The 144,179-nt window shown below is 39.9% G+C and overlaps 1 protein-coding gene and 1 long non-coding RNA gene across 3 annotated transcripts; one reads left to right on the forward strand and one right to left on the reverse strand.

Annotated features, from left to right (window-relative positions):
- Positions 1 to 7,323: 7,323 nt before the first annotated feature.
- Positions 7,324 to 75,872, reverse strand: meis1b (Meis homeobox 1 b). Of its 2 annotated transcripts, XM_039690365.2 has the most exons (13): positions 75,195 to 75,871; positions 73,717 to 73,937; positions 72,337 to 72,478; positions 72,103 to 72,153; positions 71,660 to 71,710; positions 70,634 to 70,780; positions 60,676 to 60,787; positions 43,237 to 43,382; positions 24,808 to 24,884; positions 13,013 to 13,071; positions 12,024 to 12,113; positions 11,434 to 11,527; positions 7,324 to 8,147 (listed from the first exon to the last, which is right to left on the reverse strand). In XM_039690365.2, the coding sequence occupies exons 1-12, from the start codon at positions 75,204 to 75,206 to the stop codon at positions 11,469 to 11,471; spliced, it is 1,167 nt and encodes a 388-aa protein (XP_039546299.1). In that variant the 5' UTR covers positions 75,207 to 75,871; the 3' UTR covers positions 7,324 to 8,147; positions 11,434 to 11,468. The 2 variants fall into 2 exon arrangements, with proteins under 2 accessions (XP_039546299.1, XP_039546298.1); XM_039690364.2 differs by lacking the exon at positions 11,434 to 11,527 and having other exon boundaries at positions 75,195 to 75,872.
- Positions 75,873 to 76,473: 601 nt separating this feature from the next.
- Positions 76,474 to 79,828, forward strand: LOC120492183 (uncharacterized). Its single transcript, XR_005625408.2, has 2 exons — positions 76,474 to 77,299; positions 78,460 to 79,828. It is a non-coding gene; the product is annotated as an uncharacterized LOC120492183 (long non-coding RNA).
- Positions 79,829 to 144,179: the final 64,351 nt, after the last annotated feature.

Below are 144,179 nucleotides of genomic sequence, written 5' to 3' on the forward strand. Positions count from 1 at the left end.
TGATTTATCTTTGCATAGCAATTGCATATCATGACACTCTAAATAATTATTTCCAATGGAATATTGTGATTAAATGCTTCAAGAGTATGTATTTAGGTATAGTAATATACGTATATGTATATATGTAAATGTATATGCATATGTGTGTGTGTGTGTGTGTGTGTGTATATTCTTATGTTTCACTGCTTGATTAATATATATATATATAATATATAATATTATAATATATATAATATTATGCTTCACTGCTTGATTGTTATTATTATTATTTCTTGACCAACATGCAAGAAGTCATCGTATTTTCGTATTTTTAAGGAAATTATAAAACAGGAAAATGATATCTGCAAGGACAGACACTCATAACTGTGTATAGCCTAATCAGCATTTTTATTTTATGTAAAAAAAAATATTATTATTTTTTTGAGTTTTGAATAAAAAAGTCGAAATATAAAGATCAATGAGATTAATCCCATGCGAGTGTAAATACATTTCTCCAAAATCACTGCATTCATTAGTTTTTTCCTTGAACATTTTTAAAGTGTTTGATGAAAACGAAGTCTTCAATAGGCTATTTTGTTTTAGTTATAATTAATGAAAGCGTAGCAATGTAAAATTGTTATTATTAATATTAAATTCACCGATATGTCAATCCACTGATTAATTATCGAGTATTGATGTACAGTGTAGCCTATTCGAACTGAAAAGAAGGCTATTAGCCTATAATAGACTACTGTAATATTGAATGGTTCTTTTTGATGCATCGGGTTTGGTCAATCTTGGTTCGTTGTCCATCAGATTCTTGCAGCAAAACTGGCACATCAAAAAGACACGTTCCCATAGACCGAATTACAGCCTCCGAAAATAAATAAATGAGGAGGCCACTGGCCTCGGGTCAGAGGTTTATCACTCTTCTGCTATGCGAGTGGAATTTGTGACTCTCTGCCTTGTCTCAACTTGCAGCTCACATATTTACCTAAAGTAGTCGTGACCTTTTCACCTTCGGTTTCAGTCATGTGACACACAGGGATTTAATACTGTATCAAAGTTTCTCTCTCTGCATTCATACCGACTTAGAATGAAATTAATAATATGAATTTTGTCTTCATTACATGATTTATCTTTGCATATTGCATATTAAGACACTCTAAATAATTATTTCCAATGGAATATTGTGATTACCTAATTGCTTCAAGGGTAGGCAATTGCGACAAACACAACCTTGTATACTGACAAAGCGGTGTAAGAGATAAAATAACATTATAACAATTTATTATTACAAAGAGTTATTTTCCGTTAGTGCTACTTTCAACTCAATGAGAGTTTCTGTATTTGCTTGCTGAATCAGTGGTAGCCTTTAATTATACATTTTGTTGAAATGTTATAGACACATGTTTTTCTATTTATTACTTACAAAAGTTCTCATAACTTGATAGGCTCTTTTAGTTTGCTCATTGAATGTGTGTTGTGTTTCTTTCGCCCCTAACAGCAGATGCATATACTTCACTGTCTCACCGGGATCAAAGCGAAGAGAGAACATAAGTGGTTATTGTAAGCGAAACATAATACCTCATAACATAAAAGAGAGCGGAGAGATGATGCTGCTGAGTGCGTTTTGGCATTCATCGAGACTTTTGGGCAGGTGGGGGTCGGGGAGCTCTCATTAAAGCCTAACACACACAACGGCTATTATTGGATCGGATCTCAGCAGGTGAAGATGGGAGCCGGGCTGGCGCACCTTTCCCTGACATCCGAGGCTGCTTTGCCGGCTCTTGTCCTTCGTAAGCTGCAGCCGTGGTGACCTTGATAGTGATCGAGAGAGAAAGTGAGAGAGCGCTTCAGAGATACTACGCGGTTCTGTTGCACGATGCCCCGATTGTAACATAGCAGCGCTCCTTAGCCTACTTTTGCCATTTAAACAGACAAATAAGTAGCCTACCATATTTTCCATCAATTTGTAATAATAATAATACACTGTAAAAAAAAAGATTGTTGGTTTAACTTAAAATGTTGTGTTCTATGAAATTAAAAAATGTGAGTTAACACAATAGATATTGGTTTAAAGCTCTAAATATTATGTTATCTGAACTATATTAATTATGATTAATTATGAATGTTGATTTGACAAAAGAAAAAAAAGTTGTGATAAATAATGAACATATGTTTTACGGCGTACTATGTAACAAAACTTTCACGTTTATAGACACGTTTCCAACGTGTGCGTCATTGTATTTGCAGGAACCTACAAGCCGTCTCATTAATATCTATTGTTATCCGATGTCAGCAGCTCTTCTGTGCCATACCTAAGAGCTTAAGTTATACATCAGTAAATACATAAATATATGGCTATTTTTCTGTGGTGTTGTCGCCATTCTAAACGCTTAAAATAAAATAATTTAAGATTAAAATAAAATAATTACACATTAAAATAATTAGCTATGTTTTTATTATCATTATTATTATTTCTGGTACATGGGAGCTTATTGATAAATCATTCTCATGTCTCTTCATGTGTTGCTATCAGTGGGAGAGCTACTATTGTTCGTTATGCATGGCAAAGGACGCATTTGTTTGCGTCGTGGCTCTCCACCCTGCTTCATTTGCGTGCTTTATTTTGGACTCAATTTCTTTAAACCATCAAGTGCACTTAAGGGGGAAGTCACTTGGTGATTTGAAATATATTCTTCAAGTCCGTTCAGGCACATACAATAAATAGGCTGTTCAGTCCTCAAACAGTCTAAACCTTATTTAAAATTTTAATTTTTATTGCATTCAAAATGTCTCTTTACGCACGTAAAAGAAATTTAGTAATTGTGTCGAAATGTTGTTCATCATTTTTATACCGTTGTTTTTACGAGGTTACACAAAACAGCTATTCCCTATTCTGTGTGTCAAATATTTTTTTTCTCTTTAATTGTGGAGTACGAAGCTGTATAATAAGCGCTTATTGAATTGAACGGACAAGAAAGCAATCCTGCATCCTCTGACCCCCGAAAGCAGCCCGCTTTCATTGATCACCCCCTTATGAGATAATGCAATTACAAACATCAATAAGGAGCTGCGAGGGGAATCATTACGTGCTGACAGTGATAGATGATAGTGCAGAAAATAGCGCGTTTCTCTCCAACAATCCTGGAGCCCAGGGGCTTTCAGGGGTGGGCGAAGTCACCAAGGAAACAGATGACATCCAAAATGGCCCTGCAGTTTTGGACAGTCCATCTCTTTTCTCCAGACTTCTCTGTGTTATAGTCCACCAGCTGCCACACAACATTATTCTATGTGGTAACACGCTCGAGACGTTATAGTGAAACAAAGTTGCAATTGCACACAGACACATCAGGCATCGCTTTCTCACAATTCTGTCTATTTATTGCTCTTGCAATTTTATATAAATCGACCTGACTGGCGATTGTTTATTTGTTTTGGGCTTTATTGTGTGATTGCCGAAATGTATATTTTAAATCTGGTCGTCTGTGAGACCTTTGTTTCAGTGAGTTAAAAAGAAAGTGACAGACTATTTACTACATCGTAAAAAAATAATGTTAATTTGCTACTTCACTTGAACAACGTAAAATGTTGCTTGGTCTTTACAACTCTTTCATTCTTGCATTGTATTGATTACAAATTGCATTGCAATACTGTAAAATGATGATTTGTTTTAGGCTATAACCTCGGTGGTTTAAATAAATATATATTTATAAGTAGGCTACATCGACTTTTATTATAGTTATTATTTAAGCCTTCTTTTATGTTGCATTTGCAAGTAAAATAATCAATACAGTGTGGGACAATGTTATTGTGCTTATGTTTTGTTTCTGCGGTATTTCTCACTAACATACAAAAAAGTCTCTCTCTCTCTCTCTCTTTCTCTCTCTCTCCTCTCTCTCTCTCTCTCTCTCTCTCTCACACACACACACACACACACACACACTCACGTCGTGTTTTCATGGGGACTTTAAATAGACATAGGCCTAACGATTTTTGTACTGTACAAACTGTATATTCTATCCCCTTACACTAACCCTACCCCTCAACCAACCCATTTTAGCTCTCTGCATTATTACATTTTCAAAAAAAATATTACTTAGTAGGCTATGATTTACAAGCTGTTTTCCTCAAGTGGACCTAAAAAATTCCCCACAAGGACAAGGATTTCGTGGGGACAATTTGACCCCATAATGCAGGGTTTACCAGTCCACCCCTACCACACACACACACACACACACTTCATGGAGCAGTGGACAAACACGACCAATGAATCGAGAGTGGACCACATTTGCATCTGCCATTGCCACTGCCTGCGTGCTGCGAAGACACATGACCCTTTGTGAAAGTTTTCAAACTGAAGCAAAACTACTTGAGTACAGAGTACAGATGACAGAAACATGCAACAGCCCAGCCCATGCTGCTCTTTATGGGAGGCAGAAAGTCCTGTTTGGGCACCTCTGTGCTTATGGAACAAATTTCTTTCAGTCATTACTCACAGAGTTCAGTATGTGGTCAAAGCCAGATAAAAGCTTTCTTCTTTCTTCTTAAACAACAGATGGAAAAGGCGTCGTCTTTAAATGTCTTTGACTGCGGGTAAATGAAGAAAATCAATAATCATGTTCATTTGCAAAGGTCACGAAACGCTCATTAGGAAACTTGTTTATAACAGAATTAACAGCAAACTGATCTTTATGTATACTGTTCTGTAGCTTTTGTTGGCCATTATATCTGATAGGTCTACTAAAATTCATATATTGGATATAGCTACGGTTTAGCCTAGCTGTGCGTTGGCAGTAGGCTATGCTATTTTAAGTCAGCCTATCTATAGGCCTACAATAGCCTTCATATTTTAGCTAACAATTTAAAATAATTAATTACAACAACAGTAGGTGCTCCAAAAAAAGATTAAATGTGACATAGGCTAAATAATGCTTATTAATATTAATGTTACATGATGTTGTAGGCTACATTAATATTACTGTTGTATAGTAGCATAAACATGACTAGTGTGACGCACTAAAATACTAAAAGTTAGCTCCTTTTTTTATGTAAGATTATCAAAAATGTTTTTATTATTATTATAACTATTTAGTAGTTTAGTATTTCAGTCCATAATGAAATTCCTGGATACATTTCAAGACATTAAATCTGCCCCTGAAGGACAGTTTTCCAGATCCCCTAAAGATGGCAGTCAAACATGGGATTTATCTCCGCCCGCGTCTCCAGAGCACTGAATGGCGAATGGTTGAGGAATTCAAATCTGAGGAGCTGAAACGGTGTCATTAAACCGTCGCCTGTGTTCCGCGTTGCTTGAGAGCAAAACATTCGGCAAAGAGAAGGTAATAAAAATACAATGGCGATAGAAAACTGAAAGACGGGTTTGAGAAAGGGATCTTATTGATTTATTATGGGAGTGTAGTTTAACCTGGCACCACCCGTACAAGGGTAAGTTTTTCAGAATTCCCACAAGGAAATAGCACTGACGTAGTCTTGTCGAATCCATCGTAAACATACACTTCGATTAGTTGTGTCTGATTTAGAATTATTTTAAGTGCTCGGTTTTAGCGGGTAGCTTGGAAACAGCCATGCCTGGATAATGCCGTTTCAAGCGCTCTTGACGGAGCCATTGAGTGAGTGAAATAAGGCGTGAGGGGGAACTAATCTTTCCATTTAAGTGTTTGTGGCAATTTTATCTAAATGAATTTTAATGCTAAACGGGGGATAATTCTTCCTTTATCCGTCCCTCCACCTCATCTAGCCCCCCGTTTGAGCCTCGGTTCTTCGAACAGGCCGCACATTTGTTGCACATTAGCAAACGTGGCTACTAATGTTGATTATGCAGTATTTAAACAAACGTCGTCAATTTCATTCTGCTTGACGACGTGTGATATATGTTGCCCTTTCTTTAAAAAGTTGGACTCACCTTGTGCATTAACGCCTCGGACCATGTTCACACTTTAGCCTACATTAAAGTGTTCTTGTAACTTGTGTTATTATAATTAATTACAACAAAATGTGTAATTGCATGCAACTCTTAAATAATAACTTACTATTAATTTGGGTTACTCAATTAGTCTGTGCACACTGCAATGAAAGGTGTGACCCAAAGATTTTAGATGGGTTAAACCTGTAGCCTAGGCCGCACCTCATGTTCAGACCATTTTCAACGTTTACATTACAGCGTTCTTGTAACTCATGTGATATTATAATTAATTGCAACATAATTTAAAATGACATGAAATGCTTAAAACAATAACTTGTAGTTCATTTGTGTTACTCAGAAATTAATTACTCTGAAAAGTGTGACCCAAAGATTTTACATGGGTTAAGTCTTTAGGCCTAGCCTATAAAAGTCTCAAATTATGATTCCTGGATGAAAATATAGGTGGCTTATATAGACACATAAAGTTTGATTCAAGCATTAACATAAGCTCTGGGTCTGTGTCTCACTCATATCACAAATGTGAACACCTCAGTGTAATAGTTTGGGGAATTAGATCAAGAAGTTTAATTTTGGATTCATTACTAAGGGTGGGAAAAGCATGTAATGTGGTTATCAAAATTAACAAGGAAAAAAAACTGCCAATCAAATTAAAATGAACATTGGCTAATGAATAATAGAACCATTTTGGTTATCTAATGTTGAGGGAAACTATACTCTTATTTTGTAGCTAAAAAAAAAAAAAAAAAAAAAGAAATTAAATTGCCCAATATTTTAAAAGGATTTGTAGTATTTGTGACAGCCAGACAAAACCTAAAACGTCAAAAAAAAAAAAAAAATAATAATTTAAAAAATTAAACACTATTTGAGGAATCCTCAAATATATGAAAATAGCTCGTTTCCCCTCTTTTTACACAAAATTTATTCATTTACAATGTATACATAAACTCTTCAAAATTCAAACAAGTGATAGCAACAAGTTAAACCAATATCCCAAAAAAAGAGGTTTGCTTAATCAAAAGCATGAATCCCAAATCCCATTTATAACTTAAACTCTGAAAGTGTGATGGGTTGGCTTTACACACACACACACACACACACACACACGCACACGCACGCACACACAGTCATTCACACATGCTTGTTCTTCACATTCAGCTTCTCACATCCAGTAAAAGTAAGTGAAATAATTTTCATTGGTTCCAATGGTGATTGGGGCCAGTTCCATTATGATGTATAAATTGGGAATGCAAATTGGAGACCTCCTGAAAGGCAGGAGAATGTGGCTCAGACAGGTGGATTTCACTCAGTTGCTTCCTAAGGCCATGATGAGTCTTGGAAAATCCGCCCTCCCACAGGACAAAAAAAAAAAAAAAAATTGGCCTGGCAAATACGTATTCAATGAATTATTGATTTATTCACATATATATTTTTTTCTCGTTTAAACGCAAAGTGATTTATGGAGGAGGCCAAAAGTCTATGAAGATGGCACACACATAGTGTGGAAAGAAAAAAAGTTCACATCCTTTTTAAAAAAAAAATTCTATTAGAAACAGCATAATATGCAGAACAATACAATAGCATTTACAATACTTTTTTCCCAGTTCTTATGAAAGTCCAATGCAATTTTACAACAGTATACAGTATGTCCTCATCCCTCCCCTTTAGAGGCTGATATAGTAATAAATTCAATCTTTCTCTCTTGCCCTCTCTCTCTCTCTTTCTTTTTTGTGTCTAAGCAAAGGGCACCTCCTTTTAAAGTGTCCCATAGTATACAGAAATCTGCTTCTTTCTTGGTCCGAATCTAAAGCCAAGATGCAAGCTCCTCAGTCTCTGTAGCAAGTCAGTATGTAATCGGTGCTTCACAAGCCCCAGAAAAACCAATCGCAGCTCATCATCTGTCCATCACAGTCATTTAAAGAATCCGTTTTAGTAGATTACTGGGCATGGATGTCCATGAATTGTCCTCCCATGTTAGGGTCTCCTGGATTGAACATAGGGGGGCTAGAGGCTGACATGGGCATGGCAGGGTGTGGCGGTCCTCCGTGCATTAACATCGCTGGGTGGTGAGGGTGTCCAGGGATGTAGGAACGCATGGGAGGGCCGTGCCGCAACTGAGCAGGGTGGTGGGGCATCTGGGAGGCGCTGTAGCCTGGTTGCCCCATAGCCATACCCACTGGGCCACTGTGTGACAGGTAATCCCCTGGCATGCCTTGTAGTCCTAGGTGGGGGGGGGGGGGAAGCAGAAGATCACAGTGATTACTGATGACGCATTTGTGATAGTCAGACATAACGTAATCTATATGTTTGGGAGGTCATCAAGCCGACAGTTTTCTTTCACAAGAAAGATCTGACTCTACAATCACAGCACCAGAAAACATACATGTGGTTGTAAGAGAAGCCTCCGAGGGAGGACTGTCCTCTGTAATGAATGGGGAGAGACTAGAAGAGGAATCTGTGTATTGGAAGAGGGTGGCTCTCTAGGGACTAACTCACTGGCCTGAACACAGCACTTTTCTGCCGCATGCACCAGGGATGTGTACTAGTCCCTGCTTTATCCATCAGGTCTGGAATCTGCCACGGTTATGCCCGACTAGTCAACTGGAAGGTTGTCCTTCACTAAGGTCAAGCTGATATGTAGCTGTTGTTTGCTAATTTTATATTCATCTCAGAGAACAACGCTATGGTGAGAGTGGCTCCCCACTGGATAAAAGTGACTATGATGTGCCTATATTTTTTTTTATTAGAGGTCTATCACCAATAATTTTACTGTCTCTTAAAATGTTCATTACATGTTGGTTGTGTTATTTAAAAAGTCTAACACTAAATGGCACATAGGTGGAAATGAACTGCCGTTTATCCTAAGCACGGGCCAAGTCTGTATGCCAGAGGAAGCCACAACAATGACAAATGAGGTAAAATAAGCCATGCCTTTATTCTACGTTCTCCCCTCACTTATCTCACTTTAAACACAATGAGCAAAGGTCTATGGCTCGCTCTGAGAGCCCCTCAGAGAAACGGCACCATTGTGCTTAAATTAGAGACGAAAGGTGAAAATTTACAAAGGCCGTCACTTGAGAGGCCTCACCTGGGTGCGTGCACGTGCCACGAGCAGAAAGGCCACTAACCCTGTGACGGCGGCAATACAAAGCAACAAATCAACCTCAAGTTGAAACAGCCCTTTTGTTATTATTCTGATTGTAGGTCTTTAGGTTTCAGCTTCAGAATGACATATATAATGGTTGGTGTTTTGCACTCGCACGTGGAGTGGTAATCTGTATGCCCCTGCAGTTATTAACTACTAAAGGCCTGACCCAAGCTTTTGAGGGGTCATCAGCTGATCTGATTTCAATCCTTGTACGCGTTGTTTAGTCAGGAAGGAAAACATCCACTCTATCAGAAAAGCAATACTCGGACGTGGAAAGGGCACACGTTGCAAATGTGTTTTTTCACTTAATAAGTCAATCAATACATTGAGTTCCTTGCCTGTCTATTTTCAGGGGTGCCATGAGACCAAATCAACAGGGGATGTTTGACATAGACAATACAGGAGCCAAATCCCCGAAGACCCTTTAGCCCGTAAAACTAAAAGTTCAGAGCAGAAAAATGGGTACCTTGACCCTGCAAAAGGTTAACAAACTTCTGCTTAATGAATGGGAGGAATGGAAATTTCAGACAAAGGAGTCTCCAGCCGAGCTTCCAGCTCACCAAAGCATACCAGCTTTGGACGGGGAGGGCAACATTTTTGTCCATATGCCCATAATTAATGCTCTCTGCGTTGACTATTGTCTTGAAATTAAAATGAAATTTTTTTTTGGCCACCCTTGGCTAATTTTGTTGAAGAAACACAAAGAATGGTACAGGGGGAAAATGGTCATAAAACAGTCGTTCCCTCATTTATCAAAGGCTCGCCCTCTTCTGCTTGAGTAGCCAGGCTTTATCCACGCTGACAGGTGTATTGTTTCGGAGAGCTATAAGCTCTATAATCGTCATGGGCAGAAAGCATAACGCTTTGCTAAGTAGGTTTAATTGGCTTTGGTTTTAAGTAATGTTGCAGTGTGACTGCTTGGAACACCTTAATTTCAGGTCTTTGGACTTCCCAGCAAATAACTGCTTAATCTCGCCTTGAGGAGAATTCCTCAACTAATGAAAATTGCTTATGAAATATAATGAAGCCTTGGTCTCTTAATCAAATAAGATAACGTTTTTTTTTTTGTAATAACCTATTAATTTAATTGGTCGCGAAGTATAAAACACATCACTTACATTTAATTGACCTAGAAACTATAGAAACAATATTTAAATTGGACAAGCTAGGAATTTTCAGTGATGAAGCAATAAAGACCAGGCATTCTTCACCATGGCGACATATTTCTGTCACACTCTCTTTCCTCATTTCCCCTCATCTCGCTCGCTCTCGTTTCCCCCTCAACCCATCTCATCTAAGATTCCATACGCGGCCCAATTACAGAATTCGGCAAGCAAATTGAGGCTGTTTAAAGCAGGTTTCTCACATGTCTTCTGGGAACTACGGCAGCTGCTGTAAGCAGCCATTTGGACACCGGGAAACACTCTCAGTGTTTAGATATGCACACACAGCGTGGACGTGACGTTTCAAGCACAGAGCTCGTGTTATCAGCCCGTGTCCCTCGGTTAAAGACAGTCAAGTAGAGAGTATCTTTGACAACAGAGGCATTCTGTGCTTGGCTGCATTAATGATCGCTATTTTTGTATACTGAATAAGTCAAATCCATTTGTCACACCGCTTGTGATGGCATATTTAATTTGGATATAGTCAATTAGGCTGGACTAAGCTGTGTACCCTGCTGTGCACACCTCCATTTTGCACTCCTTCATCTCCCCTGCCTTTGCCATTAGTAATCCTATTAGGAAAGACAGACAAGAAAATAGTGGACCAAGTCAGGGTCGATAGAAGCAGCTCCACCTAAAACATTCCAGGCAAGACTGACATAATTTCCAAATGTGTGGCTATGGATTTGTCTGTGGGGTGAGAGAGCGATTCTTTGTGCGTTGCCTCGCAGGTTGGTGTATAAATGTAACTCATGCATCAACTGTAGGGAGACAGATTTATGACACTTTGGGGACATGCACTTTTCTCTCCTTGCACTGCTGCAGACTGCTTACATTTTGCCAATCAGTCTGTTGCTATGGTAACACACCCCTCCCTTTCTCCGACCAAAACCCCAATCTCAATCCCCCACCCTCCTCTTTCCCCACACAGCTATTCCTCCTCTCTCCCTCGCCCACACTCATTTCCCCTTTCTATATGACTCTATGCACAGTTTAGTAACATGGCCCAAAAATTTCACAAGTATGACAAAGATCACACACACAAGCACACAAACTCCTGATTGAAGCTAGTCACCCACAAGAACAAGAAATATTAGTATCGGTAAGCAGGAAAAAGCAGCGTGTTGTCATTTCTCTCCCATGTATGAATTGCTGAAAACATTGTGGATGCTTGGTGACCCTGCTTTTGTACTTACTTCCCCCATTGCTTTGCGATTGGTTAACTAGAAGGTTACATGTAGTGCCACTGTCCCTCCATGCCCATATTCATGCCCATCCCACTCATAGGCCCTAGAAGGAGAGAAAACAATCGAAGAAGAAGATGCCGAAAGATGAGAAAATAAACGGACAACAGCTCAGAGACAGGAGGTCAAGAAACAAAAGCACAATCCCCGTTTATTAAAAGAAAAGAGAAGAACACCATATAGTACAAATAAGACAAAATATACAAGTAAATAATGCATTCAAAGGTTGTAAGGAAGCCTGGCTTTGGACAAATCCAGCCGTTTAACTGGTGAGGTGGGAGGGAATGAGTGGTTAGCAACAGTGACCAGTTGCACAGGGTGGAACAGAATTAGATACAGAGAGGAGAGCGAATTCCGCGAAGATGTTTATGAGAAAGCAAAAGTCTAAGAAAGGAAACATGAAGGGGCAAAGGGGTATAATGCATTGGACCACACCTGTGCTAGCCAAGGCTCTCAGAGTCAGTCTGAGAAGGAGGTAGTGATGGGGGGCTTGTGGGAAGGTGGGAGATGTCAGAGGAGAAGACGACACGCCAAGGTCTTACCAGGTGGTCTGATTCCCATGTGCTGCTGGCCGTCCATCACGAAGCCTCCCATGGGTTGACCATCTGGGTTGTAGGGAGCTCCTTGACTTACTGCAGGAGGGTATGGTGAGGGAATGTGGGGGAAATGAACAGTGGTCAATTAGTGCTTTTAATTAAGTTTCAGTCAGTCACAGGAGAAACATCATCTGTTAGCCCACATGCAGACTGGGGCATTTCTTTGGGTTTTGTGAGAGATAAAACACTTGACGGAACATGCTCAATGAAGCTTAAGGACTAGGATCAAAGCACTGAGCATATATTCTATAGATGCAGAAAACATTTTTAGACAGCACTCTAGTGAAACTGTTCAATAATACATTTAAGGAAAAGCAAAGTGATATATGTTTCCGCACGCAACCTAATTGAGATGTACTTACCATGAGTTCACGCTATTGAAAGTGTGTGTGCTGGGGGATTATTTGGTCAAAAACAACAGCTCAACCCCAATGAATGCCTTTGAACTTTACTGAGTCCCTAATGCTACCCTGCCCCCTGAACCCCATTACAGGTAATAAACTTTACAGCAGTCCACAACAAGCCATGCACCAGGGGCACTGTTCACTAACAGGAAGAACTGAACCAGAAGGCAAACACAGCCAATTCAGAATTTAAAAAAAAATACTTCAATATCCTCTTTGCTTGGCCGAACTGCTCTCCACTTAACTTTTGGAGGATAATGAGTTGGATGAGGAGGAAACAGTTGTAGTTACTGTCTCAACGCTTTAATCCATCGTATGCGTTTGCTCGCTTCTCTTTGTCACTGGGTTATATACTGTAGCGCCCAAGTCAGCATGATTAGTGCTTTGGGTTAATTGGATGGATTTTAGTGGTCAATCATTGTTGACATCCAGGCTGGGCTAAGTATTTACCGGCAGGTGGGCCTCCGGGTGCATGGCTTGCAGGGGGCTTTCGCCTGCGGGACTTGAATACAGAAACTATGGGGGACTTGCCTGCTCGGTTGGACTGGTCGATCATGGGCTGCACTATTCTTCTTCTTGCGTTAATGAACCTGTAAAAAAACAAGATAATGCAACATATGATGGAAGGGTTTTTGCTGTCTTTTTCTGTAAACACAGTCATGTCCATGCCTGCTGCTGTCCAGATCAGCCCAGATAACTAATCAGAGGGGGTAATTGGGGGATTTTTCTCTCTCTCTAATCCTCTAGTACTCCCCTGGGAGTGTCAGAGAGTTGTTCCATAACACAGAAATGTTCACAAAGCTTATGACTTGTACAAACGTGCGCTGGCTTAATACAGTATACATCGCCTACTAAGCGAAGTGCACAAAAGCAGTTTGAAGACAGCGATGTTTTTGTCCATCCATGCAGTTCAAGAGACTCCTTTTCTTTTTTTCGATGAACTTTATTTTAAACCACTGAGCAATTCAAACCCGGATGCCAGATGTAGCGCAGCTGATATGCAGCAGGAATTAATGTGTTTAGGAAATGTTTACTAACAGAAAAGTGTTGCTTGTCAAAGAACACTAGTACAAGCCATGTTTTCTTTTTTCCTTGCGTCTCCCTAGAGGCAGAATAATGAAACTGTGGATTCAGTTGTTGCTTTTTACCTCGCTGAAAAAAAGCAGGCCGCATTTCTGCATATTGTGCATAACATTTGGGACAAAAACATATCTAGCCCCTGTAGCTTCTGACCCACAACCTCCTTGCACCATACATCAGAGTGCTCTGGTCTTGTTGTGCCTAAATCCCCTCTAGTGACCCCGTGACCCTGGTCACCTCCAGGAGACTAAGCTCAGGGGTTCCAACTTGATTTATGTCCTCCTGCTGTTACCACAGTTGGACACTTCCATTTCATCCTTTGAGGGGGGAATTAGTAGACTTTTAAGGAAACAATAGCTCCACTCCTCTTTTCAGGCTGAGAGAAGCAAGGGAGGAGAGATTGGGGTGGAGGGAGAGAGCGAGATAGAGAAATAAAGAGACAGAGCAGAACTAACGGACAAAGAAATTTTCACATAGGCATCTGCTAAGCTTCTTGCTTCTTAATTATAAAACGGATCGTTCCAACTTATTTTAACCGAGAAATCACCCACAGTTTGAATAAAAAAAAAGTTGTATTCAATTTTAATTTCGGTTGAGGCGACTTTTAGGTGCTCTTCGTCCTTACCCATGGTAATATTACTGTATGTAGGGAATGGCCTCTTGTGCTGTAAAGCTTGTTTTTTTATTCCTTAAAATGTATTTCTCCAGAGAACTTTCTGATATATTTATCACCAATATCACTTTAGAGCATCACCTTAAAGGCTGAAAAAAAACAAAGATTGGGGAGGAATGTACTGACATGGCAGTGCACCATCAAATGAGAGAATGTCTGGAGTTTTATCACCAGCAGTGGGCTGGAGAGCAGGGGGAGTCTCAGACTAGGCATTCCTTTTACTGCCTTCATCTCAGGCTGGGGTCAGGGTGGGGTGGGGGGTGGGGGGTACTGTTGTCTATCTGCTGACCTCTGCCGTTTGGATTTTCCTCCCTCGCTCACTCGCTGTCCCTCTGCCTTTTTTTTCCACTCGCTTTCTTTCAAATTGTGGAAATGGCTGTTCTTTCTTTCTTTTTCTTTTTTTTAAAGGTATCTTAAGCTTCCTTTCTCGTTCCTCCTTATATCTAAGGCCAGATGCGCCAAAATCTGGAACAAAGGACAAGTGCTACACAATACCAGGCAGGGGGATGGAGAGGTGGTGGGGGTGAGGGTGGGGGTGTATGAGTGTGAGGAAAAAGAGAAAGAATGGTCATGCTCTGTTCTGTGAGCCAGGCGGACGCCCTGGCGCTGACGGTTAAGAAGGCAATCAAAAGGAGCAGAGAGCCATACGGGCCAGGCTAAAGCTGGAGCCTCCATTAGGAGTAAAAGTTCACCTTTGCGCGACCTCTCCGCGCTATAGGACTGCGTTTATGGCCTGTTCAGTTTCTACTTCCCATAGGCACACAATGAAGCCAACTATTCAGTCTAGCTCGGGACAATGGGGGGCTATTTTAAAGCAAAACGCCACTAGTGGCACCTCCAAAGACGGATAAAAAGAGGAGGGTTAAAAATACAGAGCTTCACTAAAAGGACAAGAAAAAAAGATTGAAATGAGAGTGTTTATAAGCCAAATGAACCTTGATAGAGGGCAGTTTGGTCCTTCTCATTCTGCTAGTGTGTGTGCGCGTGTGTGTTTCGTAATGTGTTGGAGCACTATTGCTCATTCCAGACTTCACTGACAGTCGATGTGATCTCTGTCGGGTCTGCCAGGGCCTACGCTAATATCCCACTCTCATTACAAACGCACAGGTGTAGCACGAACGGCACGTGAAATGGCCAATTAAAAGCAAGAAATTGTCTTTTTCATCAGCTGCCTTTGTTGCGTGACCAATTAGGGAATAATTTAATAAGTGTTGCTGGAAAGATCCGGATTGAAGATACAAAAGGTTATATTTCAGTGTGTCTATCTAAATGCATATGAAGTGTGTCGTTTTTCTCAGAAATGCCCCCTTCGTCTGCTCGTTCCTTTTCTCTCAGATGTAAACTGTTTGAGGGGGCGCATGCATGACTACGGAGGACCGAATTCACTCATGAAATCACATTTCAACACACTCAGCTACATTTACATGTATATTAAAAACCCACAAACAGGCATATCAGTAATACCGATGGAATAGAATGATCTGATGATTCGGATCTGCATCTGTGGCTCTCTCCAGGAAAAAAATATGCATTAAAAGAAAATACATCAAATATGGTTTTAGGATAATTAAGTTAAAATTAAGTAAGAGTATCAATTTAGCTATTGTGCTAACTCTGATTTTGGGAGTAACGAGCTATAAATATAGCTACAAACTACATTTTCAGTAGTGTGACAGAAGCTCAGCTGTTCTTAAAACATTGTAGCTTTTCCAGTTACTTTGTGACACAACACTACATTGCTTTTTTTCATATTGTAAGTAATATACATAATGTTACATTCATTGCCCCCCCCCCCCCCAAAAAAAAAAAAAAAAGATCTGAGACCCTGTCTTCTTTTTTTTAAGTATTTAAACACAAATTAATGTGCTTTTCTAGCTTTGTAGCTATACATTTATCTGTGCTGTCACCCTAATTGGGGAATTATACTACTTAAATTTTAATTACAAATTAAATAATCAAATAGCATAAATTATATTTCTCCTTTAACAATGTATTTATAGTTGTTAGCTTCTAATATGAGCTACTTTTTTTTTCAAAATGACAGCTCAACTGCGTAACGATTTCAAATAATGTGTAACTTGTACATTGACAAACTACATTCTTGAAGACGCTGCTTTAATTCAACCAGCTAATCAAGCAATGAGACCCCTCTGGTGAAACCAACTTTATTATAAGTGTCTGCTCCAGAGATCCATTTACTTAAGTAATTAGTAATTCACATGTTGGCATGCCTCATGTCGCAATTTTTATAAATACGAGCATCTCATCTCGACCTAAAAGTCATAAAAGTCCACCTCGGCTCCTCCTCTCTCCGAGTCAATCTGGGGTCAGTCGCTATGGCCTGCCAGTGTTTAAATAAACTAGTCCAGCTGTTTGCTGCACAAATTCCATTTACACTCTTCCTCCCCCCCTCCCCAATCCACCCGCTCTCGCTCACACACACACAAATGCATACATTTACACACTCCTTTTAATCAGTGCACTGCAAGCCAGGCCTGGAGGAGTGGTGTTAACCTGTTCCATTGCTGGAGACAGGCTAGAGGCAATGGGGCATACATAAAGGACCAACTTCCAACACCCGTTCAATTCAGCATCTCTCACCTCAGACAATTCCATTCAGCCACATCACACCCCTCTTCCTCCCCTCGCACTGCATGTTTCTGCCTTTCTCACTTCTCTTCATGTTCTTAATAACACAGGTCTCCCCCGCGACCCCTCCGCTGCTTCTTGGTGGAATCCCATAAGAAGAACCCACTCTGCTGGGTCCTGAGAAAAAGATGGATGCCAACTCTTTCTTCAGACTGCTTATGCAAACAACTTGCCATTCTCTTTTAGACACCGACACCTCATTTGAGGTGTGGAAACATAGGCATGTGTCTGGACTTATTTGCAAATTTTGCTTTAGCTGCTTCCATCAGCTAATACCAAACCTGTTGGCTTCCAGGTTTCTTGCATACAACTGTGAGGTTTGCCATAGTTATCATCAAGTCAACCACTGGAATTTCTAGAGTGACTCCAGTATTCACAATATTTTGGAGGCATTCACTCTCACAAACTTGGGAGTGTGTACGTGGCTAGCGATTCCTTGCTTCTAATTTCCACAAACGTTCCTGGGATTACCTGGCCCACTCTAGCAGAGAAAAACAGCTTGCTCAAAGAAAACAGAGGAGATGTAAACGAGGCTCTCAAGTAGGAGCTGGTCTAATCCCTGCTGCATCAGCCCCCCTCCAACAGAGGCCGGCTATTACTTCAGCAAACTCACCCCCACATGCTCCTCTCACCAAACAAAGTCGAAACCTTTCCATTAACAGAGCTGTGAAGTCCCCTCTAAAGCCGCTTTTTAAAGAGTGGGGCCGCCGCCTGGGGGCTGAGGAACACACTTTATAAACACATAGTCAGCCTGTGAGAAAGAGAGAGGGCCGCAGCGGTGATCGCTACGAACAATTCAGCGAGGAACATGCATGAAGACTCCAGCTTGAGGCAAGAGGAGGCCATCGCTGTGATCAACCTCTGTTGCGGCATTCAAACGGCCGCTGAAAAACAAAGCGCAGCGCAACTGCCGAGGTGCTGGAAACGCTTCAGAGACGGTTCCCCACTCCTCTGGAGTCGGGGACTATGAGGTCATTCTTGGCATGAACGCGGCCTGCCCGCTCTCCTCTGATTCTCCACCCAGTCCAGAGAGAGCAAAGGAAAGAGAGCAATAATACATCAGCGAGGGAGGGCACCATCACATGCCCACTTTCCAAACACAACATTGGAACGCTCTCGATTCCATGTTGTTGCCTATCTCTGAAGGCCTCAGGCAAGCACTTGGGCCAAAGAGTACTCCCTCTCTGTCTGGGCAAACACGCAAACAAACAACCGCACAGTGTTGGGACGTCAACTGCTGCCCTGTGTGTGGCAACACATGGCACATAAGAGAGGAAATGACATCACGGCTGCAGGTTCAATAGGTCCTCCGCCTAGCTGTCACTGTAGAGCTCATGCTGGCACCGCCAGTTCTATTGACACACATACGATCTGACTGGCCTTACTAACCAACTGAGTAAAACACAATTTTTACTTTAATAACTGATGGTATATTCATTTGAATAACCAGTAGAGGCCACACAAGAATGAAGATTTGTGATCTGACAAGTTTAGTCACTTTTTTTTTTTTTTGCCTCAACTTGCCTTACAAAAACGTACTTGTGGCAGCACCATGTTAGTATCAGATCAAATATTCTGATGTACACAGAACCATGGTACTGTTTGATTTATGCATTATTATATTTAATACAATACACTATTTAATATTTAACAACTTGCATTTCATACATTTGAAAAAAAATCTTACTTCTTACATTGTTAACCTATTCTTTGGAACAGCTTACATTTCATACACTCTAAAAAATGCTGGGTTGTTTTAACCCAATTTTGGGTCAAATATGGACAAACCTGAAATGTTGGGTTAAAAATGTAATGTAAAAATTTAACCCAACGGCTGGGTTAGTCCATATTTGACCCAAAGTTGGGTTAAAATAACCCAGCATTTTTTAGAGTGTAGATTTTAAAAAACGCTGGGTTGTTTTAACCCAATTTTGGGTGAAATATGGACAAACCCAGCTATTGGGTTAAAAAAGTAATCTAAAAATGTAACCCAATGGCTGGGTTTGTCCATATTTTACCCAAATTTTTTTAATGTAAGATGTTAAAAAGAGAAAGTAATTCACAAAATGCATAATTTAATGGAATTCGTTTTCATGGAACTTGTGCATTATTTTCTTTATTTGTTTCCATTTCATTTGGTGAAGCTAATTGTGCAGACACTACACATTTTAAAGAGAAAACATTACGCCTTTTTTTATACATTGCCTATAGAATAAATATATGAGGTGTTACTTGCTCTAGTGTGCTTATTTTTGTGGTTGTTGTTGGAAGGGTGAAGTTCAGCATGACCTTGCAATCACTGTAATGCTAAAAGCTCATTAGCTAATCAGTGGTCGGCTCGCTAATCAGCAGTCCAATCTGTTCCTAGATTTATAAACATAACCAATATGCTCTAGTGCCAATCCACCCTCCGTCTGTCATGTTCACATTCCCCCACAAAAGAGAGGATAAAAAAAAGTAGAGAAAAGAAGAAAAATGGAGGCATTGCCTGGGGCCTGTTGTGATGTAAGACAGAGGGAGAGAAAGAGGGGGGTGCACCCTTGTATGGTTCACAGACTCTGTACGAATGCATGCATACACACACGCACATATCTTACGACAACTTACTGCCAAAGAGGCATCCATGCACATTCTCTCCGAGACAAAGAAACTATTTTAACTCTGCTGGTCTCGTTTACACACACACACATATGCATACCCAGTCCAACACACATTACTAAAGACTTCACATGACTAAACGCACACACACACACAGAGAGAGAGAGAGAAAGAAACCACTCCAACTTGTCTGCTGTTGACACAACACAGAGATCAGGTCTGAGCAAGTGCTGAAATTCCAGTATGGCAGAATTGTTAACAAACACTTGAGAACAGACTGAGCCCAACTGTGCAGCAAGGCAAACAATCCCTATATCCACCCAGCTTCATGGAGCTGAGCTCTTCACTACGTTTCCATCTTTGCCTGATGTAGCTGGGGGATTTTGAGGGTGTAGGTTGGGCCACATGCCTGTGTCTCGCTGGTGTAAATATGTCTTTTGTTTGGCGGTTTGACCCCAGGGTGTGTTGGTATTTTGTTGAAAGGCCACGGATATTCACGCTAAAGCACCTTGACAGTAAGACTGTGTGAAGGCCGCTCCGGGACATGGGCTACGGCTCATCTCACCCAGACCTATTCGCATCCTTTGGGTCGCTGTTGCATGCACACACACATACACATATGCATATATGCACAGTGACACCAGAATTATAGATCTAGCAAACACTTACACACATTCAGTCTAAAACAAGAGCTTAGAGAAACGTTTTATTGCTCAGACGTTGCTCTTTGAAAGCTAAGCAGAATTAATTATACGGATAGTTATGTAACGGATGTTTTATAAGTATCAATTTGTCTTCATAAAAATGAAAACAAATGAGAAACAACTGAGGGAACTCGTTTGTGAACACCCCCACCCAGAATAAACTTTTACAAAGGTTTCTCACAGCTCGAGAGGTTTAAGTTTTCAGTTTCTTGCAAGAATGTACATCGTCTCAGATGTTTCTCCAGAAATTGTTGACATATAGAGGGAGGCTATGGAATGAATGTGGAAGTATAGCTTGGATGAGAAATGTTAAGGTGAAAGTACTGATTTGATGGCCAACTTTCACTTTGGAGAATCTTGGCTAACATCTACTGGAGTGCAATCTTTGTTCTCAAACAAGCCTCTGTTTGCTTTCCTTTTCAATCTCATTGTAGTCTAGGAGATACCAAATAGATTTTGCTTCTGTATTTGGTAAAAAAACAACAACATTGTGTATCACCTCTCGAAGGAACCTACTGGGTCAGGGGTCACCTTTTCCCCTAAGCTATAAGAACACTACTGCCAAATACTGCACACAAAATGCACACAGAGCAATCATCCAGAGCTTTTCTTGAACAAGTTTCAACTTCTCTTGACATGGGCGGGCTTGGCTGTCAAAGAAGTGAAGCATGCCAGTCATCCAGTTCTCTCTCTCACTCCTTTTTTCTCTCAGGCGCAGAAACCCGATCCAGGGTGTGTGGACGCTGTTTCTCTAAAGTAGCCCCGCCACACTTCACTCCATGCTTTTAAGACTTTCATAAAAGCCGCCTTATTGACAAAACAATCCATCCCTAAGGTTTAAACAGCATCTTTAAAGGGATTATTAAATTCCGTCAGGAAGGGAAGAACGGGCAACATGTGAAACCCGATGACCCGCCCATTGATTTTACATCACGGATCTTTATGGAGTGTTCTGAGAATGCTTCCTCTTATCGTCAAAGGCTAAAAGTTTTCTTTCTCTCTTCGTCTTTCCTTATTCCTAATCTTCCATCGAAGTTTTACGTTTGGACCTTTGAACGACCGACTGTACCTCCACATCATTATGCGGTTGTACATAATCCCTATCAAAGCTCTGACATCAACCCTCCAAAAATAGATCCCACACCGTCTATCCACATCCCCTCTCTGATGCCGCGTTCGCTCTCTGTGTCTTAGGCTGTCTCTGTGTGCTCATGCGTGTCCACTGGCACGCATGCGTCTCTGCTTATGTGACCATAAGGGTGTGACTAAGTGTGCCTCTAATGCGCATTGTCCAGATTTGAGGAACAGTTTTCAAACACTCTCAGTTCAGGTCGAAAAAACACACGCACGTGGGTCGATTGTTAATATGTGGACCCAGATTTGCAGCGGTCCCTCACGTTATGTCATCGCCAATAATTCATGAGTGATCAGCACCCCGCATGGCCTTTAGCATTTTTTATTTAATCTTCAGCCTGCGGATTCTCCGAGTCTTCATCAATAATGGACACATACATGTGTGTTAACAAGTCTATGAGAGCAGGGCTTAAGGAAGCTGTCATTTTCGGTTGATCTCTTGTTTAGCTCAATCTGTTAGCTGTTTGTTTGGTGTCACGTTTCCTCGGGTCCAATAATCAAAAAAAAAAAGAACGTTTTGCTTGGAGATATAGCATACTTGCATAGTAATTGAATAGAGAGGCTCGCTACAATCTAATTATGTACAGTTTGCACGAATACTGTATGTTGGGAGTAAGCTATTTTGGCCCTGTGCTTTGACTAGTCTGATAAATAGAATCACAGCTAGGGAAATTGCCTCTAAAAATCAGCAGGTCAGGAGGTAACATCACCAGGGGTTGCCATGGAGACACCCAATGGTGAGCTTCCTACTAAGCACAACCACACGCCTATGAAATGACAGATCCTACTCTCTAACCCCAAATGTGCTGAGCCTCTCTCTCTCTGTTTCCATACACTCTTTTCCATGTCATCAACACATACCCAAACACACATCAACACTGATGCACACAATCTGGGAAAGGGCAGCAAGATCTCAGCATGCAGGGTTTAGCGGCTAATGCCGCTTAAATCGACCACCTCTGGTTCATTGCTTAGACAAGTGCTCTTTCTCCTGCGTCCACACCAACACGGGCACTTATTCCAACATGCACCAAATCCTGCTAGAAAATGAGTCAGCCAAGCAGCCAGAGTGCTGGTGCAGGACAGGACAGTGTGTGTGTGAAGTAATTGCCTGTGTTCTCTCTGCTAACTAATATGGCTGAAAGAATTGATCTCCCATGGGTTGTTGTGAGGTCACAGAAATTGATAACCCCAACAAGATTCCCTTTGTCCGCCAGCCTGCGTCCCACTGATAGGCCACTTTTGTAATTTAATCCTCATTCTTACTCTTGTCTCCAAGGTACCAAACTAAACAATGGTAAGGATTATGATTATGTCAGAAATTACATTTTGTGTAATGGGCTTTAATACATCTCCCATCTCTCTAGCTCTCCTAACATCTGGTGTACATCGCAAGATATTGTTTGTTAATAAGCTTGAGAAGCCTGATGGAATAACGTTACATAATCAGGATACAAAAGTGTATTGTATTAGATTTAAAGGAGTACTCCGGTGCAAAATGAACCTTTGCTCTAATTAAACATCGGTACCTAGTCAACCGTTCTCTGAGATTTGTTTTCATGATAATCGAATGTAAAGAGTTAACACAGAACTCTCCCCACACTAACACAAAAACATAATGAGGGTCCCTACAAGCAAAACGAAGCATTGAGAACTTTGCAAGTGTACAGACCGTTTATTAAGAAGATACTTTATAAAGACAGTCCACTTCGTGTATAAAGACAGGAGCCATCTTAGAAAATAGTCTCGATAAGTCGATCCTCGAATGCCGTTCATACAGTTCGGCTCACTCAGCACGACGTTCGTGGTTTGACTTGTCGGGACTGTTTTCCAAAGATGGTTCCTGTCTGCATACGCGAAGTGAACTGTCTTTATAAAGTATCTTCTTATTAAATGGTCTGTACACTTACAAAGTTCTAAATGCTTCATTTTGCATGCAGGGACCCTCATTATGTTACTGTGTTAGTGTGGGGCTATTTTGAGCCTTGTTAGTGGTATAAACTATTTATTTTTACTTAGTAAATTCCCCCAGTACTAGCATTATACGCGAAAAGAGACAAAACTCTTTACATTCGATTATCATGAAAACAAATCTCAGAGAACGATTGACCGAAGAGACCAAAGGTTCATTTTGTGCCAGAGTTCTCATTTTAATGTTTAGCAATACATTTCATTAAAAAAAGTGCTAGCAGAATTTACAACTTTAACTAAAAAAGGTATAGTCCTACCAACAATGACTAAAATATAAACTTTCAGATTTGCTTTCCATAGGGATGGGCAACGATTAATCGCATCCAAAATAAAAGTTTGTGTTTACATAATATATGTGTGTGTAGTGTGTATAATCAATTTGTATATATAAATACCCACACATGCATGTATATATTTAAGAAAAATGTGTTATTAATATATAAAATATTTATATATAATATTAATTGTGAATAAATATATATAAAATATATACATGCACATATTTCTTAAATATATACATGCATGTGTGGGTATTTATATATACAAATTAATTATACACACTACACAAACATATATTATGTAAACACAAACTTTTATTTTGGATGCGATTAATCGCGATTAATCATTGCCCATCCCTAATTCATAAGCATCCAGTTTCCATGATCAATGCAACAATCGCATGTAAATGACACTCAAGTGAATCATGGCCAAACCATTTTTACAAACTCACTGAAATGACTTATTAACCAAAAGTAGTTTTGATGGAACGATATTGGATGATTAGGCTCCTAATTACCTTTGTGAGGTAATTAATTTGTGATTAGTAATTTGTTTCATAATGCATTTTTAAAGTAAAGTAACCCATCCCTTGCTGTAAGCGCCTACATCAAGGCCGGTTTATTCAGCAAAATGGATTAGGGCATGTAATCAGATCCTTAGCAATATCAATCTCTTGACACTCCGAGAACAAGAGCGGACAGAGTTTGCGAACAGAATTTCATGAAGAAATATGTGGCTAAGGTCGTTCTTTGTGTTCTTACATCAAACGTTCCCTCCTGCGCTCAGTTTCACCTCTCCACTCCCTATCTCAAGCCCTTCATTAGACAAGGCTAATAACAATAAGTATGTACTGATAGCCATCTCTGATAACAAAACGCACCCGTGTTAAAGGGTCCGTCAACCTTTACAGAATTTGACGTGGGAACGGCGAAAATACTAGACACACGTCACAGTGATTGCGGGGCGGACGGGTTTCGAGAGGGAGCTGAGAGAGTAGCTGCTCTCACAGGGGTTCATATTTGAATGAGAGAACAAACAAGAAAATGTTGGAAAATTCCTGGCGGCAATATCCCTTTGGGTGAATTGATTTGCAGGGAGATGAGGCGATAAGTGGAAGACTGATGGGAGGGGCGAGTAAGAGCGGGGGGAGGGGAGTGTATTAATTCAAATCATTAGGAGCTGCTTGCCAGGGGCGAAGCTATTGATTGCATGTAAACACAAAAGTACAATTGACTTACCAGTTGTTCACTTGTAGTATAGTGAGTCCGGTGTCTTGTGCCAGTTGCTTTTTCTGTTCTTCTGAAGGGTAGGGGTGCTAAAAAAAACACACACACACAGGAAATGATAAGAGAAACATTGTAAATAAATCAATTAATGAGCACATTTGTTAGTGAGGGAAAGGTCTGAGGTACAGAAGGGAAACGTTGCTCACACGTTTGTGCGGAAAAGTGGCAAAGCAGCTGTTAATTAGTGTGAAAAAGTGAGGTGTGTCTCTTTCTTAGAGTCATTAATGGAATATGAAATCGTGTAATTAATGGCAGCGAAAAAGGCAAGCCAATTATAAAGTTAAGTGAAGTGTGGGAACAGAAACAGTAATTAGAGTGCTATGCCGTGCAACCCTACTGAAATTTATTCTAGTCATCTTTCTGCCATGAATGCATGATGGAGAATGGATATCTGAAGCCTTGCGTGGAATACAGACCTCTTCCCTTTTTAAAAGCTCGTTTTAGATGATTAGCCACCTAACATCTAAATGTCAACATGGACAATACCAAAGTGCTGAAAATAAGCTTCTTCGACACTAAAGTTATGAACTTGATTCGAGCTGATCCAGCTGTTTAAATAATGGCGAGCTGAGATTCGCTTGATTTATATTTGCGTTAGTGTGAAGTATGGAGCTAGCTAGCTTTGAGTCTAAACAATGTCCCGTTCACGAAGACAAGACAGAGCCTGCGTTGAGGCCCCTGCTGAGCATGTAAAATGGGAGGTACAGTGTGCAAAGATATTTACACCACATTTATACCTAGACGGAGAGAAAAAGAGTGAGAGAACCCTGTGCATGGCCTCAAAGCACAGCAATAACGGCTTTCACATTTCTGTGGAACACTGTTTTCGTATTATGCTTTGTCAACACATTACGCAAACCTGGACAGATCCAGTCTTTGTGGATGGCTCAGTGTGCCCTTCGTCTCACTATGCTAACAGATCCAAACCTTCTAAGCCCAGTACCAAACCTGGCACAACCTGTTGGGGATTAACCGAGACAGGGGCTTTAACTTGGCTTTTAGGTTGCAAAATGTGACAATGGATCGCTGTTAAACAGCGACTTCAATCAATAATGAGTCAACATCATTGACACTGCAGCACAGTAACTGGTTGAGCCATGTGTGAGGCAAGGAAAGGGCGCTTGTGAATATAATTTGCTTTTACTTATGTGAGCGTTGCAAAGGAAGACATCATCAATTGTGATTCTGATTCACCCTTTGAGAAGTATAATAAGAACAAGGCTTCCAAATGAACAAACAGAAATGTAAAAATGGTTGGCGCCACGGGTTGTCTGCTCCTTTTTGAGCAATAATAAATCGGAATGTCTTTCATGTTGCTGAATGCATGTTTATTTACTGGTACTGCCAGAGAAAGCAAGCTGTTTTCCTGTCGCTCTGTCATTTTCATGTGATCCAATTGTAGGTAATTGGATCAAACTGTGAATTATTTCATGCAGAAAGTTATAATTGTAGTGACGCCTCCAGCCATTTCTGAGTAGATTAAAAGAAAATCTAACATTTTTCCCCCTTATCATATCCATTGTCCGTCGCTGTAAACTACAATGATAAAGTTTGTGTGAAACCAGGGCCAGGACTTGAAATGTGAGAAAACAACATTCCAGCCTCTCTAAATGTCATCTGATCAGTGTGATCTTCGTTGATAGTAGGCCTGTGAGCATCACAAATATAAAGGTAACTACTGTATAATCATAAAACTCTTAGATCAACATTAGATTACTTTCAACCCTGTCCTCTTCTGTAGTTAACCAAGTCATCTGAGAGGGAATAAGTCCTGGCCAATTTTAAACGGATTGTGTATAAAATAATGGCATGAAGTCTCAGCCTTATATTGAAGTACATGTCTGGACAAAAGAATCAGAGGCCCCATGACTTTTTTGGGGAAGGCAGTGCCGAAGGCTATATGACAGCACTAACGCTGCCTGTTCTGCAAAGAATGACTCCAGTTCTGCGCCACTGCAATTCCAGGAATGAGAGCGCTGAGACCGGATGAGATTTACACATCATTGTGTTCTTCACACCACCTCTCCTACACTAAAACCTTTTGAATTCCGTTTTACTCAGACAACACAATTTGGAGAGAAGAAATGATCATATTGCCAAGACCATTTACATACAAACTTCTTTTGCAACTGCTATTTTGAAATCTCTTCCACTGCTACGTTTTATGAGTCAAACATTATGTGGTCCAAACTTGTAAAGGTAGGGAATGATTCATACTAACACTCAAATGTTAAATATAATAAAAAACATTGATGAAGCATAACATGAAGAATGCAATATGCTGGCTTCACTTTTAAGAAAAGTGGTGGGAGGAGGACTGTCAACTAAGGCAACTTGTTAGACAACTTTACAAAACGAAATGTTACAACAATGCACAATGGGGTGGAGAAAACGAGCAGTCAAGTTTCAGCTCAACTTAAATGTAACCTAATCCTATCCTAACTTCTCATTAAATCCTAGATACCCCATACAAAGACCTGTTCTGTGATTGACAGGTGGCTTCGACTGTGAGCCTTCAGCAGTACCCAAACAGGATTCCTGTACAAATGCCAACTGGGTCAAGCTCTTTAGCCTACAGCATCATATGTGCCTCACCTTTGTTGTCGTAATGACCCCGATGTAGCCACACCAGTATTTGCGTAGAATGGGGCAGCAGTGACTGAGGCCCTATTTACACTTATTACTGTACTTGTCACATCTGGAAAACATCCAGATACACTTCTTGGACTTTTTTCGGTTATGTAAATTGTCCAGCGTCTATTTGCAATCACAACAAGTGATACAGAAATTGACTTTGCTGCGGCAGACTTTGAGTTATTATTACTTTACAAATTGTCGCAACATTTTTTTTCTGTTCTCAAACTTCTGATGCCAGTTCTCTCGAATTTGTACAACCCCTTCCCATGAGACATACCTAAATGTTCATCCATTCCAACTCTTGCAGCAATCTTCTCATAGATCTTTTCCATACTTGCTGATAAATTCCATAATATTAAAGCTTTCATAAACTCACAAAGTGGATATGTTTAGAAACAATTTTTTTTCCCCTTTGTGTGGGTCTCTAAACACCAAATTATCTCTATGCGTCAAAACAGTGTGATTTAGATTCTGGTTTAACGGAGAGAAACCAACAGATTTTATTATAGTCAGAGAGCGACTGAGTATTTTAATCCTCTTGGCAGCAGTACTGGGTGAGAATTGTTTTCTCAGGGTCTCGTGATGCTTTAGTGAGAAAGCAATAACACTGCCTAAAGAACAGATGGAAAGTCTCAACGAATCCTCCCTGTTTCCCTTCGCCTATCTTAATGATACGTCTTGTCCAAATATACTACTCCTTTCATCAGAATTTCCATGCAGCCTCTTCTGCGCTGGTGGATACCAAGCCAACGATGCTCAACGATCCTCCCCGTGCTCAGTTCTCCATCATGTATCTTATCTTATCTTTGTGTGTGTGTGTGTGTGTCTACCAGTGCATCAACAATTGTCCCTCCTGGTCTTCCTCGGTGACCCCCTCAGACAGGGAATGGCAGGGAAGAGCGTAGAGTCCGTGTCCTATCAGCAAGATAAGAGAGGTGAACAGGTCTCTCCCATTCTCTCGTGCTCTCACTGGTAGAGGTAAAGATTGCTTCTCGAAACAGAACTCAGACTTCCCCCCTAACCCTCGGTTGACTCCGCTCTCCTTACCCACAATTCAGAGCGACGGCCGAGAATGCTGTTTTGAATGCAGCCAAGATATGAGGAGTCAAGTTGTGTCAGGAGACCTTTCCGTGGGAGAGGGTAGAATTCCGGTATTTACTACACTGTACCCTGAAAGCTGAGAGGTACAACCCAGACTATGAGAGCAGAAACATGAGAGGTGTGTGCACTTGGTCTTTATGTCTTTGTGGGGAGAGTTGTGTCTATGCAGAACAGGGAGGAGGAGGTCTGGATGAGCTCCAGCTGCGCTCCTTATCAGGTCCTTAGACAGGATTCTCTGGTTCACTGTGAGGGGAGAACTATTTTGGAAGTTCTTTTCATCTCTGCGTTTTCTTCATCATTTTGCTTCCCCCGCATAAAAAAAAGCCAGAATCCCAGCAGTATTTCTTTACCCATCGACTCCCGGGGTTGGCTGAGGCCACATACTGAACGCATCCTCCCCCCAATGGCCGTGGACACATCTTTTTGTGTTCCGTTTAACCAGTTAATTACAATCAGCCACAATCCCCCCTCTCCCCCACTCTGCTGCTTTCATTACCCACATTACCGTTATTATCGTTATGTTCTATTTAAGGGAACATTTCTCTCTATCCTGTGTGATTTGGATTAAAGAAGCTTTCCATACAAGATTAACTTAATAAAATAAGTGTGCTGAACATGGTGCTTATTCCTCACACAGAAAATTAGTAGGGAGGGATGGCACAAAAATGTACCATGCCCACCGAGTCGCAGGAAACAGTCACAGAATTAATCCCTGTGGCTCCATCTGACAAAGTGCCCATCTCCCAGATGTCTAATACTAAATACGTTGCAGGGGGCGACTAAGGTCAGTGGGTCCTTTCAAGGTATGTGCAGGTTCATTTCAGCTACTGCAGCCTCACTTCCATATTCCTTGTGGCTAATCCCCATGGAAGCCAAGCTGCCCCTGAGGAATGCCTAAGGCTTGATCCAGGGGCCATTCTGGCCGAGGTGTCTACTGAGTATCATTTCCATATCCCATCTCAGAACCAGCCACTGTACGTGTGGGCTGCGTCCACCGCTCTTCCATGGCTTGGGCCTTGAGAAAACAGGATTATGCCTGAAGTTTAGTGCTCCACCTACTCCAGCTCTGCTAGCATTAACTGTACCAGAGCTTCAGCTTCAGGCCTTTTGCAGATAGGGCCACCTACTACATCCAACCCAAACCTTAGGCTGGGGGAGGAAAGATTACCCTTGATATTTGGCTAAGAGCATTATCATCTCTCTAGACAATTATGCACTTGTTGTCTTCGTCAGTACGATGAGAGGCATCCCAGCTTATTTACTATCATTGAAAGGTGGTATTTCTCCAGAAAGCACAATAATGTCTTAACCTTAGAGATTTTTCTTGGCTGAGGAAAAGTTGAGGCATTTCAAATTCCTTTTTGTGTATGTGGCATAAACATGAAGTTTTATCCTTCATTAAGAAAAAAAAAACATCATATGGAAAACTGAAGAGAGAGAGTGAGTAAAAACAAAACAGCAAATCTTCTGTAACCCAATTTCTTCCTAAGATTGATTCACCAATGAGACAAAAACAAAGGAGAGAGACAGATCTTAGTTTTTAGAAAACAACTGGAGGCCAGGGTTTAAGATGCCCTTGCGGAGTTGGTGACTGGCTGGCTCACAGAAAGTGGGAATGCTTCATTGGGAGCACCACTAAGTTTGTAGCGAGCTAAGTCAACACAAAGCCGGCACATGAATTATTCACACCCAGTGTTTTTTTAGAAATCCTTGTACTACAACAAGCTAAAGCTGGGCAAATTTCACCCTTGGATTTTTTTTTCCACCATTTAATCTCTACTTTTGATAAAAGAGGATATGTTTAATTTGGTTTCCAGCATTTTAATTAGTCATCCTCTTAAAAACATTTTTTTGTTGGTTTAGGGAATAGGGTGTAACACAAGTTATTATGGGTAGGGAATAGGCACTCTTGTTTTAAAGGCAACTGAGGACAGAATGCAAGTCTAAAATTAAAAGATGGGTGTGGGCTGGAATACAAATCAGATCTTCCATATCTGTGTAAACTTCCAAGCCCACAATGCTCTAAATCAACATTATCAAATTTGAACTAAAGGCTTTGCATCCAAAAATGCAAAGTGCAACAGGCGAAAGACAAAATAACACATATCTGGACACCCGAATTTGTAAGCCACTTCATTTGATGACAGTGGCTGGTATTTGAATAGCTTTACATAGAGGAGAGCAGAGCTATATTTTTCATGCGGTGGCCTATGGCTTCAAGCGCCTGCTAAGAGGTAAGCCAGGTCCAGGCACTGATATAAAAGTAAGTCGCAGTAGGGTAGGCAGCCTCTTATTCAGTCTCATTACAGATACCAGTGGAAGGGTGGGGAGTCTGTGTTTAAGGGGGATGCATGTTTTTCCACACCTGCTGTTCACAGTCACACGGTAATAAGGGGGCCAGCCTGCAAACACTGACTGGAGCTTGGTGGACTGCGGCTGATGAGCCCGGGCTAATTCAGGGGTGATTATGTAGTTTACTGGACCACTAAACCTCTTTAAGCTTGTAATTACAGCCTATTTGAGGGGGAACATTCAAAAGCAATTCAGCTGCGCCGTGCCTTGCCACGCCGACCGCAGCTGGAGGTGGGCTGCTGGCACTAGGCGGGGGAGAGTCTAATATCTTGCGGGGAAGGGGATTTTAGCAGAGTCAGTCAGGTAGCATCATGGACAACGAGGTACGTGCCACCTCGGCCAACCAAGCCAGCGGTTGCGCTTGACGCACTAAATCAGAGCGGCTTGAGATCGTTTAAAGCTGATAAACACCCAAATGATTGTTTTAGCTATTGTCAAGAGGACTGCGAGTGAAATGCAAAGCAGGGCTATTAATGCATGCTTCGGTACACAAGCTACTCCACCCTCCTGCCTCCCAACAGCCAAAACCGGGTTCGTTGAAGGTGGGGGCCGAGTGGCAGGAGCAGGAACTTGTGGTGCATTAAATGTTAAGAGAATCGGGTTACTATATTGCACCTTGAGCAAAGAATCCTTTACTTTCAAGGAAATTATCCTTTAGCTAATTCCACTGAAATGCGATACTCAAAGGAAGCAATTTCGGAACCACAAAAAAATTCTAATAACTTGCACGATATTATTATGTTATTATCATAATTACCCTTTTGCCCTGGCCATTTTAATTAATGTTCAATGGAGGGCCTGAGGGGGAGGAGAAACCTGGTCACGGTTGGAAAAGAGTTAAAAGAAGGTAAAGGTATTTTACAATTGCTCCCTTATGCCGTTTACTGCCTGGATAATAGTGGGCAGAATGAAGGAAAGAAGAACACAGAGACATATTTCTCCTTTGCTCTTGTTTTGTGAGCTCATTTTATCTCCTTCTCCCACCTCTTCTTTCTTTTATTCTCTCTCTCTCACTCACTGAGCGGAAGACAGATCCTTCTCCATCGGTGCACAGCTTATACAAATCGATGACTTAATCTGTCGTAACAAACAAGTGAGCAGCGCCTTGCCTCTGTCTGCTTCCTTTTCCACCACAGCTAAAACACTCCTCTGATAACAGAGAGAAAGAAAAAGGCCCAAAGACCAACACACTCTTCCTCTCCTAGTGAACTCACAATTTCTATTAACGTCTGAATCTAATCTGATGAAGTGCGCCAATGTCTGGTTCAAGACACATATTGCAGATGTCTCACACTGGGGAGTGATCCCCTGGCTGCACGCTGAAATCTCCATGGGGACGACATGGATCAGCAGGTGCTCTCAATGCAGCTCCCATGCAGCCATGCATCCCTTATTGCGACAGGAAACACCATGCACTCAGAGCGGCAGGAAAAGGTCAAGATCCACTATCAGAGCTAAATGGAGAGAATCCTATTCAATAGTTCAGTATGTGCCAGGTCCTGGATAAAGTTAAGGCAAATAAAGACAAATCTAAGAGGTTTTAAGTGACTAAGACCATTTACCCTTTGTTCATCACCTTGGGAAATCAATGACAACAAAGGCAACGGCACTTTAAAAGGGTTTTGGATTCAGTACACAGGACATGCTAGCTCCATTAAACTATGTATGCAGTTACGCATGATGGTATAAAATAATTTCATTTATCTCCTCTCCAAGACAGCACAGTTAATGTAGACTATAAAACGCTCGCCCCCCTTTTCCTGCTTGGCCAACTTCGCTTGCAAACCGGAGTGATGCAAAATGAAGCAGTGTCAGTCTAGGTGATGCTGATGCAGAAATGAGTGCATGTGTTTCAATGTTTGCATACTAGACACATTGCCAAACAGATACGCTGTTGATGCTCTGTGACTCCTTCATGAAGGGGGAAAAACCCATCAAGAGGCCTGAGGGTAGTGCCGTTTTCTCCCTAAAAACAGTTTGTCCCCAGATGAAAAGCACAATGAGCTCAGAGCAACACGCATGGCTGAGATTACAAGTAGGAGGAACCGAATTGATAAATTAGTTCAGCAAACGTGCAAACTGATTACCGCGTCTCTGCTGCCATATAATCCATCAGGCATACACTGGCGCACATGCACACACAAACAGAGTGAGCCAAGAGTATCTGGGACAGACTGCTGGAGCTCTGCTCTGTGGGGGAATGCTCTGCAGTGGCTGTAAGTAAAAGGTATTGAGCTGGTGACTGCAGGCGGAAAGATCCCTGAGCACTGACGATTACAGCATAGCTAGGGTAAATCGGCAAAGCCTGGTCTGAATCTCCACACATAGCACCATCTAAAAACATCAATGGACCTTTAACTCTTGGCAAGACCATAGCTAAATTCTGGCCGACAGTACTCCTCGGATTAAGATGCATTACAGAACGGAACATGCTCGACTGACACCCAAAGATTCAAATCGACAATGCCGTTGAGCGCAGACTTGAATAGACATTCAAATATGACTGTCCTCATGTCACCTCAGGTTGTATACTCTGCCCTTCCCTGCTCTGGCAGTTGTGGATCAAGCATCTACCATAATCCCTGATTAACATCCTCCCTAAATGCCCCATAAGTCCATCCCAATGACAACCGAACTAACACTACCATGGTCACCAACACAGAGTGATTAGTGGATATCTAAATGGAATTTACCAGACTTCAGGATATTTAAACTGCATTTCCACAATAGGCTACTGAGTTTCTTTGACAGACAGACTGCTCAGAAGGTGGTGAATATAGGAGAACCTTGCACCACACCTCAGCTCCAAGCTTCTTCCTGACAAAGCATTTTAGAGGATTACACATAAACTAGAATTGTGAGACAGACAGCACGGCTTGTCACGCTAATGCCATGGCTGGTATGCAGACAGGAGACCATGCTGGCCTAGCATGATTTCACACTCAACAGTGGTTAGTGGCTAATCCTTCACAAGTAGCTGATAATGAAATACAATACTGTTACGATATAGCAGGCCGGAGTATAACTTTCTCTAACTGACAACGTAATGAAAGTTCCTAAGAGTTCATGTTAACAAGCTGGATGGATCGTAGTGGAAAACAGTGTAGCCTACATGAACCCTTTCTTCTCCGATGACATGGTTGCATCAGTGGCTGGCCCTGTGGGCATTACAAATTTGTCATGTTCTAGAGCAGGGTTCTTGGAGGGCCACTGTCCAGCAGAGTTTAGCTCCAACCCTGATCAAACACACCTGAGCAAGCTAATCAAGGTCTTCAGGATCACTAGAAACTCACAGCAGTAGGTGTGTTTGATCAGGGTTGGAGCTAAACTCTGCAGGACAGTGGCCCTCCAGGACCGAGTTTGAGGAACCCTGTTCTAGAGAGCACTGAGGAAGTCTGAGGGCGATATCTCTCATCTGGACCAGCTTTGCTTCAACAGTTCAGAGGTTACATGAAGTAAAAACTTAACTGCCTTTCAGGGACATTACAGAGGAAGGGAGCCAACCAACTGCGTCAGGACGCAGAAAGAAAGAGTGGTGTCAATTAAGCACTGTTCTGTCTTTGTTCCAAAGGTGCAGCTGATGTTGGGGACGTTGTGGTGGGCTTGGCTAGATAAACGTCTACTGATGTGGTGCTCATCAATCAAGGCACAGATGGCCTGTGAAAGGCTGTGTCAGCAGTGACAGAGCAGTGTCCATCCACCTTTTCTTGCACCATGTGGAGTCTGCCAATTCAATCCATTCTGCCCATGACACACCAATGCCTTTTACGCTGTCACCCTCGAAGCCTTGCCAATGATGGATATACAGTCTTTTTTCCACCCTCTCTCTCTTTCCCTCTCTAGGGGTGAGGGGTGGGGGTGAAGGGGGCTGTCTATCCACAAAGACCAGGCCCAAAGAGTTGCCTGCCCCACATCCCAGGGGCCTGTCAGTGGGGTAATTGATGATGTTTTCATTACAAGATGTGGGAGCAGGGGGGCGCATCCTGCCTCAATGGGCAGCCACAGCCCTAAGATTGACTCAGCTGCCTCTTCTTTGACACCAACTTTTATAAAAAAAGCATCAAGTCACTGCTTCCAAATGTCTCTCACACAAATAAACATGTATCCTCTCTCTCTCAAACAAAAACACCATAGAGACCAAACAAAAAAACAACAAAAAAAAAAAACAGCTGAGGTAGAGACCCAGTTGGCTGAAAGAAACAGTAAAACAGCAAAGAAGCACAGTTCAGAAGAACATAAAGTATAGACAGAGCCAAGAAAGAAGACGCTTTTTTTCAAAGATCCATAGTGCTTGATCCTCACTGTCTGAAGAATTCCTTGAAGCTATTTCAATTTTATGGCGCCTCCAGTACTCACTGCCACTTAGATGGAATTAAGAAATAACCAGCGACCTTAGGCTGCTAAATTCAATTTGCAAATATGAATCTACATGGACTTTCTGCTCTAGTTAAAAATGAATGAACGAGTGAATGAATGTAAAAACAATGCACACTCAGAGTTTCAGGTCATTTGATTTGTGTATGTGCATGACCCTTTTGAGGTTTGGCGTTGTGAGGTAAAGGTGAGAGAACACTTGAGAGTAGGGCTCCCCACCAGGCCAGATGTGGATTGCCACACTGGGGTTGCCATGGGTGACCAGTGCGCTGACATCTCACGGCAATAAATAACCACAGACTAATGGCATCCAAGGCCTGGTTGACCTTTGACCTCTAATGGATGTGGTGGCTTTTTTGACAAGGCTATTCAGAGTGAGCTCTTGGCTAAATGTTACCATGCCTAAAGTTTGTTTACAAGGATGCTACTTTTCTTGACAAAGAGGAGCCAGCCAGAGCCTCACTTGCAACAATGGTGGCCATGTTTTTTTTGCGAAACTAAATGGATCATGTGATGTTATGTAGTATGATGGTACCTTTAAAAAATACTGCTGTACTTTCATGTTCTTGAACACTTCCATGATGGCAAGTTCATGGTATTCCGTGGATTTCAAAGAAAAAACATAACCTATATCAAAGAATTAATTCCCATAGTAAAATATTTAATAAAGTGTAAAATGTACATTTTAGAAATTATATATTGTCTAGAAAAAATGTACGTTTCTCAAAAGTTTTCAGTGAGGTAATACAACTGAAGGTGGTCAAGGCAACATATCATCAGGTCCAAACCCTTGTGATAAGATCAGTCAGGGCACCCAGTTGCTATGGCGATATGAATGGGGTCTTGCTGTTTGAACAATGTCAACACAGCACCATCTCAACCATTTCACCGACAACTTTCAGGATGGTAATGCTAAGAACTATGCAGTTTTTTCATTCCTTTTAAAAACTGTGTATCTCTTGGTCATGAAAAGTACATTTTAACGCTCCTATTTTGCCCCGCACAGCAATTCCACAACATATATAAGTTCATAGATTTTAATTAATATGTGAGACATGTTTTTCCAAATCTTATCTTGACTTAGTGAATTAAATCGGGCTTGTAGGAAAATTCACTGCTTTTTACCAAATGTATAACTCCCTTTCAGTGTTTTTTAGGGGTAAAACCGAGAACCCCAGCCTTTTGAAAACCCCTCCATGCTTTCCATGCAGTACTTTTTGAGGAGGTCATATGCTGAACATCTGTAATTTTGCCCAGGAAATCATCAGCAGGCCAATTCAAACCAACTCTCTCCCCCTGACTCCAGCCGCCAACTATCGGGCAACAAATTCAACCCAACTCCCCGAAGAGGACACAGCCCGTTCCCCCTCCTGCTGGCCCAACCAGCTCAGGGCCCTCTGCACGATTCAGTCCATTGAGTGCAGAAATGAGTTATAGTGTTTTTCACACCTGGTTCTGCTCAAGATGCAGCACAGTTGAGGTTTGGCAAAACGTGCTCTCAGCGAGTAAGGGAAAAAACAAGAATGTTGCCTCCACCAGAATTGTTACATGTGTGTGAAGAGGGTGCTAAATTGGAGCCTAATTGCATTAAAAGCGATTATGCCTTCCAGTCTCATTTTGAACACAAACACCACGTAAAATGGGGGGTGGGGGGGGGGGGGGATTGCACGATTGCACATTGTGCTGTGGTTTGCTTTTTACGAGCTGTTATGGAGGCTCCCTCTCGCTCTCTGGTTCTGTGTACAAACAGGACGAAGCCCATAGCCAGCCTATTATTCAGCTGTTCCAGGATCAGTCCTTATTGTGGCTGCATAGCAACAATCTGAAGCCTGGCTTTCATCTAATTACTCTATCACATAATTTAGCAAATTGCCCTTTCACTGGGGAGCTGAGTGCAAAAACATAAGCACAGCGGGATTTGGAGCAATGGCTTCCATTTATTACTCCTTTCTTGTTAAATTAAAAAAGAAAATACTGTTTGTGAGATAGAGGGTGAAAATCAGGAGGGAACAAGGAATGGGAAGGAGGGGGGGGGCAAAGAGTCCAATTTCACGGCCACGGGAACAGGAAAGCTGCTCAGTGCACCCAGCATTCCTCTCCAGGATGCCTGGCACGGTCTCACTATCTTTGTTCAGATAAAAAACAACAACAACAGTTAAAGCAGGAAAAATAACAGAAGTTTAGGGCCTTTTGTTTTTTATTTCACCACAAAGTTTATTGGGATGTGTTCACGCCAGCTTTACAGCATGCTAAAACGCTCGTGAGTGAAGAGTAATTAGCTAGCATCTCTCCCTCTTTCTCCATGCTATTCTCAGACCAGCAAAACTCCCCGCTTCCACTCGCCCTGCAAGCCAGCTAATAACTGGGAACTGAAAACAACTGATTAAAGAGCAGCTTTAGGGTGTAGCTACCCCTATAAGCCTTCACCGTCTCCTCTGTATCAGTCTCCGTTCCGCTTATTGTTTTCCTCTCCTCCTCTTCCAACGAATGGCTCATCAGAATTATCTTGTACAGCCACCCACTTCACACTTCCTTCTCGGCACAATGGCTTTACCGTTTGATTCATGTGACATGCAAAGAGCGCATTCCTTCTGCTGTTGGTCTGTGAACTGTGCAACACATATATTTCTCCGAGACAGAAGGCTATCATCTGCGTGTGTTGTTTGTCCCGCTCGCTAATTGCCGCTATCTTTATCACCAGGGGCCAGACATGAGGACTGTTCCTTCACACACTGATTCAGAGGGAAAGAGACGTTCAGCAACTACCTCTTACATCAATCCTGAGCTCTCACACTTTCTCCTACATCTTCGTGGCCCCAGTTGAGACTTTTTCCGACATCCTTTGAGTAAAAGACAGTTGGAAACGGAAGGCGAGACGATTGCATTGTCCGCAAGATCAGTCATCCGTTCCTCACGTGCTGCGTGTTGTTTTATTCCCCCTTCGAATACTGAGCTGTCAGAGTGAAGCACTCAAAGCAGGGAGTGAAACGAGTCTAATTTCTCAAGTTTTCCGTAATGAGCGCTGTACAAACCTATTTGGGGAAGAGCCTGAAAGTGTTTCCATTTATGTTTCGATCTGATCAAAGCAACACTCATTGACTACATTTACATGCAGCCAATAACCTGGTCGCGAACGGCCATGTAATCACCGGGAAAACCCCAAATATGCTCATATCCCGGATTTTAAAAACTGGGATATTATACCTGGGGTACCCCTTTTCTAACCCGAATTTTTGGTCATGTAAAGGCGTATCGGCATATCCCCATAGGGACATGTTCTATTCGCAAGGAATCTTGGTCTTTTGAGTAGAGAAACTTCTCATCGCATACAAAAATCCACGTATACCGGAAGTAAACATGGCGAGACGCAGCACAGCATACTTTTGGAGCGAGCTCAGTAATGTTACCAGCATCAAAGCGCAAACAAAGGCGATCGCTATCTGCCCCGAACTATTCATTATCCGCGTGCTGCTGTTGTTGTTGTCTTTGGATACAGGAAGAAGAATCGGAAATGATGCATATTGCGTCTTAAGGTTGTCCGTACGTCTAGACGCTAATCGCGCGTCACCGTTTACATCGGGATTTTGCAATTCCATGCATACAGGAGAAACTCTCTCTGCTCACGCATGTAAACGGGTTATTCCTAATGTTTCAGAAACCCGAATAGTGACCTTAACCCGACCATAACCCGAAAATTGGGTTGTTGTCTCTTCAACTTCCTTTCTCCTTCTTCTTATCGGTCTAAACTATTCCTTTTTTCCCCTCACTCTTTGTGGGGTGTGGGATGACATTGATTTCTTTACATTTTTTCATCTCAAGCACTGGTTTGCTCTCTTTCTCTCTCTCTCTCTTTCTCTCTCTCTCTCTCTCTCTAAGCAGTGTTTAAAGTCATTTTCAATTAATTGGAGGTTGATTGGATACTAAAGTCTACTAGCAATCGCTGTCATTTCATTCAAAAGTGTTCCACAATCACAATGCAAGGCTGCTAGGGGTGTTTGCTTGTTTGATGTTGTGTGGTTGTTTGCTAAGTGTTCTAAGTAGTTGCTAGAGCACTGCTAAGTGCTTGCTAGGGTGCAAAATTGTAAGGTATGATTTCTTCAATGTAATAGCACATCATTCCTTAACAAATCCCATCATTTAAGATACACAGAGCACGAACAACCGAGGACATGTTACGCAGCAAAGTTTAATACTTAGAGTAGGGGTTTGTAGAGCAATAGTAAAGCCGCGTTTTCACCGCAGGAACTTTCCCTAGGAACTAGGAACTTTGGGGTGGTACTCGGTGTGTTTACATAACACAGTCTCATCCCAAGAAGTCATATAACTGACGTCTTGGGACGTCTTTTAACCATACGTCAACATCCGCCTTTTTAGGGTACCCTTAAACGTCGGTTACATGACGATCCCGGGCCGTCATACAACTGACGCTTTACCTTTAACGTCGGTTAGGTGACGGGGTAGGTTTAGGTCTGGGGTAGGGTTAGGATCCGATACGTCATAACCGATGTTTAAGGGTACCCTTACAAGGCAGATGTTGACGTATGGTCACAAGACGTCCCAAGACGTCAGTTATATGACGTCTTGGGATGAGACTGCGCTGGTTTACACCGCAGGAACCAGGGTCTAAATGAAGTTCCGGGTAAAAAATTCCCCCCCAGAAAGTCCCTGCTGGCGAGGTAGTACTTTTTCAGAGTTCGGAAACTTTCGGGGTGGGACTTGCTTGACATGCTGATTGGTTCTTGCCACTTTTTCTTTCTGCCCGATGGCGCACGTTCGTCCCATCCATCTCACGGTCAATGTCCACTGATAACAAACGTCTACTTTTGTATCTAGCATTACGAGCTTTCTGAATACACTTTCGGTGCTCATCTCATTTCTGCCGTTTTGTTAATTACCTCGTTAGTAAACTAATCGCACAAAAAGCAGCACAGCACCTCAATACAAAACTCAAAACAAACACGCAGACTGGGAGGAGCAGTCGCACGCAATTCAACGTCACTATAATCTTCCCGCCCAGACCGGTACTTTAGTACGCGGTGTAAACACAGTAAGCAAGAAAAAAAGTTACTATGAAAAAAGTTCTTGGGGCAAATAGTTCCTGGTAATTGCGATGGAAACGCGGCTTACGAGTGGTATTCTAAGCCTAATCTAAACTCTAACTGTACCTTTTAAAACTCAATGCATTTTATAATAATAATAAACTATTTATGAATCATTTTCACCTTGAAGATGTCCTAAAATAGGGGGTTTGTCAGATTTAGCAAACTTCCAGGAGAGTTTTGTCCCTGAAGAATAGTTAAATACAAACACATCAGACAGAACAAGCTCTCAATGACACAATACTGTCCACCATAATAGTCAGCCAAGACAAACAGGAAACTAAACTTCCATCAGTCTATGCTCTTGTGGATATTGCACACTCTTGTTTGTGTGTACGTATGTATGTGCCTGTGTGAACTGGCAAATGGCTTTCTTTTCACACACCTTTCTCCTGGGGCCGCTAAAGGTGGCAGTTGATGGGGGTTTGAGTGTGTGTATGTGTGTGTTGGGGGTGTGCTTGGGGCAGGTGAAGTTCTGGGGTACTCAGGCATAGTTTCTGTGCCACAGATGTAAGAAATGGGGGGCAGGGGGCGAGCATGTGGGGGCTTTTGGCACTGATCAAATGGGTTCCCTTTTGACTCCAGCTTGGTTAGAAACACACTTCCTTTCAACACCTAAAAATGCACGCTGCTGGCCATAATAGCTACTTCAGTCATAAAGCGTAACGCAAACAAGTGAAGGCTTAAGTAATATGTTTATTGAAAATACACCTACGTGAACATTTCACTGTCTTTAATTAAGAGACATTGTTATTATGAGTTGAGCAGAGTCTGCATGTGTGTGTGAGAGCGAGGCTGGCATAGGTGTGTTAAGCCTGTGAGAAGGGTAGATATATGGAGATAAGTGGTGCCTTGACAGCACTCCGATTACTTTGTGGTAAATGAAATAGTGGAAGTGAAATCCGTCAAAGCAAGAGGAAGAGACAACCACATCAATGGCCTGTGCTGCTCTATCACTTCTCTTTGCTTTGGCAGGTGTGGACTGCCACAGTAAGAGATCCAACCACCGGCCCAAAAACACATACAACTAACTAACCCAGTTTTGATCATGTAACTTAGATGGGTAACACTTTATAATAACTACACGCTAATAATCATTAGTTAAGCATGAGTAAACCATTAATTCATCATTCATACAGCATTAATAGACATTAATAAGCAGTTCATAAATACAGCTATAAATGCTTTCTTCTTGATTTAAAAGTGTATCTATAATTTGTTTAATAATTGTATTTTCATCCTTTGTTAAAGATCAATTTATCATTTCTAAATGAAGAATTGCATTTTTTATGAACCAGTTATTTAAGAGTTTTCAGTGGTTCATACGATTACTAAGTAAATGATTAATAAACTATTTAAATGTACATTCATACATCTTATTATTCAGACATATAGTGATGGTAAATGTGTTAATAAATGCTTTATTAACATGTATTAATGCTGTAATTCAGGTTTAATTTGGGTAGTTATAAAGCATTTAGTAGTGGTCAGTTAACTATGTTCGTGAGCTCATCTAAAGTGAGGACTAGTCATGCCTTGTAAAGCATTTTTAAAGGAATGAATAGTCCTCACTTTAGATTAGCTCACAAAAATAGTTAACTGACCACTACTAAATGCTTTATAACTACCTGTATTTACTACATTTACTTACACTTTCTAAGTGGTCTTATAAATGACTGACAACTCTTAAACAACTGGTTTGTAAATAATGTTATACTTCATTTTGAAATGATTAATTGATCATTAACAAAGTATGAAAATACAATCATTAAACGCATTATAGATATGCTTATAAATCAAGAAAAAACATGTATAGCTGTATTTATAAACTACATATTAATGTCTATTAATGTTTTATAAATGATGAATTAACTGTTTACTCATGCTTAACTAATGATTAATAGTGTGCAGTTATTATAAAGTGTTACCCTTAGATGTACAGTGGCCCAAAAAAGTATTTAAATGCTACCCTACATGATTTGATACTACATTTTGAACAATATATATATATATATATATATATATATATATATATATTTAAATGTTAAGCCTCACAGAATGAGTTTTTTTTTTTATTATATGCCACTTGGTTGGACACTTTCTTAAAGGGATAGTTCACTTTGAAATTCATTTTGATATGTTTTAGCTTACCTCAAGGGCATCCAAGATGTAGGTGTCTTTGTTTCTGCAGTAGTTTCAAATTTGATATTTTCAGGTCAAACCGTTCTTGTCTGTCAATCATATAATGGAGGTATATGGGGTCCTCCTCAAAAGAGCATGCACAGAGAAGTCCAAATAAAACACGATTTAATGACTCGTTTAAATGACTCGACTGACAGACAAGAACGGTTTGACCTAAAAACATCAAAATTGAAAATACTGCGGAAACAAAGACACCTACATCATGGATGCCCTTGAGGTAAGCTAAAACATATCAAAAAAAAAAAAAATCAAAGTGAACTATCCCTTTAATGTAATGGCATACAGAAATCTTTAAGTGCTGCTTTAGTGACCAAAATATACCATAATCCCCATCTCAAGTCAATGTTAATATGGATAATACGCTGACACACACTGTGTGCAGAACTACTAAAAATCACGGTAAAAATAATATCTTTGCTATCTATAGCTTGATGTTGTTTTTTTTTTTTTTTTTTTTTGTCTTGGCCTAAAACTTGTGTCGAGCATGTCGAAAGATAAAGTGAATGAAAGCATGTGCATTGACCATTTCAAGGGCTTTGAACGTGCAGCATTCAGCATTGGCTGTAAAAGACTCAAAGAGAAGCAGCAAGAGGAAAGATCACTTTGCTGAACTCACCGTCAAGTGCTGGAAAAGCCATGCCCTCATAATGTTGGTCGCCACTTTAGGGAAGATACCCCGTTTTTTATTCCTCTTCTTCTCCTTGTCGGGGTCGTCGTCATCTCCTGTGCTGGGTGATGCCACACTGTTGTCCAGCCCGTCACCTGTCAAAACACACAGCACACACACAGGTCCTGATCAGTAACAGACACACAGAAGCAGGCAGTGCATCCACCCCCCCCCCCCCCCCCCCCCCCAATCACAAACTAGGCAACAGGGTAAGCTGGCAACAATAGTGCTTTTTTGAAGCGTCACGTCTGAATGCATTCATTTTTAATACTTTTATAAATAACCCCCCTTTCTCATCCCCCACACAACGCTCAGAAAGAGAGAGAGAGAGAGAGTACAATGGACTTGTAAGGTCGCATTTCCCCCCTGCCTTCCAACACAGTGAGTCACCAATGAATTGAGAATGACAGAGAGATTTAGTCTTCATTATCCCAGGGAAATATTGATTGAAGCTCGCCCCGGTGTCTTTTTACCTCAGGTGGGGGAGTTACACGCTAAAAAAAAGGGGAAGGAGGGGGGTGAATATGGCTGCTGCACAAAACGGCAGCCCTTTCAAAGAGCTGCATTTTAATAACAATGCTGCATGTGTGCTCGCAGCAACCTGTGGGTGCTCGATAAGGCTTTATAATGGGCAGTTCGACATACCAGAGCAGAGGAGATGGCTTACGTCGCCTTTTCAGCCTGCCAGTTTGCTTGCGTACGCTGATTTCATTCAGATCCCCCCAATTATCGTACGCATCCTCCCTCAGTGAGAGCCCGAACCCGCCACTGAGAAGAAGACTTCTGATAATTGTTATCGCGAACCCGCAATTCAAATAATAAACCATAAAAGAAACACGAGCGAGGCAAACAACAGGCACGTTGCGAGCGTTTCAACAGCCGAGGCAGAGGAACGAAGAGAGAAACTTATTGATTACATATAAAGCACTTCCAAAAGCCCCAGCGCTATCCGTACAGAGAGATTATGGTGGGTTAACTCTTTCTCCCGCTGTAGCTTTCAGTCGGCGACATAAGGCACCTGTATCATTGATAATTAATGGAAATGTCTGCAGTAATCCGGTTGGAGATAATTTTTTTTTTCCCAGCTCCATGCATCAATAGAATAATCAAGGGTCTAAAAGAGTCTTTGCTCCCCATTACCTCAGGCAAAAGAATTCCTGAAAGCATGCCTTGCGGGCACCTGAATTATATACGCCATTAGGAGAGCGAAGGCTTTCTACATTCCATATAAAACACTCCGCCAGCCCTCTCTACCTAGGAGAGAAGCCCCAGAAAAGGCTGAGACTTTTTAAGTGAAGACTTATGTAGATACAATGGCTTTGCCTTTTACGCAAGGGCACTTTCCCTCCGTCTGTCACTTACTAAAAAAACTGACCATCGCCCCTCCCCCAACACACGCAGCCACGAGAAGAAAAAAAAAAACAACTCAAAACTAAAAGCTGTCAAAGGCGAGTTTCGATTACATCATTAACCGATGCCAAAAACAGCCCCGGCTCGGAGAGCAGTTTGTCTTCCGACTGTGTTTAGGCAAATAGGACTTCCCAGCTCCCATCTGGAGAGGCAGTGGCACCGCCGGTTTGTAATCTAAGACACCATTTTCATTAGAAGCAAATGCTTCAAATCCGGTGCAAAGACGAGTTCGTGTTCAGCAAAGCCTAAAATAATAAACCCAGGGCTTGTCCCATGCGAGTTAGCAAAACAGAAGCAAACACTGGATATCAGGTCAGGCGGAGGAAGAGGGAAGGGGGGCACGGCGAAAGAGTGAACAAGGGCAGGGGCCGTTTGAGTGATGTCTGAGGTAACTGTGTTGTGTGTGTGTGCTCTCTTGAGCTTTGGTCTTCCGCCTCTTCTAGCCATTTTGAACTATTTAACCTCTCTTCCCCAATATTTTCCTTAAAAACTAGCCTCTCAAGGCCTACACCTTGAAGGCAAACGAGGGGGAGGGAAAACGAAAGCTGTCAATTTTATTGGGATTTCCATTTTTGACGCAATTTGATACCGATTTAACTTAGTCCAGTCTGGTACTAATTTTTAGCATTGCTGTGTCAGTGAAAGCACATGGTAGTGTCTATACAGCAAGCTTCTGCCAAATCGTCATCTCGTTGCTGGTCAACACAGTTAGATGCAGCGAAAAATATGGAATTGTTTTGTAAGAGATTTCATCCATTCTGTCCTCCAAAATCAAACATGCAAACATGCTCACAAGAAGAAAGCATTTCTGATTGGCTAAAAAGGTGTCACTTCCCTGACTCTTTTCCAGGGCTGTGACAGAGATGTACATTCAGGACACCTATTTAAACCTTAGGTGCTCTTCGGTCATTTCTGACCGAAATATTTTCTGTTTTGAATTTCTGTTTCTGTTTGGAAATTGACAAAAAAAAAAAAAAAAAAAAACGCAGGAAAGGGGTGGCACTGTGCAACATCTAGAGTGCAAAACAGACAAACCCACCCACACAAACATACTGTACAAACACACTTTTATACACATACACACCAATAAATTTTGATTACAAAAAGTGTGTTTTGAATTTTTAAAAATCACAGCTTCGTCGCAATGTTACGGAACTTTGTGACTTTTATAGCATTATGTATGTGAACACACAAGAAAATCGAGGTCATGATCTGAGCATGCTAAGTGGTCTTAAAAAAAATAGTCACACTTGTAGTCTTTGGTCAAAAATTACCCCGAAATGAATGGGAAATTGACAAAAACACAAAAATTATTATTGTATTATTTTTTTTTTTTTTTTTTACATTTTTTAATACAAAAATCGTTTTTGAGATTGTTTCAAATATATATTCAAATCCACCAAAAAAAAAAAAAAAAAAAAAAGTGTTCATAAACATCTGGGGAATTCACATGCTTCTCCATAGAGAACACATGTCATCTATTGGTTACACCATGATTCTACGCTTTTTCTCTATACTGTAACCAGATGGTGCTAATTTTCTTCAAAAATATATATATATTTTTTTCTGAAGGCCTAGACTCTATATTAAACTAAAATACTGCATTAATAATTTTTTGAAAAAAAAAATATATATATACAGAAAAATATTTTTTTTTTCCATGGCAAAATATTGCATGAATATTAATAATTCAATCAAATTATCTCAAAATACTAAATTACAAAGAATAAATATTATAGAACAAAAAAAAAAAATTGGTTTTACTGGGATGGAGGGAATTTAATTTTTAGGTGTCCGGTCACTTTTGACCAGGAAGATAACAAGTGTGACTCCGAAACGAGCACCTGAGGGGTAAACATACTTATAGCTGTCAATTTTATTGTTATTTTCATGTTCAGTGCAATTTAATAGAGGGTATGCGCGTGACGTCACCGTCGGCCAGCAGTGCCTGCAGTTCCTCACAGTGAGACGCAAAAAGACTGAGCGGCTGTATTTGTTTTCAGCGCCAAAAACAAACACGACACATATAAAGTGGGAAAGAGCTTTGCGATTGATTGTACAACTAGATTTGACAACAAATCAGAGGTATATTTTTACAGACTGCTATAGAAAGAGGAGCAACTGGACTCCAGTCAGTGAAAGGTGGATTTGCAGTTATCATTTTGTGTCAATATGCTGAATTTAGCTGTAAAACCATACCTATATATTTTGTATTGCTTTATATATTAACAACTCATCATTGCATATTATTGGATGTTTTTTTAATAAACACTGACCAAAAAAAAAAAAAACACACTATAAAGTTTTTGGCCTGGACGATATGATGATATAGTCTACGTATAACACTGATATAAGTGATCACCCTGATTTAGACCTACCTATATTGTATTTATATAAAGCGTTCACAAGCAAATTTGCTTTATGTTTAGGTCTATATTGCTTTTATTTCCCCGGTGTCGAAATCAGGCAAACATAAACGTCAGGCAACACGATTCCCGGCTGCATGTCAATATCCATGGATCACTGGATCTTTAGTAAGTCGTAAGGAACACTATATTGAGTCCAACATTTAGTTTAAATTGATAAAATTGTTCGTTTTAGTCGCATTTTCGCAGTTATTAAATCCAGTCACGCAGCAGATCTTTCGCCACTCAGTCAGGCTGAGGGGGGGTTGTTCCGGCGGGAAAGTGACGTCAATGCATTCCCTCTATACTGGCTCACCTTATTCGACTACGGCTAGTTTCGCATCTATTTTAGCACCGGTGCGTCGGCTCGGGCATGCGGCAGTGTCTCTACGCAAAATGTCAGGCCGTTGCCGAGCTTCGGCGCTCTACCCGCGCCAAATAAAGACGAATGATGGCGGCGAGACTGAAAAGGTGGAAATAATCATAAAAATGATGCTAGTCCATAAACAAGCTCACAGCCTCATTAGTCCAGCAGCAGGCTCCACTGGCAGATTTATGCGCCTTTTCGCTGATGCCATGAGGAAATGCCACGGGCGAACTTTGGCCAACTGCTAATGGGTTATGACAGCGTCTTAGCAACTACTGCAGGGAGGGGGGAACGCGCGGTCCGGTCCGCCACTGACAGAGAAGAAAATGTCATCTCATCTGGCCATGTGTGGTGGAGTCTATGCAGCAATTAGAGAGCAGGCCAGTGACTGGAGCAGGCCAGAGGCTGAGGAGGATGCCCCGCGGCTAACCAGGGAGAGAATTTTTTATGACCCCCTCGTACACACACACACACACACATCCGTGCATGAGATCAGCATGTGACGCTCTGGATGCCTGGCTGCTGCTAAAATCAGGTTAGCTTCCCAACATGCCTTTGTCAGCCAGCTCTTCTGATTGGCTCATCTGCTCCATCTTGATACCTGTCTCCTGCTCTCTCGATCTCTTCAGCCATGTCTCTCTCTCTCTCTCTCTCTCTCTCTATCTCCACCACTCTCTCTAACTTACTAAAGGCGCTTTCTGACATTATCAGAGAGATGTGGGCTAATCTGTTATGATCCGATTGCTCAAAAAGGGCACTACCTGTTCCCCTTGCAGTGTGCGTACACAACTCCAAAGTGTCAGCCATTTTTCTGCTGCTTTACAAATTAGCAGAGTGGCACTTCCAATCCATTAAGCACAATGTCAAGCGTTCATTTGCATGCTACATTTTTTTTTGGAGATGGAGATCTACCACCTCAGGCTGGTTAGTCGTTGGTTTGGTTAGGTCTCTGTCCAGAGAACAGAACTGGTGGTTCTGGTAAAGCTAATTTAAAGGTTCAGTGTGTAATATCTGTGATTTTCTGACATGATAATAGCATTGGATCAACCAATGGTGTGAGTTTGGGGGTGGGGCTAACTGTTTATCTACACTCTAAAAAATGCTGGGTTGTTTTAACCCAATTTTTTGGTCAAATATGGACAAACCCAATTGTTGGATTAAAAAAATGTTATTTATAAATTTAATTTTTTTATAAATTGGGTTTGTCCATATTTAGGGTTGGGTATCGAGAATCGAGTATCGATTGGAACTGGGACTAACTTTTCATTTTTCCCGGAATCGTTCAAAAGTTCAAATTTCAATTCTTAGTTTCGATATTCACAGTCCGCCGAGTGGAAGAAGAAACCGCTGAACAACACCAAAGAAGAAGCGTAAGTTTTGGCATAACCGCGCGAGTCGAACATGAGTAGCTTACGTCGGCGGTCCAAAGTGTGGCTTCACTTTTCTAAAAATAACGAAATCTCTGCAAAATGCAAAATTTGTGACAAAAGGAGTATTTGTGACAGAAGGAGTATTTCCTTCAGAAAGGATTATTTCCTTCAGAAAGACCGTTGGTTAGCAAGGTTAGCTAAACTTTTTTGACCCTGCCTCTTAAAAGAATCGGAATCGAGAATCGTTAGGAACCAGAATCGAAACAAGGAATCGGAATCAGAATCGTTCAAATTCAAACGATACCCAACCCTATCCATATTTGACCCAAAATTGGGTTAAAATAACCCAGCATTTTTTAGAGTGTAAGCAATAAAGCTCAGTTATTAGTAAAATGTTATTTATGTTTAAAATGTAGACATGTCACCCACAAGAAGGCCATTGGGGTTTTTCATCAAGGTTTAATATTAATATTTTCAACATTTGAATAAGTCATGCTGTCATTGCTCATGCTGTATAGCTTCTTGCCCAATTTTAAGAAGTGTTTTGACTACATTTTATTGGCCATGGTCTGATGGATGGGGCCAAGCTGTGGAAACAGACCGGCTTTTGCTTTACACCACATTTGGTCCATGGATGATTTCTAGAGCACCTCTGGCCTCTCCCTGCGGAGGGAGTCAGGTGACCTGTGCAGCTCTCTCGCTCTCCCTTAACATTCAAACACACTCTCATATGACTGTACCACGGCTTTCCCGCTCCTGCAAAACCTTAGCCTTGAGGGCCAGCCATCCGCCTTCTTTTCACTCTGCACACATTCACACACGTTCACACACTCTTCCTTCTAACACACACACACACACAGAGTCGCATATAAAGAGAGTGGGCAAATGGGAAGAGGGGAGGGTCGGGGAAGAAAAGATAAAGCCGGGTTCATTGTATTCAGGCCATTCACATGGTTAGAATGGACCGGGCAGTGGGGGTTCCCTTTGCATGGGTCACAAGCGCCTCCCACCTCCAAAATATTCCGAACATGCAGGAATTCCTGCGGTATGATTCCCAACAAGAGACACTCAGATTAGCAGGGAGCTTGCCGTGCACGCTTGCCCCACCATACATTTTCTGTTCCTAAAATACATGCAAACATTAGTAGCGGTCTGCTGACTGCAATCACTTGCTCTTCCACCAAAATGGCCTTGGCTCCTCTAGTTTCTGACTTGGAAGAATACACAAAAAGGAAAAAAGAGGGTTTAATGAGATGCGACATGGCGGCGATGTGGCAGATCTTTAGTTACGTTGACTATGTTTGGGCATGAGTGTGTGTATTAATACTTTTTTGTTATTTACAATAACGAAGCACTGTAAATACTAATCTTCAAAGAGTCATAATTACAATCTGTAATTAATGACATCTATATGACAGTAAATAATGACTGCAGGCATCTTAAATAATGGCATCTCAAAACACATATGATGACACTGACAGATTCATAAATTGAGGGGGGGGGGGGGGGGAGAGTGTAATTACAAGTCTTTCAGCCATACCTCGTGCGTCTCTGTCATCGCCTCGCAGCGGGGCCGACAGAGAGAGGGTAATGCATAATGTGCCTCATATTCAGTGTTATAATGCCTCTAATTAAACGGAGGCGCCCGCGTGAGCCCTAGCTGAGAGCTCCTCATGCATATTCCCAGGTCTCCGGGATCAGGCCGCTGACATACCCACAGGTGATGGCAAAAATGTCATTGCAAATGTTACGTCTCTTTTTCGTCCGTGTCTGTGTAGGGGTCACTTCCACTGAAGCCCCCGACACATTGGAAAGCGTACTGAGGCCCAGGGGCAAAAACACAGCATTAAACTGAGGTCTCTCTCACTCTCTCCCTTTCCTTCCCCTCCTCCTCTTTTCATTCTTCCTCCGGTCTGTGTGTCGAGGGGGGAAAACGGTCAAATGAAAGTGTAGGGCCCTGAGTTTACCCTTTCATGTCGAGCACTTTTACTGTGTAACTATTGATTTTTCTCCTTTGTAATTTTTTTTTTAATCTGAAGATATAAGGCGGGCAGAAAAGGCAGGCTGGTGAGGTTCAAACGGGAACACTTTAAGAGTCCTCTGATTCCACCGAGGCAACACACACACACTCACACACACACTCACAAAGAGTATACATGCTCTACTCTCTCTCTCTCTCTCTCGCTCTCTCTCAGACAGCTTTTGACACCTTCTCCAGGGCCAGCTTTGTTCGATATCCAGGCAGACCGGATGGCTGAGAGGAAAGTGTTTTTTAAAAAAAGGAACATGGCTCGCAAGTCGCAACAAAAGCAAAGAGCCTTCGCTGGTCGCAACAACAGCACTACTGCGGCAATCTGCCTGGAATTCAACTCATCTGAGCGCTTTTAAACCTCTCATCATCTACTCTAGGTGAACCTAAAACAATGCACAATCACAGCCAAATAAAGACGTGACTCAATTGAGAGCAGTGACTTTTCAATATCTGCAACAGACAGAGGCCTGGAGACAAACGGTTTTGTATTGTTCCTTTGTGTTTTTTTTTTTGTGTTTTTTTGGTATATGTTAGTAATGAGCGAAACGCAACCAGAGACGTGTGGTTAACTGCGTCGGTCTTCATTATTGGCTTCTGGCAGATAATTTTCCACATGGCAGCTATCTAAATGACACAGGCTGAGATAAGTGCTCTAATGCACAGGGATTTTCCCCAACTACAGCGTATCGCCATCCATTGGGCTGTAGTACAGTAGATAATGTGAGGGTATTTCACTTCTAATAATAGCCTGCTTGGTCTCCCCTGCGTTTGTTAACATGGAGAGTGAATTGTATGGCAGAATTACACAATGATCCCTGCTTATGAAGAAAACCCGGGCACTGTTATTATTACTGAAAAGATGGTGGTGAGAAATGTAACATCAAATAGCTTTTCTATCAATGATAAGCTGCTCTTCATTCAGATCCATTGTGTCTTCACATACTGCAGAGGAGCCCCGTTTCACCTAAAAACTCTATATATACTGGAGAAAGTTAAAGGCTAGCACTCTCATTCATCTCAATTCCATCTGCATAGATATAGATTTTCATAGGGATTAATAATGCTGAAAACAGATTGGCTAATATATATTAGGGATTAATACTCAAACGATTAATCGCATCCAAAATAAAAGTTTGTGTTTACATATTATATGTGGGTGCACTGTGTATAATTATTTTGTATATATATATATATATATATATATATATATATCAATCAACTTCAATCAATCAACTTTTATTTATAAAGCACAATAAAAACAACAGTAGTTGAACATTGTGCTGTACAGAAGAAATAAAATATCGTACAAAAAAAAAAAAAAAAAACAAGACCGACCGCAAAACTAATGAGAAAAGGGGGGGGGGGGGGGGTGTTTACATCGAAACCACCAATTTGACCATTCAACATTAAATCAAGGACACTTGTAGGCCAGTGAAAACAGGTAGGTTTTTAACTTAGATTTAAAAACAGACTCAGTGGATATTAATCTTAAAGATACAGGAAGATTATTCCATAGTTTTGGACCAAAAACAGAAAAAGCACGGTCACCTCTCGTCTTCAGCCTTGATCTTGGAACCATCAACAATCTTTGTTGAGATGACCTCAGTGATCTAGTGCAGTCATTTAGTTTCAAAAGATATATATATATATATATATATATATATATATATATATATATATATATATATATATATATATACACACACACATATGCTTGTAAAATTAGGAAAAAAATATTATTTATATATAAAATATAAATATAAATTATATTTAAATCTATACATGAAAATATTTCTTAAATATATACAAGCATGTGTGTGTATTTATATATATAAAATAATTATACACAGTGTACCCACATGTATTATGTAAACACAAACTTTTATTTTGGATGTGATGCGATTAATTGCAATTAATACTTTGACAGCCCTATTATATATATATATATATATATATAAAAATTTGTTTATGTTTTTGAAATACGTCTCTTTTAGTCTCTAAGGCTGCATTTATTTGATCAAAAACACAGTAAAAACAGTAATCTTGCAACATATTATTATTATAAATTAAAAGTGTGTTCTATTTTAATATATTTTCAAATGCAATTTATTCATATGATCCTTCAGAAATCATTCAAATATGCTGATTTAAAAAACATTTCTTATTATTACTGTTATTTTTATTATTATCAATGTTAAAAATTATTTTGGGAAATGGTGATACTTTTTTAAGGGTCATTTGAATGAAGCATTTATTAAACTGAATTAAGTTTATTGAAACGTTTATTAAATATGATTTTTTTTTAATATTTTCTAAATTTTGATCAATTTAATGTATCGTTCAAGAATAAAAATGTACAAATTTCTCTCTTTTTTTAATATTGCCACAAAATGTTTGAATAGTGTCACTGATTCCACAAAAATGTTAAGCAGCTCAATGGAGATAGCCAAACCTTGACCATAGGTTGTGAAAATGATTAAAAATAAAGGCATAAGAAAAATTAAGTCAAAAAACTGTAACATTCATTTCTATAATATGCTGTCCTTCATTCAAAGTGACAGATCCGTAACGCCTGAATTTACTGCAGTCTAACGAAGGCCTCAAATTCACCCCTGTCAGACAGGAAGTGGAGCAGAGGGAATGTGGAGGAATTGTAGTTCTATCAGCTTATGGTGAACTAGGGAGATAAGGCTCAGGGCTGGAAGTGACGGAAACAGAGCTGGGCTGAACGTCTGCTTCCTGACAGCAACAGATCAGGGGCGGCTGGACGTGGGCGATACCATTACAGCTCGGCTGTGCAGTCCTCTGTTGAGACCACAAACACGCACACACTTACACATATATTCACAAAGAGCAGGGACAGATCTGAGGAATTTTTTGGGACATTTTTTTTAGGTTATCAAGCTGGGAATCTTTCTGGTTCCTGCCATTCTTTGACTCAATCGGGCTCCCAGGGCATTGCTGGTGATCGGGTTACGGCTTGCCCAAAAAAAAAAAAAAAAAAAAAAGCGCACACACATGCATTCACTCTCTCTCAAGCACACATTAAGCAAACACACCCTCTCTCCATACACATACACACCCCTCTAAAAGCATACAACTTTTGTTTGTTTGTTATCTCTCTTTCACTCCTTAAATCTTAAAAAAAGAAACGCTCGAGGAGGTCTTTATCTTTACCCCTAAATCCCTTCAGCAGGTATCCATGTCAAAAGACCAGGGCTAGGCTCTGGGAGAGGATTGTTTAGTAAGGGTCAGTCCCGGGTCAAGCTTTCGGCCCGTTGTTAACACAGCCCTCCCCCTGGTGCTTTTTGCACCGGCCTCCATCTGCACACACCTTGGTCCACCGCCACTCCAAAACTCCAGCACCCCAGCAAATAATCCCTCTCTGTGAGAAGTCTCTGGTGACAAATACAAAGGTCAAATAGCTTTAGCACACAGTGCAAGGGAAGCCAAATTCCCCAAATATGGAGCTTTGGTGGTGTTTGCTCGCATGAAATTGACTTTCTGGGGTGTCTCCAAAAAGGCTTGGTGAATTCCTTCGTTCTTTGTTGGGCTTCACGCATTAATGCGTCTTTGCGATTGAAGTTCTGACGCATCAAAATTGAATTATTTGGTGTCAAGTGGTGGGAAATGCATTGGGTAAATTAACATGTCAAGGAAAACAGCAATGGACATGCCAAAAAGGCATGAATATGAAAACCGACAATCAGAGAGTACAGTTTGGTCTATCGGAGAGAACATTTTGACCCGCTACCAAGCATCACCTCGTCATATCTCTTCTGGACAGCTCACGAGTCTCTGTAACAGTCCCAGGACCTCACACGCACAGTCGGCAGGAAAATATTCCTCATGCAGTATTATCGGTAGGGCAGCATATGGCAAACTAGCAGCAGGCTACTCATCCTCATCCTCTTTGGAGGCTAAAATTAGCACAATACTGTTTGTGGCTTTAAGCAGGACTCAAACCCACTGTGATACCGCTAATAAAAAGACTGGCCTCCTGCTTAGAGAAAGAATGTACATCCCTACAGATCACGGGAGGATTATCCTGCTGGGATAATGTTTTTTCCTGCAATGGATGCAAAAAGATTTATATTTTTAATCTAATTTTATTCGGAAACAATATATCAGGCGCTCATCGTGGTTGACTGGAATAGCTCCCACAGGTCAGTGGGGATATTGTGAAGAGCATCGTCAACAAGAGACGTCTTTTTGGCAGAGGATAACCCGAAAAGAGATTGCTAATCTCTTTATCAAAAGCCTAAATAAACTAAGATGAGTGCATGTGGCACAGCCACACAAGAGCATCTGATTAATGGACAAAGCCTGTTTGTTTACTGTCACTCACTGTTCCTCAAACTCTCTTCCCAACGTTCCCCTCCATCCCTCCCTTCCTTTTTGCCTCCCTGCTCCGGCCTTCCTGCCCTCCTTATCAGGCGAACCAAACGGTGATAGCATATCTCATTGGGCGATATCAGCTCTTTCCCAAAAACTAGGATACAGCGTATCTGATAGACACTCTCCTCCCGGGCCGTGCTGAGTAATGTTCACTCAGGTCTTCTAAAACAGACCTAATGCATTGTGACACGTCAGTGATGAGCTGCGCTGATTTGCCAAATTCACATGAACCTCTACAGCACAGATCAGATGACGGGGCACGGCGTGGGGATTTTTTGAATGGAGCCATGGGGTTTCCCAGTCATTAGGAGCAGATCAGGAAAAGGAACAGAAATTGTGCAAAAAAAAAAAAAAAAAAATCCACGACCCCTCTCAACAGTGACCCTACATCTGACGAATCAACTGTGAATGAAGCGGAAATCCGAGAAAGAAATCCATTTCAGTAATCAATTGTTAGTATTCTGACCAAGCATTCAACAGTTGATCTGTTGCTGACCTGAAATTTTCAATTTCAAGTTTTGAGAATGCACAAGCAGATGAGCGATAATGACAGTGAGTGGATGTGAAGGGAATATTCAGCAAACACCAAAAATCTGGTTTTGGCAAGAAAAAGAGGACTTCCTGTGCACATGGAGACAGATGAAAAGTGTCTACATCATTAACACACCACAATTATAGCATTTGATCTAAATTTACGTCTGCTTCCCACTTAAACTGAACATCACATAGCAAATGACTCCAACCCGAAACTCCTTCTCCCTAGGGCAAAACACCCTTAAAGGCCAAGTGTCTGCACTACTAGTGGTACCAGAGAGAATTGCAAAAATAGCGATGGCTTTCAAATGCTTCCCTTTCTTCCAATATCTCGAATAAACAAGTAGTCCCGCCCCACACCCGTGGTTGAGACGATGTTGGGTTGCTTAAACGATTTCAATTTTGTTTGGTACCACTAGGCACGAAAATAATTAAGAGGATGACGAGAGTCTTTAAAACCACATTGAACCAAAAGCTCGGAGAAAGAACAATAGATAGAGGATGAAAAAGATGTCAGTAGCGCTTTAGCCATTCATCTCCAAGAGTTCACATGGTCATGGGTGGGGGGATAAGAGAAGTACTTCAGCAGTAGTTAAATCCCAGAGCAAACAGAAGAGCAAACACAACAGTGACACTTTATATACCAGCTTTATGAGTATTATCTGCCCAGAGACAAGGTGCTCAATCAGACTATGAAAGCTAGTTAAAGGCAATGATTAGGAAAGCAGAAGAAACAGCTGATATATGAGGAAAAGGAGGGGGTTGTTTGCTTGCACTTTCTCACTTTTCACTCTCCTTTTTCCCACATGACAGAGGACATCACCCTAATCCTAAAGGCAAACTGTCCCTTGGTGTGGGAACCAGTGGCGTTTCCCCTTTTTTCACCATGGGACTGCTGTGCGTACATACAGTCTTATCAGGAGTGGGGCCATAAAGCCATTGGTGCTGATCGTTTTCGGAGAAACAAGCGGTGGATTGTTGGTTGTGCCATCACGACTGAGATTCAGTGGGGTCATAAACACGACAGTGGTTCCACAAGCTATCCTTCCCAGAGGACAGCTCCATTCGTGGCCCTCGCTGACACCGGCTTGCATCTCCTTGACTTTGTTGTATATGCGAAATTCACAAGCGCATCGTGCAAAGGGGCTCGGAAGAGAGAACACGATGCATTGTGTGAAATAAAAATTTTGTACTTCTTGTCAAGCATGAGCATTCCCAAACTGCACTTACTTGGAATTGGTACCTAACTCTTTTCCCTGTGATCCCTTGCTTTCTCTATGCTCCGTCTTTCTTCTCTGCTCCTTCTGTGGGTGTGCATGATGTGATGTGTGATGTGAATGAGAGAGAAAAACAGCAGGGGCTGCTCGGGCCGCCCGGTGCCGGTTCTTAGATCCCTGCACTATAAAAACCGCACACCTTTTATCAGCCATTATGCCTCTGATTTAACCAGATTACCCCACCAACGTGCTGCCACTGATACACGGAGAGAGCATAGAGCGTTCAGCCTCCCCCTCCTGAGTGCAGCCCTTTTGCATGCACAGAGGAGAATCTAGTGAGGCAGGAACAACCACTGACTGACTACACCTGAATGACAACATAGAGCTCCTATCGCTCTTTGAAGCACACACCAGGCACGATTAAAGCAAGAAAACAAAGTCAAAGAGCAAGGGCATCCAGACAGCGAGCGAATGGAGAGGCGTCCGCCTAACAGCTCAAAGTGACTGAGATAAACAAAGCCAGGACCCTGCTGTAAAATCCAAAAGGAAAGTGATCAGCGTTGTAGTGCACTCAGCAATTGAGGAGAGCACTGAAAATAGCACACGAGAAATGCAAAGGCATGCAGGCGGCACTCAGAGACCGAAAGAAAGAGCGAGAGAGAAAGGGGCAGGGTTCTTCCAGTCTGCTGGACAATCGTTGCAATTAACGGGTGACTTTGACAAACACGTGAGGCGGGGGCTCGGAGGGCGGGTCCAGCCTCGGAGGTTCGCTGGCATCCTGTCAGAGGCCATGTCTGCTGGTCAGTCTCAGATGTAAGCCAATCGCATCGCAGAGATGGTGGCCAGGAGCCAATGAGAGCTCTCGCTCAGACTGACCTTCACACAGGCTGGTAGCAAACTGACCATTAAGTCAATGATGACAACAGCACTCACCACAATCAATCTAGCAAAGTAATGATTAGTTTGATGCATGAAGTTTAGCTGCGGCTTTTCTCGGCACAAGTAGGTAGAATCCAACGAGTCCGCGTAACATTTACAGTACTGTTCACTGACCTGTATATTTTTTTTTACAAGCACATTCCACAGTTTTCACACATCTCACGCCGTTTCAGTGGGTTTTAACAGTAAATTGACCTGTTTACACCACACCTGAATGGTCGCATTCGTCAATAGGCATTCCAGTCGAGTTTGGTCAAGTAAATGAACTTCATAACTCGCTTTGAGTAGCTCTGACTGGCTCCCACAGTACAGTTTTGGAGTCCGCATGTAAATTTATGCAGACAATAACAAGAGCCTCACAGGAACTATTTGACTTGGCACACAAGGGGCCTTTCGCAAATGGGTCCTGGTAATTGCTGATACATATCTGACTCCTGTAGTCATCACCTTGTTCCCAGACCCTTTGATGAGGCAGAGAAACCCAAAGCCTTTCAAAACACTCAGCGTGATCTCTGCGTATGTGAGAGCATGTCATTTTCCACGCGCCCTTCCCTTTTTTGGTAGGGGTTCACATCGCCTTCGTTCCCACTGCAGCCCAAGGGTGTCTCTTTTAATCTGGGTGGGCGCTGGTCTTGCCAAGAGTCCAGAGTGAGCAATACTCGACAGTCCATAATAACGATTTGTTTTCTTTTTACCCTCTGAGGATGGATGCTCAGAAGAAATGGCTTCAAGATACAATTCTAGAAGATGTCCCCCGAGAGGACGGCTGTTAAACAAAGGCTGGTGCAAGCGAGCACGCTACGCTAATATATATGGGGTCTAATTAGAGATGGGCTGGACTCCGCTAAGAAAGTTTCAGTGAGTGCATTGAGGGAGGAGCGGGCTTTATTCTCCCCTCGCACAGAATCATGAACAAGGAAAATGCTGTCCTCGGTCGTACTAAGATGCTATTTAGGTGCGGTATGGAAAACATTGTGTGGACGGCAACCACTAGAACCATCAGCTATGGTGCCAATCTCTATGTTGATGGGTTACAGATGTACTATGTTGTGCATGTGGGTACAATGTTCCTTTGCAGTTGGAAGGTTTATGACTGTTTGTTATGATGCATTATTTCAAAGATGCAGGGAATACGCAGTGGCAACAAGACTCTTTCTTGTAGATGTTTATAAGGGAGATAACTTGTTAAAGATAATTATAAGTGTAAGCACATGGAAAGAAACAATCTCAGAAGAAAGTCTGAGACCGAGAGAGGGGCCAGTTGGGGACATATTGGCATGAGTTTCTTGGCTAACAGCAATGGTCTTATTGGGATTATGAAGTCACTCCTTACAGAACATGCTAATGCGGATAGCATCGCTGCTTTACACAATCAACAATTAACCCATATTAACATAATACTTCTGCTAAACCTCCACCGGCGTGAATAAGGCCGAAGGGGCTAAAGTGCTTGGGTCAAACTCAGCACACATCCAGGTTCATAGCTCAGCCTCACAGCGGACCTAGCGCACGACACAACAAACACTCATCCAAAACACTGGGGTGAGGGAACATGAGGGGACTCAGGAGGGGGGTGGACATTAAAAGCCTGACGATAATTGGAAGTATGTGAAAAATGACGTGTCACTTTGGTCAATAAAGAGCAGAGGTCACCGTAGGCAGGAGCCCAAACTCGGCACAAAATGTGCTCATTAAGGCGTCCAATCAGAGTGTGTTGCGAGCAACCGGCCATTAGTCATCGGCCATCTGACCAACTCGGCTGGGCCGGCCTCTCTCTCTCATTGCTCTCCCTCTCTGTGGAGGGGGAAAACCGGCGCTGGTAAATAAATCGTTGCTCAGTCATCTGGAACATAATGTGGTCCTTTCTGCTCTCATCCTGCTTTGCCTGCTGGCTGTGCAGCCCTCAAACTGCTGCCTTGACATCCCTTTCAATAATAAATGAAGTTGCTTTTTGCCTACAGTTTGTTTGAAACCCTCCTCCACTCCTCCATTCGGCACCTCCCACGCCAGTTCTCATTGGCGAAACCACACAACTAACCAATCACCATGCCGAACATCTGATGACTCTGTTTGCAGTTAGAATCTCACAGGCATGGCATGAAGCTGGCTTTCAGTCCTCTGAGAGGGAAATCCTTTTTGAGAATTTATCGTTTCTCTTTGAAAAATCGAAAAACTCTTGGGCTGGAGTATAACAGGACATATAAAGCTTCATCAGAGTAAAATCTCTTTTGTTAGACTGTCATCACCAGCGTCTTTCTTCAGACCCCCTGTCCAGATGGGCCCAGAGGAAGGTTCATTAATGCAGTCTTATCACAACCAGCTGATGGACCTACGCCACATCACCGGCCTAAACATCTGCTTTAACTCTCTCCTGCTCTCTACGTACACAAGATTGGCTTAAGATGTTAAGCTGGACACATTTGCATAGTCAAATACTGACACTTTCATAGAAACATACTTTTTACACTGCTCTCTGGAATACTTGACTCTGATTGGTCAATCACGGTACAGTCAAGTATTGTGCAAACTACACAAGGGATCGCTGTCGCATATTTTCTACCCAATTCTGCTACTTCCTCTCGTCCTTTGATTTATTTCATTGGTAAGTAGTTGTTGAACATGCAGTATAATTCACAGAGGCTTGTTCTATGATAATGGTGGGGTGATCGTACATGTCCCCTTACATATGCATAAAAAGGATGTCTCAGAACTTTACCTTGTTCGCTACTGTTGTCCCCGCTGTGCGATGTGTGTCCTCCGCTGGATGGTCCCGGTGTGCCCCCGGAGCGTGTAGAAGCTGTATCATCATGGTCTCTGTTCCATGAGGTCTGTGCGGAGAGGGAGAGAGAGAGAGAGAGAGAGTAAGGCGCACAATCAGGCATCAGATCATGCTACAATCCCATGTTATCAGATGCTCCTCATTTTGTTGTTTTTCATCCTCTTATATCAGTACCTACAACCTCACACAGCACTTCTTCAATCAGCAAAGCTTACAAGACTTTTGGACCAAACCCAGTCACTGGCTTCCTTCGACTCACACAAAACCAAGAGAATGTAGCAAAACAGAAGGCAGGTACTCTAAAAGAAATACTATAAAAATACAGCACTATTTTAATTAACACATCTAAATTGTAAGTTAAAAAAAGTTGTGTTACCCAAGACTGAATATCCATGATCCAGAAACCAATGAATGAAGAATTAGCACTAGCAGCTAAGATGTGTATGCCTGTCCATACACATGAACTGGCTAACTCTGAATACGACAAGAGCCAGTCACTCATCTCTTATATCCCAATGCGAGGGAGGGTATATGTGTGTGTGTGAGGCTGTTTGCTTGTCGCTGGCCTAGCGAATCAAAATCAAATCAAATAAGAGCCATTCTCCTTGAAGTTGGGAAGAGGATGAGGAAAAAAAAAAGATAGAAATCCTATTGACAATTAAGCTTAGGTGTATAATAGAGAGAAAGTGTCAGCTGTTGGGCGGATGGTATGTGGCAAATGGAGCAGACATGGGGATAAAGAGAAGTGGACGGCACAATGGCGATCCGAGGCCTGCACACACTCAGCCCCATGCAGGGCCTACTTGTACTATAGAACAAAACAGATGTTGCCTCTTATCACAGGGTGCCTCCACAAAAGTAACATTAGTGTGGGAGGAAAATATGAGCATCAGAGTTGATAATGCTCAATAGCAGGCCCGGGAAATCTTTTTAGGCCAATTTTGAGGTGAATATTCAGTTCTAGGGATTTAAACATGAAATAATGTTCTAAACATAGTTAAAGGAGTAGTTCACTTTAAAAAAACAAATTGCTGATAATTTACTCGCCCCCATGTTATCCAAGATGTCCATGTCTTTCTTTCTTCAGTCGAAAATAAATTAAGGTTTTTCTCCATATAATGGACTTCAATGGGCACCAAACGCTTGAATGATGAACGAATCTTTTTGAGTCATTTGGTTAATTCAATGAACGAAATGACTCAAAAAAAGATTCGTTCATTTTGATGAACAGGAGTCATGAACGTGCATCACAGAAGTGAGCAAGGCGAGGATTTGTGCTTATAAAACTTTAAATGTTTTGTTTATTTTTGAAATGACTGATCGTTTCGCTAGATAAGACCCTTATTCATCGTCTGGTGTCGTTTAAAGCCCTTTGAAGCTGCACTGAAACTCTCATTTGGACCTTGAACCGTTTGGTTCTCATTGAAGTCCATTATATGGAGAAAAATCCTGAAAAGTTTTCATCAAAAAAACTTAATTTCTTTTCAACTGAAGAAAGAAAGACATGGACAACTTTAATGACATGGGGGTGAGTAAATTATCAGCAAAAGTTTTTTTTTTTTTTTTTTTTTAAAGTGAACTACTCCTTTAAGAATGGCGTATTCTTACTGAAAGCTGAAAGTATAATCAAAATAGACAAAATATTAAATTGGAATGACTTTTGAACTTTTAATTTCTGTGGAAATCTGAAGAGTTTTGCCCTCGCAGATTACTACACGGATGCACAAACATAGCCGTGCCAAAAAAAAAGTGGTATTAATTAACTACATATACTTACTATATGGTTCGGATTAGAGTTTGGGTTACTATGTAATTATGCATAAGTGGTAACACTTAAAGCTTTTATGCATAATCCATTATAAAAGTATCTTAATGCATTAATTATGCTTTGTAATGAAACGTATAATGCATTGTAGTCTCGAGTAATTGTCTCATAAAACACCATTAGAAAGAATAAAGCATTAAAACTTGACAAACAACCAGTATCAGATGTAACAAGATATCTGTGAATATTATAATGCATTTTAACATTGGTTACAATTATTTATGAAAAGAAATAATGCATTATGATGCATTATGAATACTTTTATAATGCATTACAGACAAATGCTTTAAGTAAATTGTTACCGCATAATTCATAATTGACTGTTTTTACTATAGTAATACATGTATATCACCTTAAAATAAAGCATCACCCAAATGTTTCATTATTCAAAATTATGTCTAAATGTAAACATAACAAACATACATGTATAAAGGGCAAGCAGAGGTTTTAGCTCTGTTGATATTATAGCTACACTCCTGAAGTAACTAAACGTGTAAATATTGATCACTTTTTACTGAACTCTTAGAAATTTCTTGGTCCAATGTAAAAATGAATATGCTTTATCTAATCAATATAATTGTGGCAACAGATTACAAGCAATATTATTAATTAAATTGAACAAATTAGAATTGAGTAATAATTAATCAAATTATTCCTTAAAAGTTAACCATTTAAAAGAAAACCGTAATTTTAAAACAAACACCGATCACAATAATGGTGACTTAATTTTTTTTTTTTTTTTTTGGTGTTGTAAGTTTTACTCATTTTAAATGGTTAACTTTAAAGGAATTAATTTGATAAATTATTACTCAATTCTAATTTACATTTAATTAATAATATTGCTTTTAATCTGTTGGCACATTTTTTTTTGATTAGATAAAGTATATTCATGAATATTAAATTATTAATAATACAAAAAAATGGAACAAACCAAACTGCATTTGATATATTTGCCACAAGTCTCCTATAATTTGTGAGGAAAAATAGTGCCAGCCGCTCTAGATATATTTTTAAAAAATGTCCAGAAACAGTCACAAAAAAATAAATAAATGGTGTATTCTGCAGCATACCAAAAGTATGCCGTAAGAGGTAATCTAGAACACATGCCCAGGGAGCAAACAGTTAAAACTGAAATTGCCAGTTTCTAAAACTCTTTGCAAAGAAAGAGCAAAAGAGAGAGAGAGAGAAAAAAAAATGGAGGGAACTTGTTTATTCAGAGCTTTGTGGAAAAGAATGGTACAGCACCCTGGAGACCGAGAACCCTAGAGTGCCCACACGTAAAAGGATGTTTTTTACGCACAACAAATCCCACTTGAAAATATAATTAGAACGGAGAAAATAGCAAACTATTGCATTAACTGTAATTGAACAAAAGAGCAGCGGGGCTTGTGGGAGGCTGTCGCTCGGCCCCATGGGAATGGGGGAGGGTCTCGGGCCGAGGGTGAGTGACATCTCCAGGGTGCACTCCAGTCTATTTATAACTGCCCCGACAATCTCGTCCACCACAGATCTAACAGCTAATTAATAATATAAAAAAGCCAGCGCAGTCCGCCGTGGAGCAGACACCCGGAGGAAAGCGCACAGGCGCGCGGGAGAACGAGTAAATATGTGGGCCAGAATGAACAGAGGGTGGAGGCGGTGTGGATGCAGATGGTTACAGGAGAGATGAGTGCCTGCACACAACAACACACTTGATATATTCACTGTCCCTCTAATGAGCTAGCTACAATTTATTCAGTGCTTTTTTCTTTTCTTTTCTTTTTGGGATGGGGGGGGGGGGGGCTTCATCCCTTCCCCCTCCACGTTTTCTCTCTCCCTCCTCGTGTCATTCTCTCTCTCTCTCTCTCTCTCTCTCTCTCTCCAGTGCAGGATGTAGATTAATTCAATGCTTAATTGTTTAGTAAATTCAATTTTCCACATTCTATTCTGCATAGCTTTAGCTAAAGTTCTTAAAGCTGCAGTGCGTAGCCCAGGGAGAAGCGTTTGTCATCTGTGCCTTTCCTTTTTTTTTTTTCATTACCGTTTTCTTCCTCCACCACTTAATTCGCCATGAAAAGATTTTCCTTGCTGGAAATTCTGATTCTGCTATGATCGGTGAGGCATTCCAATTCATTGCATTTTCATTGTGTTGGGTCTTAGATGGAAGCTCTCTTTCTCTGCACATTATACACGCGCTCATGCGAAGAATATTGGGCTTCCAATTCATTTATAATAATAAAGAAAAATGTTTCAGGTTACTGTAGACTTCACAGGGGAAAGAAAACTCATAAACAGTATATGTTTACAATTTCATGCCACAGTGACTGCTCTCTCACTCACTCTCTCCAATTTTTTTTTTTTTTTTTAACACAGACTCACCAGTGTCACATTGTACTAGGCTATTTTTGGTTCCTGGCTTTATCTAGATAGCACAACAAAACGGGCTGAGAGAGAGAGAGAGATATAAAGAGAGAGAAAGAGAGAGAGTTTTATATGCCTCATCAAACCAGATTAGCAAAGACACTTGAACAAGCTCACTAAAATACTCAAGCTCTGCTGGGAAATACTTGGGAAGCACAAGGTTCACACATGAACTCTGCCCAGTGGATTGCAACCAGAAACTAAATCTGTTCAGGACACTTGTTTATTTGTTTACCCTGGCTTGTTGATAAGGCTGAGATCCTCAAGGTTGATAACAGACCACGTGGCCGTCGGTTCAACTCCGCAGAAAAGCATCGGGGCTTCTTAAATGAATGGATGTGGTAATGACATGCACGGAAACAAAAAAAGGGAGGGTGAATCCTAGAACAGTCCAATACCCCAAACACCTCCTTTAACAAATCTTATACAAGGCAAAATGGAGAGGGAGGAGGGACTTTTGGTCTACAGAGAAAGCCAAATATCGCTCTTAAAATGGCCTGTGGGTGAGATCTAGTTTCAAAACCAGTAAAGTCGCCCTTAATGGCACTATATCACACACACCTCCTTTAATTACAAAACTGGCGAGTGGAATCCTCAAGCTTCGTTTCTCAAAAGTTGAGAAAACGATGGAATAACTGCGAAGTTTAACTTTGGAAACAACTCTAAAGAAAAAAAATGTTTTTTCTTCTGTCAAATCAACTTAGATGAATTATGTGGTTCAGATAACATCATATTTTTGAGTTTCTCAAAACTCTTGTATTAACTCAATTTTTCAATTTCAATAAACTTAAAGTTTTAAGGCAACCAGGTTACTTCATTTCTTTAAGTTAAACCAACAATATATTTTATAGCACTTAGCATGAAGCAACATTATGAATAGTATATATAAATATGAAAAGGGCTAGCAGTTAACTCTATTTTCAATTGATCAAACACATTTCTATCATTTTCCAATGCCACTTTTTCAAAGGGTAAAATAGTCATGTTTGCTCTTTCTGTCACTTGTTGAATGGTTGAAAGCATTACTCCAACAGAATGATTAGATCACATAATAATTTTAACGTCGACCAACTATACTATCACAAGACGCAAATAATCTGCATTTCTTTAAAAAGAGTGAATAAAAACAGATTCTGTGCACCCGAAAGTGTGAAGATATTTGCTTGAGTGCAAGTGATACATTCGACACACTGTAAAAAAAAAATATTTTCATGATTTGTAATGACAACATGTTTTATTTTGTCAAATCAACTTAGATCATTTATGTAGTTCAGATAACATAATATTTTGAGTTTCTGATGATTAAATCAATCTCCTTTATTGTATTAACTCAATTTTTCCATTTCAATTGACTTAAAATCTGTGAGGCAACTAGGTTACTTATTTTTTTAAGTTAAACCAGCAACCAAAGGAATCTCTCACAGCATAGTTTCAAAAACAATCCTGTGTTCTTCTCATTCACTGAAAGCTGAGCTTATATGAAATTGTGCAAAACTACATTTTCAATCAAAACGTATTAAGCACAACTTCTGGGTGGCCTCTATGCAATTCATCAATAACATAGCCTCAACTCTCGTAATAACACCCTTAGTTTTTAAATTGGCCCTGAACAAAACAGCGAGGAAACTGCAAACAGAGAAACTATTCAGCATTTCAATTATTTCAACCCCTCTTCAGGCCGCATGGAATAATCTAAAGAGCCCTCGAGTACTGAAGTCTAAGCACTGCGGAGGTTTGCATGGCATTGAGTTCATTAGCAAATGGCAGTGCCTCTCTGCAATTAAAGACAACTGTGCAAACGCTGCAGCCCGTGGAAGAGAGCGTCAGCACAGAGCAAACACGTCACACACAAGTCACCGTGAGCCAGCCAATCGGAAAACAAGCGATCCTGCTTTGAGCCGAGGCACAAGAAGGCAATAAACATGCCGAAACTAAAGATAAAGTCATTACTCTGACCCCACTAAATCTATTAGTTGATGAATGGTTGTATCAAAATCAATCAGTTGTAGCACACTTAAATAATAATTGTAATAATAATAATTGTAACAAATGAGAGAGAGAAAAGTAAAGTGTGGGTGATTCTTTAACTGGAATAACTTTTCTGTCCCCAAGGTAGAAAAGAAAAGAAGAGAAAACAAAAGAAAAGAAACCAAAATCAAGTCTATCATAGTTTTATCCCAGTCAGTTTTAAGGTTTACATTATTTTAGCTTTATACTTTTATTGTTGTTTTTGTAAGTTCTTTTTTAAGGGTTTAAATCTTGAAAAAAATGTCTACCCAGACCTTGATAATTAATGCATAAAACTTAACTTTGTGCTATTTCCCAAATTAATTGAATAATTTCAGTTCATTTATAATCTCGGTTAATTTAGTATTTTATAACAAAAAGTCACTGCATATCTATACTCTTGTCATTGCCGCACATAAAGCATTGTAGAGAATTAAGAATTCTTGCATTAAAGTTAAAGGCTTTTTATATCAAATCAGTATTTCATTTTAATTCAGAAAGAAACTATTTCAGTTTTTGAGTTTCAAGTTAATTGATGAACCTGAACCTGGTTTAGGAAAAAAACTACTTTTTTTACTGTTAAAAAACAAAACAAAAAAACTTGGTGGCTTTTTTGTTTGTTTGTTTACATACAATCAACTTGGCTGTTTAAGTCATTTCAACTTAAATTACATTAAAATGGCTTAGAAAATATGTTGAATATTGTATAACTTATAAAAAAGGTTTAGATAAATTGCTTAACTTATTTTGATGAGTTCAAGCAATGTAAAACCTTATGTTGACATAACTTATTGATCATATTTTTTTTCCAGTGCAACGATTGTCATACATCAAGAACTCATTATACAAAAAACAAACAAACAAACAAACAAACAAACAAACAAACAAACAAAACACCTGAAGGTTGATGATCAGATCAGTGTTAGAGAAACAGTTAAAAAAAAAACACACCTAAAAATGTGCCCTTAATTAAACATGCATGTGTGACACACTTTACATAGATTAAATAATATACGACTTAATAGAGGAGATCATTTACTCATAGGCCTATATAATATAAAGTGGTAGCAGGATCTACTGATGATCCTCACCAACATGATCCTCCAGATTGAAGACCGCAGTGAAGGGGTTAACCAGTAGTTAACTAGTCCCGGCTCATACGGCACCTGAGGCTCATGTGGCCCCGCGTTTATCAGCGCAATATAGCCGAAGGAAACAACGTGATCCAAACTGGCCGAGCCGCATTCACCAGAGAGAGAGAGAGAGAGAGAGAGAGAGAGAGAGAGAGAGAGAGAGAGAGAGAGAGAGAGAGAGAGAGAGAGAGAGAGAGAGAGAGAGAGAGAGAGAGAGAGAGAGAGAGAGAGAGAGAGAGACTGACTTTTTCACCCCTGAGCTCTGCCCTCCTTCTCTTCACAAGATACTTGCAAAACAATGCTAAGCTGGAGACAGTTGAGACATTATTGATACGATGCTTCAGTGCACGGAGGACGAAAACACAGAACCGCGCTGGACCACAGAATTTAATAAATTCTATGTATATTTCAGATTTTCTTATGCTGCAGTATTCCTGCTGGAATAAATTGGCCTTTGAATAAATGAACCGCCTCTCCCTCTTGTTAACATTGTTGGGAATTTGCACAAAGGAGATTTTTTTTCCAGTCCAATTCAACTTTATGCCCGAGGGCATATATTAAAAATACATATGGAACGAGATAATGCACGAGCGACGCAAATTCGTTAGGGATGTCACCGCCTGGCGAGCTCAGAACTGTACCCAAAAAAAGAAGGAGCAAATGCAAAATACATATACGAGAGTCAAATACTCGATCAAGTTAACTTTAACACTGTTAAGCAAAAACTGCACAGAAATCGCTCACTACGCATCTAGTTATCTTAAACTTATTGGTAACACTTTAAGGTGCATTAGTTAACCACATCAGTTTGAACTGCACCTATAAAGCATTTTTAATCTTTGTTAATGTTAATTTCAACATTTACTAATACTTTGTTAAGATCTTGTTAACATGCACTGTAAACTAATATGAACAAACAATGAACATCTGTATTTGTATTAACAACTGTTAACAAAGATTAACAAATACTATAACAAAATGTATTGCTCACGGTTAGTTCAGTAGATAATGGTTAAATTAGTTAGATCAAATTTTAAGCAGTGCAATCCTATAGCGGCTTTACGATTCATAATAAAACAAAAACAGATTCCACCTCGCATTAGCAAACTTTTGAAAAGTTGGTCAGTTTAAATTGGGGAATCAGATTTTCAGGAAAGATGTAAACACCCAATACAAGCCCTAATATTTAAACGTTAGACGTCATCATGAAAAAAATATATAGGACACGTCTTCATCTTAAAGTCAATTAAAGATCTGAATTCGTGCCCTCGAGCAAATCATAAATTGCTCTTATCAAGTTATATACCTGCATACCCACAGGGGTATTCAGCCTAATTTATTTCTATCGCTTAAATTCATCTCTGCTCAAAAGTAAAACAGAAAAAAAAAATCGACACATGCCCTCCCATAGAGTTTTGTTAAAAGAGTTATATACACAATTGACATCATGCTATTTAATGCTGCCGTTGATTTAGATGCATCAGCACAGATCTGCTCATTAACATAATCATTAATGCAGCCGAGATAGAAGACTAACAACCAGAGGTCGTTTTATCAAAGCCTTGTTTAGTAATGAATGGAACAGGGTTTTCTCTTCCTCGTATAATACTGGTGGCACTCATTGGAAAGATAAAACTGCTCAATGCTTTATTCGACCACTCAGCCATATGGAAGATGACGGATTTAAATTATTTAGCCTAATCGCTTCATTACTTTTTATGCTGGTGAATCCACTAATCCCCTTAATATAGCCACTTGTTTAAACAATTCCCCCTCCCAGGACTCATATTATTAATTAAAAAAAAAAATTAGGTTGCCTATATATATTATATAAATATCTATGTGTTGCGCTAAAAGCAACGGACACGTAAAAGTTGAATTAAAAGTGCGTAAAGTACAAGAAACATCAAAGAATTCACCAGCACACGCTGGCGCATATTAAAAAACCACAGACACACAGAATAGATTTTCCTAGTACACAGAATACTGTATGGCACAGTAGGCTAGCTCCTGCTTAAACATGAACGCGCGCTGCTTGTGCTAGGCTATTCAAAGCGCTGAGAGTAGAACTCAGAGCAAATGCGCGCTCTTGTCTGAGGAAAAACACTGACAAGGCAACTAATGAAGCGTGAACAACAGCAGAAAACCAAAGCACCAAATCTCTAAATGTCTACTATAGCTATGTCTCCATTAGCTTCGTAATATTTCCGTAATATTCCATATAGCCAAACCATTTGGTTTGATTTAAAAAAAAAAAAAAAAAAGGCAGACGAGAGAAAAGAAGAGGGAAAGGACTAAATTAAAATCGACAAGAAACAGGTCAAGTTTATGGCAATGCTTTCACGAGCTAATCTCCTCGGGTCAGTTCCGGGATCAAACCGTAATGAAGCAATAATAGGCCACATTATTCCAAATTTTTCAATCCGATGGAATTTAAAAGCCTTAATCGTATGCAAATAAAGCCGAGCAGAGAAAGTGACCCAAAAAGACGATCTGAATGGCCGGGAAAGAAATGGACTCCTTCACGTACCTGATCAAGGGGCCCCGATGATCTTGTAATTTCTTCACTGTCTGATTTTGATCCTCCTTCTCTGTCGTCTATAACCAAGTCGATGGGCATCTTTCCCTTCAAACAGCTGATGTACCGATGACAGAAATTGTCACAAAGTTCATGTACCTATAGATGCAAAAGGAAGGGGGAAAGAAAATCACAAAGGGTCATCACAGCGAGTTGACAAGTGCATCCAGAACTCCTATTGACATGGAAAACCTCTCCCAATGGCCTTCTCTGATAGCTATCAGACGCATGCAGAATAGGAAATAACTTTACTCCCTCTCAAAATAGAGATATCGCCGAAAATTGACACTGACAAGACGACGCACGGGCAACACCGTATTCAACACCCGTGTTAAATTCATCTGCTCCCGGGGTTGTGGCCATTAGAGACATGGCCTGCTTGACTGACATTTAAGGTAAACTGTTTAATTTCGTCCAGTTATTTCATTACCACCTCTTTACAAGGGAATAATATGGTGGATGACATTCAGAATTCTTCATTTATGGATGAATGCTCGAAATATCGCTTCGCCGCGTTATCTCAGCACACATAAAACCCCAGAGGCTCATGCAAATATCTGGAGACTGGGAGCCAATGGTTATTATGTGTATTCAATACTGCAAAACTATATGGTTTGGCGATAAATCACTTGATAGTCTCACTCTCATCGTGGAAACAGGTGTTGATAAAATTCCCGCAAATTGTATCGCCGCTAACAACCGCCGATAGCAACACGGTGGACTTTATCATATCATATAATCATATAGGCCTAATGAATTAGCAAAACACCCTACAACAAGCAGAGAAACAGTGCAATTATTGCTCTGGAATATCTGTGGCCGTGGAAGCAGGTTACATTTGTAATTAAACTCGGAGGAGAAATAGGCAGCGTGATTGATTTTGACACTAATTACAACAGACCAGGAAAAATACATTTATGCAGATGAGGCCCATAGGTTTGAAGAGAGGACTGGCCAGTTGGGGGAAACTTTGATTACCTTTTCGAGCTCCAAAAGATGAAACCGTAAAACTTGAATGGCTTGTATCATCTGGGGGAAATGAACAAATTGAGAACAAAAGGGGTTCACGTTAAAGGTGACGGAATCAACAGGCCCAGGACTATTACAAACGATAGTTACACAATTACGTGATTTATGACATTTAGGATCATTTACGGCATGAGATTACTATCTAGGCAATGCATGCCAATTAAGTCAGATTATACTTAATTTATGAATACATTATCACTTTAACCCATGCTGTAACGAGGGGGATGTGTGTCCTCCATCAACATAAAAAAAGAAAGACGATTAAAACCAAAACGGTAGCAATCCGTAACAATTAGCAATGGTATGAAGAAACCAACAAAACTTTCTGAATAGTTCATAAAAGTTTAAAACTCTTGCAGGCAAATACAAAATAATAATAATAATTTACTTACCAAATTATCCAGCTCAGGGTTTGATGAAAATAGCGGCTTTTCTGCTCGAATCTGAGACGATATGCATGTAAATAATTTAAAATTGCGTGGGGAAAAAAAGTTCATAAAAATAACGCAAAATAAATTTAAATGCATTGATTAGCTCACTAATGTAGAATTAATATTATGATAGTATGGTATAAAGTTACGGACAGTGCATTAAAACTTTTTGGGCGCAATAAAACAGTTTCTGACCTGTTTTGCGAACACTGCTATATCTTCATTGAAAGACTCTGATGAACACACATCGCCTCCAGCCACACCGGGCTCTCTAGGTGTGCAAGTGGCTAATTCACATTTCTCAAAAATCAGTGCTAGAAGTGGGAACAGAGGGTGCCTGCGGAATAAAAACACACAGGTCACTGCGAGGGAAGCTCTGGATTAGCATTTAGCACACGACACTTTATAACACTTCACAGCTCCTTCTCATAGTATAAGAACGCATTATGACAATCTCATTTGTGTTTGAAGTTCATATTTAATTAATTCATTTAATTTATGTCAGCAAACAAAACTGATTGAGTACCACTGCGCCACGATAATATGGTGAAAGTGTTTATGTCGATTCGTTTTCTTGTGACTTGCGTTATAACGAGCTTGTTAGTTGTGCATAATACCGTGTCAAATGTAAACTGGATTGCTGAACGTATTATCAATATAAACAGTGGACTACAGGGTTGGTTAGAGCACCTCAAATGCTCGCGTTGAGTCTAGGCCAAACATGCAGTTTAACGTAGTTCAAATATCTTGAGTAAATGTTTAGGGACGTATCTAATCCATAATGAATGGGAAGAAGTTCTATAGCTGGTTACCGAATTGCTGTTTCGAACGGCAACCATATTTATATACAGCACTGTGACGAGAACCATTATGCTCGAGCAGCTTTTGTATGCTAGGCGCTTTTGGAGTCACTCCGCACATATTTGCACATATTATAACCAGAACATGAGCATGAGAAAAAATCCTTAATTGTTTTTTAAGGAGTGTTTACAGTATGGGAAGCACTTCATCTGTCCAAAATATGTATTTTATACATTTGTACAAATAAGCAGGCCTGATGTTAACAAATAAAAAAGTTCTAGCTGAAATAGCCTAAACACACACTCGATGTTTTATCCGCAAAATTTTTGGTTGCACTTTATTTTATATTACTTACTTAACTTTTAAAAAAAAAGTTCCGGGTAATATAAAGTAATTACCTGGGTTAAGGTTAGGTTTAGGGGTAGGTTAAGGGTTAGTACTAAGTTATTACTAATGTATTGTAAATAATAAAATAAGTACATATGTATATGGGGAACAGGACAGTAAAACAAAGTGCTACGGTTATAAATATGCTATATTTATCGACTATTGAAGTTTAAAACTAAGACATTATAAACAAGAAGAAAAAGAAATCCACGTTTTTAAAAGGATAACCTAATCCAAAAGTAAGGGGGACAACTTTTAGAAAAACAAAAACTAGCCTAAACATTCATGGCGCCTCAAGTTTTAACAGAAACTATTACGGGTGGAATAATGTGTTATGGACAAAGTTCATCATAAAATAGCCTATATGTCTTGGCTATCTCCACGTACCCGTAAATGGAGTCTTTATCTCTTTTTAGAGCGTCATTGACGGATGAGCCCATGCTGGGCGGCATGGCGTTGGTGTGGGCTGTGTGCGGGTATTGGTGGGAGTGGAGCTGGGGCCCGTGGTTCAGGTGAACAGCCTGCATGGATCTGGCAGCGTGCGGGTCCCCGTACATCGTGCTCGGGATTCCTACTCCGTCCATCCCATAGTGGGGTATATCTTCGTACTGCACACACACACACGAAGGGCAACATTCCCATGTTGTCACTTTTATCTCTTACAGAATGCATAAATAGAAGGGAAAAAAACTACACTAAAAGAAAATATAAATGGCAGCTCGGATGTTCTCGGACTAAAAAAATAAATAAATAAATAAGGCTTTTGCGCAATGAAAACACGATCTGGTATTACAAATTAATTAAATATATTAACTGTACATGCAGACTATCTCGTGCTTCTTACACTATGCGCAAACATGGCCATTTATGGATTGCAAAAGCTATCATGTGATTATTTTAATAAACAGACAGAGTTAGAATGTAGCGTCGGACACATTCACATGAAGTGCTGAGCTGTTGAGATCGTCACAAAAATATCAATTTTATGTGCATTTTATATTTTCACAAGTGCAGATCGAGTAACATTTGCATGTAATAACTGTGTAATATATTGTTGTCAAACTAAATGCATTATATGCTTCTTCAAATATTAGCATATGCAGCACTATTAAGATTAGTCTGATTAAACACAAATTTACATTGCTCATTCGAACCTACCAGTTAAATGGAGTACTTGATTAGTTTATTTAAAATAACCTATCAGAGACATTGATAATTTATCGTAATTATTATAAGTGTCATGATATTGTAATATAGCCTAAGTGTGATGATGAGAACATGACACTTTTGAATTCTAAATCTACAGAGGTGTAAGCAGGACAGCAGGGTGCTTTTGTGGTTCCTCCATCAAAAGCAAAAGGTCGGAGGCTTGCGATGAAATCTACTTTGTGATTGTTTACATTTGATTACAAATGCAAAGGAAAAAGTGGTCAACTTTACAAGTTCATCGCACTGCTATTTGAAAGTGAATGTTATTAGTAAAATAAAAATACATTTGCTCCTTATTAATATTCCTGCACAGTGTGTTATCATAGCATGTATTATGATAAGTTTGAGTTGAACTATTCAAAGCTTTAAATAATGTGGCCTTTTGAAGAGATACTTGCAGTGCGTTTAGTAAAAGTATAGGCTAGCTCAAAAATTAGGAATTGCTCCCTGTCAAACGTAATTAGAGAGTATCATATTTGTTCCTAAATTGTTTCAGTGTCCCAAAAGAGACATGCACGCAAGTAAAAAAAAAAAAAAAGAAAAGCTGGCAGGCAAAAGAAGAGAAAGTTTGACTGCGAGACTGTCATCGGCCACGTTTCAGTATTTCCAACTGCTTTCAGCAATACGGAGTCGAAGAAACTTTTCGGGATACGTACCCTCTGCGCCATCGCCCTCCACACTCCCTCGTCTTCCTTTAATCAAAAATATATCCCCTATCAGGCCAGGGTGAATGGGAAATAAACACGCAAATTCCAAACGCGGGATGTGTTTTTCCCCGTAAAAAAAAAAAAAAAAGAAGAAGAATCCAAACGCCTCTTTCAAGCGAGCGATGAAGCCAGTCCTTCACCACAAGTTCAGCCAGCAGGCGCGTTCGGCGATAAGTCCCCTTCGCTTTCTTTCCCCTGGACAGCGACAAGGATCGAGCGAAATCTTCTTTCCCAAAGCAGTATGAAAACAGCCCCTCAAACAAAACTAGCGCATCTCATGGCTTTTTGCCACTCCGGCTGTCAATCAATCAAACGCGAGCTTGTCAAAGTGCTGAATGAATGATGATCCTCTGCGCGCTTCCACTGGTTAGCACCCCTAACGAGAATACTACTCAAATGCTCAAAAAATGAAGCTCTCTCTCGTTTCTTTGATCACTCTCGGCTCCTGAGTTGATTTTTTATGCAATAGCTTCTAAATGAGATCAAGAGGAGGTGGGCTGATAATTCTGGCTTAGTTTTTCTTAAAGGAGCCACGATCGATGCTGCGAGCTGCCTTTCTCCGTTTGTGTACAATGAGTGTGTGTTGAACGCGGCTCGGCAGCTGAATCTGGACCAGACTGCAGAAACCCGGAAGTAGTGGTGGCCATAACAGGTCGCGTCTTGCACAATGCGATGGGCCACATCAAGTTCCAGCCAAAGCAGGGGGGGTGAAATGTGTGGGACCACTACCACGATTCAACATATCGAGTCGAGATATAATAACATGTACAGACCGCGTTGTGCTTTTTGGTCAACGGCACTGCGTTCATAATTCATGCCAAAACGTACGATATATAAAGTCGTGTGTACGTGTTTACATAAAAGCAGTGACTATCAGGGGAGCGTGGACTCTTTCACATTGAGTCCCTCTCAACACTACTTATGTTTATTATCAGTTATGATTTTAGAATCTATTTACAACAGTCGAGCAACTCGAGTTTACGCCGCTTAATGAAGTTTACCCACGCGTCGTGTGCTATTATGCGGAAGCCTATAAAAATGCACCGCGTGAATAATACGAAATATCAGGGGTTACGATCCCATATGCCTATTTATTTTACATTTCACACAAACATCATTATTCAGAAACAGCATATGCTGTACTTCAGCAGTGCCGCGTGCGCTCTGAGCCAAAACACCCCCGCCATTTGTGAATGGGCTCATCCACTTACTGTAGGATCTTAGGAGTTTTGGTGCAGTGTCCAATGAAAGCGTGCTACAGTGAATCAAGCCGTCTATTGGTTCAAAGAATGATCAATCATTAATTTATCGCTCGATATGCTTCCATAAATGAAGAAAGGGTGGAATGAAAATACTGTAATCTGGAGGGAAAATGTACTCTTCGTAGTCTGTTTTCTCTCTCTCTCTCTCCCACAGTCTCCTTCCCTCTCCCACTCAAACACACATAAAACTCACGGAGACAAGATATTCATTTTTTTTTAATATCTAAACATGTATTTATTTTTGTCATTTGCTCATTCACTCTTTCGTATTCCTCATTCCTCAACTTTTGTCGACTCTACGGCGATGTGCAACATAAACAGTTTGGAGAGGGGGTTTGTGTTCTGGTCAATTTAAAATGCATCTCCCCAAATAAAGGAATCTCTTTGTTATTATAAAGAATACATCTTCCATTAAATGCTCAAATGAAGGCTGAATAAGCGGCTTTAAACACACACTGACTGATGTGGGCTGAAGTGCACCATTGTGGGCAATACAACTGACCCGGTGACAAGGTGTATGAAGTTTGTCTGAGGAGCATCTGTCATCGATCAGAAGCGATTAATGCAAGGAACAGTGTCTTATCAGCTGTCACGAGCACAACACAATCCTCGCTTCCCGCGAAAGAGCCGCGCGCATTTACAGGCATGAAATTACATCAAATCCCCAAAGCGCTCGGCAAACGAAGGGTGCGCGCCGCGCGGTGCGGGATCTGATGTGGACTTAAACACAAACGAAAGGAGGATTCGTGAAGCAAATGTAACAGATATGCCGTGCAACAGACGCCTTTATTGGTAAGTGACTTGTCTTTTCCAAGTCTACAATAAAGTTTTAGTTTATCTAGATTTAAAAAAAAAAAATCTTATGATTTCAGCGATTTACTATAGTTGTAATGCATACACTCTGAGTGGACTCAACTCGTTTGTTTTCTTGATGTTTGCAATCTTAACATTAGTTTTGTGTCTGTCTCAATTATGTGAGAAGCAAACGGCATGACTTGAAAGCTGTACTTACCCAAACGTTTAACTGCTGTCACAGTACCAGAATAGCATTATAAAGTAATTAAGTTCCTTCAATTAGCATCTATAAAAGGACGCTATAGAGCACAATGAGGGCATGGACTTTCACTGTTTAGTTTGCCTTTTAGTGAGGGTCAGCAGATTGCAGCACGCATCACTGAGTTAATGCCATCATTTCGGATAATTTGGGCTTAGAAAGAGAGATGGGAATCGTTCGACGTAAAATGTTTCAAAATAAATCCGACTTTTTATCGAGACAACTAAACGGGCATTAAATCTCATGGAAAGCACTGGCGACATTTGTACAACTACGCAATAGGGTTGAGTGTGTTTCAAAGTATCCATTTAGCCTTCATTTAATTATTAAAATTATGGTAACACTTTATTTTACAGTGTCTTTGTAACATGTTACATGTAAGTAGTAAATCATACAGAATTACATGTAACTAACCAAGTTAAGTAGCTACATGTTAATTGATATCACTCAGATCTTAAATGTATAAATACAGTTTAACACCTTAAATAAAGAGCTACACTTTATTTTAAAGTGCCCACATATTACATGCAGTAACTATAAATTATTCATAACTACATGCAACTAGCCCCAAACCTTAACCCTAAATTCAGTACATGTAGTTAATAATTATTACAGAGTAGGCGACATAGTATTTAGCTACAATGTAACACGGGCACCTTAAAATAAAGTGTAACCAAATAAATTAACCAAACTTATTTATAGGTTATAATTACTACAAATAAGTATAGCTAGCTATAACATAAATATATCTAATTTAGAACAAGGCGGATTTGAACTATTCGGCTAATTCGAGTCACTCTTGAAAACAAGAACGTGTTGAAACGTGTGGATGTTTATTACAAAATGTTCCCATTCTGCCTCAATATTTGTTATTCATTTGAATCTTTCTCTCCGTAAGTCGCTATTGAAAGCAACATGCCGCTGTGGTTCAGAAGTCAAACGGAGGTCATCCTTTATTTCCCCCCGCAGCGATCAGCGACCAGCGACCAGGGGCCAGGGGCCAGTCAGCAGTGAACCCTGCCTTCTCCAGCAGCACTGACAACTGCATGGGACTTACAAGACTAGCGGGAATGGGAGAAAAAACAGCAGGCAGGCTACTAACTTTCTTTTTTAGATCTTTCCACTGCTTGGTTATTATGCTCTTACAGAGTGTTTCAAAGGCTTGTCAAATGGGAAATGTTTGAATATGCAAATAATCATTTAGCCACTCTATGCGTTTCCTTGTCCGAGCGCGCAACGGAGACAATTACTTGCAAATAAAATAGGCTAAGTGAATCGTTGTTTAGGCTACTAATCGTGGGGGAAATGAAACCCATGGTCCAAGATTATAACGACGGAAGTGTGAAACTAAAAAAACTTTGTGCACTTTTGAAGGTTCATATGTTTTCCAGGTTAACTAATGAATCAAACACGTCCAGGAATTTTAGGAACAATTAATCGGAAACAATGTATAAAATAATGTTTATACTACAGGTGCAGTGAGAAAAAAAAAATAGATTAAGGCTATTTACTTTCGTTTTATTAGTTGGAAACAGTAAAAAGAAGCGCTAAGCATTTATTTCATGTTTATTTATAGGTCTAATTAAATTTGAAATCAGTGTTTTTATTTAAATGTCGCTTAGTGATTTTATTTGAGCTTACTTTGTTTTTTTCTATTTTGCTTAATCTTATTTTATTTTCAAAACCTTCTTAATTGAGAAACGTATTGCAGGCCAATTGGATTTGCAATAATGTAAACTAGTACAGAAAAGAAAAACACATTTTTTCATATGCAAAGGCTCGCAGTGACCTGTATGCTTGATCATGTGCGCCTTCTACTGGAAACATACTGCATTTTCTTTCTTTGTTTCTTAATGAGAGACGCAAAGACTTTTCTGACATGCACAAGCACAAACACAGGAGTTTTGCCGCGCTCTAATCTTAAAGAATAGTTAAAATGAGGATAATCAATTATGACGACTAAGGAGACTGCGTGAATATTTAAAAGTAGACTACTTGACAAAGTTTGATGACGCGTCATTGATCCGTCAAAGCTTGAAATCTGGCAACTTACTCTTAATTCAGCTTAACCTTAATTTTTTTAAGTTTATTCTTCTAAAATCTGCATCGTTTATCGCATGGTGTGATACTGGTGTAACCATTTGGGTATTTGTGTTAAAAACAAATCATCAGAAAACGTCCCACTTCGCCTGTGTTCACATTAATTAGCAAAACAATAATTAAAATAAATTGCGCGTTGACTTCCAGAGGTTTTCGGCTGTAAATAATTTTTCTGTTTTCCCGTAAATGACGAACATCAATTAGGAATAAGTAAAACAAAAACAGTAATATTAAAAAGACAAATCTTAAATGAATTAAAAAAAAAATGAATATGCTATTTATAATGCCTTTATACGCGCGCTCGTGTCAACATGAAAAATTAAAAACTAACAACAGAAGGGTCAACAGCACTTCACAAATTATACGACAGCGTTTACGTTCTTACTTTAAGTTTTAAATATTATAATCAGGTTTAATACGGCTTGCTATTTGATTTTATTAAAGAAAAAAAAGCATGGCGCAGTTTACATTAATAGATTACAAAGAAGCATAAAGAAAATCACTTGTGAGATATCATGTTGTTACATTTATGAAGGTTGTATCATTGAATTGTTTAGCTGAGAATGCTTAAACCAACTCATGTAATCAATGAAACGAACCCTGTCTTGAAAATGAGATTTCTATTAAAAACACGCACACACAAATACTGCACTTGGATTTGTGTTTTTATTGTGAACATCAAGTTTTCACGTGATTTCTGAATGTGTCAGCTTTGCCTGTTGACACAGTTGGAATCGGAAAATACCGTGTCTGAGTCTCTGAGAGTGTGGTGTGCTCAATCCCACCCGTTCTCTTGGTCTATCAGCTATAAGTGCCAAAACATTTGTCACTTGAGTTATTATTTCAGGTGTGCTAATGGGCTCAGGGCCACGAGAGAGGAGGAGGTGGGAGAGAGAGAAAGAGAGAGAGAGAGAGGTTTGATTAGTGTGATTTCATTTGACCGGAGCCTATAGCCACAGGCTGGCAGAGCCCAGAGGTGAAAAGAGTAGGCCGCTGCCCTCGATGAGAGATAGCGAGAAGGGGAGAAAGAGAACGGCAGAGGGTCTGTGACGCCTAAGCCAATCACAAAGTGCAGGGATGAGTCTCACACCTCCGGAGGAGGCTGTGAATTGATCAGCACCTTTGAGAGAAAGAGAGAAGAGGGGGAGAAGAGGAGGGGTGGCGGCAGAAGAGTGCTTTTGCGGAGGACGTGTGAAGACCCATATATTCGTGCAAGGACACAGAGAGTCGAGAGCCAGGGCTGGACCCACACACTAATGAGTACACACACCACACTAGCGTCACGTCTGCATCCTCACGTTCAGAATTAGAGGGCACTTATTTGCATGTACTGGATAATGCCATCTAAGATGGACTATAAATCCAGTAACCGAAAAATAAGTTATATTTGTCAAAAATTAAAGGTTAAACCAACACAAGGGTCGTCTGAGATTGAAATAGGTCTTCAAAACCTTGTTTGCTGAGTATATATACATACATTGAAACAATGTCGAATGCGTTGATATTGCAAAGCATTTTATTGGAGCAAAATTTGGACACGAGATGAGTTATCAATATTTTTTTTGTCTGTTTATATTTATTTGAATCATGTCTATCTGATAAATGAAGTTGAGTACACTGGCATATTGATGATCTCAATGCTAACTGACAGAATAAAAGCCAGACAACTGATTTTGGTAATAAAATAAAATGTACTACTGCATTTTATTTGATCAAAATTTAGACACGCCCATTAGTGCAAGATGAGTCATCAATATATTTTTGGTATATGTTTTTAAATATATTATGTATTTTTGCTAAATTAAGTTAAATAAAGTATACTATTATCTCACTTCTAACAGAAATGGAATAAAAGACCTAATGTTGTTTAAAAATAGATTTAATATGAAATGTACTACTACAGTTTCATACGTGATTTTTGTTGCTTTTTATGTACAGCACCTTGGTCAACCAAGGTTGTTTTAAAGGTGCTTTATTAATTAACTGAATTGAATTGAATACTATGATAAGGTTGATTGAGTATTAAAGGAGCAGTTCACTTTAAAAAAAAAAAAAAATTGCTGATAATTTACTCACCCCCATGTCATCCAAGATGTCCATGTCTTTCTTTCTTCAGTCGAAAAGAAATGAAGGTTTTTGATGAAAACATTCCAGGATTTTCTCCATATAGTGGACTTCATTGGGAACCAAACGGTTCAAGGTCCAAAAGAGAGTTTCAGTGCAGCTTCAAAGGGCTTTAAACAACACTAGTCAATGAATACGGGTTTTATCTAGTGAAACGATTGCTAATTTAAAAAATAAATAAAAAAGTTTAAGTTTTATGAGCAAAAATGCTCACCTTGCTCTGTTCTGTGATGAGCGTTCGTGACACTCCTGTCAAAATGAAAAAGTCTTTAAAAAGAAAAGTCATTATTCATCGTCTGGTGTTGTTTAAAGCCCTTTGAAGCTGAAACTCTCATTTGGACCTTGAACCGTTTGGTTCCCATTGAAGTCCACTATATGGAGAAAATCCTGGAATGTTTTCATCAAAAACCTTCATTTCTTTTCGACTGAAGAAAGAAAGACGTGGATATCTTGGATGACATGGGGGCGAGTAAATTATCAGCAAACGTTTTTTTTAAATGTGAACTACTCCTTTAAGGGGAGGGACATCTGGAGAGCTTTGGACACGCCCATTAGTGCAAGAGGAGTCATTCATATTTTTTGTTTGTGTTTATTTTTTATTACGTCTATAAGCCAATTTACAAAGTACACTAGCAAATAAATGATCTCAATGACAAGGAAAGCACAAAAAACCCAATTTTAAAAAAAAAAGTTCACAAATGACTATTTCATTTTAATAGTTAAACAAGTTTGATTGATGGCCAAGCTCAAGTTTGAGTTGTTTTTTTATAATTGAAACAGAAGAGCTCACCTGTGGATCAATATGAGGGAAAAAAGGGTAGCCTTCAAGTCAACCACACACTCAATCAAGCAAATATTTCTGGAGTTGGTCATTAGCTCTTTGAAGCACTGGAGTCCCCCGGCTAAACTTCATAGCTGTGCGGTGTAAAGGAGGTTGGTGCGCTCGGGTCCCCGGGGGCCACACTCTTGCCCTGGGGTAGGCCACAATCGCTGAGGCTTCTGACCCAAACACTCCACACTTTGATTGTAGACGCTCTCGATTAACAATAGACTGAATGGGCTCTGACGCCATGGGTCTCGCCGAGTCCCTAATGGAAACTTAAACCAGAGAAAGAGAGAGAGGCTCCAAGGCGATACAAGCTGCAAACATTAGCTTGATCATCGCTGGCCGTGTGCTGATCTGGAGATTTACAGTTTATCAAAAAATATACCAACAGAAACATCAAAAATTGTGTAATGAATTGACATCACAAAACAAAACGGGTTCACCAGAGAGGGAATTTTCCGTTCCAAGGTGAGCCGCTCGTGCCACGGGACCGCAGGACTGCGTTCGTGAACAAATGGTGTGGGAACAGGAGCGCTGCGCCGGGCCACAGGGAATGTGCTTTACACTGAGAGTGAAGTTTACACCACTGTCACATGCAGCACCCCGTTAAATGAGTTTACAGCTCCATTCTACAAAAACAACATCAGTCGAGGTGATAACTACAACATGGTAATGCCACAACACCCTTTAAACATATACAGGAAACTGACAGCTGAGAATTGATGTTATAGCAAGACCTTAAAGATTTACACTACCGTTCAAAAGTTTGGAGTCGGTGAGATTTGTAATGATTTTGAAAGTGTGTTATGCTAACACAGGCTGTAATGATTTGAACAAGAGTTAAAAACAGTAATATTGTGAAATAGGATTCCAATTTAAAATAACTGTCTGTTGTAATATTTTTACAAATGTAATTTACTCCTGTGATGGAAAGCTGAATTTTCAGCATAATTACTCCAGTCTTCAGTGTCACATGATTCTGTTTGCTGCTTGATATTTGGAGGACACTGATATTTTCTCAGGATTCTATCGATTCAAAAGAACAGCATTTATTTGTTATTTATTTTGTAACGTTATACATCTCTTTACTGTCATCATGTAAAAAATAATAAAATACCACATATTAGGTATGCTACCAGTCAGAAGTGTAAACAAACTTGACTGAATTTCTGTTTCGCATCATCTATATATATATATAAATTAGTGCTGTGCAACGATTAATCGCAATTAATAATTTCCAAAATGAAGTTTGTGTTAACATAATACTGTATATGTGTGTGTACTGTGTATAATTATTTTGAATATATAAATACACATATATGCATGTATATATTTAAGAAATTTTATGAATATATATTTATACATTATATTATATATAAATATTTTATATATAAACAACACATTTTATTTAAATATGTACAGTACATGCATGCATATGTATTTATATATACAAAATAATTATACACAGCACACATATTGTGACGATCAGCAGCCGTGGTGCCCTCGAGAGCCACTAGAGGGCACCCTCTCCCCATGTTTGTTTCCCCATGGACTCTTTGTGTCTCATTATGTTCAGCTGTGTTTCATTATTGGTTATTGAGTTCCTTATTTAAGCCTGAGTTTTCCCTGTGTCCCTTGCGAAGTCTTGTTACACTGTAAGCGTGCAATTCCGAGCGTTCTTCCCTGTTCTGTGTCTCCGTGTTTCCCTGGACTCTTGACCCTTGCCTGTTTCCTGGACTGTTCACGAACCTGTGCTGCCTGCCTCGACCATTGCCTGTTTAGACCACGAGTTTCTGGATTGCCCCTTTGTTTAAGTGTTTGCCAGTTTTCATGTCTGCTTGTTTTAATAAAGTGCTGCACATGGATCCGACCGTCTCTGTCCGTACGTTACAGAAGACTTCGCCAAACGAGGATCCAGCAGACTTTCTGCATCTATCCGCCGTGGTCAAGACCCGCTCTTCAATGCTAGCCTCTCATAGTTCTCAGCTGGCGAGACTAACTTCTCTCCTCGAGGAACTAGCTAGCTCCGTGCAATCATGGTCTCCGCAGAGCTCAAGCACAGCGGCTAATCAAGCCCAAGCTCCCGCTGCACCTGTTCCACCGCAAACCAGTGTGAGTACCGCATGCAGTAATTCCAGTACGCCGTTTCCCGAGAAGTTTAATGGCTCACCTGAAGCGTGTGAAGGATTTCTGCAGCAGTGCAGCTGGTACATGAGTCATCAGCCCCAGTTATACGCCTCGGATATCGACCGCGTTTCTTTCATCTGCTCACTGTTAACTGGAAAGGCTCTGGAGTGGGCAGGCACGTTTTGGGAACCAGGTCGGATGTCGTTTCCTTCTTTCGACGTGTTTACCGCCCTGTTCAGAAAGGCTTTTGAACTCCCCGCAGAAAAGGAGGGTCTCGAGGAACTGCTCTTTTCCCTGCGCCGGGGAGGTTCGTATGCGGCGGATTTCTCTCACTCACTCCGCACGCCGCATAAGCCTCAGCTCGCTAAACTTTTTGATCCTCCCTTAAGGACCGTCAGAGGAGCCTCTAAGCATATCGTTCCTGCCAAAACCACTCATCATGTCGGACCCCTCGAGCCCGTATCCCGCACTGGCCCTGTTAAAAGTGCTGTTCCTAAGACAGCGGAGGTGTCGCGGGTCGAACCGGAGTTTGAGCGCGTGCCAGCCGACTCGAGTGAGTCAAGTGCCGAGCTGAGTGAATCAAGTGAGTCAAATAGCGAGCTGAGTGAATCGAGTGCCGAGTCAAGTGAGTCAAGTGTTGAGCCGAGTGAATCAAGTGTGTCCAGTGTTGAATTTAGTCTGTCCAGTGAGTCTTCAGTTCAAGTATTTGAATCTCCTCTTCAAGTGAGCGCTGCATCTCCTCTTCAAGTGAGCGCTGCATCTCCTCTTCAAGTGAGCGCTGCATCTCCTCTTCAAGTGAGCGCTGCATCTCCTCTTCAAGTGAGCGCTGCATCTCCTCTTCAAGTGAGCGCTGCATCTCCTCTTCAAGTGAGCGCTGCATCTCCAGTTCAAGTGAGTGAGTTGTCCAGCCCAGCGAGTGTGTCTAGCCCTGTGACGCGCCGCCGCAGGAGGAGAAGGAGGACTCGTTTGGTTCGCCAGGCCCCGGTGAGCGTGCCCAGACTCCTCGCCCTGCCGGCCCCGCCGCTGCGCCTCGCCCTGCCGGCCCCGCCTCTGCGCCTCGCCCTGCCGACCCCGCCTCTGCGCCTCGCCCTGCCGGCCCCGCCTCTGCGCCTCGCCCTGCCGGCCCCGCCTCTGCGCCTCGCCCTGCCGGCCCCGCCTCTGCGCCTCGCCCTGCCGGCCCCGCCTCTGCGCCTCGCCCTGCCGGCCCCGCCTCTGCGCCTCGCCCTGCCGGCCCCGCCTCTGCGCCTCGCCCTGCCGGCCCCGCCTCTGCGCCTCGCTCTGCCTGCACCCTTCAAGCTCCGGGAGGCCTTTCCTGTACCAGTTCACCACCCAGAGGCTCCTCCCGTGAATTTCCCCAAGTATTTTTTGGGGGGGGGCAGTAGGTACTCTGTGGGGGCCATGGAGGTGATCCTGACATGGACCTCTGAGTCCGTGAGGGCCATGGAGGCGAGGCTGTCATGGACCTCGCCTGTGTCTGCTCCGCCCTGGCCGCCATCACGTCCTGCTCCTTCCTGGTCACCCACGCTCCACGGCCCCAGGCCTCTCCATGTGCCTGGCCTCCTGCCTCTCCATGGGCCTGGCCTCCTGCCTCTCCATGGGCCTGGCCCTCCATCCCAGCCCCCGTTAACCTCCCCCCGGAGCTCTTAGGAGCGTCTGGAAGCCGCTCCTTAGAGGGGGGGTTATGTGACGATCAGCAGCCGTGGTGCCCTCGAGAGCCACTAGAGGGCACCCTCTCCCCATGTTTGTTTCCCCATGGACTCTTTGTGTCTCATTATGTTCAGCTGTGTTTCATTATTGGTTATTGAGTTCCTTATTTAAGCCTGAGTTTTCCCTGTGTCCCTTGCGAAGTCTTGTTACACTGTAAGCGTGCAATTCCGAGCGTTCTTCCCTGTTCTGTGTCTCCGTGTTTCCCTGGACTCTTGACCCTTGCCTGTTTCCTGGACTGTTCACGAACCTGTGCTGCCTGCCTCGACCATTGCCTGTTTAGACCACGAGTTTCTGGATTGCCCCTTTGTTTAAGTGTTTGCCAGTTTTCATGTCTGCTTGTTTTAATAAAGTGCTGCACATGGATCCGACCGTCTCTGTCCGTACGTTACACATATATTATGTAAACAAATACTTTTACTTTGGATGCGATTAATTGTTGCCCAGATATATATAAAATATTTCTATTTATATATAATATAGATTATGTATTCATATATATATATATATATATATATATATATAGTATTTACGTGCAAATCATTTTTAAATATATACGTGCATGCATATGTATTTATATATACAAAATAATTATACACAGCACACACAAATATATTACGTAAAAACAGTTTTATTTTGGATGCAATTAATTGCAATTAATCTTTGCACAACCTTATATGTATATACAACCCGATCTCACGACCAAGTCGTACGAATTCGAGGAATGATTAAAAAGTGGCTAATTCGTAACAATTCATACGACCTCACTCGTACGAATTAATACGATTTTGCTAAATCGTACATATTTTACGAATTGGCCAATTCGTATGAATTCGTACGAATGACCTACCCCTTACCCCGCCCCTAAACTTAACCATCACGTGGGTTTAGACAAATCGTACGAATTAGTACGAGTGAGGTCGTACGAATTAGTACGAATTAGCCACTTTTTAATCATGCGTCGAATTCGAATTTGCCTTTTTTTAATAATTCTGAGACTTCCAATTGCGTTATTTCATCAGTTTTGAATAAAAAATTTACTATTACTCTAAAATGTTGGAAATAGTAATAATAAACAATGAGTATTTCTGTCCAAACTTTTGGCCGGGTGGTGTGTGTGATCTGACATGGCGTAAAGTAATCTGGAGAGAACGCTGGACCACTTTATAACAAAACTCCAGTTCAGGTGCAGGCCACCGGTCCATGTACAACCCAATTTAATTATTGATTTTCGGAGAAAGTGGCATCAGTTACCTCAGTAGTTACCTAAGCCTGCCCGTTAAGCAGAATAAAAGGAAGGTCAGGGCATGTGGAGGTCATCTGCTTTACTGGGGAACCGAAATTAGGGATAACTCTGCCATTACCACAGGTTTAAGTCTTTCAAAGTCACCATGAAAACAAATTTGACAATGGAGTTTTGCTGTATTTATTATAAATGATTTATCTGAGCACCTTATTATTTATTTTGTGCCCTTGAAAATATTTAATCAAAAATGACTATTTACAGTATCTCTGACAAACTTTTCTCCACTGATGATGTGTTTATTGGTGTGAGGGCGGAGCAACCTGTCACTCACGTGACATCACATCAAAGGCAAACCAAAACCATCCAATCAATAACAGATTAACAAAATCAAGTCCCGCCCTACATTTGTTCTTGTTCGAGAAGCAGTTTCACTTGGATATGTGTCACAATATGGAATTAAAGACTATCGCAACTTTGGTTTATTAAAAAAAAATGACTCAACATGACGGAACATGCAAAAACAACAAAAAGAGTAATTTGTGAGTTTCGGTTCTATCAAAACACTGCACTTGATCTGTTGGACCAATAGAGTGAGTTTGAGGCAGGACTGTCAGTTTCACATTATTTCTACATGTTAACTAACTCTCATTAGAGTATTAGTAGACCGTTATTTGTTAGGGTTCGGGTTAGTAGAATAAGTTGACATATAGTTGAAAAGTTACTTTAGTCTGTACACTGTAAAAAAAAAAAAAAAAACATAAAAAAACTCATATTTTTTACGGAATAATGCTGACAACTTTGGTTGCCATATCAATTCTGTAAAAAAAATACATTAAAACACCCAACACATTAATCACCTTTACAGTAATAAACCGTAATCACCTTTACAGTAATAAACCGTATTTCATTTTCTGAAATCTGTTGATATACCAACTGTTTAAAATATTGATTTCTATTTTGTAATACACTAACAACCATCAATCATCAGATTAATACATATATAAAGAAGCTGCACAGCGACATTCACACAAACATTAAACACCATCATGGTAACACACGAGAAATTTAAAAATACAATCAACATTAATTGAACAACATTAAATGTAACATAAAACCCTAATATGTACATAACTGATTAGAAAAATACAAGAAAATTATGAGGAAACATAGTTATTTCAACAAAAATGTGAAGTGTGACGCACGGAATTGTGGGAATGTCAATTTACGTTTTTTTCACTGTAAATTATACAATGAGTTGTTCTTTTTCACTTTCAAAAACTGTAAATTGAACTGTATTTTACAGTAAATTTAATTTACACAGTTATTTACCGTATAGTACGGAAACTTTCTGTTAACCAATTAACAGTTTTGCAGCATTTTTACAGTCTTTCACTGTTAAAATTACAATTATTTTTTACAGCGTAGAATGTCTGTCGAGGAGCTTCAAAATAAAGTGTTAGCAAGTAGACAGTCTACTAATGAGATCACATGTAGGTGAAAAAGTTACTTATAGTTAGAAGAACAATCAAAGATGGAGAGACTGTTTGGAAACCGGCAGAAAAACACACTTTGCCTTGAAATGATTGAATTTGTCACCTGCTATTTCATAAAAAAATATATGAAATGTTGTATATCTATTTTACAAGCATATCTCAGCAAAGACCTAAGGTGTTCCTCCGACAGAAACTGCATCTTCCGTCGTTTCATTTGCCGCTTCTTTCATCTAAACACCTGGCCGGGGCGAATTACTTTGCGCTGGCGTCCTTGTGTCTTACTAATTGAACTGTAAACCCGTGTGCAGATCCATTCATTTTCCCCCACGGCTCCCAGCGGCTGATTTATCTCCACTGATGGCGGCGTGCATCAGCTAAAAGCAATCCTGTAAATCACAGGCCTCTCCTTCGCCCGCTTTCATCACTTCATTAATTTAAGATATCATTACGGCCGCTGGTGACATAACTCTGAACAATGGTACACGCTTAAGATATTAATCTGCACGCTGCAACAAAGAGCCTCTCTGTCTCTGGCTGGTTTAGCCACTGCTTATTTTACGCCGCTGATTTACATTGGGTCGGTAAGCCGTGCTGATTTGGCTTCTGTCACTGAAAGATAACAAGCTGTCAGAGTTTTACACCCTTATAGTGATTGTGTTGCTTTCACAAGAAGGCTGTGTCCCTCATCTGTTGACATGGAGATGATATTTTCTTTATTAAAAAGGTATGTGCAGAGACTACGCAGTTTTTGAGGTTAATAAAAACATTACAAAACACACATTACTAAATAATCGGAACTTTTACGGTAAAAATGCCACTGAGCAAAACTGTTAATTGGTTTACAGAAAGTTTCCATACAATATACGGTAAATAACTGATAGATCTCATGGTACGTTCAATGTAATTTTACTGTAAAATACCGTTAAATTTACAGTTTTTGAAACTAAAAAAAGAGCAAATCATTGACCCACAATTCCCTGTGTGACACTTCACATTTTATGTATTTTTGTTGGAATAACTATGGTCCCTCATAGTTTTCTTTTGTTTGTTTTTTTTCTTTTTCTAATCAGTTATGTCCATTAGGGTTTTATGTTACATTTAATGTTGTTAAATTAATGTTTTTGCATTTTTTTTATTTCATGTGTGTTACCATGATGGTGTTTGTGTGAATGACACTGCAGCTTCTTTATATAAATATGAAACTTTTTATGGTAAAGCTGCTTGTGATGAGCTTTGATTGATCATGTGACTCATCACCGCTGTGATTGGTGGATGTCAGTGTATTACAATGGTACAAAACAGATATCAATATTTCAATAGGTTGGAAAATTAACATTATATCAGATATTGAAATATAGTTCATTACTGCAAACTTTAAGTTAAGTCTGTAAAACCAGTAACATTGCTTCCGTATTTTTTTACGGTAAAGATCTGGCAACCACAGCTGCCATTTTTTTAACCGTAAAAATTATTTTTGTTTTATTTGTTTTATTAATCAAAATGATGTTTTATTTTTTACAGTGAAGGTAGGTTGTTATATTGTCAACTGATGTGCCTCATTACATTTTATGAAAGTGTTAGAAAATGTGTTTAAATGTCTATATACTGTAGTTTTTGTTATTAATCTTAATTGTTTGGTTTGTACAGTTGTGATTATTGAGTACTGCAAGTTAAATTGAATGAAGAAAAAAAGAAATGTTGACTTGACAAGTAATATATATATATATATATATATATTCAAATGTTTTTTTTTTTTGTTAACGGTAGTAAACCTGATTTTACCATTGCGTAAAATAAAATACAGTCTCCATTGTGCTCTCGGTTATGTCCCTATAGTGATGCCGTTCAATATGGCGTAACCATAACCACCCGTTGATCTTTACCATCGGAGACAGTGTTCATAAACACACCCCAGCAGTCTCTCAGAGTTTGAGCCTGTGACAACAAAAATACACATTTGAAGTCATTTCGAAAATTTGGGGCTCCTACCAAAATAGCGGGGGGAGTTCAAAATCACAGGACGGAGCATAAACATTTTAGAGACTGACCCCTGACCCTTCGGTGTTGGCGTAATTCCTGGCGTGGGTGGGGGCCCTGGAGCCACAGTGAGGGCCGTTTCTGTCTCCAGGAGCAGGAGTTCCCAGACCAGCATCCCCTGCAACACGAGATCCCATGATAAAGACTCGTACCTGCGTTTACGGCACAGTAAAACTACTCTCTTGTTGTTCTGTCACTTTACAGCACCATAATTACCCTTGAACAACACATGGTTTTCATTTGTTTCTCCAGTGACAATAAAAGCAGAACGACAGACACTGGGCTTTAGGCAGAAGATGGCTATGTGCATAGTTATGTGCATTAAATATACAATATGCTATATCATTAAAAGAAAAACTAAATAACCATAATGCGAATTTAATATGATGATATTAATAAATGAGAATTCATGTTTATTGTTTACATAGAGGTTAGTGCAGAGCTGCATTGCATATGAATTAGATTTTTTTTTAATTAAAACTGGCATGCATATAATTAAGTGCAATATATATATATTTTTTCAGCAATGATGCATTAAGCTCTATTTACAAATGCAGCCTTAACAAGCCTGTGTATTTTATTTATTTGCAAATTATAAATGTGATGTTTTTGTACATTTCTTAAGAAACGTAAGATTAAAATGTAAAAAAAAAAAAAAATCCTATAATTTACATTATACAGATCTTTAACACTTTAGTTAAGGGTCCAATTCTCACTGTTAAATAGTTGTTCATAATCATGCATATTACTAGGATATTGGCTGTACTTATAAAGCACATATTAATGCCTTATTTTGCAAGTCTATATTCTACATCTCTTAATCTTACCCAATACCAAACAACTACCTTACTAACTATTAATAAGCAGTAATTGTGAGTTTATTGAGTCAAAAGTCATAGTTAATAGTTCTAATCTAAAATGTGACCAAATTTTTGTTTGCTATTGAATTTCAAACTTACAGCAATGAGCTAATTGTAATATCTGCACACCAAAATGTAATCAGTCTTCTCTTTGCATACTGAATTGGAATTGGTCTTTATTTCTGGTGTCTTTTTAGGCATCTGTATCTGCAAAGAGGAGATGTGCTGAAAAAATGCTCAATTGTCATGGCAATAAAAGCAAAAAAAAATATGAATGGTCCTAAAAATATTTATTTCGTTTTATATTGGCATGAAATATGACCCCCAGACATATTCATGACGAAGTTTCTTGCCAGGACGTTTTTAAAAACTTGGCTCTCACAAGCATGACGAAAGACAAATCAAGTGTAAATATATGGAGATCAAGAAGTACAGGTCAATGGAGTATCTGCTTGGGTTACTCCTTTATCATTCATTTCTAACTTCAGCTCCTGATAAGGGACACGTACGCTAGCAGGCCACCTTAACATGTTTACAACATTGTGTCTGAGCCTCATTAAGCCACATTTAGTTGAGTAGGCTGGGTAACTGCCAAAAGCACTCCAGACCCAACTCTCTCCACAACGGCCTGGCTAACAAACCCCAGAAAGACACTATGTAAACACTTTCCTCCAGTGCTCTCCAGAATCAAATGGTTTGAACTATTTGAGCAATGCTCTCTTAATGGTTTAATACGCCAGACAACTAAGCCTGGACACTGTGTTTAGGAACAGCTGTCCTCAAACAGAACTGGGGGGAAATCCGCGCTGGCAGATGTCATGTTGCTATAAAGCCCGCTACAAAATGAGGATATAACTATATATTAAAGTTTCGACGGCGTGAGAAGTTCAAATCTAAGAGTCTGACTTTGATCAAGTGACAATCTGAATATCATGCCACTCAACGTCTATGGTTTCCTCCACAAAATAAAGGCTCTTATATACTAAAGCTAAAGTTATTTTCGTTCTCCACTGAGAGGTGAAAAGTAGTTCGAAAGACATGTGCAGCTAGCAAACATCCTGACGCTGTATATATATATGGAAATATATAAACAAAAATGACAACGTTGAGAATGCATCTGATGATGGCGATGTGGATTTGTTTGCATGAGCTCAAGTCAAATTACATGTCTAACAGACTGAACAGAAAAAAATCATTTCCGCGTCGAACAAGCCAACATATTGGGCCCTATTTTAACGATCTGAAACGCAATCATGCGCGAAACGCAAGTGACTTTGTGGCCGTTTCTTGGGCGCTGTTGCTATTTTACCAGCGGGGATAAATTACTCTTGCACCCGACAATTTAAAAGGGGTCGGTCTGAAGTAGCTTCATTATTCATAGGTGTGGATTGGGCGTAACGTGAAATAAACCAATCAGAGCGTCATCCAACATACCCTTTAAGAGCAGGTGCGCATGTTGCACGGCGGATTGTTATTATAATGGCGGATTTACCAGGAGCGTTCACAGACCGACGTTTTTGTCAGGGTAGTGGACGACAGAGAAGTGACGTTGAATGGGGATGGGAGTTTTTTAAAAAAAATAATAAATTCTGGTTTTTGACGGACAAACTAATTTGTCAGATGTCCTTATATACGAGCCCGGTCTCATCCCAAGGCGTCATATAGATGACGCTTTTGAAATTGCGTCTACATCCGGCGCACATGGCACCCTTTAGCGTCAGAAGGCACCTCCTAGTGGTCAACCCCTAACACTACCCCAGACCTAAACCGAAGCGTCTCATATTGACGCTAAAGGGTGCCATGTGCATCAGATTTAGACGCAATTTCAAAAGTGTCACCTATATGACGCCTTAGAATGAGAATGCGTTGTACTGTATATACATTTATGTCTTGCTACTATTGGGCAAACAGGTCTGATCCGTCATTACAACAATTAGCCTGAACAATGAGGGTAAATGTGTAAGCTAGATTTTTTTTTTTTTACACCTTCATGGATACCACAATGATTGGATACCCTCATGCGTTAATATTTTTACTATATAGTTATAATGTATGATTTGTAAAAATAAAAACTGCTGCATCTGTTTTGATGAGAGAATCAGTGTATGCGCTTTGTGCACCACTACATTATGGCCAAGCATGCGCGCTTAAAATAGCATTATGAATAGCGCGCAACGACCCACTGACTTTAGACTAGTTTTTTTTTTTCCTGGTCATGGCGGAATGGTTTTCTGGAACTGCAAAATAGCACTAGGGAATATTTGCGCCGAAACACACCTCCATTTTGCGCCGACCCACCCAGGGAGCCCAAGTTCATTCCCTAGTTTACCGATGTGCGTCTGTGCAGGGAAAAGCCCGAAATAGGTCATTTGCACCAGGTGCACGATAGTGCCCATTACATTATTGCCACGAACCAATGGTAGTTTGGCGTTTACTAGCTGGTTTGAACACCCAAAGCGAACTTCGTTTGGTTTAAAATGATTTAATTTTTCAATTTCATTCGTATACTAGGCCTTAAACCTTTTTTTTTTTCTTTTTTCTTTATTTTTTTTGTCAGCGGTGCTCTTATATCCCCTCCGTAGGGCCTGTAGACCCATGAGCGGGAGTGAATAAAGGAGCAGAGGGGAAGATTCATTAACAGCACTCCATTAAATGTTTGGGGAGGACTGAGCCTAAAGGACCGGGGTCACAAAATGGGAGAGGGGCACTTTTGGATGCTCTTGACTAAAACTTAACCGTGTCTATTTGGGCTCTACAAAGGCCATTTTAGGGAAAGCTGGACTCTGACTCCACGACTTCAGATTAGGTAGAGTGATAGGATTAGTCCTTAATGACTCGGACTTTGAAGACAAAGAGAGCCTCTGCAAAGAGGCTTAGATATGGAAGAATTAACAGAGCTCCGCCAGCGCCCTCCGCTCTCTCTCTCTCTTTCTCATCTTTTCTCTTCTCCTGACTCTCTGTTTGCTCTGCAGTGCAGGTAGAGGTCATAGAGGGCACAGGGTGACTGCACAAAGCAGTGGTCTGTTTCAAAGCAGCTGTGAGCATGTCCACTAAATACTACACACTAAAGCTCCAGAAACATTTACAGATGGGCCTGCGCTAATAAATGCAAGCAGCCCAACTCCACTGCATGCCTCAAATGTTGCACTGTGAAAGTCATACCCTTTAAATACAAGTATTTGGACTCCACGAAAGCATGTTTGTTGGTTTCGAACGAAATAGAACATAGATAATTGGTTGTCAGACGTTATAGTCAATCATGTCGATAGTTAATGTGATTCTCTACACAAAGTGACTGCGCATATCCACTAAAAATAACACCAGTTGATTAAAAGGCACTGGAAAAAGTTTGTTTGCAGATGCACTTGGTTGATATTTTAATGCAATGGGTATTCATCATCTTTTGGGGCCACTGTAAACACACACATGTAGAAGTTCAGCATGATCCCAACTAACACAGTCTCATCCCATGTCGTCATATAACTGACGTCTCGGGACGTCTTTTGAACGTACGTCAACATCCGCCTTTTTAGGGTACCCTTAAACGTCGGTCAGTTGACGATCCCGGGCCGCTTTACCTTTCAAGTCAGTTAGGTGACGGGGTAGGTTTAGGTCTGGGGTAGGGTTAGGATCCGATAACTTCATCTAACCGACGTTTAAGGGTACCCTAAAAAGGCGGATGTTGACGTATGGTCAAAAGACGTCCCAAGACGACTTAACAGTTGTATATAGTTTCTGTATTGCTCCAGATTGTTATGTTGAGCAGACCCACAAGGGAATCCGTATTCGCTGAAAGATTTCCAGAGAATCAAGATATCCATCTTTCATAAAGTTCTACAAAATATTTGAAGAGTTCAGATGCAAAAGCCTCCAAGTGCCATTTGAAATTTTCTTCTAGAATGATCATTTTTATCAAGCTTGTATATTTAAGTTCAGTGATTTCACTTAAATGGCACTGATGATTACCTATTAATTGTTATTTAAGTGAAATTACTGAACTTAAATATACAAGTTTGATAACAATCATCATTCAAGAAGAAAATTTCAAATGGCATTTAGAGGCTTTTGCATCTGAACTCTTTATTTTATAATGAAACTATATCTTTGCCTAATTTAATCGTGCTTTCTCTCCTCGTAAATGCCACGTCTTGTTTCTAAAAATGTCTAACTTTACACTGATAGTAGAAAAAAAGGAAAATTGAAGTATCCTTAAAATCAAGAAAAAAACAGTTAAGAAGCACAATTGCATAAAATGCGACTTATTCTCGTCGATTTTAATGTGTAGTTTGTCTTCATGCATGAGCAGTTGCTTTTTTTCATTTACTTTAAGCATAAGAAATCAATCACTTCAGGTAAATTTATCTTGTTTTAAGGATATTTAGATTGTTGTAGTTGGAAAACAAGACAAACAGTCAATTAGAAAAAGATTTTATGCAGTGTGTGTTGTGCTCTCAGCTCATTTAACAAATTGTGTCTGTTTAAATCTATTCCGCAGAACTGAGCAGATTTTCCACCCCAAACGGCAGTCGACGCCGTCATTGTGATTGTGATTTATCCTAGGGAAGGTGCGAGTGTATCTTATGATAGTGTGCCTCTTCATTATTTCATTTCATCTGACTATAGCCAAGATTAGTTATCGATTACTGAGCTTTTAAATTATTCTAAAGCAAAAGCCAAATGGCGGTCATTATGGATCCACTATTGACATGCACAGTATTTCATTCCATTTTCATGGCCATGAAGCCATCAAGTAGAAATGATCAAATAATAAGATGGATGATTGTTTTATGACTTCTGCAGACTGTCATTAGCTTTTGCGTTCACGGAAGTAAATCATAAATGCAGTAAACGTCTCCCATTTCGAGCTGTTGTTTGTGTTTGAGCATTCTTGTGGAACTTTGTTTTTGCTCAAGATAACCGAATTTGTCGTTGTTTTCAGTGTTTTTTTTTGCAAAAAATCATCACAAAAACTCCCAATTAAACTACATGGCAGGCATGTATAACACTTTGAGCCAGAAAACGGCATGCGCGCTTATCAGATTGGTTTTGCCTGCTTAATAGGGCAAAAGGCAGCAGGGCTGGGTCAACACTGAGGGTTTAGTACCCAAAGTGGCAGAGAGCCTCGGGTGAGTTTATCAAAGTGTAAAATGCTTAAACCAGCAGGGCAACACAATCCTTGGTGCTTAGCGTATAAATCACCATATATTCTTATGTACAGAGCTGCAGCTAAGCCTTGTTATGAGTAAATACATCCGCTGGCAGTGATTGTATCAGGGTCCATGGGAGAATTAGACAGCAAAAGAAAGTGTGTGTGTGTAAAACAAACCTCTTAGAAGAACCAAGCAGAGATCTGGAGAGCTAAAGCACTTGAATACAAATGCCTCCAAATGATTTGTCAAAACAGATTTTTTTTTTTGTTAAGAGCACAAAGTTAAGTTTTAATTATTTTTTTCTAAACCAAATAAAAGGATTCCAGAAGGTCCGTAAAAAAAACTGTCAGCGGAAAGTACGCCCAACAGTACTTTTTAATGAAACACGCAAAACATTATACAAACCCTTTTATCGAACAACACGCGAAACCACAAAAGCTGCGAGTTTTCGTCTCGCAACTGAGTTAGTTGATGTGTTCAGTTGCATCTATCTCCCATAAACGAGACCGAGGGGGGAGAAAAAAGAGAAAAGTTTCATATTTCTTTAAACCTCAAAAAGTGTTGGCAAACACGAGAGAGGAAAAGTTGGCCTTAATTCCATCTCACGCTGAAGACTTTGCATTTTAACTTAGTGGGCTCAGTTGGCTGAGGTCCTCTCGCCCGTAAATTGGATATTAGAGGGCGATATAAAAGAGGCTATGTGTGCGCTCCTAGCAGGGAATTATTGCATCCAATATCCCATCCGCCTGTGCAGATCCTCATCTAATAAAGGCACAACTATATTGGTCTTCAACTTTATGAAGCTCCATAGTAACACGCATACAATGGGATTTGCCCGGGTCTCTCAAGCAGGGTTTAGGACAATGCAGATATCATTGCATTCCTCTCCTCTTTAAAGCCCTCCGCTCCCAATTTAAATACAAGCATCCAAACAGTTCAGTGGCATTCTGTGGATCCGGCTCTATGAAGAGCTCAAATGTTTTGGAGCGGCGTCCTCAATCTTGGTATTTTTTGCATTGGAAGGGCTTGAGTGGCTCCCTCTGTCCCAGACCCTGACCCAGCCCCCACCCTCGGTAATCCTAAAAAGGGGACACAGCAGCAGAGAGTGTGAAATTAAATACATTACAGCATTAGGGATTAAAGTGTTTTATGGGCAGTTGCTCATCCACATCAGACTTTAGCTTTTTTAAACCCTAACATTTGATCTGGGTTAGGAACCAATGGCTGAGAAAGGAGTTGGACTGTTTGTAGGACCCACAAAAAGAGGGAGAGAGAGAGAGCTGCTATAGAGAGTGTGTGAATCTGTGTAAAAGAGAAGCCATGCGCACTCCTGGGAAGAGAGTATTTACGGCTGATCCTGTTGCTGGTGGAAAAAAAGCAAACTGACAAAATCTCCAGCAGGAGGCCGGCCTCGGTTAAGCTGCTCTGCTTTTCATAAGTGTGTGTAACCGAGGGGTTTCCTTGCCACTGTTGAAGAGGAGATGAAAAAGAAATGTAGAACGTTATGCAAATATTATTCAATGTAGCAATTCGTTCAGTTATCAATTTTGATGATATCTGGCTATATAAATAAATCCTACACTCTAAAAAATGCTGGGTTGTTTTAACCCAACTTTGGGTCAAATATGGACTAACCCAGCCGTTGGGTTAAATTTTTACATTACATTTTTAACCCAACATTTCGGGTTTGTCCATATTTGACCCAAAATTGGGTTAAAACAACCCAGCATTTTTAGAGTGTAAGGTTTAAAGTACACCTTATCACAGTTTCAGATGAAATTTACCAAAAATTACAATTCTGTCCACATGATTTTGAGTCGACATACTCAAAAAATATATTTTCATGATTTGTAATCACGACATTTTTTCTTTTTTCAAATCAACTTAAATAATTGATGTAGTTCATATAACTAATATTTTGAGTTTCTGATGATTAAATCAATCTCCTTCATTGTATTAACTCAATTGTTCCATTTCAATGAACTTCAAATTTTAAGGCAACCAGGTTACTTCATTTTTTTTAAGTTAAACCAACAATATGTTTTACAGTGTACTTACATACGCTTATAACATACATACATGTATTATACAGTTGGGAATGCTACATGCGGCAACCATCGTCCAATTCGTGTAATGAGAAGCATAAGCAGAATTGAGAGTTTATATTGTGCAATTCTTACTTTTTACCTCAGAATTGAGATAGAAACTTGCAATTGCGAGTCAAAAAGTCTGAATCTAAAGACATAAACTCACAACTGCGAGAAAAAAGTCAGAATTGTGAGATAAAAATGTTATGTCTATGTAAAATTATGTAATACTGTAACTGTAGGGCTAATACATTATGTCCCCTGTATGAACGGCATATGTGTATATTGTCTACCTGAAATTAATGCTTTAATAGCAGAGTAATCATCGCAGGTTTCATCAGTCCAGTCTGTGGCTTATAACCATAAATGCCTATTTCAAAGACAATATTTTTTGCATTCAGATCCTGACATCCAAAGGCACAATACTTCCTCGTTTATTCCATGGATTTTGCCCATGTTCCTCCAATAGTTAGTCTTTCTGCCACCACAATGCGCAGTGATGTAACGGTGACGTCTGATGCCAAATGGCAAATTAGTCGTAGAAGTAATATGCTCATTTTGATATATAATCACAAAAAATGTAAAGAAATTATGCAGCCCTTGCAGATAAAAAAAAAAAAACACAATTCTTATCAGAAAAAAATGAATTAGATTTTAGCTCTAGTCATATAAACAATCCTGAAATACCAAGTTTGAAATTTCGACTGAGGACTGAGAGCTGTCGCCGCATATTTTCAGCAAACTAATCTTTGTCTAGATTATTGCTTTTTTCTTCTCAATTCAGCTTTTTGAAATCTAAACACAGCCTCAGTTGACACAAACAGCTATAACACATTTCCTCCTAAGCTCAGCAGTCTCAATGGCCACTTCCTGTTTCCTTGGAGAATGGGCCAAAACGGGAATAGCTATCGATATCCAGCAAACATGTTCCTCTCTTAAACAACCTAATCAGATTACCAGCTATCATTAATCTTTCTCAGGAAAAAGGGGTATTTGTCCTTGTCAGACAACATCATGTTTCACGAAGAAACTAAAACATCTCTTGGCATTCATACCCCGATTGAGCGATTGCTGGGGTACTTCAACAAACTGTGAGCTGAAACGAACCGTTAGATGTTGTCTAATGCTGAATGGAGACCAGAGGAGAGAAATGACAGCTGTCTTTGAAATCACCGTTTGGGCTTCTAATGAAGCTCCTGGGACTTCATTAATCGGTTTGGTCTCTCTTCAAAAGGTTCAAATCAAAGCCTCATAGAAAGGGTCACGTTGTTTACTTTGATCATCAATATCAATTTACACATCGCATACAGAAGTATCCGTTTACAATTCGAGCTGAAATGCATGAGATCTAAGGTAATGTCATTGTCAGACATTCGCTGTAGACGACACACGGTATCCAGTCCAGGCTTCGCTGTCAGTATTTGATATGAGATGGGAAAGGGTTTTAAAATAGCTAAATGTCACATGCGAGATATCATAACCCTTGAGGGGTACATTAGAAGCGTTTGATTCCACGGATTACAATGCTTATTCAGTGCGCATGGAGGGAAAATATGAGATGGATCTTTAATCTTCCCTCTATGGTCTCCTGCCGTTTGCTGCTGTCTCCGACTGCGGGGTTCGATTTCACCTCCTCCAGAGCAGAGAGCGGTCTCCGTCACCGAAAGACCAGGAGCCAGGGCACACGGGGGCCACCCACTCAAGTAGAAAGGCAATGGGAATCTGTGCAGTGGAGAAGGCTTAGATACCTTTCCCTCAGGAGTAATACAGGCCCATGGAAAGGCCTTGGCTGAGATCTGGTTGGATCTGAGCCCAGGCTTGTGGTCCAGAGTAAAGGATGAATGATCCACCAAGAGTCCATGTCGTGTGAACTTAAAACCGTTTCGCTTTCTGTTGCCTGCCGTCTGCTGATGACATACTGTTTTCAGAATTGGATTGTGCACATGCATTTAGTCAGCAGAAAATGCTCAAGGAACCATCCAGGTTCAGTACAGGTAAAGCTTAAGTAGCAATAATGTTGATTTTGACTAGTCCCTCAATTTTATTATTTAAAAAAAAATAGTGTAAGTGCATCATTTTAACTTTTTTATTAGAAAATAAATGTTACAATGAAGAACTTATACAATGGTTTTAATGGAGCCGAATAAAAGTGCGTGCACATAAAGCCACCTCTCAGTACGAAATTGAGTTCAAATAGTCAAATACACACAAAATAATTTCAAAATGCCAATCTTAAACACAGTCAGTTATGTTTCAAGTGAACGTAAGGTTAAAGAAAATGCGTGTGTAACAGTATAATGGGTTTGGGTCTTAAAGTGACAGCAGCCTAATATACATGCTGCCAAATTCTGATATTATATAAAAAATATCTACATGGCAGTTTTCCCCCATGGTATCCATGTAAAAAGTTTGGAAAACCATTAGCTACAGTAAAAAAAAAAAAAAAAAAAGTTAATGTTAAGCCCTGAATGTAACACACATTTAAATGAATATGTGAATTGGATTGTAATGTTTATGGTTCATATACACAGATTTGGATTGGTTTCCTTCCAATTGATGAAAAAATACTGTAGTGGCCCAAATTCACTTCCATGAAAAGTATCTCAATGTAACACCGATTGTTTAAAAGAAAAAAAAAAAGTGGAAATACTTTTTGGAGGTAGTCAGCATTATGTCAACCGAGTACTAAACCTTGTACCATAGCACTGTGTTACGTGTAGTAAAAAACAGTCTAGAATACTTTGGTGTCAGGTGGGTGCACTGCCCCAGGGACTTATGGGAGAAAGTGCAAACAAGGTGAGTCCCCGAGGATTAACTTGATTACTAGACCGAACAGGATTACGGCAAGCCAACTCCAACACGTTTTGCTGCTTTCACCTGACGGGGGCATAAACAGTACGCGCATACGTTGCCAAGCACGGCTACAGATTTAAACCCATAAGCAGGTTTCTACAGGTGACAAGTCAATTATTCTCCAATGTAAACATGATTGGGGAGCTGACATCCATCAACAACTGAACATGTCAGCAATGGCAACAAAAAAACAACCCAAGACACACAAACCAAAGTAAAAAAAAAAAAAAGAAAGAACAGATAAATGAAATATCAACAAACAAGGACCAGGCCCTGGCACTGCCTGCTGGAGAAATCCAAATGAGACTGGATAATGTGGGCCTTCATGGGCTACATCCATGGCATTCCCCTTCACATTGCCATTCTTCCTGTTAGAATTGAAGGATTATGGGAAGGAAGTGCTTTGATTAAACACAATGGGCATCTATCCTCTGTTGATTTGAGGGATTCGGGAGGCAAATCCCCTACAAAACCCGATACAGAGACTGAGAGCGCTGGAGGAGGAGGAGGGGGTGCGGGTTTGAGGTGGGTTAAGATGCTCCTCTGAAATGCACTATAGCTCCTTGAGCCCTCCATAAACACTCAAACAGAGGCTTCAGATCTCTATTTCTCCCATTCTGACTGCTTAAGCCCAAGTGCCAAGTGAGTAAGTTCTGCAATATCCCATAAAATCTTGTATTGGTTATCACAGATTTGATCATTATCGAGTGGCCATGTGGATATGATTCCGTGTACAAACCCGATCAGGGAGTTTATGAGCTGGTGATTGCTTCGACCTTGTGGTTTCGTGCGAGTACCAAATAATCCAATAACACGACAACAGGGAATGCGGCGTAGCGAGTGCGGCCTGATATCAAAAAGGTGTTGCTCATAAACAGGGTCTGTAAGACATAATGACGGTGTATACAAAGGACGGCTCCATGCAAACAAACCCCCTTGTCATTTGCTATCACGTGGCATAAATAAACTCATCAAACGTCAAGAACAGAATGCAATTGTTTACTTCAATTAATTTACACGTTATTAACGTTAGGGTGCTCGAGATGATGCTCGTTTTCATCCTATCAATTAATTTAAATACATAAAGTGCAGTTCATACATACAACATTAATAGATAACAACGTTTTTAATTTCTGAACTAAAAATAAGAAGAAAAAAAAGATTTTTTTTTAAATTAAATTAAATTTTTTTATAAAGGCGCTTTTCCACTGCATAGTACGGTACGGTTCGGTTCGGTACGTCTCACTTGTGGTGCTTTTCCACTGCATGGTACGGTACAGTACGGTTCGCTTCAGGTCGCTTTAAATGGTACCTGGTCTGTTGAGGTTCCAAGCGTACTGTACCGGTACTAAAATGTGACGTGAAACACTGCAGATCACTGATTGGTCAGACAGAATCGTCACTACCAGCGTCACTACTAGCGTCATTGGATTTGCGACACGAGACACGAGACACTTTTTTAGCAGTATTTTTGTTTTGCTGCCATCAGCCTCATTTTAAACACATTTTTCCGTCTAGCAGTAAAAAACAACCACATACCGAGAATCAGGAACACCATCCCCTCGATAGTCTCCATTGTTCCTGTGTTGTGGGTTTGAAAATGTGGCGCTTTTAAGATGATGTCATGGCAGTAGAGGCGCGCGCAAATAACGATCAGTCCCACACACTTTGAAGGGGTACTACTGCAGTGGAAACGAAAAGCGATCCGAACTGTTCCGCGCCGAGTCGAAGCGTACTGAGCCGAACCGTACCGTACTATGCAGTGGAAAAGCGCCATAATTCAATTTGTAAAAAAAAAAAAAAAAAAAAAAAATCCACCAAATTAAAGTCATGTAGTGCAACCATATGGTGATAAATACATAATAAATAATAGGAAATGATCCTGAAAGACCCCAGAAGACCCTCATGACCTTTCAACTTTTCGACTCTGGCTTTTGGCTTGCTTAGTTAGGGACATTTAACATTTAATATTCAACAATAATATTGATCTGCCAGCATTGACACCATTATGTGAGAACCGAACTGAGCTGAGGGTTTTCTCCAGAGCGGCTAGATATAAAAATGAACTAAATTAATCACTTTTTTACAATAAAAAATAAGTTTTTTTTTCTAGAAACAAACTTCTTGCATTATTTTCCTGTTATCAATGTAAAGCTGCTTTGAAACAATCGGTATTGTAAAAAGCGCTGTATAAATAAAGCTGACTTGACTTCAAAGTCAACGAGTCTCTTAAAATATCAGATCATTTGTCTTTTTTATGACAAGGTAAGGTTCAGGTTGTTGTTGCACCTCATGGCATGAGTCATTCAATTATTTCTTGAAAAAGCTATACAACCAACCAACGTGATTTCAAAGTGAGCACTTGTCACACATGTTTTGAAGTAGAGTTTTTCCTGTCTTTATTTTAGACACTCTTATATGCCATCTTAGTTGCTCTTTTGAAGTTTTCAATTGTGTATCACTCCAACCCAATCCAACCGTGATCCCGCATGCAGGAGAAAGGTAGAAAACAGGGTTAAAGTCCAATTATTCCATACTAGTTACCTCATGTCCTCATTAAAGAGGTTTTTTTTTCACCTCGGTTTTAGGTTACAATCTTTGCAAATAGTGACCTAGGTCCTGCCTTGTCAAGCCCCCTTATCCCAAATGAATCATGAGGTCTTGTAAACAGTGCAGTGATCCAGTTTCTTGAGGGAGTCGGGCTGTAAGGAAAAAAAAAAAAAGGTCTGGGGATTTGCAATGGATTTACACATATACAGTTTCAGCTAAGTTCCCCAAGGTCGGCCTGCGAGACCTTCACCCGTCAGTGCCTTAAACAAGGCGTTTACCACCCAGTCTCTTCCTGGCCATACCACATATGGAGGGGGGAGTCCCACACATCAAACGCGTGTTCTCATTTAAATTCTTCTGTGCGGGCTGTGGGATTTCATTTAATGAGCTGAGAAGCGCTGTTAGACAGCTGACTCCGGAGTTGCCCCGCTGAAGGAGACATGGGCAGACGTCTCTCACCTCTGAAGCCGACCCGACCGAACGTACGGGGTGCGTTTCCCGTACAATGACATGACTCGCTGCTTAACTACAATAGTATGATGCATCGAAACCGTATAACTCCGTATAACCGTATAAAGTAATGGATCTGCTTGAGCGCAGTCTTCAAAAACGGCGTCTTAAATCTCTTGACAAACTAAAAGACGTAAATGACATTTGTTTGTATTTTAAATAAATGATATAGATTGTACTGAATGTCACCTTGCCGATTTTGCTCAAGATAAGGACTTATTAAAGGGATAGTTCACTTTGAAATTAATTTTTTGATGTGTTTTAGTTTACCTCAAGGGCATCCGAGATGTGTCTTTGTTTCCGCAGTAGTTTCAATTTTAAATATTTTTAGGTCAAACCATTTTTAGGTTTATCAGTCACATAATGGAGGTCTATGGTCACCACCTCAAAGAGCATGCACAGAGAAGTCCAAATTAAACATGATTTAATGACTCGTAAATGTAAGTACACATTGATGGCCTAAGTTTGTGTGAGAAAAGGATTTTTCTTGTTTTTACCTCTTGTAACCACAGTTACGTCCAAGTGATCTGAGGGCTTCGGTTTGCACAAACGTTTTTTTTTTTTTTCCCTGTTCGTTTTCTCACACAAACCGCTCGTTTCGTGTCTTAGGCCATCAATGTGTACTTACATTTCTGAGTCATTAAATCATGTTTAATTTGGACTTCTCTGTGCATGCTCTTTGAGGTGGTGACCATAGACCTCCATTATATGACTGACAGACAAGAACGGTTTGACCTAAAAATATCAAAATTGAAACTACTGTGGAAACAAAGACACCTACATCTTGGATGCCCTTGAGGTAAGCTAAAACATACCAAAAATTTATTTCAAAGTGAACTATCCCTTTAAGGTCAAATGTCATGCAAACAAGAACCTATGCTTCCAACCACAGCTCGAGATCTGGTTTCGGGAAACACCGACTCGTTGAACTATGCTGATGACGACGGAACTTGTGACCATACACCCCAGGTCTGTAAAAGACCTGAACTTATTGTGTATTTATATAGAGAAGAATCCCTTTTCATGACTCTGGCTCTGATTTGTGTCTTCACCGCTAGCGAGTCGCCGTATTGTGCATCAAGCACAGCGTAGCAGACCCGACCCGAGCGCGGAGCAGAGGAGGCAGACCGGGTTTCTGCTGGCAAGGTGAGCACAAAGAAGCTCTTCTGTTCCTGCGGACCCATCCCGGGCCCCTGCCAGGGCACTTTGGCAGCTCGGCGCTTCCCTGGGGCCGAGCACCGGAGCCTGCCTAGTCTTGCCCTACCACAACAGCTGCCAGCTCTCGGCCTCACACACACACACACACACTCCGTGGAAGCTCCATTGCTTTCTCCCCACACATTCAGTCTCTAACCCCTCAAATCTGAAAACTCTGTTTCCTGAGTCTGACACCACTAAGCCTCCCTTTGGCGAGGGCTTTTTTTCCTTCGCCGCTTTCTCTCTCTCTCTTTTTTTTCCTCCTTTCCATGAACGTCATCTCTCTGCAGGAAATGATACCCCACATTCTTGACTGTTTGGCTCCAAACAGAACTGTGCAACAGAAGGAGCAGCAGAGTATGAGAAGAGACAGTGTCTGGACGAATTGTCTCTTTTTCATTATCTCAGCGTGCCTCTCCGTGTCTTGCACTCCCATTCAGCGTTTCTCACATGCAAACACACACACACACTCACTCTATGGAATTACACAGGACTGTGAGAACATACTGTGTCAGCAGCCTGGCTTGCATATACAGAGAGCTAAGCTGTTAACAAAATAATTGCTAACAATTTCATATACAGTATATATATATATATATATATATATATATATATATATATATGAAGAGTTCAGATACAAAAGCCTCTAAGTGCCATTTGAAATTTTCTTCTAGAATGATCATTTTTATCAAGCTTATATATTTAAGTTCAGTAATTTTACTTAAATGGCAATTCATAGGTAATCTTCATTGTCATTTAAGTGAAATTACTGAACTTAAATATATAAGCTTGATAAAAATGATCATTTTAGAATAAAATTTCAAATGGCACTTAGAGGCTTTTGCATCTGAACTCTTCATATATATATATATATATATATATATATATATATATATATATATATATATGAGACTACTGTTCAAAATGTTAAGATTGGCAAGTTTATGTTTCTGAAAGTCTTCCCTGCTCACCAAGACTGTTCACTATTTCATATTCCATTTCAAGTTTGCTCACTATTTTTATAGTAAAAAGTAATACAAAGTAAAATAACTGTTTTCTATTTAAAACATTTTCCTCTGATTGTCACATGATCCTCCAAAAATCATTATAATATGCTGATTTGGCGCTCAAGAAACATTTCTTATTGTTATCAATGTTGAAAACAGTCGTGCTGCTGCTTCATATTTTTGTGAAACCCGTTATACACTTTATTTTCAGGATTTTTTGATGAATAGAAAATCCAAAATGATAGAATTTGTTTGATTTTTTTTTTTTGCAACAATTTGACAGGATTTACCGTAAATTTTGATCGATTTAATACATTTACTTTCTGAATAGTGGCTAGTTTGTTTCACAAATAATTGTTATAATGAGTTTTATTCATTTGTGTATTTAATTGTTTTTTTTATTCATATTTAATTACTTGACAAACCCAACATATTGTCCCAGTCCAAACTCTTAACACCAACCAACTTCTGTGCTGCAGACTTACAAAACAGACCTAGACTTTTCTTACTAAACTTTTCCAGTAAATGTTAAAAAAAAAGAAAAGAAAAAAAGTTCCCATAGACTTCGACAGAAAATGTACACATTAACCTTAAGCTCTAACTAAACACTGTCTGTTGGGTGGATGTGTGTTCCATGTTAGTTGAGTCATGTTTGACTAGCCAAACAACAGTACTTAGGAAAAAGAAACAGACAGAACTGTAAAGTTCGGCATCATACCTATTCAACGATAGTTGTGGGTTGTTCAAGCTTAAAGACTACAATATGAGAATCAACTTAAGTGGACCAAAAAGTGATCTGAATAGTCCAGTTGACATTGATTCTAGTTTTGGTCCATTTTGTAGTGATACAAATAACATTTATTGATTAAAAGTAATTCAATTAATCTTTTGAGTTCATTCATAACATTCACATTTGAGACAAAATTCCTGTGAAGCGTTAAAAACCCCTGAACAGAATCAACACCCTTAGAAGGGGCTTTTACAGAAAGAACCCCTACTGAGTGAAAATAAATATATCATTAGCAGATACAACAACAGTTCTGGGTAACTAGCATCCCAGAATGCACCAGGTATGAGGAGGGAGAGAGTAAGCAGCTGTAAGAATTACATTTCAGGACATCTGTGTGTGTGTGTGTGTGTGTAAACACACAGGGTGAGGGTGAGTCTGCTCTAACAGTGTCAATAAAGGGACATCTCTATTGGGCTGCTCTGTTATGCACTTGCTAAACAGATTTCTGGCAAAGCCACTCCAGATTCCTCAGTGATGAATCATGGACAGGAAGCTATGGCGTGACATTAGGCAAACAATTAAAATCAAAATCAGATGATAAAGAAAGGAATTTGCTTTTTACCATGCGTTCGCTGAATTGTGGCTGCATGAGATTTGCAGCAGACGTGACGGGGATATCTCCATTATGAGGTGCTGTGTTGGCTGGGACAGCGGTGAAACACACTTGATTGTCCTATCAGAGACAGCAGAGGATTTGAACACACTTTGATTCGGCTTGAATGTAATAGAGAAATCTTTCAAACAAACGTCTATATTAGAGAAACTCAGCAGATCCTTTCTTCATGATCAACACAAATAAATGTATTATTAGAAACACTAAACATGATGATGATGATTTACAAAAGCAACAACTACAGTAATTCATTTTCATATTTTTACTTCTAATAACAAGCCTATTAGTTAATAAGTATGAGGTTTTTTTTATACCAATCATAAAGAATAAAATAATTAGAATGCTAGATATTATTGTTATTAGTTCGTAATGGTAATAGTATAACAAACAATATAATAATAATCTATAGTAATATTTTTAATTAATCCAAAGGTTATTTAGTCAGTTTATTTTGTGCTAATCATGAAAAAAGAACATTAGAATCCTAATTATTATTATTATGCATATTAATTATTTTTAAAACTACATTAAAATTGTAATTTAAAAATTTAACCCAATGGCTGGGTTTGTCCGTATTTGACCCAACGTTCTGTTAAAACTGGGTTGATGGGTTGTTTTAACGCAGTAAAATATGGACAAACCCAAATGTTGGGTTAAAATGTATTTAAATTTTAACCCAACTTCAACTTTCACTTTCAACGGTACATTTCTTTAATTACATTTTTAACCCAACATTTGGGTTTGTCCATATTTGACCCAAATTTGGGTTGAAACAACCCAGCATATTTTTTTTAAAGAGTGTATTGTTATTAGTAATAGTAGTAATGGTAATGGTATAACAAATAATATAATAATAATCTATAGTAGCCTAATATTTTTAATTAATCCAATAGTTAATTTGTCAGTTTATTTTGTGCTAATCATGAAAAATGAAAATTAGAATGCTAATCATTATTATGCATATAAATTATTTTAAAAGCATACTGGATTGTTTTAACCCAACTTTGGGTCAAATATGTACAAACCCAAACATTGGATTAAAATTGTCATTTAAAAATTGAACCCAATGCCTGGGTTTGTCTATATTTGACCCAAAGTTCTGTTAAAACAACCCAGTTTTAGAATGTAATTGGGTAGTTTCTTCTGATTACTACACTTTAAACAATGCTGGGTTGTTTTAACCCAAATATTGGGTTAAAAATGTCATTTAAAATTTGAACCCAACTTCAACTTTCACTTTCAACTGTACATTTTTTTAAATAACATTTTTAAACCAATATTTGGGTCCAAATTTGGGTTGAAATAACCCAGCATTTTTTAGAGTGTACATTTATTTTTGCTTTCATTTTTAAACAACATTTTTTAAATAATAAGTAAGAATGGGTAAATAAAAAGACATCAACAACAACAAAAACCTGGTTTTAATCCTTTTGTGATTCCCATGGTTTTCGTAATGTTTCAGAAATGGCATTTTGGTGTTGCAATATTCCATCTGGTTGGCCAGGAAAGGAAAGTTTTCAGAGACGGCTCTCATTTCATCCTGACCCAAAGCTTCTATCCTAGCTCCCTCTGGTGGCAATTACAAATTAGTGAGTGAAAATCTTTACCCTCCTCTCCCCATCATAGCTCAGTGCCTTTTGTGTTCATTCTGAGTTCATGACTTCAATAATACATCCCATTCTTAGTCAAATCCGACTCTGAAGATGTACATTCACCTATTCAAAAGTTTGAGCTTAAACTGGTAGCAGGTAAAGGTGTGTCTCCAAACCAGGAGGGAAACACGTGTTCGCGTCAACCTAAAGCCCCCAGGCAGACTCTGACAACCTTTTAACCCATCTCCCTGTGAAATAAACGACACCACGATGCTCATCCAGGAACGCTGTGGATAATTCATGCCGATTCGCATTCAAATAGTTATGAACGGGACATTCGAGGGCCCAAAAAACAATAAAATCCGTTGTGTATACTGCAGGCGTAACGTATGCAGAGATGCTCATGCGGCGCATCGCAATTCATCGCGTGGAACGGCTCAGGTGGCCTGAAGTGTTCGGTGTCAATCACTTTGATTGGCAGGCATATGTCAGAATTGGAAAATGTCACACGGAGAAAGAGACAGAGCTAGGCTTTTCCAGCCTAGCGCCAAGGCATGGCCTATTTTAATATTTCATCTAGCCAGAGAGAGTCTTTCGCTCCATAGTTTAAATTCTAATCTTGTTATGGCAGAGGTGCATGTAGTCTGCAGGCTGCGGCACCAAGCAGCTCTAATTCCCTCTGTTTCTCTCTCCGGCTAAACAAATTATTATAAAATTCCATTATTTTTCCATTATGCATATATGTTTTGGTGGCAGAGCCACTCTGCAGAGCTCTCTCCATTAAGTGGTCTGGCTTTTCCTCATCAAAGGCCAATACTTCTGGCCCTAAACACAGCTGAGTCCTGTAGGACCCTCATCATTAGTATATCATTCAAATGCCGTCCATTGGCTAATATGGAGTTCTATCTAATAATGGTGGCCAAACCCTAAAGCGGCTTGTAACCACGGCCGCCTTATTCCTCTCCAGCCTTCCACGAAAGAAGGTTTGCGTCTCTCCTAATAGATAATATAAGCCTGCGGAGATATTTCCAGGGAGACATGTGGGGAAATATCTATTGGGCTGATCGATGCACCATCCTTTAGCCTTGGACGGCGGGCCGCGTCGAGTTATTTTTGGCAGGAGGAGCTTCTGTTTTCGTACGTTTAATAGGCAGCGTATTTAAATGTCATCATGATTTGATTTTTACTACCTCGTCCGAACTTCCTCTTCCATAAATCCCGGGGTCAGTCCATAATGGAGATGAGTTCATAACTCTCTGCGCGTGTCGCTGGGTTTTTGAGCTTGACGCATCTTGGATAAAACGGCGACATGAGAATGAAGACGCATGTTTCGCGTAGATCTCCGTTACCCACGGAATCAGCTCGTCAAGCTAGTTGTTAAAAACAAACTCGCGTCTGTAACATCTATCCTGCACAACTGAATTTGCCTCAATGAGCCAGCATAAATCTACGCTGGAATTGCTTTTCTTCCTGAAGTGGTGTCATGCAACGCCTGGGAAAAAGCCAAGGGCTCATTCATCCGACTGGCCGTGCAACGCAATCATGCTAAACAGCTAATCACTCACAGTCTTCTTTTTTACCACAATAATGTCCTCTGTAAGGCAGCAAACAAATTACCCGCAAGTGAGGCGACACAATAAATCCATGTGTTTCTTTTTGCGAGTGTGTGAAGCTCTTTTGTGTGCGAGGGAAATGGGGTGTAAGACACACACAACACATAGCAATTATCTCACAGTGTCCCTGAAGCGGTGTAGCATTACCCTAGACTCCTGAGTTATGCTGTTTAGCTCACTGCTGTGTTCGCCTTTGTTTTAATAGACAAACACAAAGTTTAATTCCTTCTGGGTCAGACAAGAGAACTCAATGAATGGGCTAGACCTTTAAACACACACACACACACACAAAAACGAGGGACTCATTAAGCGTTAATTACTCTTTGTCATTTGCTGTCTATCCAGCAGCGGCGCAGTAAAATGTCACCGCTGAAATTAGCCTCAGAGCTGAGCAATTTTCCCAGCTAAATTGCCGAACGGGTATTGCTCCGTAATAGGTGGCAATCTGCGGTAATATGATGAGATCGTTTGGAAAAAGTCAGGGGGACTGATCAAAAGCAGGCATTATCCGCACTGATGTGGTGACCCGGGGAACATGTGGACACAGCTGTAGTGTCATGTGACGTGTGGGGGAGCAGGTGCCAGTCGGCACGGACGTAAAAGGCGTCGAGCGACCCAACAATTACTGTTATTCATAACAGGAGCAGACTCCTTCTAACTTTGACGTATACCCAGAGTGTAGAAATCCTCTTAATGGTCTGTCAGTCTGTGCCCGGTGTGAATACACAACGGAAGTGCAGCTCATTAATATTCATCATGTGAAAAAGATTCTAATCGGGCCCATGTGGAATCTCTAACTGATGATTTCCACAGAATTAGAGCTCTTGTCTTTCACAAAGTTAGTTTGAGACGTACTTCGGCTAATTCAACCATCCCTTCAGCAACTCTCTGGTCGGTTTAACACATCGGTTTAACCGTGTTTAGAGAATTCCGCAGAAGATTCCGTCTGGGTCTGGTTGGAATTCAAGAAAAGTTGGGAAAGAGTATGAGGGTGTGTTTACACGACAACGATATGCTTAAAAAGGATACGTTTTTCCTTTGAGTTTTCCGAGTACAGACTACGCCACTGCCTAAACCGTCTCCGTTCACAAGGATCCGTGAAAACGACTAAAAACGCTGTGAGGCAACGCATTCTCATCCTAGGGCGTCATCTAATTGACACTTTTGACCATGCGTCTGAACAGCGCAGTCTCATCCCAAGACGTCATACAACTGACGCTTTTGACCATACGTCAACATCCGCCGTTTTAGGGTACCCTTAAACGTTGGTTAGATGACGTTATCGAATCCCAACCCTACCCCAGACCTAAACCTACCCTGTCACCTAACTGACGTTAAAGGGTTAGTTCACCCAAAAATGAAAATTCTGTCAGTATTTACTCACCCTCATGTTGTTCCAACCCCGTAAGACCTTCGTTCATCTTTGGAACACAAATTAAGATATTTAAGATATTAAGTTCGCTCCTGTATACTAATCCATAGGCTTCTTGAGGGAATGACTTGCTGTCCTCGAAAAGTCATTAAAGACATCGTTAAAATACTCCAAGTGACTACAGGGGCTCAACCTAAGGTTTATCAAACGACGAAAACACATTTGTGCGCAAAAAAACAACAAAAATAACGACTTTATTTAAACTATTCGTTTATTTCTCCCTCTGCGCGAGTCAGGTTACTAGTTTAATAGCATAAGCTTCTGTTATTGTACGTCACACGCATCACACACATGACCAGCATCAGCCAATAGTGAGCCTACGTGTGGCGTAGGTTTACGCAATCACACTACGTTAACGGACTACAGGCCCACAGAGACGGAAGTGAATAGATGAAATAAAGTTATTTTTGTTTGTATTTGCGCACAAAAAGTATTCTCTTCGTTTGATAAAGATAAAATTGAGCCACTGTAGTCACTTGGACTATTTTAACGATGTCTTTAATGACTTTTCGATGCCAGCGAGAGTCATTCCCTCAAGAAGCCTATGGACTAGTATGCAGGAGCGATCTTAATATCTTAAATATCTTAATTCGTGTTCTGAAGATGAACGAAGGTCTTACGGGGTTGGAACAACATGAGGGTGAGTAAATACTGACAGAATTTTCATTTTTGGGTGAACTAACCCTTTAAAGGTAAAGCACCATCTAACGCCTTAGGATCGTCATCTAACTGACGTTTAAGGGTACACTAAAACGGCGGATGTTGACGTATGGTCAAAAGCGTCAGTTATATGACGTCTTGGGATGAGACTGTGTTAGTCTAAATCCGACGCACATAGTCAGTTAGATGACGCGGGTAGGTTTAGGTCTGGGGTAGGATTAGGGTTAGACCACTAGGAGGCACGTCTCATATTGACGCTAAAGGGTGCCATGTGCGTCCTATGTTGGCGCATGGTTAAAAGCGTCAGTTAAATGACGCCTTGGGATGAGAACGAGCTGTGTATTGTCCTGGACGTCAGATGGCGATGAAACACTATAGACTGAACACGTAATACGCATGTGCATGACGTCATCAGAGATTCGCGTTTTTGTTGTTTACATGGAGACTTGAAAAAAACTCATTTTCAGGCACCCAAAACATCATTGTCGTGCAAGCAAACACCCAAGACATATCAAAAGTTTAATGTCAGCGTGTGTACGGGCCGTTCGTATCGGGCTTTCTTTGTCTCAGATGTGTGGCCGAGTGAAGTCTGCATTTTCTTCTAACCCACTTTCTCTTCGAGTAATTGTTATTAAAAGAATAGAAATGGGGTCAGAACTGGAAGCAGTTCTTGCTTCTCGCCCTGCGTGTAATTAACATTTCACAGCGCATATCTCATTACAGAAGACAAGGCCACTTTTACCGAAAAGAGTGCGATGCATTAAGATTTCACCAGGCTATAATCTGACTTGCTATCATTAAAGAATAATGTAAACCTTCAAGTGATTTAATTGGATGTCTATAGAGACATAATAGAGGAGTTAAAGTCTTTGTTTAGTATTCACTTGAACTGTCTGATTCTCTCTCTGTCTCTTGCTTTTTCATTCACAGCTGAGTGAAGGCCGCAACTAGCACTATGTGGTATGACAACATATATATTTATATTTATTAGGTATAGTGCGTTGTTAGGCAGAATTTAGCCGTTTATGGAACTTCTGCCACATCAATATGGAAATCAAATGAACATTGAGACTGAGAATGATTAGGTTATACTTATTCAGAATAAGGTTGCAATAATGGTATTGACGAAAACCGTGATATTAACAAAAGAAGAAATAATACCATGTTAATACTACACTTATGATAATACCGTAAAAAATGGTAGACTCCAACATAGTAGAAGTGTCTTGGATCTTAATGCTGGTTTTTGTTTCATACAATATAAAAATATGCATTCTATTGCAGCACAAAATCATGTCAGAGGAGATTATAGACTAAAGCGAGACACCCACACATGAAAAAAATGACCTTCTTTGGATTCTGTAAAAACGATGTGTTAAGTTGCGCACACATTTAGTGTTGTTCAGCAAATATTCAAAGGTAAAATCTAGTTATTTCAATAGTAATCCACACAATCGGGAATTTCAAGTCAGAGTGAAACATTTCAACATGCAGATTGTATTGGGTTCAGTTGGTTATGAGAATTTGCCCAACAGAAACCTGCTTGCATACATCCCTACACTACTACACTACTAGGGTTGGGTATCGTTTGAATTTGAACGATTCTGATTCCGATTCCGATTCCTTGTTTCGATTCCGGTTCCTAACGATTCTCGATTCCGATTCTTTTAAGAGGCAGGGTCAAAAAAGTTAAGCTAACCTTGCTAACCAACGGCCTTTCTGAAGGAAATACTCCTTCTGTAAAAATAGTCCTTTTGTCACAAATTTTGCATTTTGCCCAGATTTCGTTATTTTTAGAAAAGTGAAGCCACACTTTGGATCGCCGATGTAAGCTACTCATGTTCGACTCGCGTGGTTATGCCAACACTTCCGGTAGACGCTTCTTCGTTGGTGTTGTTCAGCGGTTTCCTCTTCCGCTCGGCGGACTGTGAATATCGAAACTAGGAATCGAAATTTTTACTTTTGAACGATTCCGGGAAAAACGAAAAGTTAGTCTCGGTTCCAATCGATACTCGATTCTCGATACCCAACCCTATACACTACTGACACTTTTTGGTGAAATTTTGATAATGTATCCTCAACTTTAGACAGTCTTCAAAAAGTGGCGATTAACCGAAAGCTTTTTTGGTTTTGTACAGTCAAGGTCCAAAATGTTGATGTGTTTTTGTCATATTCGTCATTCAGTGGCTCTGTATTGCCAAAACACCTCTCAAAATGATTGCTATGGATGTGTAAAAAGCAGAAAATCGAACCTGATTAGAATTTTGTTTATGACGGACAAAAGTTTCAGAGGCAGTGTGTAAATGTGATTGACACAACGTGAGGTTGTATTTATTTTTTAAGAATTTTGGACTCTTTTCCAAAGTGTGCAAGGACCTTTATGGTTACAAACTCTAATTCTGCCTCCATGAAAATCATATTTGTAGTGTGATTCACTGGTTATTAAAAAATTAAAATGCCAAAATTAAATATGTTTTCTTTTTTAAAATAATATAATAATATCACGATATATATCGATAATATCACAATAATATGATAATCATGTAGTGATAATCTGACAACCTTAATTCTCAACCCGTTCCAAAAAGTACCAGAGCCGAACATCACTCAGTTCAAGTGCATCTGTCTGGATAGAAAACTGTAATACACGTCTCTGGCGATGCAACACTGGTGCTAAATCTACAAGTACTAAGAGATTAAGTATAAAAAGATTCGCTAATAGAAGAGTTATGAAATGTTCATCACAAAAATATTAAATTATTTTACACCATTTACCCTGGTTTTGAATGTGGCTCATCCCATCAGATTTTAGAGAACTATCATAACTATTGTATTATATTAGGCCCTGTTTACACCTGGTATTAAGATGTGTTTTGGTTGATCGGATCACAAATAGACGAGGGAGACACATACACGTTTACATCTAGTGTTTCCTGATCTCTTTTCACCCCCAAGGCGTCACCTAACTGACGCCTTGGGAAGCATTTGACCATGCCTCAATATCTGACGCTTTAGGTGCCCTTTAGCGTCAGTTAGATGACGCCCTAGGATCGCGTGTAACCCTACCCCTATCGGTGTTCGTAGATTGACTGGTCGAGACTATTTTTTTAAAGATGGCTTCTTCCTGTATTCGCGAAGCTGACTGTGTGAATAAAATACCTTCTTATTAAACTGTATGGACACTGACAAAGTGCTCAATGCTTCGGTTTGTATGTAGGGACCCTTATAATGCTACCGTGTTAGTGTGGGGCTTTTTTAGCCTTGTTAGTGGTAATAACAAGCGATTTTTATTTGTCATTACTCTATGCCCTATATACTAGCTTTATAGGCTAAACTGTTTTTAGAGATAAAACTATTTACATTCGGCAATCATGAAAACAAATCTCAGATAACGGTTGACGAGGTAACAATGTGTAATTAGACCAAAGGTTCATTTTGTGCCGGAGTTCTCCTAAGAAACGTTTTAGACCCCGTTTACACCTGTATTTAACGTCGTCCACTCGTGATCCGATCAACCAAAACACATCTTAATACCAGGTGTAAAAAGGGTGTTACTTACACCGCTTTGAGTCGTTTGTCTTCAACTTAAGTGTAACATGACGTAAAGCTTGTTTTGCACTGAGGCCAACTTATTCATTTCCATGTTGCATGGGATTAAATGACTCGTATCATGATATAACATTTTGCTTGTCCCGCCCAGCCCTCATCGCAACCATGCTGGTTTGCTTAACCAACAAGCGGTTGGGACCATGACGGGAACTTTAGGCACAACAGCTTGTTTTGAAAGACGTGTATGAGTGAGAGAGAAAGCGAAGGGAACCAAACCGTGACGCTCATAAAGCGAGAGACTCTCATATGCATCCAATTTCCAACGAACACAACAATCTCTCACACGGGGTTAAACGAATCCAGGGCTGATCCTTTGCCACAATAAAAGCAAGTCAAGGCTGCTGGAGATTTCCACGTCCATTAAGAGAAATGCGGCACGGATGGCTGTCGGACCGCGCTGGGATCATTTCCATGGCCGGCTGGCAAGGAGGGAAGTGTTGATGGTGGCAGACAGTGAGAGAAGAGACGCGGAGATATGTGTCAAATTAGTCATGCCGTTCAGGGGCTTGCGTGGCTTTATCTCAGGACAGTCTCTCTCCCACTCCCCACCCAATGCCCTGGGACTCTCGGGGTGAGAGCGCTATAAATGCCTTACACACACACACATACAGCTTTTACAGCTGGAATCATGTGCGAGACATTACGATATTGAGCAGAGCATGAAAAGTATTTTGAAATGTGCACAACGCCTCTGGTATGTTTTATTTTCCTCCCAGTCGTTCACACCTCCAGTATGGAAGCAGGTTTGCGGGGAACGTCGAAAGCTCCCTCGGCATAAACCAAAGATTGTTTGCGAAACAGTAGCTTTCGCCCGTTTCTGTTTTGTTTAACTCCAGGCAACAAGAACAAGACCTTCAGGAGTCATGCCAGATTACCCACTAACCACATCAGAAAGAGGCTCGTATAAATTAAAGGGAATATTACCAAGAAATAAGCTTCACTGTCTGGAAGATCTGAAAGGTGTCCTTAAGGGAGAAATTAGCGCAATGGCTCTCGCACGTCGGAGCCCGTGTCTGTTTTATTTTGCTCCCTAACGAGGCGTCGTGGCCATACGTTGATTGAGATTTTTCATTATTGCCGCACACAGATGGCCATTAGTTAGATGCTACCTCAGCCAGACACGGGCTGTCTTTGTCCTACTGAGAAATACTGCACATGCCGTCTACAGGGGCTCTCAAACATTCAGCCTACCGCAACGACGGTCTCAAAACACGAGGCGCAGCTAGAAAAAAAATATGGATTGCATCCCAATTAACAAACTTTTCTCCTTAAAGAACTCAATTTTGTTTTGGAAGCAGCAGGAGTTAAATCAAGTGTCCAAAACCAGTAAATCAGTGTTGGAGGAAACCACTGTAGCCTGTCAAGCTATACACGCTAGTCAGAATTTAAAGTAGTTCAGCTGCAGTAACAAAAACTACACTAAAGCTATGAAGGCTAAATCTTTTTAAAATATGTCAAACAGTGTGGAATTATTAAGATATTTGAAAGTCTGTTATGCCCATCGAGGCTGCATTTATTTGATGACTCATTATTACAATTTAACATAACTGTTTTCCATTTTAACATTTGAAAATGTCATTTATTCCTGCGACGGCAAAGCTGAATATTCATCATCATTAATACAGTCGTGTTGATTTGATGCTCAAGAAACATTTATCATTATTATCAAATGTTGAAAGTGACTTTTCTGCTTAGTAATATTGTGAAAACCATGATTCGACACTACTATTGAAAAGTTTGAGGAAAATGAATACTTTTATTCAGCAATTAAACACTGATAATCAGGAATCATTCATACTTGAGGACAAGTAATGATAACTGAGCAGCAGATTAGTATATTATACACATTTTTTAAACCCAATTTTGGGTAAAATATGGACAAACCCACCCATTGGGTTAAAAATGTAATTTAAAAATTTAACCCAATGGCTGGGTTTGTCCATATTTTACCCAAAATCACAAAGAGTGTAATAATTTCTGAAGGATTGTGTGTGAAACTTTTAAATTGTAATTTTAAATTGTTTTTACTGCATATTTTAGCCAATAAATGCAGCCTTGGTACGCAGAAAAAAAAAGACTTCTTTCAAAAACACTTGCACAAACTCTGTTTTAACCCCAAATGTTGGGTTAAAAATGCAATAAAAAAAATTTACAGTTGAAAGTGAAAGTTGAAGTTGGTTAAAATTTTGGTTAATACAATAAAAGTTGGTTAATACATTTTTAACCCAACATTTGGGTTTGTCCATATTTTAACCAAGTTTGGGTTTAAACAACCCAGTATTGGGTTGTGTATATGATTTAAATGACTATAGAAAGCAGTAATGAACAGCAGCGTTTACTACGCAGCTATAAATATGGTCCGCAGGGACTCAAATTGGTGAATTATTTTTGTAATGTTCCTGTCAGGAAAGCACATTTGATAAAACTACAGCTCACTCACCAATAAAATTAAGTGTGTAATACAATGTGGCAGAAAATAGTTATTCATAACCCGGGAAAGTTTTTTGTTTTACTTTGATAATTGGCTATTGCAAAATGGTTGCAGAGAACAATGTCTGCAGTTCTGTGTGATGCTTCAAACTGTTGAATGGTGATGCCATTTTTCGACAGAAATACCGACTTTGAAATCAAGCTATTTATGAAATTCTTGGGTTTAAACCAACATACTTTTTTATCCGTCTCACTGCCTTTCTTTTTATTCAAACACATTAGGGGCCAGAATCAAAGTGCCAAATCAAAACCAGCAGTGTGTGCGCACATAAGCTTAAACCCCAGAGGTCATCTTTAATGATGCCAGCAGTTTAGTGAGGCTAACCCCTTAATCCACACAGGGTCGCGAAGCATCAAAGCAACCCGTGGATTGTACAATTGTCAGTAATGAGGATAATGATGTAATTTCATTTAAAAAACAATTTAGATTACAAATTTGGAGAGATTTCTTGACATTATCATCATGATTTTAGACATCCTGTGTAGATACACATTTAACATTGGACTTTAATAAAGGTTTGAATGCATTCAGATCATTCTAAAGGGGGGAATTGGCATTTTGTGGAGATTACTGCAAGTCACCAGGTTGTACTAGCGCGGACCCACAGCTTCACTGCTCATATATTTAGTGCTCTGGCTCTTTGATAATGTGTTTATGGGCACTGGCAGGCCGTTCGGTTCAGGGCAGGGAGGTAGTGTGTGCTCTCTCTCTCTCTCTCATAAGCACACGGAACACAGATTCAAAGCCTCAAAAATTCAAACTAACATTAAAATTGTTTTATGAGTAAGATCCAGCGATCTCCATTATTTTCCTGCACTATTTGCTTGAATAATTGAAGAAAGAGAGCTGAATTATGGATAAAGTGTACAGTCTGAAAAAGGGGTTCATGCGCAGCCTTGGGCAAAAGCCAGTCCTTAATGATGTCTGGAGTTGGTTGAGGAGAACTCGTTAGCTGGAGAGTAATTTTCCAAAGGATTAAAAAGCATCTTTTCAAGCAGCGGGCCGGGCCGCCGCCGGAATGTCAGGGAAACACCCCCTTCAAAAGCAAAGCATTTCACATTTCAGAGGGGAAGAAATTGTTACAGTAATTTCGTTTTTGATCTTACAGTGAATTAATCATTTTGTTAATTATTAGTTTAGCATAATTGTCTTTGGAATTGACGCCTTAATTGCTCTGTTAAATTGTTATTCAACAGTCTCAGTATATGTCAGTTTCTGGCTGTTTTGTCAGTTTCTGTAATTGGTACATAATGATTGAAGCTTATTGACTCGTCACTGTTGATGAAGCGTAAGAGACTAAATTAGCAGGCATTTATTCAATTACTGAGTCTTTTTAGCCAACTGGCTTGTGGGCTGTGTTTGCTGGAGATTTCAGGGATATACTGTATATTATGTATTTTTACATGTATTTTATGGATTTTAAACCTTATTAAAGTTCGATGTTCAATGTTTATCTCCACAGGATGTCAAAAACCATGATGATAATGTCAAGAAATCTCTCTAGATTTGTAGTCTAAATTGTTTTTTTTTTACTGACAGTGAAAACATTAATATTATTAAATATTATTGCAATTTAAAATAATTTTCAGCATCATCACTCCAGTCTTCAGTGTCACATGATCCTTCAGAAATCATTCTAATATGCTGATTTGAAATACAATAGAAATAGTTTGTAACATTATAAATGTCAAAATCCCCCTGGCTGAACAATTTCATGAAATATTGCATTGGAAAAGTAGTTTAAAATCAAATGGAAAGATGACACTTAATCACTTTGCTTGATAAAATGTGCATCTTCAATATGTGTATATATATATATATATATATATATATATATATATATATATCTTAAAAAAACAGAACTCAAGGCTGAGGGAAAAACTTTTAAAGTTGAAGTGTATAATTTCTGCACCACTAGCCACAGAATTGTACGGAGGGTCTGTAAGAAAAAGTCTCATTGTTAGACTTTAAAGTTTGAAGATTTACACAGCCGGTTTGTGGAGGTGACGTTTGCGCGCGGCAGCATATAAACAACCTTGCCGAGTCAGTGGGGAGTCTTCCTGCAGTTAGAAAGCCATGAGAGAAACCAATTACACACATTTGTCTAATTATCCAATCATAAAGTCATTATCGGTTTGGCACCTTATTAACATGCCTTGGCTAACACGCAGTCGCTCATTTGGCCCGCACTGTGGGCTAAAGTTAGATAGCTGATAATAATCACCCCTGTCAGACTAGTCATTAGCCCTGAGCTGTTCACTAACTACAAGCTCACTTGCAGCGACCTACCACACTAAAGTAAACTTCACGACCTTGAACCCACCAGTCAGGATGTATTCAAGCTGTAGCACTAATAATATACAGTGTTGGGGAGTGGCTAGTCTCGCGTAGCACAAGGTCTGGACTCAATCGCAGCTTTCATTGGCCAAGGACCGCCCAGAGGCCGCAGTGCTCCGCATCATGATTGGGGCGTGAAAATGTCACTTTGATGCCTCTACAATAACAGAATGGTGTGTAAAACTCTTGGGCTTATTTTAACGTATTTTAGTCTGTGTCGCGAACTTTAAATATTTCACATGCAGTACTTTTGAAAATCCAACATTTAGTAGATCATTATCACATTTGTAAACAAATGACTGCTTTCTTTTTCCATGAGGGGGTTTGGCACCACGGCATCTTTGTTTTCAGGCGGAACGCGACATACGTCTAATGGAAATCATTTAACCAATCAGACTCCTGATATGTTTCCAATTTTGTGTGCCTTATTCATCAGACATTCAGCCAGCGTCTGTGGCCGTGACGTCTAAGGCTGAGACTATAGGGAGTAGCTAAATAAAATAAGCAATGATGCTAAATTACATTTTTCAGTAGTGGGACAGTTGTGCTGCTTAAAGGGTAAAGTAAATGATGGGGTAAGTTAAGTAAGTAAATTCAAGTTGAACAATAGTGTACTGTATACACCAACCTAAAGGATTATTTGGAAGACCTGTTCAATTTCTCATTAAAGGAGTATTTCACTCATTTCAACATACATTTTTATTGAAAGTGGATCATATATGTAGTCGAAATGTAAAATAATTTTTGAATTTGGTGCCCTCTTGACCGAGAAAAGACAGAAAATACCCGAAGGGCGCATTTGTATGTAAGGCAACAACTCCCACAATGCACCACACTACACAGTTCCGCAAGGCACACCCACTAATCCAGAACAGCACAAACAGAGAAATCACTCTTCCGTCTACAAGGCTAACGTTAGCTGTCACCAGAGTTTGAAATTAATTTCACACAAAATTTCTGGTTAGTTGGCTGTGGCGAGCAGGACGATCGAGGGCGAGGGACGAAGATGTTTAAATGTTTGCTGGTTCCCCCCTCTTTCGTCCCACAACAACAACAAACCCCGTTAACCCTCTGAGACCTAAGGGTATTTTTACATAAAATTTTCCGTCTGGTGTCATTTACTAAAAAAGCTTGTAAAATATCAACCCTTTGGTGCACAGACAATTGACACACCTCTTTTTTTTCAGGACAAATTGAACTTTCAGCATATTTGTGTTACATTGATGTCACCTGAATGTAAAATAAGTTATGGGACCATAAAGACAAATGAAAAAATAAATCGGAAATGGAATCACTCAATTATTTATTGAAATCACACACAAATAAATAAAAGCTAAGCAATTTTCCTCTGGAAAATAGTTTGTTCATGTCTTTGGAGTCCTGGAGCACTGGAATAAACATTATAACTTGTACAGAACAAAAACTATTGACATTTTTCCAAAAGAAGTCCAGGCGTTTGGGGCCTCATGAAATTCACTGGTGCCAAGCCTCAAAACAGTTCCTATCAGCAATCACACATAGGGCCACATTACAGGTTTTGCATTTCTATTTTATTTATTCTTTTATTTATTATGTTCTTTTTATTCTTTTATAATACATTTATACTACTATAATACTTTTTACAGTAAATAAATAAATGGCACTTCAGCTGGGTCTATCCTGGTAATCTAGTTCCTCATCTGTCAAAAAGCTCTGTTCTCCTGAAAATCCTTCATCCTGCAATGCACCAAAATAGACCAGCGCTTTATTTACGTCAATTTCGCTGTGTTTCTCTGTGAATCGCGCGTCTCCGTGAGTCTCTCTTTCTCTCTACACTATATCAGCGCTTGGTTCATGCGTAATGACGCACACCAATGTTTACCACGGATCAGCCTGTAATTGGTCAAAAACCATCACGTGAAAACATCACGTGATATCTAGAATGGCCGCTAGCGTCGAGCTAGCGGCAAAAATGACCGAATATTTATGAATTATGGACTTCAAGATTATCAAAGTTTGACATAAAGCGTTTGGATTTATTGCTGAAAACCTCTGAAAGGAAGCACAAGTTCCAGGCTGGATAGAAAACCTTCTGTAAAGGCTAGAAAGACCCGAAAGACACCCCCGTGATGGCTAGCTCGTTAGCTTTCTGCTGGAAAAAACGGTAAGAAAATCGATAAATCTGTCATCGAGTTATGTAAACATTTATCGGAGGTGACGTGTGGCATCGTCGACGATGCCGTCGGGCTCTGGGGGTTAACCTTACATTGGCAAACTCATTAGTGAATTACTCCTCATTTGTATTTATTTCTATATGGTGAATTACTGCTTGTTATCTGGATGTTCAGTCAGGCAAAACTATGATGGTTCACATCACAACACAAACGTCCGTGTGCTCGTCTGATTCAGAGATTTCGTTCAGGAGAAATTGCCATCGTTGAAATTCTCTGCAGCAGACGTACTCTTGCTGTGTTCGTAGTTCACAGCGAGAGCACAGGCACAGCAGTCCGCCTCAGCTCGAGCCAGTCCGGGCTCCTCGACCGCGACAGGCAGCCGCCTCCGGTTCCTCCATCAGCCTCAGCTGCTCTTCACTATACTGTGGCTCGTAAAGACAGCCACAAACATCGGATTCGAGCAGCAGACTTTCAAAATCCTCTTCTTCCATATCATGTTCAGTTTCCGTCATTATCATACTTCCTATCTCCACAACGCTTGTTAGCTTAGCTTCCAAACAAGATGGTGGATATTGATTCAGTGTCTGCAAGCAAAATGACGACTTTTATGTCATACTAAGCAGGAAGTAAAACACTTAAATTCTTATTTCTCCCATCTCAGGGGAAAATAAGGGAATAAACCATGACCATTCAGAAATATGACTGGGTTTCTAAAGATACAAAGCTTAATGCAAATGTGTAAAGTGTCCCTTTAATGCAATTATATAATCCACCAATCACATGGCAGTTGCCTCAATGCATTTAGGGGTGTGGTCCTGGTCAGGACAATCTCCTGAACTCCAAACTGAATGTCAGAATGGGAAAGAAAGGTGATTTAAGCAATTTTGAGCGTGGCATTTCACAATCTGCTCAGTTACTGGGATTTTCAAACACCATTTCTAGGGTTTACAAAGAATGGTGTGAAAAGGGAAACACATCCAGTATGTGGCAGTCCTGTGGGCGAAAATGCCTTGTTGACGCTAGAGGTCAGAGGAGAATGGGCCGACTGATTCAAGCTGATAGAAGAGAAACTTTGACTGAAATAACCACTCGTTACAACCGAGGTATGCAGCAAAGCATTTGTGAAGCCACAACACGCACAACCTTGAGGCGGATGGGCTACAACAGCAGAAGACCCCACCGGGTACCACTCATCTCCACTACAAATAGGAAAAAGAGGCGACAATTTGCAAGAGCTCACCAAAATTGGACAGTTGAAGACTGGAAAAATGTTGCCTGGTCTGATGAGTCTCGATTTCTGTTGAGACATTCAGATGGTAGAGTCAGAATTTGGTGTAAACAGAATGAGAACATGGATCCATCATGCCTTGTTAGCACTGTGCAGGCTGGTGGTGGTGGTGTAATGGTATGGGGGATGTTTTCTTGGCACACTTTAGGCCTCTTAGTGCCAATTGGGCATCGTTTAAATGCCTTTATGGCCACCATGTCCCCATCCTCTGATGGCTACTTCCAGAAGGATAATGCACCATGTCACAAAGCTTGAATCATTTCAAATTGGTTTCTTGAACTTGACAATGACTTCACTGTACTAAAATGGCCCCCACAGTCACCAGACCTCAACCCAATAGAGCATCTTTGGGATGGGGAGGAACAGGAGCTTTATTGACTTTATTGTCAGTCTCAAATAGTTCCAATGTGGTTAGCGAGCGACTTGATTTTAGCTTGTAATGAGTATCTTGAATGTACATTTTAGATTGTGAGTTGTACATTTTCAGAGTAGTTTTACCAACATGTGAGGGAATCTACCGCATCTGAGACATGAGAGAAAAAGGTAAAAGGAAAAAGAGAAGGAGAGTGTTATCTCAGCACATTCATAATTGATAAGTCCAGAATCCCAGAGGGCATGTGATGCAACAGAAGTTCCAGATTGTTCTCTTCATCCACTCTCTGCCAGTCAGAGAACCGTGCTGAGATAGGAGCGAGCGGGCCGAACGTGAGAGCCACAGCACACAGATGTTGGTGCATCTGTGTTAGTGAGGGGAACTGAGCGAACGCTGCACACACACATAGGCACGCAACAGCAGGAAGGACTGATGCAGAAGACAAAACTACTGGACTGTTGAATGTAGGTAAAAAAAAAAAACATATATATCCTGGAGAGACATTCCTGTTTACATGTGGTGTTTTTTAATCCGTCTCTTTTGTCCATTTTAAAACAATTCTGTCCTAATTTCTCAGAGGGGATCTATGGGTGCGCAAATCTATGGGCTTTTTCAGATCTTTCAATCTAATGGACAAAATAAGCTTTAGTATGTGGGATTACGGATGGAAATTAGCTTGTTGCTACAATCTGGCATGTATTCCATGTTTTTTTTTTCATTAACATGCACTGTCCCAATCAAAAAAAAAAAAAAAAAACGTATGAACGTGCCCGGACACAGTGGAAAAAAAAACACAGAAAGCATCAGCTTTAGTTTCTGCTCTGACAGACGCAAGACCAGCCGAATGCTGTGAGTGTGTGTTAGAAATCATGAGAGGTTAGGAATGGTGAGAGAACATTGTGCTTGGTACTTTTTTCATCTTCAAACCCAACTTGGGTCTCCAGCTGACAAAGTTTAAGACCTGTCTGGCTAGTGCTCTTCCCATAATGTTTACACATTAGATCTCTAGGCAGAGAGAAGACGCTCTTTTGTGGCCGTTTCAACACATTTGATCACATGATCGTCTACCCTACGAAAGCAATCCTGTCAAATGCATTTCAACTACGTCTACAAGTGGACGAATGTGGACAGGCTTAAAAATTTTTAGACCCCGTTTACACCTGTATTTAACGCCATCCACTTGTGATTCGATTGACTAAAACACATCTTAATACCAGGTGTAAACCTGATTCTGTTTTGGAATAGATTGAACCATGGTGTTAAAAAAGTGTTAAACAGAGTTGAGACTCGTATTGATTTGGCCAACCTAGGCTCATTGGTACGGAGGCGTATTGCATTCACTTGAAGAGAAAAAAAATCTACTCTGTTTTTCTGAATTAATGAGTTAATTTTTCATGAGAAAAAAAATTGCTCTGTTTTTCTGAATTAATGAGTTAATTTTTCATGAGAAAAAAAAAAATTCTCTGTTTTTCTGAATTAATGAGTTAATTTTTCATGAGAAAAAAAATTTTTTGCTCTGTTTTTCTGAATTAACGAGTTAATTTTTCATGAGAATTTTTTTTTTTGCTCTGTTTTTCTGAATTAATTAGTTAATTTTTCAGGAGAAAAATTTTTTTTCTCTGTTTTTCTGAATTAATGAGTTAATTTTTCATGAGAAAATATTTTTTTCTCTGTTTTTCTGAATTAATGAGTTAATTTTTTGTGAGAAAAAAAGTTTTTGCTCTGTTTTTTTCTGAATTAACTCGTTAATTCGGAAAAACAGAGCAAAAAAAAAAATTCCATGAAAAATTAACTCGTTAATTCAGAAAAACAGAGCAAAATATTTTTTTTCTCATGAAAAATTAACTCATTAATTCAGAAAAACAGAGCAAAAAAAAAAAATTCTCATGAAAAATTAACTTGTTAATTCAGAAAAACAGACAAAAAACATTTTTTTTCTTCAAGTGAATGCAATACGCCTCCGTACATTGGTTACCTCTACCTACATTTTTGTAAAACTTCAAAAACGTACCTAAATTTTACTGCTGTTTGCTGAAATGAACACTAGTGGCAGTAAAACACCAACACGTTTTCACACAAATTATGATTCCACAGGCAGATTGTTGATTAATAAAGACTTATTTTCATGTGGTTCTTTGCACAATGATTTATGACCTCCTTTCATGCATGAACACATTTTGATCACTTGCCTATGAATGGCGTTTCTGACCGAGTAAACTTGCTTGGTAGTTTACCTGGTACAGGATTATACTTGCGATATGGAAAGCTTGGGTGTGAGACCCGTGAAACACGATAGAGCATTAACCTAATTCAGTTGAATTTAATTGCCACTATATGCACAACAAACCAATGTAATAAAACATTGTCAGATTCACGTTTATCTGCTTCAAATAACCCTGAAAGCGCCACTCATTGGACGTTTTACCTTGAAAGTGTCACAAAAAGTGCAATGAGCAAGGTATAGTGTGTGCCTGGGTTGAATTTGGCTTGATTCAATTACTGATGCTGTTGACATACTATAATTTGCCTTTTTTATGACCCCCTGTATTGTGGTATAATACATTTCTCATAGCTGCTGGTCTCTGGATACAAAAAACCTTGGAAGATAGGAAGGAGGGTGGAATAAAACTTAGATTTGAGTGTGAAAACAGCCTTAAAACATGCATTGAGAATCAGAAGCCCTTGAAACCGCAACGGCAAAAGACAGACGAGGGCTACATGAATGAAAAATGAATGAAAAACTCAATTACAATAGCATGGTACATCTGCTATTTGCTAAGCATTATTCACACTGCTGCCTCATGACAGCATTGTATTGGCTGTGTGACATCCTTCCCAAAACATTTGTCTACAGTGCCAGCTTTATGAAATCTTCATTATATGAGTTCGACACAGATGAAGGTGACTGTAGATAATGGGGCTTTATTCCGCACAGCACAGTCAAGGTATAGACAGACAATCAGTTTGTCTCTATAAAGATGCACAGCTGTGTTTCTGCAGCCGTATTCACAGGCCAATAAAGACCTTCTTTGTCTTAGCTGGCATGAATCGACTGCGCTCTGATTGTCGTTTTATCTTTGTGAGGTTTGTCTCGTTTAGAAGATCTTTTTGTTTTGTTTTCTCAGTCTCTGACTGATTTTCCTGTGAGGAACAATAGTGAGCTTTCTTTGTTTTAAACCAAGAACTTCTGAAGGCCTAATATCTATGTACGACCAGTCAATAAGAATGAATAAAAGACAAAGTTTGTTGTTGTTCCTTTGAACAGAATTCTACAACCTTAAAGAGCCCCTATGATGGATTTTTGAAAATGACTGTTCATATGGTGTGGAATATAGCTCTAAGGGAATGAAAACATCCTGCAAAGATTTATATCTGAAAGTGCACCCTATATAAAGTTATTGTCTTTCGAAAGTGAGAGTCGACTCTGAGTCTATGAAATGAATTGTTTTTGAAACGAATCATTAGCTGTTACATCGTGACGTAGAGACATACTGGCCGCGCCCAGTTACTGCGCGCGCATACGGAAGTGTAAACTTGAAGTCTACACATTCAAATACTTCATCATAGCATCATGTCGAGAAGACGCTGTGTTCTACAATGCAAAGATAGTTCAGCCACTTTGTTTTAATTTACCAGGGACGATGATTGTGAAGAATTGGTGGTTACAGTTTGATTGTGTTCTCATCATTTTAATTACGAATCATTCAAAAACATGATAAATGAATTCAAATGTGGATTCGCAAGTGGTTGTTCCTGAAGGAGGGCTCAGTAACTTCCTTACACAGTGTATATGGATCAGCTTCCTCCTCCGAATCACAACCTGTAAGTATTATTAATAACTGTTGCTTTTATGGGTTTTGACGCATTGGGCGCGAGGAGGGAAGGCACAATAAGTATGTGTGTGCGTGTGTGTGTGTGTGTGTGTAAGACCCCGTTTACACCTGGTATTAAAATGCGATCTGTATCCAGATAAGTTATCCGGATAATAAAAAACGCATGTTAATGCAAGGTGTAAACGCGTTGTGATCGGATCGTGATCGGATCTGCCTGACCACATCTGGAGGTAGTCTGGCTCGCATTGTGTCCCGATCTTTACTAGGTGTAAACGCAATCTGGTTGTTGAAACCACATATGTATATTTTACTCCTCCCAAAAATGCTAAAAAATAAACGTTATATAGGCCATATGTCATGTTATAGCCTAGTCAGATGCGACACGCGACATGCATCACCGCAGATGAGCAGCTGAGCGTCTATTCAACGTGCAAACATCGCAAATAAAAGTGAAAGTAAGTCACAGACGCAGTTAACACATCTTCAAGTAAAGAAACGAAATTATCTTACCAGGCCTGTTGCCACTCTCTCTTATTGATGTCTCTGATTTGGAAATTAGCTGATGATCAATAAAATGCCGCTCAGATCTGTTGCTTTTGGTGGCGTGCAATCCAATAAATCTGCATATAACGCAGGAGGTGAAGATCGGATTTATATCCGTTTTGCAAAAACACATTTATGTGGCCAGGTGTAAATGGAATCAGTACTTATTATCCGGATAACTCATCTGGATACAGATCGCATTTTAATACCAGGTGTAAACGGGGTCTAAGTTACGCTCAGCGCAGCTTCTAGGTCTCCGATGTCAATTTTTTTTAAATATGTGAAATGTTTGTCGCTGTTATTGGAGTTGTCATAAAGAATAGAGCGTCTTGTAGTACTGCAGTGCTTTATCAATATGTTTATGCGTTATGCTAACAAACAATAACTGACTGGGTCTGTCATCTGACCATTCACTGCCAATTAGCGTCACGCAAAGGAGTGGTTTGGAAAAATGAGTCGTTGTACGAATCATTTGGGAGTCGGTGAGCAAATCAGTTAAAAATAAATGCATTTTATAAGACAAATAAAGTGTTTTTTTTTATCCTTGCATGCATGTTAAACTGTTTTTGGGAACTCCTAAAAGAAAAATAGGAACATTTCAAATGCTATGATAGGGGCTCTTTAAGAATTTGAACTTTCTAAAGATGGAGATGCAACCAAAAAGTGGTCATCAGCAGTCAAGAGTCTGAAGCAGAAGAGTCTGAATTATGCAATTTCCAAGGGATGATGTGCACAGATTTCAGAGTCCCTCTCAGGCTGTATACAAGGGAGAACTAATGCAAATGTATAACATTTTTGAAAGCGTTCTGTTTTTTCATCATTGAGCTTTGGTTTGCCTGCCCGTCTGTGTTCCTTATTTAGTCCCCTTGTTTTTTTGTGTTTTTTTCTCTACACCTGTACTGTTTTACCTCGATTTCTCTGTTTCCTCACTTCTGTGTTCTGCACTTTAACTTTTTGTTGCAAGTTACCCTGGATATTTCCAGCATGTTCCATTTTATTGCTAATCCAAGGACGTCATTTAAAACAATCAACCAACTTCTTAAACCTCATAATAAAATTATCTTCTGTTGAGATGAGTAACAAAGTCAACAAATACTTTAGAGAGAAAGTCCATAATATCTCCATCTCTATTGCTTCTGGCTCTTCTTTGTCGTCTACTGAGTCTCATTCTAAAAACTCACTTTCCACATCATTTTCTAATTGTGTCACTGTCAGTATATATTGTAGATTAAAATCACTGCAATTATTAACAACTCCTTAGTCACTGCCCAGGTTCCTGTGGCCCTTCAGGCAGCTACTATCACACCAGTTCTTAAAAATTCTGGTTGTGATGTTGAAGATTTATCCAACTATAGGCCAATTGCGAATCAAGCCTGTTTGGCTAAGGTCCTTGAACGAGTCGTTGTTGGCTAGCTACAGCAATATCTGTCCAAAAACTATCTATTAGAGCGGTTCCAGACTGAATTTTGATCACAGCACAGAGACTATGACCTGCTTATTTCTGCCAACAGGGTTGCTTTCAGCATTTTAGTCCTACTAGACCTTGGTGCTTCTTTTGACACCTTCACACTGCAGGCTGAAACGACCTAATTCCGATTTTTTTGCCCCTATGCGACCTGTATCTGATTTTTACATGACAGTCTGAACGACACAGATCCGATCTTTTCAAATGCGACCCAGGCCACTTGGGTATGTGGTCCAAATCCGATATGTATCCGATCTTTTGAAATGCGACTTCAATCTGAACGGTCAGGTCACATATATCCGACCCGCACGTCATTGCACGCACCTATAGCTAGCCAATACACGCTAACTCCAACGCGTTTCTGCACTGTTATGGGCCGCTGCAGACGTGTCTCTTCCCCAGTGTTGTGCCTGAACGCGTTCAATGAACGATAGTGCATGAACGCGTTCATATTTTGAACGTACAGTATTACTGCCTGATGAACATTACTGTGAACACGTTCATTCTGGTGTCTGTGAATGTGCGCTCTCTGTCAGTTTAACTTCGTACAGTAGGGTGCCAGATTTCTATAGAGTCTTCCTGGCTAAAACACATGTAAACATGCCTTAAAATGTAACGAAAAAACACACAATCTGGCAACACCAGCCACCAGCGTCGCACCGCGGCCGCCGGCGACAAAGCAAGGAGCGCCGAGGGCGCGTACTATCAATTAAACGGGTTTTATGACGAGGTCGGTGACGGTGACGATCGGAAAAATCTTACATTTATGTGCAAACTTTGCCCGTCGATAAAACAATTGTTGTCTGTGTTTGTATATGGGCTGTGGCAATAATACTAATAAAACAAAAGCTCGCAACATATGGAAAAAAGAACTATTCCGCAAACAACAAGTGACGTCGTTGACCGTTGTTTACTCTTCTGCGCATGCGGGTCACTTCTGGGTCGTTTCACGTTCACACAGGAGATCACAAAAGGTCGCATTTAACTGAAAATGTGAACGGCCTTGCAAAAAAATAATTTTTTTTTCAAAAAATCGGGATTGAGCATTAAGCTCTGCAGTGTGAACGTAGCCTATATGTCATACCAACCTTCTGGACAGGTTGTGTGTTTGGTTAGGCATCTCTGATTTTGTGTTTGAATGGTTCAAGTTTTAACTCACTGATGGTTTTTAATTTGTCTGTCTAGAAGAAGAAAAAAAAATCGGAGCACAAATTAGTTCAACAGGGTGTCCCGCAGGGCTCAGTACTTGGACCCATTTTGTTTTGCATATAGATGTTGCTTCTCGGTGACATTATTAGTGTGGTCTGGGGTTCCATTGTTATGCTGATGATACTCAGATCTATGTCAGCACATACCCTGATCCTAATCTTGCACTTACATCTCTCACTAACTGTCTGGAAGAAATAACGGTGTGGATGCATGACAATTACCTTAAACTTAACAAATCTAAAAATATTATTCTAGATCTTGTTAGTACGCCGACCACATAAATGCATTCATCTCAATTTGTTTACTGATTCTGAGCTTACGTCTCCAACATCACAAGTGCGCAAACTTGGTGTTATTTTTGATTCGCGATTGTCATTTTACGCCCATTTTAAAATAGTATGGGAATATTTCTGAGATTGAAAAATGCAGATTTCAAGACCATCACCTTCTCTATCTCTGCCTGATGCGGAAAGACTTATTCATGCCTTTACGTCGAGGCTAGATTATTGTGATGTACTTTATTCAGGTGTCCCTGAAAAGTATATCAAGAAATTTCAGAATATTCAAAATTCTGTAGCACGTGTTCAGACCTACAACTGCTTGCTAGCATATTTCCCCTGTTCTTAAAGAACTCTATTGGCTTCTAGTAGAGTATTGATTTTAAAATCTTGATCTTGGCTCTTTATGCAACAGCTCCGGCAAACCTTTGTAATTTAGTAGCTCCTTACACCGTGTCCTAACTACACGCATAAAAGGTATCTTTTCCATGTTAATCAGAGTTTTTGTCCTAACCAGACGCGACGGCGACACGCGAAGTTTCTAATTTAGAAACGGTTCCTATTTCTGCGACGTCGCGGCTGACAGAATGAAGAAATTACACTGGTTATGAGTACACATCATTTATTTTTAGTTAAAAATAGGTCACTGTGCCACAAGCGATAACAGATAATTTACCTCAGATTTTGAAAGCATGTAATATAGCGTTCAAAATGAATTCTATGCAAACATACGACTGTACTTCATAACAAAATTAGTCAATGAGTATATTTTGTTAATGTTTTGATTTTTAATAATGTTATTTCTTGATTTGATTATGTCCTTACCCATATTCAATGCGAGTGCGGGCCAACAGTGCGCTTTCACAGAGAGACTCTGCTAAAAACCATAGGCTCACACGCTGTTCTGAATGTTCGGCATCTCACAGTCGCGTCGCGTCTCGTGTGGACAGACACACTTGCTGTCGCTGGAATTTTATCGCGTCGCGTGTAGTTAGGACACGGTGTTACACACCAACTCGCTCTCTCTGCATTTCTGACTCCTTTACTTTTCAGCAGGCTACTTTCAAATTGAAGTGGGTTGATGGGCTTTTCTGGGCTTTTAGCTCCACAGTTGTCAAGTCAAGTCAAGTATATTTATATAGCGCTTTTCACAATATAGATTGCATCAAAGCAGCTTCACAGTATCAATCAAAACATTACAACAATGTTTGTTTCTTAGTGGAAAAACATCCACGTTTGGTAGAGCTGATCAAGGGTATTACTGATTGGTTAATTAATTTGAATATCCCCAACTGAGCAAGCCAAAGGCAACAGTGGCAAGGAACCGAAAAACTCCATCAAGTGACCCAATGGAGATGGTAAAAATGTATATGAATGTCTCTAAACAGACTTTAAACAGACTTAGACAGATGGCGTTCACATGTGCATTAAGAATTCTATAGTTATGTTCGTTTGAATATAAGTGCGCAGGTTCATAATTCCCTAACCATGCCTGAACAAACTGCTCTTGTCTTGTCTATAAATTTGATACAGAATTTTATCACATATGCGAAACGAAATTCACAACGCTTTATCTGTTGAGTCGGAAAGGGATCCTCCATAGGGAGAGGCTAGTTGGTATTTTGATATTCGATTTTGATATTCTAGGTATTATCAACTGGACAGAATTTTGAGATCGCAGTAGACGTGAAGGACTATAATGCGTTAAGAGCTCGCTCAAGTACGGCGGAGCTAAACCATTTAGTGCTTTGTAAGTAATCAAGAATATTTAAAAATATATACGATGTTTAACAGGCAGCCAATGAAGTGTTGACAGAACCGGGCTAATATGGTCATACTTCCTGGTTCTGGTAAAAACTCGAGCTGCTGTGTTTTGGACTATCTGAAGTTTGTTTATTAAGCGTGCAGGGCAACCACCCAGTAGATTAGCATTACAATAATCTAGCCTTGAGGTCATGAACGCATGAACTAATTGTTCCGCATTGGTCAATGAGAGCATATGACGTAATTTAGAAATATTTTTAAGATGGAAAAATGCGGTTTTACAGATACTTGACATGTGACTTTTTAAATGAAAGATTGGCATCAAAGAGCACCCGCAGGTTCCTAACCGAAGACTTAGACTTATTCTAGGTTAGTACGCGTGGACGTTTTTTGTCCAATAATCAGAATCTCTTTTTTGTCCGAACTTAGTAGTAGGAAATTACTAGTCATCCATTTTTTTTAATATCAGCTATGCATTCTGTTAATTTTGTGAAAATATAGAGTTTCGTTAGATATAGTAAGTTTCGTTAGATTTTGAAGAAATATAGAGCTTAGTATCATCGGCATAACAGTGAAAGCTAATTCCATGTTTCCTAATGATATCTCCTAATGGCAGCATGTACAGAGTGAACAGCAGCGGTCCTAGTACTGAGCCTTGCGGTACGCTATACTGAACTTGTGATCGATTAGACATATGCTCTCACTGTAGCAGCTTGGGACCCTTTAAACAACCTTGATTCCAGCTAAACTCTTGCTGACTCCTTTGCAAAGCTATCCAATTAGATTGGAATGGTTGATTTTCAGCTAGAACTTGCTAGTTTTGTGGAGAAAATCAGTGAGTGTGCCGTCTGAGGTTGAGAATGCATAAGACAAATTGTCGATAAATATAAATAAGTCCTAATAGTGCAATGAAGTAAGTGTTCAGTCGGTAAAGATGTTCTCTGAGATGACTAAGAGAGCACACACACACTTTGCACATTTCCACTGTCCGATTGCTCCACATTCACTCCCTCTTCTTGTCACTTTCAGGTCATAATGTGACATGACACCAGTGTGCAGTGTGGCCGGCTAGCCAAACCTGAGCGTTTAACTTCAATGAATCTCATTTGCTCCTGGCTGCTCACTTACGCTGACAGACGCTGGCACCGTCAGCCTCCATCAGCCATCAGAAGAGGAGCATGTTCTGAAGCTTGACTGTTATCTCCCACACCCCAGTCCAGTCTCGCATCCAGCCTCAGACCAGCTCGAGGGCTGCGCTAGCCGTTTGTGAGCTCTAATGGATCACATTAGGTGTATGGTAACTTCTAATAAGTTTGTAACTAATTCGGTGCATAATTTGTTTGCATAAATTGTTCATTATGCTAGACTCAGGCACGTGGACACATAGACATCAAAGGGGGCTTGAGCACCTGCCCTTTTTTTATTCCTGGAGAGAAAGTGCCCTTTTTTCTGGGGTGCTTTGATAATTTTGGAAAAATAATATATATGTATATATATATATATACAGTATATTCCTGCTTCCCTATCAAACAAATATATTTATTGAATAGTGTATCTAAATATCAGGTCTGAAGTGCCGATCAAGAGTTAACGCGTCTGCTCTAGTGACCTCGCGCTGCACCGCGTTTGGACTTTGAGCCGAGCGGATAAACAGTCCGTGCAACATGACATCATGACTTTTGCGTAAACATACACGCCACTTTCGAGTCAGGTGGCGTGTTATCTTTACGCATTTTGAGCTACCCGCGTTTTTCCGCGTGTATGCGTGTATGTCTACGCCATTAACGTCCGCGTCATTCCGCGTGTCTGTACACGCAGTCAAATCTCCAGTCATAAATGCCATTAACCCCAGTGACGGTTAGGTTTAGGGACGGGGTTGAGGTAAGTCATATATTTATATAACGTTAACTCAACGGCGTTCATAAACACGCTAAAAGGCGATTATGCGTCTTGATAGCACGCCAAAAGTGGAAATACGAATTGGCGTGGCATACACACGCTACTTCATGAGATCAGTCTGGTCCGTGAGACGCGCGCAGTTCAAATGAGTTTCGTAACACTTTTGGCACATGAACATTATCGAACATTTATCAAACTCGATATTGATATCGAGCATTGACGATAATGACTCGAAATTGAATAAAAAAATATAAATTTAGGACGTGGTTAGTACTATCTAATGATACAAATGTAAAAATAAAATAAAACTTTAAAGTGGTTCAAATGGCGACATATCTTACCAAGATGTGTTTTTTAATAGTTTATACTCTTTATTGCATACAGAAATGGTAAGACAGACTGATTTTTATTTGAAGCGTCAAGTTACTTTCAAAAGGTGATTTACTCTGTTACTCTCCCCTCATATTAATAAGCTCTGTTGCTTCATGTTAATAAGCTATAAGTGACTAAAACTTTTCAAAGATCTCATCTTAGCTTCTTAACTAATAAAATCAGTTGTCAATGAATAGTTTTATCTGTAATAGTATTATACATGTATAATATAAGAAATTATATTATTATTTTCCATAGTTCATTAACTGAAAAGGTCAGATTTTCGGAGAGTTTTTATGTGCTCTTTGGGCCACTGTTCTTCATTCAGAAGAATCCCTTATTTATTAAATTACTTGTATTACGATTAAACAGAGCCAGATTTTGACATGAGTGACATGCTTTTCCTTGCCCTCTGATTTAATCAAAATGCATGACTCTTAGTAAAGGATATTTTGCATTCACTTTATCTATGAAATCTTTCTAGCTGCCAGACATCCTGGATATCAAAGCAGATTGCAGATACACAAACTAAATTGCTATTTCATCAAATTAAGGTTTATTAAGATAAAACGATGCTTTGATAAGCCCGGATATCAGGAAGTGTGAGACAAGAGCAAAAAGGCAATCTTACCCCCCTCTTAAAAAAAAAAAAAAAAAAAAAAAAAAAAAAATTGACAACATATTGTAAAATGCCTGGAGCTAGAGACTTCGAACGCAGAATAAGTTCTCAAAGAAAGTACAGTATCGATCTTGAAGGAAAAGCATGGGATGTGTGTGCTGTGGTACAGCAGAGTAAAGGGTTCTGGCCTTTTGAAGATGACAACTTCACCAATTTGCAGTTAATTATGTCACAGTCATAACTTTGGGATTCGCACATATAGAGGTGACATATGATATCAGCTGGAGGAAGGTTTGTTTCGCATCCGTTTACACTTACTAAGAGTACTTTTATCTTGGCTGTGAGAAAACTAATGAGGAAATGTATGTCTCTGTAAGCAATATGCCATTTTTAGGCCATGTATCTCCTCAAAATGTTCGTAAAATGTCTCAAACTATTTCATCAGCCACTTCGATTACAAGCAATTTCATAAACACTAAAGGAAATGGGGAATTACGTCACCACGGCAGAATGAAAAGTCTGGAGTCAAATAAAAGACATGTACAGAGAGTGAATTTGTGCGTGTGTGTGTGTGTGTGTGTGTGTGTGTGTGTGTGTGTGTGTGTGTGTGTGTGTGTGTGTGTGTGTGTGTGTGTGTGTGTGTGTGTGTGTGTGTGTGTGTGTGTGTGTGTGTGTGTGTGTGTGTGTATGTGTAGCTTCAAGGAGGAGGTAAGAAACGTGTAAGAAAATACACACAGCATGCCGAGTGTCTGGGCCCGTGACAGTGTTAACATAAGAAAAAGTAGATTAATACTGAAATATAGTCATATTCTGATTATGTTGTCATTTAAAACAAGTGCCATAACTAGATTAATTCAATATTCCAGTTGCTGAAAATCTGAATATTACATCTGGAATATTCTATTTATTTAAAAAAAAAAAAAAAAATAGGCCAGTTTTGATGGATACAGACATATACCAAATGCCGTGAAGCACATAAATCTCTGTGTGAGAATTAAGGATTAATCAGAATACAGAATAATGTGTCTGCAAACATAGTCAGTTTCTAATTGGCAGTTAGATGTAACACAGTGTGCCAGCATTCATCTGAAACTTAATAATAGCGTCAATGGTTGTGTATATAATAGTGCTATACTGTAATAAACATAATTATATTTTACTATGAACTACTTTTATACTAATTAGGCATTAATAATCTGGCCACCTGCAGTAGCTCTCAAATCTCTTTCACACAACAGGGAAATTCGGATATTACACATTTAAACACGGTTTGGCAGTAAACACTTAAAATAGAGTGCCGAAGAGATGACGTCACTTTGTAGGACAACTCGGAAGTTAGCGGCGCACGGAACCCACTTCAAAAACACAAGCAGACACAATAAAGTTTAACACACCACAAGCAGGTTATAACAGGTGTGTTTTATGTCATAGATCAAAACGTGAAAATATTTAGAGGCTTTGTTCACCACAGACCTTATTTCAGATGATTTAGCAGAAACCCATTCAAAAAACCCATAGACTTTACAGTGAGGGAACCAGGAGTGCTTTAATGCTAACTCACTTCCGCGTTTTGGCCAACAAAGTGACGTGATAACTTTGGCACTCTATTGCGCAAGTTGTATGGACTACGTTTATGATGCGTTTTGTTCTTTCTGGAGCTTCTTTTAAAGCAGCATTGCATTATTTTAGAAATTTTGCTCTCGGGGTCCCCCTACAGTTGGGAAACAGTACTGTCTTCTACACTGTCGTAAAATCTGTCATGGTTACACTAGGGAATACACCAGGGGCGGCTGGCCAATAGAGGGCGCTAGGGTGCCGCCCTCCCTCGATGAGCCAGACCACAGTTTATGAGCCAAATGCAATAAATAAGTAAATACATAAATCATGTATACAAATTGTCAATATTAGTGTGTTTGAGATGTTAAATGCACCCAGTATATGTGAAAAATAAAATAGAAATTCAAAATGTCTGGTTTTTCTACACTTCCCCTTCCTGAAGTGTACGCATAGAGTGCACGTGATCAGTGCTGGGGCGCTGGAGGAATCGCCCCAGGAGGGCGGGTCTCTGGAGAAGCTCAGCCAATCGCTGATTTAAGATATAAATGATTGACATAAACTGTAGCCAATCAGCGAGCTTAAATCTAGTCAGCTATGGGCGATTCTTGTAGCGCCCCAAGTAAGCGCGCGGCCGTGACCGCGCCCATGCGCACCACTACTAAAGTTATGGCTATCTATGACAAACCTGTCATTCAACCTATTGTATGTCGATGTACCATCTCAAGAGTTTTGGAAAAATATTATAAGGTTGAAAAAACGACATAGTGCTGCTTTAAAGATTTTTGATATGGAGGTTAGCAAAAAAAAAAAAAAAAAAAAAAGAAGACAAAATTACTATTCCTTTATCTAATGAAAAGTAAACCCTACGTGATGCTAAATGGAAACATTTAGCCAGGAATAGATAAGCAAACGCAGCAAAAATGTGTGTATCATTATAGCAGGGATATCAGGCTGTACGTGTAGCATGAGCATTATGGGAACTAAATGTGAGGCTGGATGAATAATGAATAACGGAGGAGATGTGCTTCCTGGAACTGCGTTGAGCCGAGCCGAGCAGATCCCTGATGAAGCCCACAGCTTCCTCTCCCTGCATTTGCCTCCAGGTGAAAAATCTGCCATCTCTCCCCCCTCCTCCTCCTCCTCTTCCTCCTCTACTGCTGCAGCCATCTTAGCCGATACAAAACACAGCACTATATAGACACAGGCCTGTGACTCAAAAAAGAGTCTACTAGTACATGAAATTAGAGTTTATAATGTAAAATTAAATAATAATAAAGAGGGAAATCAACAAACATAGCGTAAAACAAATGATGATGAAGCTGTGAGGGATACAGTATAGCAAGTAACATTTACGTTGTTTGTGTAACTGACGAAACACTAAAAATGGAAAAAAAATATTAAACTCTGAGGAAGATCCATGCTGTTTACTGTTTAAAACTTATTTTTACTTTTCAAAATCAAAGTCTGTCTTGATGATCTCTCCTCAAAAATGTTTTAATGCAATGCAAGTTTGAAAAAAATAAAAAAAAAATTATGCATTTGAAAGAAGTCTCTCCAGCTCACCAAGGCTGCATGTATATTCAAGTAAGAAAAAATACAATAAAAACAGTAATATTGTGAACAATTATTACAATTTTAAACTTATTTTTTATTCATTCCTGTGATGCAAAGCTGAATTTTCAGCATTTCTCAGTCTTCAGGGTCACATGATCCTTCAGAAATCACTCGAATATGCTTATTTGCTGCCCAAGAAATATTTATTATTATTAACAATGTTGAAAATAGTTGTGTTGCTTCATATTTTTCTGGAAACATTGAATTCCTTCCTTACTTCTTTACTAATTTTGATACATTTTTCAACATTAATAAGACAACATGTTTCAACATATTAGGGTATGTTTACATGCAATGTATTTACTAAAAATAAAGAGAATTTGAAAAGTTTTGTGTGCAGAGGACGGTTCTTTGAAAGCGCTGTATTCTGCTGCCAGGCCAGTAGTTGGCGATGTTACTTTGTATAGAAACACTAAGACCGTGTGTTCACCAAAGTGTTTTTCCACGCGCCTGGCGTATGTTTTCAATTGTTTTCAATGGGAGCGCCGCGTTTTTTAAACGCCATGAGCGTAACGAGGCGCTGAGCGTTTTTTTCATGCTGAAGCGCCGAGCGCCCGGCATTTTTTAGTGGTCGCCGAGAGTTGAACAATGTTCAACTTTGGATAAAACGCAGCACTCATCATTGTCACTTTTTACCCAGCCGTCCAATCACAGTGGAGGAGGGGCGGGACTAATACCACACCGACCAACTGTCACAACATTCAACAGCTGCGGATATCCTGTATCATAGCAACGAATTGTCTCAATGGAGAAAACGCTGCGCTGCCAAACCGCTCTCAAGCGCCCAAAAGCACGGAGTCTTCAGCAGAGCGTCTAGCGTTTTCAGCTGGCTAAAAACGCTTTGGTGGACACACGGCCTAAGCGCCTATAGACCGAACACGTAATACACACAGGCATGATGTCCCTGTTCTCACAAATGTCCATTTTTGTAGTTTATACAGAGACGATAACGCTATCAGTTTCAAAAGTGTGCAATATCAGGCCCCCAATACAGTGAGTAACATTTTTCTTTTAAATTGTAACATTTCACAGCGTTACCATTTTTACTGTATTTTTGATCAAACAAATGCAGTCTTGGTGACTTCTTTCAAAATCTTAAAAAAAAGAAACATAATTATTACAAAATTCTACACTCTAAAAAAAATGCTGGGTTGTTTCAACCCAACATTTGGGTCAAATATCGACAAACCCAAATGTTGGGTTAAAAATGTACAGTTGAAAGTGAAAGTTGAAGTTGGGTTAAAATTTGAAATAACATTTTTAACCCAACATTTGAGCTTGTCCATATTTGACCCAAATTTGGGTTGAAAAAAAAACAGCATTTTTAGAGTGTAGCGGTAAGTGTGAGATGTTTCTGTTAATACTAACAATGCGTTTAATCTACAGTATCTGGTATAAATAAAATGTTTTATTGTAAAAGTAACCCTCACATGGTGTAATTGGAGCTCTCGTGCCATGGAATCCAGGCGTATGTGTGTGTGTGTGTCACCTTTTCAACACATCCACTGCTGACCTGCTTCAGGAAACAAGAGGAAGGATTTTCAGCCCGCAAGGAAGGAACAATGACAATTAGATTCAAAGCCAAGGGCCCTGAACCCGACCACTGCAAAGTCTAAACTCCCATAATCCTCTTACATCTCTTCAGCACTAAAACTGCAGCTTTTATTGGTAAATACCCATATCAACTTTGTTGATTCTCATTTTATTGTAGCACTAAACCTGTCTTCCATATGACTGGAGAAAGTTGAAAGCTCACTTTTTTTTCATTTGAATAAACAACACTTCAATCTTATCATCAGACCAGGAGGATTCCAGGAACGTGCGTGGGTGCTTAATACCCACTTTTATACCCTTCAACAAACAAATCTGATGACAAGTGCTTGTTAAAAAGGCTTTTGGTGTCTGAGGATCTGAGCGCCCATCTGCACGTGACTACTCTTTCCATCAAAATCTCGACTTAAAGTTTTGGCCACAGGAACAAGGATCAATTTGTACAAGTTGTTCTTCTCATTAGATGCAGATTTACGTTACATTACACTGCCGACCAAAGTTTTGGATCTGTACGATTTTTTATGTTTTTTTAAAGAAATCTGCTTTCAAAGCTGAACTCTCAGCATCATTCCTCCAGACTCCAGTGTCACATGATCCTTCAGAAATCAGTCTAATATGTGGATTTGATGCCCAAAAAACATTCATTATTATAATCAATGTTGAAAACATAAATGTCTTTACTGTAACTTTTAATCAATTTAATTATATATATATATATATATATTTCCCCCCCCCCCCCAAAAAAAAAAAAAAAAAATCTTACTGACCCCACTTTTGAACGGTAGTGTTTAAAGGGGACATATCATGCTAAATCCACTTTTTTAGCCCTTAAATGCATTTTGTTGTATATTTGGAGTGTTTATATACAGAAAAGTTCAAATTGTTCTCTTCAGGTGCTTCTTTTATATCTTTATATTCTGTTTTGGTCATATTTTGCAACCTGTTCAGATTTTTCGGTTCCCTATGACGTTTTTTGAACAATTACGTCACAGTTATTTTACGTTATTTGCAGCGGAACTGACAAATGAGGACATTGACTTCCGGTCCAACACTTCAAGCAATCCGCCATTATTATTTCTCGCTCCGATTTTG

The sequence above is a fragment of the Pimephales promelas genome, chromosome 11, assembly GCF_988280905.1.
Source record: "Pimephales promelas chromosome 11, fPimPro1.hap1.1, whole genome shotgun sequence".
Taxonomy (NCBI): Eukaryota; Metazoa; Chordata; class Actinopteri; order Cypriniformes; family Leuciscidae; genus Pimephales; species Pimephales promelas.

What these genes read in the sequence shown, in the direction of transcription:
- meis1b (XM_039690364.2), bottom strand. An exon ending in CATCGGGGCCCCTTGATCAG is followed by an intron (nt 60,788 to 70,633) that starts GTACGTGAAGGA and finishes CTCTCCGCACAG; the next exon opens with ACCTCATGGAACAGAGACCA. An exon ending in CATGGGAATCAGACCACCTG is followed by an intron (nt 8,148 to 12,023) that starts GTAAGACCTTGG and finishes CCCCCCACCTAG; the next exon opens with GACTACAAGGCATGCCAGGG.